This window comes from Saccostrea cucullata, unplaced genomic scaffold (genome assembly GCF_032062105.1).
Source record: "Saccostrea cucullata isolate Sc308-1 unplaced genomic scaffold, CSIRO_AGI_Scuc_v1 ctg406, whole genome shotgun sequence".
Lineage (NCBI taxonomy): Eukaryota > Metazoa > Mollusca > Bivalvia > Ostreida > Ostreidae > Saccostrea > Saccostrea cuccullata.
The window spans coordinates 712,869-842,500 of NW_026930103.1; the positions used below are offsets into that span (position 1 = coordinate 712,869).

General features: G+C 33.7%; 9 protein-coding genes and 1 pseudogene across 11 annotated transcripts; 4 read left to right on the forward strand and 6 right to left on the reverse strand.

The window, feature by feature from the left end:
* Positions 1-17,892: 17,892 nt before the first annotated feature.
* On the reverse strand, positions 17,893-31,865 carry LOC134282895 (actin-like protein 6B). Its single transcript, XM_062765309.1, has 14 exons — positions 31,739-31,865; positions 31,565-31,641; positions 31,104-31,260; positions 30,850-30,950; positions 30,597-30,694; positions 24,969-25,063; positions 24,480-24,586; positions 23,952-24,038; positions 23,127-23,188; positions 22,608-22,722; positions 22,427-22,510; positions 22,095-22,190; positions 18,420-18,506; positions 17,893-18,115 (listed from the first exon to the last, which is right to left on the reverse strand). Exons 1-14 carry the CDS (start codon positions 31,761-31,763, stop codon positions 18,035-18,037), a joined length of 1,272 nt encoding a protein of 423 aa, XP_062621293.1. The 5' UTR covers positions 31,764-31,865; the 3' UTR covers positions 17,893-18,034.
* Positions 31,866-32,718: 853 nt separating this feature from the next.
* On the forward strand, positions 32,719-34,646 carry LOC134282847 (U5 small nuclear ribonucleoprotein TSSC4-like). The gene is made up of 2 exons (XM_062765233.1): positions 32,719-32,753; positions 33,639-34,646. The coding sequence occupies exon 2, from the start codon at positions 33,651-33,653 to the stop codon at positions 34,542-34,544; it is 894 nt and encodes a 297-aa protein (XP_062621217.1). The 5' UTR covers positions 32,719-32,753; positions 33,639-33,650; the 3' UTR covers positions 34,545-34,646.
* A 1,898-nt stretch (positions 34,647-36,544) lies between these two features.
* LOC134282896 (low-density lipoprotein receptor-related protein 6-like) lies at positions 36,545-65,877 on the reverse strand. The gene is made up of 16 exons (XM_062765310.1): positions 65,677-65,877; positions 59,356-59,746; positions 54,214-54,620; positions 53,746-53,880; positions 53,153-53,353; positions 52,064-52,259; positions 51,550-51,812; positions 51,062-51,202; positions 45,764-46,056; positions 45,055-45,284; positions 44,528-44,709; positions 42,960-43,163; positions 42,460-42,600; positions 41,875-42,089; positions 41,474-41,673; positions 36,545-41,203 (listed from the first exon to the last, which is right to left on the reverse strand). Exons 1-16 carry the CDS (start codon positions 65,720-65,722, stop codon positions 39,682-39,684), a joined length of 4,767 nt encoding a protein of 1,588 aa, XP_062621294.1. The 5' UTR covers positions 65,723-65,877; the 3' UTR covers positions 36,545-39,681.
* A 2,313-nt stretch (positions 65,878-68,190) lies between these two features.
* Positions 68,191-72,374, forward strand: LOC134282924 (uncharacterized). Its single transcript, XM_062765351.1, has 13 exons — positions 68,191-68,256; positions 68,803-68,868; positions 69,037-69,261; positions 69,376-69,443; positions 69,806-69,926; positions 70,027-70,091; positions 70,238-70,406; positions 70,878-70,945; positions 71,056-71,167; positions 71,255-71,371; positions 71,890-71,954; positions 72,082-72,121; positions 72,240-72,374. The coding sequence occupies exons 1-13, from the start codon at positions 68,236-68,238 to the stop codon at positions 72,372-72,374; spliced, it is 1,272 nt and encodes a 423-aa protein (XP_062621335.1). The 5' UTR covers positions 68,191-68,235.
* An 8,125-nt stretch (positions 72,375-80,499) lies between these two features.
* Positions 80,500-85,102, reverse strand: LOC134282849 (uncharacterized). Its single transcript, XM_062765237.1, has 14 exons — positions 85,031-85,102; positions 84,380-84,445; positions 84,009-84,233; positions 83,835-83,902; positions 83,360-83,480; positions 83,173-83,237; positions 82,893-83,067; positions 82,670-82,737; positions 82,463-82,565; positions 82,258-82,374; positions 81,694-81,758; positions 81,170-81,209; positions 80,976-81,047; positions 80,500-80,678 (listed from the first exon to the last, which is right to left on the reverse strand). Exons 1-14 carry the CDS (start codon positions 85,049-85,051, stop codon positions 80,619-80,621), a joined length of 1,266 nt encoding a protein of 421 aa, XP_062621221.1. The 5' UTR covers positions 85,052-85,102; the 3' UTR covers positions 80,500-80,618.
* An 8,331-nt stretch (positions 85,103-93,433) lies between these two features.
* Positions 93,434-98,203, reverse strand: LOC134282848 (uncharacterized). Of its 2 annotated transcripts, none has more exons than XM_062765236.1 (16): positions 98,128-98,203; positions 97,503-97,568; positions 97,142-97,360; positions 96,942-97,009; positions 96,704-96,815; positions 96,543-96,613; positions 96,084-96,204; positions 95,919-95,983; positions 95,602-95,785; positions 95,408-95,475; positions 95,174-95,285; positions 94,968-95,084; positions 94,576-94,640; positions 94,373-94,412; positions 94,211-94,282; positions 93,434-93,597 (listed from the first exon to the last, which is right to left on the reverse strand). In XM_062765236.1, the coding sequence occupies exons 1-16, from the start codon at positions 98,146-98,148 to the stop codon at positions 93,538-93,540; spliced, it is 1,461 nt and encodes a 486-aa protein (XP_062621220.1). In that variant the 5' UTR covers positions 98,149-98,203; the 3' UTR covers positions 93,434-93,537. The 2 variants fall into 2 exon arrangements, with proteins under 2 accessions (XP_062621220.1, XP_062621219.1); XM_062765235.1 differs by having other exon boundaries at positions 97,142-97,363.
* A 4,082-nt stretch (positions 98,204-102,285) lies between these two features.
* Positions 102,286-108,447, reverse strand: LOC134282898 (CD82 antigen-like). Its single transcript, XM_062765313.1, has 8 exons — positions 108,337-108,447; positions 107,839-108,048; positions 107,395-107,469; positions 107,110-107,205; positions 105,884-105,949; positions 105,594-105,692; positions 105,374-105,457; positions 102,286-102,724 (listed from the first exon to the last, which is right to left on the reverse strand). Exons 1-8 carry the CDS (start codon positions 108,400-108,402, stop codon positions 102,662-102,664), a joined length of 759 nt encoding a protein of 252 aa, XP_062621297.1. The 5' UTR covers positions 108,403-108,447; the 3' UTR covers positions 102,286-102,661.
* Positions 108,448-110,640: 2,193 nt separating this feature from the next.
* LOC134282897 (uncharacterized) lies at positions 110,641-114,836 on the forward strand. Of its 2 annotated transcripts, none has more exons than XM_062765311.1 (16): positions 110,641-110,725; positions 111,201-111,266; positions 111,422-111,646; positions 111,786-111,853; positions 111,956-112,067; positions 112,187-112,257; positions 112,587-112,707; positions 112,803-112,867; positions 113,015-113,201; positions 113,330-113,397; positions 113,521-113,632; positions 113,720-113,836; positions 113,936-114,000; positions 114,187-114,226; positions 114,341-114,412; positions 114,563-114,836. In XM_062765311.1, the coding sequence occupies exons 1-16, from the start codon at positions 110,705-110,707 to the stop codon at positions 114,620-114,622; spliced, it is 1,470 nt and encodes a 489-aa protein (XP_062621295.1). In that variant the 5' UTR covers positions 110,641-110,704; the 3' UTR covers positions 114,623-114,836. The 2 variants fall into 2 exon arrangements, with proteins under 2 accessions (XP_062621295.1, XP_062621296.1); XM_062765312.1 differs by having other exon boundaries at positions 111,425-111,646.
* A 905-nt stretch (positions 114,837-115,741) lies between these two features.
* Positions 115,742-118,332, reverse strand: LOC134282899 (E3 ubiquitin-protein ligase TRIM8-like). Its single transcript, XM_062765314.1, has one exon. The coding sequence runs from the start codon at positions 118,328-118,330 to the stop codon at positions 116,423-116,425; it is 1,908 nt and encodes a 635-aa protein (XP_062621298.1). The 5' UTR covers positions 118,331-118,332; the 3' UTR covers positions 115,742-116,422.
* A 3,212-nt stretch (positions 118,333-121,544) lies between these two features.
* LOC134282903 (vacuolar protein sorting-associated protein 18 homolog) overlaps positions 121,545-129,632 on the forward strand; it is a 30,455-nt pseudogene continuing 22,367 nt past the window's right edge.

Consider the following 129,632-nt stretch of genomic DNA (forward strand, 5'->3'; position numbering starts at 1 on the left):
GAAAAGATATCTATAAGTATTGTGGATCTTTATTGAAGAGCTAGCCATTTATACGTTATCTTGCTAAGAGTTTGTATCCACGTTCTGTTCATGGATGACTTTAAATGGACTTGGACTCTATATATCTGACACACATTTTATTTATTCACGATAAGGAAAGAAAAACCTTGATTTCCTAATGAAATACTAGACCTGTATTTCTAAAGTACTCGAAGTAAGTTGAAGGAAATAGAAAATGACAGCAATGAAAAAAAAACTGCTCTGTACGTAGTTTATTTTCAGCAGAGATAGCTTTTTTCCCCTGTAGATTTAAAGCAGAATCTCTTAATTTGAAAGGATTTCGTCATCACTTTTTAAAAAGATATTCTTTTCTTTATTTTTTAAAATTATTTAATCTCATATTGTTAGATACTCTATGACGAAAATTGGAACTTCCTTATATTCTTGTATCACAGAAAATAACACAACCTATGCACATTAAATTTTAAAAATAAATCTGCAATTAGTTTCCAAAAACTTTAAAGTCTTTACTTGAGATTTCCTTATTTATTATTTAACTATTCACATTCCAAAATGTTTGTGCATATGAAATAGATGAGGCAAAGCATTCAAATTACGTAGTGGTCAATCCAGTTGCTAAGTGCTTTATACCAAGCCAAGCTTACAAGTTAAAATTACTTCTGCATACACAGGAACCTTTTTAAAGTTTGGACACTGTATTTCTGTTAAAAATCAAAGAATGTTTAAATAAAACCCCTTTTCGTCCAGAGATCGCATTTTAAATTTTTTCTTTTCTTTTTATAATTTTTTTTAGAATTAACTTTGTGTGGTCCTTTGGTAAATGAGATCTTGATAACTTCAATTCTGACTAATTACTCCCCCAAGGACGTTTTGCAGCATATGTGCAACAAAAAGTATGAGGGTTTTTTTTTTTTTTGCAGGCATGCTGTTTGTAAAACTAAATTAATAAAAACTGAATCCGTGACTTCTTTGAGAAGATATTTTCCAGTTTCTTGAAACATCACAATTTATGGATACTGTTAATGTAAATTAATGTCTTTAAGAATGCTATGGTGCAATTGCAATCTTGTTAACCATTTTAAAATGTTAGCCTTTTTGAACGTTCATCACAGCACTTATAAACAAGAATAAAATAAAGAAACTGTTGATATATACCAAGATAGTTGACAAAGACACATTTTAGACGAAGACGATAAAAGACTTAAAAGGTTTTGTAAAAAAGATCTTGCAATGTGAATAAAAAGTGTCGAATTTTACCACAAAGAGGACAAAACGGAAATAAAGAGAGAGAGAAATAAAATATCAGTTTACAATTCTAATTTCCTCTGCCTTTTTTTTTTATTTCATTCTTCACTTCATTTGCAAAAACGATCTATAATTGGTTTTTAGGTTTATTGGCAAAAATGGACATTAGTCCTATGAAATGAGGAGAAAATGTTATTAAATCATTTTTTAGTATTGAGAGTTGAGCAGATACTTCTGGGGTATCTTATAGCATCCAACATGCACTAATCAAAAGAGTGTTTTTCTCATTGAATTGAAATGTTATTAATACAAGAAAAAGGTAACCTGTTTGATAACTAGCTTGTTGTTTAAAGTTCCTCTCGAGAATTTTTCACTCTTATGGAAAACCACCACTTACCGGTGGAGGGCTGCAAATTTATACAGATCAATAATCGGAACTCAAGGCCACTGAGCAGCGATAGATCTTTTTTTGTACCAACAACTATACGGTGACATGGGACCTTGGTTCATACAATGCTGCAGTGGATTCGAACCCGTAACGTATGGATCAGCTTCCTTATGCCGCGACTCTAGAACAAACACTATACTGCGTCACGCGGACAATACCTGTTTATAGTATAACTGAATGCTGCAGTTTGGATTCAAAGAGCAATTGCCCGTAACGCCATTTTAAAGTTACGTGTAAAAATATAGCTTCTCTCAACCGCTTTTGAGATAATACAAACGCTAAATAAAGCAACAAAAATAAAACGAAGTTTTATCTATAAAATAAACATTAGTACTAATGACTTTGAAAACTTCATAAGTCAAAGAACATAGTTCATTAGCGTAAGGATTTTTGATAATCAGTGTTACCGAAGTACTCTACAATACCTGTTTGTTTACATCAGCTGCGGTATAACTGACAAAAGACCGTGGTATTAGGATTGTAAAACGCACTGTCATGTCTTATCAATTATTTTAGTTTTAAAATAATTTTTTCACAGAATATAAACGTGATTCAACTTCAGTTGTATATGACATCACTTTCCAATTATGTTGAAATAAAATAATTCCTTGAAGCTTGAAGCTACGGATAAAATAAGGAATTATCACACAGGGAAAAAATCGTTATTTTATATTCAGTTATGAAATTATTTTGCTACGTAAAACAACGATGTATTCTTACTATTTCCTAATCATCCATAAAAATTTGCTACTGTCATTTCACGTTATAGTTATATTCATTAATTGTTGTAACACAATAATGAACAAGAGGTAATGTGTGCAATGAGAAAAGAAAATGATTTTTCAACCAGTTATTAGTACATGTAAGTGTACTGGAATGGCATGTCAAGTACCTTAATGTCTGCATGATCGAAATGCACATAGCACTGTGTAATAAAAGACCCAGAGAAAATCTCAGTTTTATTCGGAATAGCTCCCCCTAAAATTAATCTAATGGGCAGACATCTGGACGGACATGTATGACTATTTACCAGCTTTTTCCACAATGGGATAATTATATAAAATTATGAAGCAAAATGAAATATCCACATCCCAATGCATCAACTTTCTTGCATACATGTAGTTTCAGCAATGTGACAGTTTTTGTACATTGTATTTCTATGGCCCGAGTTTAGGTTAACCAAGAAATTATGACGAAATTATTAGCACAGAGATTCCCCGCCAGACACGAGCCATACATCAGGTGGCTGGAAGCCTGTCGTTACAAACTAGTGTTTTATTGCCTCAGAAATAAACACCCCAGGAGGGATTTCAGCTTCAAGCAGACGATTCTTCAGCAGACGATAGATCATATGACTCAATTTCGAGATCTCGTGGTAATTATGTTTGTAATTTATGTACAGTTCTTAAGGGGGAGGGTTATATAAAGATATTGTGAAAGTGAACGCAACACTCGAGTGGAAAGCGCATTCTTTTGTAAATACAAAGAAATCAATTATCTGAAGAGATTAACATGTCAAGACAACATGGTTTGTCAGAAGTAAAATGAAATGTATGCTGAAAATATCCTCAAAGAAGCAATTCCATCGTAACAGAATTGTTATATTTCTGTTTAAATATCATTTGCAATAAAAATAAAGGAAAATATAACTTTTTTTTACTCCTTAACGAAAAGATCAGCATTAAAAAAGAAACTCTGGCCAAAAAAGAAAAAATCGGGGGTGAAAAATACCTTTCATGACGTCCTGTATCTAGGTTTAGGAAACTTTTGCAACATGTGCAATAATCAACTTTGATTTATAAAAACTGAAACTAGAGTGTTCATGATTCTTCAATTTTCTCATCAACAAAAATTGATATGATCACAACTCAACAAATATCGTAAATAGTAAGCATACATGTTGAACTTCAAAACTTGCACATAAACCCACTGTTTGAAATCCAAAATACATAACGTTAAGGATAATTACATTCAACTGTATATGCTGATGTGTTTTCTTGTCTATTTGCAAGTAAACCATGCCTTTGTTATGGCCCTTGTAATTATATAAGACCATGATTGACAAATAAAGCTATTCTGTAAGAATGCTCTTAAGAAACAATTTATATCAATAACTCTTGAGTTAATTACAATACCCTTACTGCTAAAAATGTCAGAGATATAATGCAAGAAAATATATATTTCTATACAGAGAAATAAAAAAAAACTGGTCTTCCATGAAAGTTTGCACATGCATGTTGCTTTTTGATTCAAGTATACTGTAAATTGGCGTTTTCCGCGAGAACTTTATTTTCGTGAACTCTGATCTTAAGTGAGACTGAATTCTTCCAAAATTCGCGTGTAATTTTTGTAAGATGAAATACGACACAACCAATCTTGAAAAAAAAATATGTATCTTGCGAAAATAAGGCAAGTACTTATGTCTTTGGTCATCTTGTATTAATTAATTTCTTTGTCGGGTTTTGTTCTTCCTTATTCCTTTTGCAACATAAGTACTACTTAGAAGCTGATGATTTACAAAGTTACCATGACATGAAAATTACATTTGAATCCATATTTCTATGAAACAGAAAATGAACTTTCATAAACTTCACTTTCTCATGAGAGACCTATTTATAGATAGGTGTCTTTCCCTTAAAAAAAGTCATCTATGCATTGTGCATTTGTAATACCCTTTTGCACTTGCTTTCTTCCTCTAATAACATAGGACGGAGATTATACTATACTGGGTAACACGGTCACCTTAATACGCCTTGATCTTTTAATTGTAAGGATGGCCCTGCATTCGTTTTATGTAGAGTATGCACATAAATCAATGCAACCATCCTAATGCAGCCTCAATACTTCCACGTGTAAGCGGGGCTTCGAAAAGATAAAATTAAATTCTTTACATCCTTTCTTGTCCACAAAAACCTCTCATAAGATCATTGCACAGGATATGAGGTTTTCGAAGGCTTGGTACACTTTATGGAAATTTCCTTGGCGATGATAATAGGAATTTTGGCAATGCTGTCCTTACTGCAAGTCATACAAAATTGTCGTTGTAATTTTCTAAATTAATTTTCTGACAGGTGGTAAATTAATTAAAAACGTAAAATTTTCGACAAATTTATCCCGTTTTTGTTTCTAATTAAGATTGAGCTCTTTTATCTTTTTTTAGTCAACTTATCTCTGTACTTTGTTGTAATAATAATCATTTTAGCTTTGTAGGACAAACATCAGAAAAGCTAATGCAAGGAAAGATGTCCGTCTAGTTGTCCTTCTGTTCGTTAACATTTTTATTAAAACTGTTACTCCTCTCAAACTCATATGTAATACGTATATTTACTTGAAATTAATTCTACATGTATTACCCCAATTACGAATTCTGTCACCAGAGACATCTTTTTCTCTGACTAAACTACTGATTACCTAAGGTTATTTTACAATATGCCAAAATACAACGCAGCCAAATAGAGACAACAGATTGACATATGCGTCTTCTTAGGTTTTCAAAAATACAGTCTTATTTTTTCAAAATAAGTCAGATTTGAAGTTACAAATGCAGGTGGGTATTACTATTTCGATCTATTAGAATTCTTCTACGCGTCATTCAATGATTTACATGTACTCAGTGTTTCACAAACACATTTTGTTTTAATCTGGGATTTTTTTATGTTCTGTTTTGCCATCGTCCACTGTAAGTCCATCTTTATGTCACAATTTAGAAGCTTCGACTGAATAAATAATTTTGACTTTCAACTTAAACAAGCTTTAACTAAACCTTGACCTTGACTTCTATCGATCATTAGTTTGAAGGAGTTCATATACTACGCTATCTGGTATGTTTTATTCAGAATATGAAAAGATACCTCTTTTTATGTCCCCGTAATCGAAGATTCGTCCGCCTGTCTATCTGTTTGTTTGTCCTCAGAAACTGTAACCTTGCCTATAACTTTTGTTTGGTTGAGACTATGCCTTTTATATTTCACATATGTATTCCTTGTGACAAGACCTTTCTATTGGTACCATCAAATTTGACCTTGACTTTGGAGCTTGTCGAAGTTTTGCAAAAATTTAACCAACATTAACCTTGGTCATAACATTTGAACAGCTTGGGCTAGGGCTTTTATACTTGACGTGTGTTATCCTTGTGACAAGATCTTCCTTTAGAAAAATAAAATAACAACGACCCTTTGACCTTGACCTTGGAGTTTGACTTACTTTTTAAAAAAATATCAACGTTGGCCATTACTTTTGAATTAATGCTATGGCTTTTTTATGCTAGGGCTTCGGTATTTCACAAGTGTATTTCTTATGAGAAAACCTTATTTTGGGAACCAACATATTTGATTTGCATTTGAGAAAGTTTAAACCCTTCGCCATAAGCTGCCATACGGGGGCATCAGGGTTCCACAAACACATCTTATTTATAGTGGACCTCCAGATATCCGGATGCTTCAGTATCCGGACGATTTTTCATCGGAACGGAATTTTTTAACGTTATTTTGTCTTGTTTAACTGAGAAATCAGATATCCGGACGCTTCACATATCCGGACAAATTGACTAGGAACGAACGCGTCCGGATAAATGAGCCTCCACTGTACTGTTAGAAAATATAAAACAAAAGAACTTTATTTAGTTCTTTGCGTTTTTACAACTTATACAGTAGAGTTATTTATAATCTTTAATTGCATATATATACGAAACCATATGATACATTCGATAATCCCTTGTTGGTCATGGGAGTATTTGGAATCTACCTGTTTACGCCAAGAAAGTGGCGATTTCACAAGAAAATACCCATTTATGACATGTAGGTCCAAGGAAAAAACAGGACCATAAAAGCATTGTTTTCGTGGGAAATATGTGTTTTTATTCCATGTCTCAGCTTGCAATCTGGCACCTGACGAGAGTAGCCTTACCTGTTTCTTACGGATAGGTCAACCCTGACATTACCGTGGGGTTTTTAACCTATTTGATTTCAATAAGACATTGAGTAACAGGCGGTTATGGCATTTTTCAATTGGTTTATAATGCATATTTGCATGCATCTTTATTTGAATATCTTTTTTACCTGCACTCTAATCGAAATCTGGATTACATATCAAAGACTTCGTTGACTTTGATGTTTTAATATTATTAGTTTATTGAAAGGGAAATTTAAAGCTTGGTTGGTAAATATGTGTTCTTTTTTTCTCCTCCGCGATAGAAGATTTCTGTGATATATTCCACTGAAGGGGGATAGTATTACTTATAAACATAAATTAAATCACTCTCGCACAAACAATGTCTTATCATGCGTATATTTTAAACCATATCATCACCTGTTCTCTTTTAATTTAGGATTCAACTACACGTCTAGGTAACTACGTACTTAGTTGTAGTTTTTGCGTATAGTATGTAGTAATCGGAATCGCTGCTGATCTTTATCGGAATGATTTGGAAATGGGCGTACGAAAATATTTTATTTTGATATAAAACAAAATAACAATTGTATAAATCAAGGAATGCCAAGCAAAAGCACCGTTATTTGCGTCTCATAGTACATATTTACTTAATAACCTAAACATCATCGTCTTAAGCCACGGTTCAGAATCCGCTTATAGCTCTCTCCTACCAGAATGGAAGAGGACCGTACATTTTGGCCGTGGTTTGCGATGATGCCTACACATGTACACGTACATTCACTGCATGGAACTATGAGAAGTCATTTGGTATTCACTGCCATTAAATGATAACACCTATTCGATCAATGAAATTACCGGTGATATATATTTTGGGTGAAAAATTCTCGAAAGGGACGACGTTAAACAATCAAACAAAGTCTACTAGTATTTTGTTTGATATGGTGATACTCGAGTAAGTGTTATCACTTTTTCAAAGCAACTAGGTGATTTCATCATTTCAAATAAGTAATATCGCCAATTCTAAACGAATACTAGTAAGTGACTTTTCACAATTTTAAAAAAGGTTTTATCACTTATTCAATTCAAATAGGTTATGTAGGATAGTAGCGTATAAGAAACCCTTGGCTTTATTCAAATAAGTGTTTTCAACTATACTAGTATTCAGTTAGAATGAGGGATATTACTTGTTTATGATATATATATATTTTAAGATATATTTTTACTTTCCTTAGTTTGAGAATTAATCAGCATAAACGAAAACAAAAGAAATTATATTTAATAAACATACCATGGTTTGGCGCGAAATTATTCCATCACCCCTTCTGTTTTTCAGATACAAAGGTATAGACATGTTCGTATAGGAAAGTGCATGAAATTTTTAAAAATGCATGAAAAAAAAAAACTAAAGACAGCATTAACACATGGATAATCCATATTTTGCATTTATGATATGGTTTTTCTTCGGCTAACAATTGTTGTTAAATTGCTGGTAATGAATGCTTTTAAAATTTCACAAAATTTACTTCACTAGCTAACAGCCCTTATAGTTTCGAACCGTGAAAAAAATGACCATATGCTTTCCTGATACTTGTGGTTTAGGGCAATAAATCAACTTATTATTTCTTGGAAATATTTGACATTCGAATTCTGAAGAACCAAAATTAAAAGATTTTTTCCATTAAATTCACTGATACTTGTAGTTTTCTTAAATCAATTATTTCTCCATTTTTTAAATTTTTTTAAGAGGAGTGTGTGTTTTTATTAATTTAGTGAACATTAGAATTGCTATAAACGTGGCGATTCATCTTAGTGGTGTAATAGTGAGTCAGCGATTAAGGCTAGATAAAAGTACACTCCAAAGATGATTTTAAAAAAATATATACAAGTAATTAGAAAAAAAATCTCTTCAATTTTACAACAGTCTTGAAAGTAAGTTTTATAAATTATACATGTTATAATGGTGTGAAGATTTCACCTCATCGCCTATGAAATTGGATACATATTTATTAGTATGATAGTTGTCAGAATGGATAAAATGTATCAGTTGTATGTTAAATTCGACTGAGGGGCAAAATGGAAACCAACAATCCTTCTGTGTTCAGTAACTCGGAAGTGGAAAAAGAGAAAGATAGATTACATGGCCATTATGTATTGGTCCTGCTGACAAAGCAGGTAACAAAATTGTCCTTGTCTTCATTTGAAAGGCTTATTATAGGAAATTCTTCAAAATAATAGTTTTGAGTATTATGAATAATCCTAACAAACAGAATGAATTTGAATTACCATATCTATACTGGATTCTGAAACATCATAAAAATCCTTATAAAGATACATAGTGGGTTCCAGTAAATATTTTACTAAGCCTCTTTCTTTACTCCTCACTAAAACAGTAGCGAAGGAGAAACTTAAGGAGTAGTGTGCAAGAATATATTCGAGAAGTGGTGTAAATAAAATATGGATACTTTTTTAAATATTCCAAGGAAATTTTGGAAAATTTGAAATCACAAGATTTTACCAAAATCAACACCATTAAAGCTTAAAGACTTTTCGACTTTAAATACAACCAATCCCTACGATAAATTAAAATCCAGGCTTTTTTATATCATTCAATTTGACAGCAGCTTTTTCCATTGGTCATTTGCAAAATTATTTTGTTAAAAAATATTCTTTCTGATTTTACACACAAGTACTCTGTAGTTCATATTAATAAAGATGCTTGAATTTCTGATTGAGAATATCTACTGGTATGTGGTTTTTGGAGACCAGGCCTGGGGGCCATAAAACTTAGACAAGCTCACTTTTGATCTCAGTCTCACTTTTTCAGAGTGAAAATGTGAGACTGAGATCAAAAGTGAGCTTGTCTAAGTTTCATGGCCCCTAGGCCTGGTCTTCCAACAATCTGTTGGAATTCCCATGAGTACCAATTGCGTCCCGTTATTCGCTGAACAATTTTTGTATTCATATGAAGCAGAATTTGTCCAAAACCCTGTTCCTTAGTTGGAGGGGGTTGGGGGGGTTATTCATATCAGACTTCCAAGTTACAACTAATTATTCTATGTCTAGCTTTCTTTGAAACCATTTTAACAATATAATGTTTCTCCATCGAGCTTTTACATAATAGATAAACGTAGTTGGTATTTTTTTACCATTTCTTTATTATTCAAGTTGGAATGGAACAGTATTCGGAATATTTATTATTAAATGGGGGTTTTGGTGCTTTTAGGACGAAAAAGTAATAAATCATCATAAATCTTTCCTATTCTATACTTTTATAATCTATCTAGAAATAATTCTACGCGTATTTTTTTGTGAGCATTTAATCTTTTCCATGATTTTTTAATGAGGAAAATTTAATCACTTGACACCTGATCGCGGGACATTCTTGTACATCTGAATTAGATTTTAAGGAAAGCTTTCGAATAAAGAATGATTCGACAAATTCATTTTCCAGAAAATATGTAAATTTTTTCACCGTCATTTATCATTTATTTTCGTATAGAGGAATTAGATCTCTAAAAATTTCACTGCACGAATCGTAAAAGTACAGTAAATTTTAGACTGAAGTCAGTTGTATCGCGTAAGGCATTTTGTGTGCTTTAAATAATGAGAGAACCTTGAGTTTGTAGAAAAACCTTCATATGTTTAAAATAACAAATTTATTTTATGCTCTGCATTTCATGATATCTGATATATTTATAAATGTGACAGACCACCTTTCCAAAAAAGAGTTTCATTTTTCAGACAATTCTGATTGGTTCAAGATTGCAAGTATCTGATGTGTGGGTTTTTTTTTAATTCGGTCAGTACAAAGTAATGGGAAAATGTTTTGCTGAAACATTTACTGAACATATTTTACAACCCGAATAAAAATTCGTTTTTTTTTCTACGAGAGATTTCACATATTCGAGGAGAATATAGATAATTAGAAAAATATTTCCTTCGATTTCATTACTTTATAAAATTAATTCAAAAAACGAATTTTTATTTGAATAGTCCTGTCACTAAAACCTTATTGTGATCAGAGAAAAGTGTATACATAAGACACAATTTTCATTATTCTGATTTTGTCTCATGAGATATCATAATATAAATTTATCTTACATCGACGAATAAGATCATTATTAATATATATTTTGAAAGCAAGATATACTTGAAATATGAAACACTTACCTTCGCATCTACCTGAATCACACCTGAGATGATAAATATTATAATGATGTATATATTTTTCACGTAATATGGGACGTGGTGTTAAAACAAGCTCCTTCAAGTCAATGTAAATTTGAATAATAAGTTTAAAGTGTCGTGTTTTGATGAATAACTGTGAAGTGTATTCAACAATCTTGTAAACAATATTTTTCTCGTGGCATGAATTCGATAAGAGCGCCATGTGCCTGTCAATCAGTGTCATATAGAGGTATTTATCCAACTGTATGTGAATTAAAAGATGCAAGAGCATGCTTGATTTAGACTCTGTGTAACTAGTATTAACAGAGAGGCCATTATCTTAAGCATGTTTAGATTTCCAATGCATTGAAAGTGGCAAGATGTGCGTTTCTTTTAATTTACAATGCGACTCGGATCATGAGAATTCCCGTAGCCCATAAAAAAACTGGAACTTCTACGACACTAAAACAATCAATTATCCTCTGTGATAAAAATTATGTTCTCTCTGAACATGCTGTAATTCGTTGTGAAAATGTTTCCTAAACATCAGACATTAAATGTATATCTAAATTAATTTATTTCTAATGTTTGATGTAATTTCTTCATTCTACCTAATGGGTCTAAGCAATTAGTAATAAATTGGCTTGTTTTTTCATCCCACGCAACATTAACCGAAAAAGACACAATGTTTCTTCTGAATAATTTGTTCTTGCAATTTTTCTAACAAGTGTAATTCAATTTCCAATTTCTGAACGCCCATGGAGTGATTCCCAACTAATTTTTTTCATAAAGTACAATAATATAATCAGATATAAATTTACGTGCAAATTCCTTTTCAAAATTGAAAAACAAACATAGATTTGATACTATTTTGCAAATTTTTAGGAAACTTGAGAGAGATCGTGAAATAACAAAAAAATTAGATTAAAGGATAACAACAGATTGTTTGAAAATAAATCTCTTTTAAAGTATGTGTATTTTTGAAAACTCATTTTGCTGAAATTAATCTGATCTTAAGGTAGGACACAATAGATAGGCCAAATTTTTCTTCAAATTCAATTTTTCTGAAACTCTGATATTTTGTTTTAGGATACAAAATCTCTCTTTATATATGATATGAAAGAAATTCAACCACACATTTTTTGCCCACATAGTCTGAAATACCTGGTATGGCCTATCAGACCCCTGTAAGAAGATTGTGAAATCAGACATTCGACTTGAGAATGAATCTTATTTTAGAATTATCAATCGATCTGTTGCAAATTTGTGTAATACTTTTAATTAAGATAACCTTTTTGTTACTTTAAATCAGTAAGTCATATTGATGCTGGAAAATTTGAATTGAAAATTCACATGTGAATATTCGACAGTTTAAGTTTTCTCAAGAGCAAAAGGTATAATTCAATTTTTACAAAAAAAAAATCAACAGAATGATTCAAATGGGCCGTAGAATAAAATATGTAAAAATAAAGAAAATTGAACCAGTGGTTTCAGATATTTTGGCGATTAAAGAAATTTCAATGGCAAAAATCTAAAAGATTCAGTAGATGACATCACAATATTTGACCTTTGACCTCTTGATATGACCTTGACCTTTGTAGTACATAAATAATAGAGACTCCTTATATTTGTGTCCAAATATCATCCCTCTACTATTTATGGAACAAAAGTTACACTGCATTTTCTGACAGTCTGTTACATGCTTGTTTATTGCACTTAGCGTAAACACATTCCAAAATGTAAGCCCCCAAGTGACCAATGTATAGGATTCTCTGATTTTTTTCACAAAATAGGACGCAAACATGCCAAAACTATTTATTTTTCTTACAGAGATCAGTTATTGTTGTAAATATAGCGATATTTTTCTTTTTTTCTCCAGTACTTTTTCAAAAATGGGTTAAAATAGAATCCCCAGGTGTTTTGTCCTACCTTAAGACCTCTATCACCCCTCTTTTCTTTCAGATACAAAAGTTTATTTCTCCAAAAAAAAAAAAACAATCTTAATCACAATTAAACTGCATTTAATACCATCATCGCAAAACAAATTTGACAGAAATTGCTTTTATAGTTGACATTTTTAGAAAGAATGGAATTTATCGATCCCAGTTCGAGTTACCTCTCTTATAAAAGGGTACATGGACCTTAAACTTTTTCGTCATCGTTAGCGTACAATGTTATGCTTCATAATTTCAGACGAGGCAGCCTTGCTAGCACTCAATATAACTATGGTTAGTTTGATTAGTAATATTATCCAGAGGAAAGTGTGGTAGATTTTTAAAGAATCTTTGCATTTTTAACACAAGTCTTCAGAACATGAGTTTTACAATTGAGGAAGATCGAGGTACCTATGCTCATTAACTAAGTGTGATCGTTTAACATAATATTCAGGAGCAGAACAAGGAAGATTTTTACTGGATGTATGCATTTTCACAAATATGATTTAGAATAGTCTCCGACATTCAGCGGAACCATTTCCTAAGGCACAATGTAGCCTTGCTCGTCTAATTCACAACTATACTCTTAGCTTATCTGCTTACTAATCAGGGGCAGAATTCTTTTCAAATTATTTAACATTTTCTGTTATTAATTTTATAAGAAAAGCCCTATCATAACACACCTGACTTTGGAGCCATGCATGAATTTCACAATAAGGGAAGAAGCATTCAAGCATTCGACATAATCATGCACTAAGTTTGCTGAAAACCCATACTTCACAATGTGTATTGATTTTGACAAGCCCTTTCAATGGGTGTATATATATTTGACTTTGACCTTAGAATTTGACCCACGTCTTAAAAAAAACATTAACCTTTACCTTTTGAACGGTTTGCACTAGGGCTTTTATATTTCACAAGTATATTCTATATGACATGACCTTTAATTCCTTTGATAGCAACCATTCTGACCTTTTGACCTTGACCTTTGGAGATTAAACTTTAACCCTAGCAACAGAACTGTAGCTTTCCGAAAAAAAATATTGACAGATCGGAGAGATACAGTGCCACCAATTGAAAAAAGTATATATTTATTGCGCACAAAAATGTGCGCTGTTTCTCGATTTATTTCTCCATACTTTTAAACTGTTATCTCAAAATATTACTAACCGTGTGTTCCTAGTAACAGTAAGATCATATGAAGATTTCTCTTCATATGATCTTACTGACTTAGAACAGAACCGCAGTCAATCAAATGAATGGATTAACAAGATGTGTTTGTGAAAGACTATGCGCCCGGCGGCAACAAATTTATAAAACATATTTTTAGCATAAAGGTCACAGTGAAGGTCACAAGGTTAATGATCTTGGTGTCCTTTTAAAGATCTTGATTAGTGAAGTATGCATACCAAATATGAAGTCTCTATCTTTCATGGTTCAAAAGTTATGGTGAAGGTTCAAAAAGGCTATTTTTAGCATATAAGACACAGTCAAGGTCACAAGGTAATTGACCTTGGTGTCCTGTGAAAGGGCTTCATTAGTGGAGTATGCATGCCAAATATTAAGTCTCTATCTTTCTTCGTTCAAAAGTTATGTCGAAGGTTAATGTTTGCTGTCAAAAAAGCTATATTTAGCGTATAGACCACAGTCAAGGTCACAAGGTCATTGACCATGGTGTCTTTTAAAAAAGCTTAATAAGTGTTGTATGTATACCAAATATGAAGTCTCTATCTTTTATGGTTCAAAAGTTATGGCAAAGGTTAAAGTTTGCAAAAAAACCTCTATTTTTAGCATATAGGTCACAGTCAAGGTCACAAGGTCATTCACCTTGGTATCATTTGAAAAAGCTTCATTAGTGGAGTAGGCATACCAAATATAAAGTCTCTAACATTCTTTCGATCCGGGCGCATGAAAATAAACTCCTCCCACGGCTGTGTCATATATAATTCTCAACTTGCCTGCTCGTTGTACATATCGAGCACACAATCAATTTCGAACACACGCGATTTCAGAATGGACTCCAACCCATTCAGGTTAGCACGGGATTATACGAAATAGCTTGATTTACTGGGGGGAAATCGTATGGTGAAGATATTAAAGCTTCTGAACCAATGAATATCCTTGTAACAAGAATCGTAATATCTATATTTTTATGCGCCCGGATTGATAGATCCGGGGCGTATATTGTTTTGTCCTGTCTGTCTGTTTGTTTGTTTGCTTGTTTGCTTGTTTGTTTGTTTGTCTGCAAACTTTAACCTTCGCCATAACTTTTGAACCATGGAAGATAGAGACTTCATATTAGGTAGGCATACTCCACTAATTAGGCTCTTTCAAATGACACCAAGGTCGATTGCCATGTGACCTTGACTGTGACCTATATGCTAAAACTAGCTTTTTATCTGCAAACTTTAACCTTCACCATAACTTTTGAACCATGAAAGATAAGGACTTCATATTTGATATGCATACTCCACTAATTAAGCCCTTTCAAATGACACCAAGGTCAATGACCTTGTGACCTTGACTGTGACCTATATGCTAAAAATAGCTTTTTATCTGCAAACTTTAACCTTCACCATAACTTTTGAACATTGAAAGATAAGGACTTCATATTTGATATGCGTACTCCACTAATTAAGCCCTTTCAAATGACACCAAGGTCAATGACCTTGTGACCTTGACTGTGACCTGTATGCTAAAAATAGACTTTTCATACCTTTGCCATAACTTTCGAACTATAGAAGATAGAGACTGCAATTTTAGTATGCCTACTCCATTAATTAATCTCTTTTAAATGACTCCAAGGTCAATGACCTTGTGACCTTGACTGTGACCTGTATGCTAAAAATAGTTTTTTCGTACCTTTGCCATAACTTTTGAACCACACGAGATAGAGACTTCATATTTGGTATCCATACTTTACTAATCAAGTTCTTTCAAATGACACCAAGGTCAATGGCCTTGTGACCTTGACTGTGACATATATGTTAAAAAATAGCTTTTTTTATAGAAATTTTGTTGCTGCCGGGCGCATAGTGTTTCACAAACACATCTTGTTGAAATCTGTTTGTGATAAGATGACAAGACACTCGTCAGCAGGAGTTGGTATTGCTGTCTTGGGTCAAATAAAAATTTGATGAAAATTGTGACTGAAATCTGTCTTCAAAGACAAGGTTCGTCTCTGATATACATGACGATGGTTGTATATTATGTACATGTGTATTTACCGAAATGTGAAAAAAATAATATTCCAAAAGGCGACAAAAGATTATGTACAGTGGAAAAAAAGTGTAACAAGGCCTAGAAAGTTTAAATATCATTGTAAACAGCACGTGGGTATTGAAGTTTCTTTTTTGTTTGCTGAACAAAAACCAGTGAAGACACCCCCTTATAACTCTCAAGGGAACCAATCAGACACCGTTGAATATTTTAGAAATAGAATTCTTCACCATGAATTCGAAGAATCAATTCTTCGCGAGAAATGGAAGCATTTGATTGGCTGAATGAGTACGTTATGTTCTAAACATATTCTTTCACTGTTTCCACAATAAAACATTCCTTATAATTGTTGTTAATAGCCCTCCTTGCCCTGAAACTGACATTATCGAAAATTTCGTCTATTTATACTGCCATTTTGATTTGCAAAATAATTCATTCCAACGCGCTTCTTGCAGATGTCAACTACGAGAGTACTTGATACTAATACCGGTAGTAAGGATTTTTTGTAATCTATTTTTTTTTTTTTTTTGCAATTGAAGTGTAAAATTGGAAGAATTAATCCAGAACTAAGCGCAACTTTTTGTGTACAATAAATATACAGTTTTTACAAGGGGTGGCACTGTAGCTCTCCAGTCTGTAATTTTTTTTTTTTTGGAGAGCTAGTTTTGCAGTTACTTCAGCCTTTGCCATTGGGGCATCAGTTTTTCACAAACACATCTTGTTTTTTTTAATTAAACTTCCTGATTACTTGAATCGATATTTTCAAACACAATATATATTTTTTCTTCTGACACTACCTATTCATTGTAGTGACATTGACATAAAACAGATATTTCATTAGAAATTGGCACAATTGACATGTTTTGCTGGATTCGTAATTTTCCAAGTCGTGTGAAATTTACAAATTAAAGATGCACATATGTATTCTTGTATAGAAACTAAAATGTACGGCTCTTGCTCTATTTATTTAACACTGTCTGGTACATGTTCATCTGAACGTCTCGATAGACAGGCTTATAGAAAAGTGCACGCGATTTTCATGCCCTAGTTATCGAAGATTTGATGGCGCATCGTTTTAACTGTCTGTCTGTCTGTCTGTTAGTCAAAAAAAAAAAAAACAACTTAAAACTTGATCATAATTATTGACTGTTTGGAGATTCGCCTTTCATGTTTCGTTTCAGCTTTTGCAATGAAATTTTACATAACATCTCCCTACGGCCTTAAGAAGACCCCTATTGATATTGAGGTCAAAAAATCAAAGGTAATTAATTCCGTCTGTTTTATTATTTTTGTTACCGCGCGATATCTCGAGAAGCCTTTGAGCGTTTGCAATGAAACTCCCTATGGCCTAAGGAAGACCCCTATTAATTTGACGTCAAAGGTCAAGATCATAGATTCATATTTTTTGTCTGTAAGCCTTCCTATTTCCGGGCGATATTAGTATGTCAAGAAGCTTTTGCAATAAATATACCATAACTCCCTATGGTACCGTCCAGGCCTCTTAAAGTGCCCCGACACCCAACAGCTCCACGGACGCTCTTCTTTTGCCGGTCAGGCGCAGTGGTAGAGCGCCTGCTCTAGAAGAGTTGATCCTTACGTGGAGGGTTCGAATCCCATTGCTGGACGGGGACAAGTCCTTTGGATGAGACCGTATAAACCGAGGTCCCGTGTTGCAGTAGATGCTGGCACGAAAAAGATACCTTACTGCTTAATGGCCCTAGGTGCCGAGTATAGGTCTCCACCGGCAAGTGATGGCGTCTTCATACGAGTTTAAAATTCTGAGAGGGAAGTGAAACAACAAGCAAACTTTAGCGGGGGACAAAGATTCTCTGAATAAGCTTGTAGTGAGTTCTTTTCTCGTAATAAAACTATGTATAATACGATCTGAAAAAATAGAATACACAACATCGTACATTATATACATTTTAAAATAAGTTCATAAATATGCGGCGTAGGCAAAAACATGACAGATTTCCCTTTTATTACAAATGAGATACATTTAAAGCAAGTAATGTACAAAATGCGCGATGAAGACGAAAATGAATATATACATATGAGTTGAACACTTTTCTTTGTGCAGTCATTTAATGAAGTCATTGATGACGTCATTTTAAGGACATTTTCTCTCCACACAACCTCTTCCACCTTCGTCATATTCTTGTTTTGAGATCCACATTTGCTGGAAAGAACCCTGAAATAAAAAAATCTTAATGGTCAACTTTTCTTAATAATGATATGGGCGATAAACTTGATATATCAAGAGATTTTTCAACGTAATATTTGATTCCATCGTCTCAAGCTACCAGAATGGGAGAGGATCGTACATTTTGGCCGTGGTATGCGACGATGATTTGATTCAAGACGCTACGTTAACTCGTAGATCATACCCTTGTTTGGCTTCAAAATTAACAATTAACTGTGCTATTCCAGCAACAATACTGTTTCCAATTAACGAGAACCTCGACCTCATGGGTGAAGGAATCTATGACACTTACCAGAGAGGCGAGTATAGATCCGCCAATCCAACTGCTGAACCTTCGCTCTGCACTTCCGGTGGCGGATATAATCTTTAACCTCATACTCTGAAAAGAAATAAAGCAGACTCAAACACATGGGGTTTGGGGTCTTAGGTTTCAATGAAACTGAACAGGCGCTGTTCACACTATGCAGATGCACTTCATTTTGAGATAAAATGCAGTGATAGCAAATAATGGTAGAATAGGGTAAAAAAAAAATCAAGGTGATGTCATTAATACATGGAAAGGGGGGGTTCCTTTTCAAAAGGAAAATAGTCAATGCTACAATTTTTTCAGTTAAAGCTTTGGTCGGCGGGTTTTACCAATCTACCTAAACGACCCGATCCAATCTGAACTCAAGAGTTGGAACAAAATAACAGCAAAAAATACAGTTTAATCTCAAATCAGCGTTTTTGTTTCAGTGAGCATAATATTTTGACGTCAAGCAATCAACCAAATTTCAAGTAATTTACAATCCCTGACCCACATCAGATTTCAAAAGAGCAGACGAACGACTCAAACGGTCCAATAAAACAAAGACTATTCTCCCATAAATGTCGTCTGATGAAATTCAGCTTTGAACGCTAGATTGTGCTGCAGCGTCATTTTTTGTCAAATTAAACCGAATTCCCTTAGCACCCCGCCCCCGATTAACCCCACCAAAAGCCACGGAACACATAATACGTCAATGAATTACGCACCAAATCTGACTTTTCCTCCTGAAACTAGTTCTTGCACTCGAAAAGACAATGTTCAAAGAGAAATGTCATGTTTTCTTAGGCGGATTCGACATGACACGGGAAGGGAAATAATCATCAAAGATTGTTCGAAATTCACCAAAAAACTAAAATCTACACGAATCCTGTCGATAAGGTAAACAAAGTATGACGATTCGGCTCTGATAACCGTCTATTACGTAAAAGTGTCAAACTCTACAAAAATTAAGGTTTATCTGCTAATGAGGCTTTAATTAGGCGTTGCATAATGATTGTTTAATCACTTCTTTAACTCGTAGTGCAACAACTTTTGCCACGATCTACATCTTTTCTCCGAAACTTTAATGCATGCGAACATCAGAGTGCAAGATTTTATCACCTGCCTAAATGCTTAGTACACGTTACGATAACATTTTGACGTCGCGTTTTCCGACATTTTTCTCCAGCAGTGATATGGTATCAATTAAATAAAGATAACGATGAAATACTAGTACCTTGGATATTGCTACATCATCATGTAACTTTCACTTATACCGTGGCTTATATCCCCCCCCCCCTTCTCCTTCAATTTGGAACACTTAATTAATTAAGATTTCTACTTATAACTCATTACCTTTCTACTGAGGACTGCAGCAGCTTAGCAAGAAGAGAGCAGTGTTTCTGATGGTTTATACAATACTTGAAATTAGTACACACACGGGTCGTTCTTACATTTTCAGTTAGTGTTTGGTAACAACTTTTTCATAGAAAATTTATAATTATTAGAAAATTAATACATAATCAATTTATATAAATGAATATAAGGTACGCTCAATTCAAAAAATATGGGATTCTAGGTTATGTGTTACTGTGGTATCGCCTTATGATTCACGAATAATAAATAACGTCAAAATGTCGAAAGAAATGTCTTTATCTTTGGAAAAAAACCCGATACCCCCCCCCCCCCACCCCCTTATCTGAAGCACACATTCGACTTGCCCTGTATATCTCCAACTATACCAAACGACGCACACATAAGGGAGTTTCCGAAGATTTGTTTTACTAAATTTTTGGACAGTACTCTCACTACATCCAACTACTAATTAACTAGACAGCCAAATCTTTTCAATGTCATCAATCTTTCCCTATTGCTTGTTGTTTTACACGCGGGCTCCATGCAAAAGCACCAATTCCACTTGTATACTAAAGACTTGGTTTAAAAAAAAAAAAAATTATCTTCTGTTATCTGACATTTAGGCTGTAAGGAATTTCAAATGTCATTACTAAACATATTAAAATTGAACTGCTCTTTGGTGCGCCATAATGTCATCAAATGTTGCCATGTTATGAAACCTAGATGTTTCGTGCTGTGCCAAGCGACCCATCCTGTGCACATTTAAATACAGTGTATAGCAAAATCTTTATTTTTGACATTGTCTACATTTATTCAAATTCATATGTACTCATATATGATGAACATTTCCTAAAAATTTCAGCATTAATCCTAGTGCGAGTATAAATTTTAATTAAAAGGTGTTCCACAATTTTTATGCACAACCTTCATACAACCTGGTTTTTCAGACTGCTCAATAGGCATCGTCCCTTGGTATCTTATGCTACCAGGCCAACAAAATATATATACTTTTTTTATTTAATAATAATATGATTACATGTACTTGTTTGCTATTATCCGCCTGGTCATTGCAGTATAAAGGAGCTTGGTATTTTATTATTATTTTTTCTTTCTTCATATTGTATTATTATTATTATATTATATGTAATGCTTATATTTCATTGTGAACTATCCTGTATATCAGTACTTCAAATCTGAGAACTTTTACAAGTGAGGATCATGTCAATTTTGCATTGTTATAATCATGATTATATTGTTTGTTTCTTAATTGTATATGCCCCCATAGGGCCCTTGATTGGTGAATAAATAAATAATACAACATGTAGTTTCATATACATGTAAATACATTAAAATGATGTTATCGTATATAGAGAAATACACTGTTTTATCTAAAGAAGAAAGAGCATTTTCAGAGATTAAATGCATTTTCAATATATCGATAATCAAGATTGAAATTAATAAATCAATATCAACCAATGATCAATAAATCTCCAACCCAAATCCTGATCTATAGGAAAAGTGTTAAATTTAACTACAAGTACATGATCAATAGAGCCAGTTCTAACACACCCCCCCCAAGAATGCCTTACTCATGGGTCATGAGGTTTATAGTTCTGAAAGAGGTACCTTTTTTCATTATTATAATCATGCACTTAGTTAATATCTGCTGAACATCCATAAGGAAAGAAGAAGATTTTTGAGGAATTTATGCAATTTCACTACATAATCAATGGAACCCATCTATGCCCCCATTTATGGAGAGGGCTTATATAGGCTATGCCTGCTGCCCAATCCATTTATGTATTTGCATAATAAAATATGTTCAGATCAACCCATCTATGCCATGAATCTCATAATATTGAATGGAACCTCTTTGCTCATCATATCCATGCACTTCGTTTGTATGTTAAACATCCAGGGACAGGACTAGAGAAGATTTTGATGCATTTTCACTGCAGGATAAACAGAACCCCTTTCCTAAAACTAGAACCCTTGACCCAGGATTATGAAGTTCACAATTTTAGTCGGTTTCACCATTTGATACGAATTAACAAAATGATAACAGTTTGACAACTTGATGTCTACAAGAAAATAAAATTCTTGACGACTGCAATAATTTTGATTGTTTTGGACCTATCCCTCATGCCCCCAGACCAAAAAAAATCACTTTTATATATGTATTTCAAAATTGTACCCCTCCTTAAAATCCGCCAGCGGCAGTGCATATGCATGAATTTAAACATTTGCATACGTAACTCCTAATAACTTGACATCATTACATGTAGTGCAAACTAAGAATTTCTGAAACGAAGGTAGATAACTTACGGGTGGTGTTTTTGCACTCAGATCTCTGTTTAGTCTGTCTGTAAATCCCTGCATCAAAGAGTTACCTCCCACCACAATAACACTGTTGTACAAACTCTGTAAAAATCAAAGGACTGAAATAATTTACAAGAAACAACTTGCAAAGTAATATATCTAGGACTGTGTTTCCTACAACTGGAATTTAATTTCTTATCTTTAACATTTACATTATTAGATTTCATCTCTTTTTTTATTATAAATTTCAGTGGATAATTTAGTTTTTCATACATCATAGTACACAAACTGAAAAGGCTAACAAAAATTTTGTGGATTTGCAAACTGAAATCTCTTACAGGTCGAATGTCTATATCACACATCCCCACACTGGTTGTGACTGTGTGGCCGACACTCAACATGGAGTTTCCACTAGGAAGATCCTACAAAACAAATCACAACATTGGTTAAGAGGAAACAAAGATTTCAGCAACTCAGTTATAAAGAATATTTTTAATTGGTTCTAGGTCCCACTTTTACCTTTATAATAGATGGATCAAACAACCCTTCACATGTTTTGAATCTCTCAGCACCAAAATCTTTGTTGTAGCCATTCGGGAACTCATAATGCACTGTGGGCATACTCTCAGCCTGGCTGTTCAAAGGAAATTAGAAAAATAAAATGTACATCTACAGAAATATCAAGTGAATCTACAGTGGAGCCTCATTTATCCGGACGCTTTGGTTCCCAGTCAATTTGTCCGGATATGTGAAATGTCCGGATACCTGAATTACCAGTTAAACAAGACAAAATAACATTTAAAAATTCCGTTCTGATGAAAATCGTCCGGATACTGAAGCATCCGGATATCTGGCGTCTGGATATCTGAAGGCTGTATATTAAAAACATTGAGAAAATCATTTAATGATAACCTTTAATATTAAATACCATAAATTTATCAAAAAGGTTAAATATATCTCCTAGCTTAATACAAAATTGTTCCTAGTACAGATGAGCATTCCATAGCTCCAGGTAAGATAAGAAAGTGAAACACTCACGCCTGATCATATGGTTGATCTATAACTTGTAGAACTGAGGCAGCAAAGTCTTGTAAAACATCCTACAATTATACACGGAAATTAATGGAAAAAAAAATATTGACAGGAATAGCTTGAATTTTAAGGGTATGTTTTACAAAACATTCTATACTAAAATAAAATAATTTTTTCATATACTAGTGGAAACAATAGGTAGTAAAAATAAATTATTTTTGTAAAATCAAACAAAGGTACATTTAAATAATTATTATACCTCCCCCGCTTGAAAAGCAGGAGGGTATATAGTAATCGGTATGTACGTCCGTCTAGCTGTCTGTATGTCCATTCGTCCGTCTGTCTGTCTGTTACGCTTTGTGGTACCCATCTCTTATCTGCAACTCCTCTCAAACCACTGAATGAAATTTGATGAAACTTTCACAGAATCTTTATTACACATTGCCATTGTGCACCTCCTATTTTACTTTTTGATCCGACACATATTTTGGGTTTCCCACAGCAAAACAAGGACACTGCCATTTTATACATATGGGAGGCGGGGGGTATAATTTTGTGAGCTCATTGCTCACAGTACCTCTAGTTTTCTTTACGCCTGAAGTAACAAAACTTCAAAATGATACCATACTTCGCATAGTTTAAATACTATGTCTTTAATTGTATGACTGAGAAATTAACAAAAATGAGTAACTTCCAAAGTTGAAAGGATTAGGAGTTTTTTTGGCTGACTGAAAAAAAATCTGTAAGAAAAACAATTAACTTTTAAGGCTTTATATAGAGTAAAATTGAGTAATAGAACTACAACTAGCATTTGGCTCATATAAATATTACCTTGACCATGTAATTGTGAAAAGATTTTGTAACTTCTGGGATGTCTTTCTTTGTCCATTTAGGAGGATCCATGAAATTTACAGCTTCCTGTGGTGAATAAATTGTGCAAACAATAAATTTAGACTGGAAAAAAATCATTTCTTATCTTTTTAAATTTTGATAAGGCCTATATGAATAGTTTGTTTCCGGTTCCCCGACCAACCCTAAACTATAGGAGCTGACCCTGAAATTTTCTTCTCTCAATATCTTTCCAGGAGTAAACCATTCCAATTTTACAATTAGAAATCCCAATCATGATCACTTCTGTGTTTGAGAAAATGCAATTGATATGCACATTAATCAGAAATATTTTGACAGCAATTTCCCTTCGGGAAAATAGCAGCGTGCCTGCCAGTAAAATGTTAAAATATAATAAATTTTCCTTACCCACCTACCCTATTTTTTCTCAAGTTGGAATAGGAAACACACTATTTATCTATCTTGACCTAAATCATTTGATAATTGCAGATTAACAGCCCTTTATCATACCTTGCTTTTTATCATATATGGTGGTATAACTTCTATCTTCTGTTCTTCCATTAATTTTCTACACTCCATTGTGATAAAATCCCCTGCTAATGGTGACTTCACTATGGCTAAATAGGGAATACAGTATTTATCATTATACTTTTTTTATTCAGGATATATTGCCTTAATGGTGAAAGAGTTATGTGAATTTGATTTTCTCAAAAAATGCTTTGAGGAATTTTTTATGAAGTCTTTTGCAATTGCTTAAGACTTATGACATAAATATATTGAATAACCAAAATATTTTCCTTTCACCTTAAAAAAAGGACATAAACCTTTTAAGACTAGAGTAATATTTTTTAATACAACAAGAAGCTTTGAAATGGTACTGTAAAAGTAATAGATGATGCAATTAAACCATGCTCTACACCATTCAAAACACACTAATACCAGCATATACAGGTAATTTGTTAAAGTTGATATAGTTAGATAGCAAAGAAGATGAAATACCTTGCTGTATAACATATCCATCATACACAGGTACAGCTGTTGTGTGGGTGGCGCCAGAGTCTAACACTAAACCTGTAGACCGGCCATTGGCAAAGCTTTTACAAGTATTAAGGAATATTTCAAAATTTTACTTTAATGTGTTTTTTTTTTTTTTTTTTTTTTTTCATTTTTTTTTTTTTAATGCTTTATTTCCATGCTTTCAATTTAAACATCAAGTACATTTATCAAAATTGCACAGAAAATTTTTCACATCCACCCACTTTCGCACTTCACTCACACCAGTAGTACATCAATTTTTGAAAATTTTTACACACTTTATATGGATAAAAAAGGGGGGGAAAAAAAGTATGCTACATTTGATCTAAATATGTTTTTGTTTTTTTCAGAGGATTACATTTCCAACATAATTTTCCAATGTGACCATGCAGACTCAAAATTTTCTACAGTTAGATTTTTAACAGATATGTACTTTGGTCAACCTTATAATACATTTTTAAATGGGCAATCAGCCCATTTAAATTAGGCTTCTTTGCATTTTTTAAGCAGTGAAAAATGTACTGTTTAGCATATAAAATTACAAAATTTATGACATAGTTTGAATTTGACAAAGGTAACTCTCCAAAGATTACATTTTGAATATTAAAACCTACACGTTTTGATGTATAATTGTAAATATGTAGACTAAGATCATTCCAAATATGCATTACATCTTTACATATAAACAGACTGTGCAATATGGTTTCACATTCATTGTTACAGAATGTACAAATATCATTTTCTTTTATTTTAATTTTTTTAAGGTAATAATTTACAGGTAGTATTCTATGCAAGATTCTAAATTGTAACCACTGGATAGCTGAATTTGAGGACACCTTAAAGCACACATTAAAAACATCTCTCAACTCCATTTCTTGAAATCCTTTTAGAAGCATTTCTGAATTCCATTTTGAAAAACCAGTTGGCTTTACATTCTTTGTGTTAATACTTTTATAAATATCTTTTGAACATTTATCAATCAATATTAATCTTTTGTATAACAATGGCAAAAATGGACGCTGTAGCTTTGAGAAGCCTACCCTAGAGAATTTTGTATCTTTTAAAAACTTTGAAATAGCACTTATAATGCTGTTATACTGCATAAAACATACATGATGAATGCTATATTTCTCCACAAAATTTTCTCTAGATAAAAATGACCCATTGACATCTAAAAAATCATCAATAATTTTTACATCATTTTTGTACCATTCTTTATAAAAAATACTCTTTTTATTCACTTTGATACAAGAGTTTAGCCAAACTGGGGTTGATAAAATTTCAGACTGTGTAAGATTTGGCTTGTCAAAACAATTATCAGTGATGATGGATAACCAAGACTCTAAGACATCATTCCAAAATTTGTTTTTTGTACATTTCAACATTTTCAACACAAAATCATCACCCATATTCAAAATCTTTTCCACAACATCTTGTCCATAAACTATTTCAAAAATACTCAACCATGAATGACTTCCTTTAATAATTCTTTGAATCCATGAACATTTTAGAGAAAGTATAAAATTTTTAAGATGTACCATGTTAAGGCCACCCAATGTCTGGTGCTGTGTAGCAACAACACGTTTTATTTTATCACTTTTTGACCCCCATACAAATCTAAACAACTGCTGTGTTAAATTGTCTAAGATTTCTTCATTTGGATTTGGTAATGAAATAAATAGATGGTTTAATTTTGGTACAATTAAAGTTTTTACAACCGTTACCCGTCCAATGGGAGTTAGAATACGTCTTTTCCATTGCTGAATCATTGAAGTGATTTTTGGCAATTGAACTTTGAAATTTATATCAACAATTTTTTCTAGGTCGACAGAGAAATTTATTCCTAACAAGGAGAAATTTGTTGCCCCCCAATCTAGCTTCCATCTTGAATGGTGGAAAACCTCAGCAGAAAATTTTTTTGAGCCTATCCAAATAATTTTAGTTTTTGTACTGTTTATTTTCAAACCTGAAATTTTTGCATATAATTCCAATGTATCAAGTGCAGCATACAGAGAACCCGCAGAACCATCAAGGGCAAGAGAAGTGTCATCAGCAAATTGAGATAATTTATGTTCCTTATCATTTACAACAATACCCTTTATATCATGGTTTTGTTTAATAAGAATGGCTAAAATTTCTGCACAGAGAAGAAAAATGTATGGAGAAACAGGGTCTCCCTGGCGACATCCACGCTGGACTGGAAATTGCTTAGAAAGAAAACCGCTTTGGAGTATAGAAGCTTCAAAATTTGTGTTTAAAATTTTTACCCATTTAATTATATTTTTACCAAAACCAAAAAAGTGTAAAACCTTGTAAACAAAAGACCAGGAAATGGAATCAAAGGCCTTCTCAAAGTCAATGAGAACCAACAATCCAGGTATATTATTAATTTCAGTATAAGACATAAGATCATAAATAAATCGCGTGTTTTCCCCAATATATCTCCCTTTCATAAATCCTGTTTGTGTTTCTGAAATTAGAAGATCGAGTGTAGATTTGATTCTATAACTAATACAACCAGATATTAACTTATAGAATACGTTTAAAAGAGTTATTGGTCTCCAGTTTTTTAAGAGATGTCTTGGCTTGTCTCCTTTTGGCAAACAAGATATTATACCAAGTCTCTGGGATATTGGAAGCTGTTTCTGAAGAAATATTTGATTGATTGCTTTTAAGATAAACATTTTAAGATCATTCCAGAAAAACTTAAAGAATTCAGTTGTAAATCCATCACTTCCAGGTGATTTATTATTATTCATATTTTTCAGTACCAGAAAAACCTCCTCTTCTTCTATATCTTTATCTAAGATTGATGTTGTTTCTATGTCTAACTTTGGAACATCATGGTATTGAATGGTATTAGAGAGATCTACATCTAACAATTCAGAATCTGCGTTTTTATATAAAGTTTCATAATAATCTTTGACTTCGTTTAGAATATCAGATTGTTTGTATATAATACCTTTGTCTAGAGTTTCTACCTTTTTTATTGTTTTGTTCAGGAAATTTCTCGACTCAAGATGACAGAAATATTTTGTTGGCTTTTCCCCTTCTTCCACCCACTTGGCTCTAGATCTGATCATATTACCTTTTAGTTTTTCTTTTCTTAAATTTTCAAGAGCAGATTTTTTTTCTTCCAGTAAAGAGAAGTCAGGAATTGCATTTTTGTTTTCCAAATACTCTATTTCCTTAATTAATGATTTTTCTAATTTATCTTTTTCTCTTTTTTTGAAAGTTGAATATGATATAGTTAACCCCCTGATTTCCATTAGTAGTAAGTCAAAAAATACAGAGTCATCAACTGAAATCTCTACTTCTACTCCATTTAGGTCTTGAGAATACTGGTTTTTAACTAATTGTATTTTTTGTTTCACCTTTTCAACATACTCTTTATCATGTAATAGATTATTGTTAAATTTCCATAGTCCACGTCCTCGTTCAAATAAATTAAACTTTAACTCAATTGTAACTGAAGAATGATCAGATCTATACCCAGGTTTTATATCAAAATGTTCAACAATATTAGATAGGTTTTCTGATATAAGGATGTAGTCAAGACGACCCTGTTTAACTGGATTTTTTCTTCTCCATGTATAGACTTTTTTATCTGGGTTAAGTATTCTATAATAGTCAACTAAATTTAAATCATTCATTATTTCAATAAGTTTATCTCTGGCTTTGGGGTTAATTAAATGTGTCTATGTTGGGATTCAATGCCAGATTAAAATCTCCGCACAGGATAAAATAATCATTATCAAATTCTAAGAAATAGTCCCTAACTTTTTCATAAAATTCAGGGCTATCGTAATTTGGCCCATAAATATTAATAATAGTAATTCTGTTTTCATCAACACTGACGTCAAGTGCTAAAATATTACCCTCATTATCTTTTTTCTCCCTGTGGAGCTTTAGTTCAAAATTATTATTGAAAAAAATGGCTACCCCTCTAGAGTTTGACAAATATGAATTAAACACACATTTATAACCCCACTGAGTCTCTACACATGATTCTAAATCAGTTGTAAAATGGGTATCCTGAAAACAAACTATAGAATAATCTTTTGTTTTATAAAAGTTTAGTACATCTTTTCTTTTTGATTGTGTATTTAACCCTTGACAATTGACTGTTGCTATTTTTATCGAACCCATATCGGTGTAAAAATAATGCTAAGTACATCACATTCATACTGGCCTTTCATACGAACAATCTCACTGAAAAACATAGTACAGAAATGAAAAGGTAAACAAATGAAAAAAAAGAAAAGACAAAAAATAAATGAATAGGAAAAGAAAAAACAAAAAAGACAAAAAAAAACGTAAAATCTGAAAAATAGACTTTAAATTGACACTAAAGTCAGCCGTGGATCCAAACTAGCAGACTCAAACCGGAAGTTTATGGTGTGACAGTTATTAACGAAGTAAACGATGGCGGAACATTTTTTCCCGAAAAGAAAGTCACTTACTAATTTTGTTGATCTTGTCGTCTAGATCATCTGCTATGTCAAATTTCGTTCTTTTTTCGCTTCCCTCGATTTTTGCATAAATGGAACCGTTAAAGTACCATGCAGATTCGATGTCTTCTCGACTTAGAAGTTTACTGATAAGTTCCCCGTTTGCTTTAGTCACATCGTCCACCAATTTCAAACCGTTTCCTAGCTTCTTTATATCTGAACGCTTCCTCATGACTCTGGCCTTGGCATCTGAGTTGATCACTTTAACAATAATGGGCCTTGGCTTTCCTTTCTCTCCTGGAATACGATGCGCTGCTATTATTTCGCGATCTTGGAGTTGTACACCTGCGTTCTCCTGAATTAACTCTTTTACAACCCTCTGTGTGTTTTCTTTCTCCATCTCCATAACTCCCATGATCTTAAAATTATATTTTCGTGAGTATTGTTCATTTTTATTACTCAGAGATAAAGCTTCACCCGCAATTTTTTCATTTATCTGCACCCTCTGTTTTAATTCTCTGATTTCTTTATTGCTCTCCGCTAATTTCTCGGCTAGTACTTCTGCCCTTGATTCAAGTTTTTCAATATCTCCCGCTGCCTTATCTTTTTTCTTTTGAAACTCGACTTTTAATGCCTGGCACTGTTCTTCTACTTCTGCTTTTACACTCTCATCTCTTTACTTTAATGTTTTAATCATTTAATACATGTAGAAACTATAATCTGCCAAAAATGTACCATTTAAGACCCTTTCTTTCAACACCTGTCTTTTGTCCGCTTCTCTGCCTATCCATTTGTGTGAAACTGACATCTTTTGTTATATACTAGATGATTCAAGATGGCTATACTACTGTACATTTTAATACATCTTCCTGGATAAAAAATTATTTGGTCCTACGTGTTTTTAATCATTTAATGTTGGCCTTTGATTTTAAAAAAAATTACAGTTTTCATTATTACTGGTAGTACTCAATTTACTAAAATGGGACATTGAACATGAACACTGAATTTTGTCATTCATCTGTTTCATCTGTAAACTTTGACTCAGCCTTTTGAAAATGTTTCTTGGAACAGTTGTTTTTAATGTATAATAAATGTACTTGTAGTTACTTGTAATGTGCCTTATAGCTGTTTAAAAGGATACGCAGAAAGAACAGCATTTTTACATAAGAAGAAAGCTGGAACATTGTATTTCTCGAACATGATTTCTGTTATCTTTTCTCTCTTTGCTTTGGTGTTCCACTAAAAAACAAAGAAAAAAATTGTTTTACACATGTTTTGCCAGATCCATCAAGTTCTTTATCTTTTCTACAGATCTGCTGCTATACTCTGGTTTTAAAAAAGTAACAAACTGCTAACTTCTGTTAAAATCTGTGGAGATGAAAATATGTACTTACTGCAGGCTCTGACATCATGACTGGATGGAATTGTGACTCGGACTTGATATGCCTGCTGTATGTGTGATCAAGAACTTTCTCAAAAACCTCCCAGTTATCAACTACAAAGAATTGAACACTTTAAGTTATAAATCCAATATAAATTTCGTAACCTTTTGTGAGATCCATTATGATATTGTTCTGAATGGTACTCTTACATTTTTAGATCAAATATTTGCACTGTAGCATAGTATTATCATATCTTCATTTCTTACTCATTCCTTCCTTCAAGATTGGGGTTATCTCCATTCCTTTCCGTGGCACTTTAATGGAATTGGTGTCCAAAAAGTACTTCTTATCTATGCTTTTATCATCAGTTTCCATTGCTGTATCAACTTCATCAATGACCCCAATATGAGTTGGTAACTCTGCCTATCAATATCAATAAAAGGGACAAAGTGTATATAACACCAGATATATTCAAACAATGCATATCAACGCAACATAAAATTATTCTTTGAACAGTAAAGAATTTGATAAATAAATCGAACTTTACAAGTTCACAACTTATGCAAAGTAGAAGAAAGTTGAAGTAAAGAAAAACTATGCTATAGTTAAAAGTTCTAAGCACTTTGTAGCATGTAATAAAAGCAAAAAGTAAATTTGACATTTACAGTATTGACTTTACTTGAGGCTTCATAAGAGTAAAATTTCTCAACAATACATCAGTCCTCACCTTTGGAGAATCCTCTCCCGCATAGCCTGCTCTGAAGGAGTATGACCCAACATCAAAAACAAGCGCACCGACTTCGTCTGAGGAAATACAACAAGAGAGAAAATAGTTAACATTTCGAGAACACAAAGCATGGATCAGCAGGCGTTTATATCTTTACAACACAAAGATTCTTACCTCCACCGTAAACTCCTCCACTCATATTCACTATATTTTTTTTCGAAACACTGCAATTTAGGTAGGTTTTTCAATATTAGTTAAATTATTATCGAAAACAAAGCATACAAGCCGGCGGAAGTACGGATTTTAGGTCGATTGTACAATGATTAGTTCGCATTCATTTTATAATAGGTTTTTCTTTTCCCTTTCCTTAATTTTCTCTCTCTCTCTTTATATTATTATAATTTTTCATAACAATAAAACTTTTTAAATGCTTAACTTTTATTACATTTGTTTTATTAAAAAGGTTATTTTTGTATTTAAGCCTCCATCTTAGTCTCGTTCAACCAGACGCTCGGCTGTCTCCGTGAACTCCGACCAGCAGAGAGTCTGGTAAAGAATCACGTAAGCGTTTGTAACCGTCAGAGGGCGCTATCTTGTTTTCATTTTAAAAATCCTTTTTGTAATCAAACGTTAAAGACGTTTCTTCTGCTGGATTGTGACTTTATATTAATAAACTGGTCTTTAATTAGGGATACCATACGAGAAATTACAATATCAATCGAAATAACGTGTATTACGCAGGTAGGGCTACTCTACTTTCACTTTTGTTTTCGTACGGAATATTTGCAAGACATAATAAAACACACTTACCTATAACTGATGGACATTACCGTAAACAATTCCTCTCTAACGGTTTTAACTTTTAAACATATAACTTTCACATCTTTAAGTTATTTTTCTGCTGATTTATCATGTATTTGTTTAAATCTTGTAGGTGTGTTCTTTTCAGCCAATCAAAAACTTTACCAGAATTTCGGTAAGCCTCGTTTTGGCGTTACAAACGATATCACGTATCTTTACCAGACCCTCTGGGTGGTCGGAGATTTACGGAGACAGCCGAGGGTCTGGTTGAACGAGACTAGCCTCCATCTACGAATAAAACAATGTACAAGTTAACAAAGAGCTCTTGAAAAATAAATTCTGAATAGATTTTGGCAAGATATCCGGACAACAATACAAACGTAGAACTGTATGTATTTATATGAATTATTGCTGACAACAATGAATACAATTTAAAATAACAAGTTCTTAGGATAAATATTTTGATGATGACACCCAGATTGAAAAGAAAAAAAAAACAACAACAGTAAATCAAGTACTAAAATAGGATAAACAATGATCATAACAGGCCTGCTGCCTTGGCTTTAATCTATATTTCAATATGTATGCTATACATATAAAAATATGTTTTATGCATGTGATACATATTGATATACCGGTATAATAAAAACTTAGGCACCTGTGAGGATAGTGAAACTATACACAGTGAAACTCGGATATAACGAAGTCAAGCTGGGACCTATGAAATAATAACTTCGCTATATCCGTAATTCATTATATTCATATTAGGAATATGTTAAATTATATAGCTTGGGATCCAAAATAAGTTCGCTATATCCTGAATTCGCTATATCTGTGTTCGTACTAAACAAGTTTTGCTGTACAGGTGAACTTGTGTATCTCAAACATCAGTTATAATCTTGGATTTGTGAATGTATTCAAGTCCCAATCACTTTTGATTTGGGTACTTTATCCTCAATATCTCAAATTCTCAGATTGGATTGTATCTTAAAGTTTTCCTTGGTCCCAATACTGTCACACCGAGTCCAGGATAACAGGGTTTGACTGTATCTTTACATCACAACATTAATTTTTTTTTTAGCATAGAATAATTGTTTTTTAAATTATGTGTGTGAATGCACTGTCAAACAGTGGATTTCTTGGAACTCAATTAAAAACCGAGACCTCTGAGGGTTCTATTGAGAAAAAATGTTTGAGACTTCCAACTTCAATTAAGTTATTTACAGACATTTGTGTGTATAAAGATATATACCTTGATTTTTTTTTCTTTCAGGTTGTAAGCAAAATGTCTATCACAGACAAAAAAGAGACATTATTTGAGCTTAAATCAGAAAACAGCTCTCAGTTTTCTAACAAATGCAAAGACATTTTTGGAAACCTAGAGAAACTTGAAAGAAAGCATGAGGAATATGAAAAATCTAGACCTTCAGATGATGACAGGGGTGGAATCAAAACAGATCCAAGTGATGCTGACACAGAGACAATTACCCCAGCTTTCAAAGTACCTCAGTCAGGAAGTCTTGGGACAAGGGGTGGGAGACCATGGAGAAGGAACCCTGATAGGAGAGAAGACAGGGATGGGAACCCTCCACCTTGGAGGGGTGACAGTGAAAGAAGATCGGAGAGGCGGAGAGATGAGAGAGGAACTGACAGCATCCGACGTGAACTACAGCCAAGGCAATTTGTGAGCCACAGAAGAGGGCATCCTTACCATAACTACAGGGGAAATAGGAGGCAAAAGACCCCAGATTATAAAGCTCATCCAGAGAAATGGACCAAATATTCACTGGAGGATGTTGGAAATGAGGATATGTCTGAATCCTCAAATACAAGGGCAGCTTTCGCTTTCTTGGAAGAGCGAAGAAAATTAAGAGAAGGTGAAATGAAAGCAGAGGCAGTGAATACTGAAGACACTTCCTGTTCGAAGGGAATCTTTATGTTTAAGAAACCAGTGAAGAATGAAAGCAAAAAGGACACATCAAAAGTTTCTTCTAAAGTTTCCCTTCAGCAAACAAATTCAAATGATGATGAAGAAGATATAACTTTATCGTATGAAAAAGAAAGTGTAGAAGTGTCTGGTGCAGCTGATGTTGAGAAAGTGGAAGTTGAAAAGGTGACATTTAAGTCTCATAAAAAGTCAAAGAGGAGCATCAGAAGTCGTGATACAGATGATGATTGATTTAAACTCATCAATTCATATCAAACGTTTCTTTATCATTTTATCATGTTTTAGATTTGCATTCATTTAGACTGTCCATCATTATAAAAACATATGTATCATGTTTATGGTATACCCCGGTATGTTGGTTAGAAATTGATAAATAAAAATTTTGAGTAATATACAAAGTTGCAGTAAGTTGTCTGAATTGTCTCTCTATTTCTCATCTAGATCACGAAAGCACTTTTATTTAACAAGGGGCACATTGGCCATACTGCTTACCTAAGTCACTGTTGCCTCCTTTTTTTCATCATGGAAAACTGATCACTTAATTTGGCCCCACCCTGTACCTGGGGGACATCTTTTTAAAAGAGACACTATCTGAGGATGCTTACATATCTATATGACTAACCATACCTTTGCTGTTTTTGAGAAGATTTTTAAAGATTTTTCTAATATATACTATGTAAAAACTTTGTTCCCCATTTGTGACTCCTCCCTACACCTTCAGCAATGAATGGGGTAGGGGTGATGTTTTTAGAAAAAATGAATGTACCCAATGTAGTGAAGCTTTCATTTTCAACTGCATGTATTCTGTTCACCAGGATTTTCAGAAGAATGATTTTCAAAAGGCATTGAAATTTTCCTTAATTTTAAATGTCTCCCCTTAATTGAGGGTGTAGCGAATAACCTCCAAAGGATGCATTGTGGCCAATTTGATTAAAATCAGACCTTCAATCTGCTCTGCTCACATAGATTGCTCTATACTGTGCACAAGGTTGTGTGGCAAGCAGATCAAAGGATCTGATTTTAATCAGATTGGCACTGTGGCTAGTTTGGTTGAAACTTACACAGTGATTCTGCAAATGTGAAGCGTGAACTGACAGATGCATGGATGATGGGAAAAATTTGTCACAGGAAAGGAGAAAATGCATGGATGGACATGGGAATCAAACCTGGGACTCCTACATCACTTGTCAGGTGCTCTACAAACTGAGCTACCCAGGCCAATGTCCATTGCCCAGACCTTTAACACTTTAATCAGAAAAGTTTACTTGACCTTGAGCCTTCAGCTCAGGCGTACTAAAAATGTATGATATACAAGACAAAATGGGCTCAAAATCAACTGAGACTGCCTGTCCCTGCTAATTTTTGTTTTTGAAAACATCTGCCCTTGTTTGCTTTTTTCTTGAATATCTTTTATTTTGCACTCCACTTTAACAAATGCAGGGGTTTACATTAAATCACATTTAAAAAGTTAACGGGTATGTTTGCCCTCTCCTACCTCACTGACTAAAAATGGACCTACACAAAACTTTTTTAAATCTTCAGGACACAAGTATTTTTAATTAATTCCAAGTTTACCTAGCCAAAAATCATCTTTTGCAAGTATTTTTATTTTTTGAAAAAAATTCCCCTTACCTATCTACCCAAATTTTTTATCCTGAGTTGGGAGAAGGCAAGCAAATATTTTTTTAATCTATGTAAAATAAGATGTTAGATCCGCTCGCATTCTCGCTACACTAACATCTAACATCCCATAGATGGTCACATCAGAGGTCAAACTCAGAACAAATCTTGACTTATTTGCTTCAACAAATATATGCTGATTTTGCAGGCAATGATTTGATTGGTTGATAGAATTTGACCTCTGACATGAACCTCTATGGGATGTTGTTAGATGTTAGTGAAGCAAGTATGTGAGCGGATCCAACATCTAATTTTAATTAGACTGAAGATAATATAATCCAGGAGAGGATTTCACACAGATATTTTTGACCTTGACCTTTGATGAACAAAAGTAGATCAAGCTCACTGCAGACCCTTTATCCATTGACACTCCTTAAAATTTGAGCCTAACCGAACCATGTGGAGAAAAGATATGCTCTAGAATTAATCAACTTATAGATGCTTTTATACAAATATGATACTAGTATTATGTAAAAAAAAAGAAAAAATGTCAACATATACACGTCACCCTACAGTTACCTTTGAAATTCCTTGATTAAAAACAAACAACATTTCATATTTTGTTATGTTTTATTGGTTTTTTACTTTTATTTTTTATGTGGCTAAATTTCTACCTAGCCTTCAGTTAGTTGAGAATAGTTATCTGTGAAAGCTTTATACATAGCAACATCTAAGGCACAGACATATACATGTAGAATGAGTTTTTACAATGACATACAATGTAAATGGACATACATTTTTGTATACAGATACAGGTATTAACTAATGATTCTTAGTTTATAATTAAACATTACAATCAGAAGATTAAATCTTAATATATAACAAACTAAATAATACATGATAGTAAAGACTATGCAATTTAACCAATTTGGCAGTCAGCTATGTACCATACACTATCAAAAACATTCAAAGATATCTCTGTGGTTGTTTTGGGGGGGATAGAAATTTTCACTGAATCCAAGAAATGTGCAAAATCTCCCAAAAGTTTCATTGACCCCTTTTAAAATTAAATCTTTTTCATTAAATCTGGGACAAAAGTATAATATCTTAACAATAATTCCAGGCCAAAATACATGAAGTTCTATCTATGACTTCAAAACTAGAAAATACTTTAAAATATTGTCACATTAACAATGTGTATAAAATACAGAACTAACCTATGAAATATGTTACAGAGAAATACCCGTTGTAAAAAAAGCACTCTTTTTAAAACATTTTGGGGAAAAGAAACAGGGGAAACAAACAAACAAACGTAGATTTCATTTAAAATAAAAGATATCAAACATAAAAAAAGAAAGATAAATAAAAATATGCTTTACTGGTTTCATAAAAAGGTTTGCTTCCTTGGAAGACAAGAGTTGAAATTTTCAATGTGATATTTACATGCCATTCCCAAAATAGCATTCATCAATAATTAGGTATATAGTTATTATTATATTACTTGTCAATAAAATATAAACATGTGAATAACATCGTCTTTAAAAGGAAAAAAATAAGGTAATTTTAACATAATTTGGCTAAATGTTCTCATAAAATTAACAGACACAAATAAAATTTCAGCATGCATCAATGTGAAAAAGAAATATCACAATTTCCATCTCTGTCACACAGAACTAAAAAAACAAAAAAATTTGAAAAAAAAAAAATTTCCTTGGCTAAAAATTTAATATATATACAAGCAGCACTATGGAAACCAAACACAACAAAATAAAATCTAGAAAGCTTATCACAAGACAAAAACATCACAAAGTGTGCAATAAAGCAGTGCTTTTCCATTAAGTCTCTATTATAATATTGAACTGCCCATAGTGTGAAAGATTTACACAAAATTTTTTGCAACGGATCTTAAAAATTTACTAGCATTGCTGCCTCTTACAAAGTATACAGACTAAAACAAAAATTTTAGTGACAGAAATTCTACCAAATTCATTCTCTGAAATCAATCACACAAAGTGCTTCAATTTACCCTTTTTTCATCAAAATAATTTTTTATTTTCAGTGTAGTTCGATAACTCATCAAATATGGCACAGAAAAATTGTATATACATAAAACATTTCACATGATACAATTTCAACAGATACAACCAAATATTTACTGAATACAAAATCACTTTATACATCGATCTGTTGGTCACTTGTTAACCCACGTTGGCAGTATTTAAAGATTTGTTGAAACAAGACTAAAACAGAACAGAGTATAGTTTAATTCCCATTTACATGTATCTCATTGTGCTTAACGTTTCAAATGATAAGAAAAGGGATCAAGAGGTATACATGTATGTGCAAAATAACTTATTTCGCATAAAAATGAAAAGTAATGCACCATGGCTTACATAAGATATCACAGCAAAATCTTAATTTTAAGTACAGTATACATTACCATTTTGCAAAATTATTTATCTTGTATTTGACCTTTTAGCACATCCTTAATCTGAAATGAATCCTTGATCTTTGACCCCCCTTCCCATCATGTCCTTGAACTAAGACAATACCTTTACCACTTTAACCATTAAAGGACTAATGATATCAAAAGGTAAGCTAACATCAAAACTGCAGAAAGACAAATCCACAAAAAAAATACCAAGCCCATTTCTATTGAATGTCTAATGAACAAAAAGAAAATTATCATTCCATGATTGAGCACCAACCAGATGAATCAATAATGCCAAATTCAGAGAGAAGTGGGACAAAGTGACCAACAGATGGTTACTGACCAAGATGACTGCTCCGCAAGAGGTAGAACGAAATTATTTAATGACCGTGAACACATCATCAGCTGGAGCGAAACTGAACTCAGCAGAGCACCTCTTCACACAGAGAAATCAAATAAAGTCCACACAACAGTATAGTGTCAGAAATATACAACAGTAGTGGGGGAAATATACAACCTTGTTCACACAAAGTGGGTTGTCCCAATAGAAAATCTCTTATGAACAAGAGGTACATGCTTTTATACTATAAGGTATGTTTTTTCTCTATTTTTTCGTTTTTGTACTTCAACATGCATGTGCTCATACTTTAAACATTGGGCCTAAAGTCAAATATGAATTTCTGTACATATTGAAAAGTTTTTCTTTTTTTAATCTTTTTGCTCTAACAGATTAAATTACCATAAAACTTAAAAATTCATAAAATTTTAAAACTAACTTTCAACATAGCACTAAAAACTAAATCCAATAAATTTTCTTGAGTACAGATTGATTCGTATTTTGAACTGAAATTTTCCATTGGGACAACTCACAGTATACAAAAATTTTAAAAGTGCATATAACACGTTTACATAGAGTGAAAATCTGCATAAAAATCAGCAAAAATTATAAAGTATACAAAACATTTCTTCACAACAAATTCTACAAAATGCCAAATACTCATTCGAAAGATGCCCATTTTGAACCTGCTAAATAATGAGGATATGAACTGATACACCAATAATAACAAGTGCCCAAGTTTTCTATGTTGGCAGGAAGAGATTCTACAAGAGGTTATACAAAGAACTTATCATACAATGCTGATTTCTTTTTTTCATATGCATATAAATACTGTCAAACAATAACAAGAGAAATTACGTATAAAAATTTGTCATATCACACACATCATTTACTAGCACTCATAAAAAAATCACATTTGACACAAGAAATATTTGTATTCAGGTGAATATATATATATATAATCATGATAATTATATACACTAACAATCGGAACTCTCAGCCACTGGTGAAGGGGGTGGGGGGTATGGATTAAAGAAGCTCCTCTCAGTTGATGGTGGTGAAGGGGGGCAACTCATATCGTCTGAAAAATAGGGGGTGGGTAAAGGAGGGTAGGGGTCATAGGTGTAAATTTCTGATATAGATTGTTCGTAGTATAATTTGGGAGGATAAGGTTCACTTTCCTCACAAACGTCCGTACTACACGGTGTGGTGGGAGGAGGGGGGATGTTGTGTATTCTGAGTTTGTACGGTCGATACGACCGGACCGTCGATGGACTATTAGAGGAGTACCCCGAGTAGCCCCCTTTATACACCGACCGGTCAGTGACGGGACTAGGTGGGGGATTGAGGGTCTCTTTGGGGTATTGAGTCACAGTGCTACTACTGGAAGAGGCCCCCGTCACATGATTTCTATCATACAGAGGCATCGTCACTGAGGATAACCCCGTCTCGTGGGACTTCCCCCCATGAGAAGACAGGGTATTAAGAGTCGTCTCTCCTGTGTGCACAGAATGGTTTTGGTTCAATGGTTTTAATTGACTCATGTCGCTGCGCTGCTCTTCGTATATTAATCTTGGAGTCCTGCGGCGACATGCGAACACAAACACAAACACTAACACGATTGCGATAAGCCCCACCACTATGACGATGGTCCATGTGGCCACCTCCTTGCTGGGTGATGACTTGGCCACTGATGGGGGACAGTCATCCTCTTTACAGTTATGAGGGGCTCGACTCGTTGGATCACAGTTCGATTCGTCTGTCAGATCCTTACACTGGGCCTCTCCATCACACACTTTTTTGATGCTGATGCAGATATCATTGTCACATTTGAACTCATCTTGTGGATGACACACTGGACAGCTCTGTTCGTCCGACCCGTCCGAACATTCCGTCGTGCCATCACACCTCCATACCTTTGGGATACAGTGGATTTCTCCACTGACACACGTGAACTGCTCTGGTGAACAAGTGGGAGGATCTGAACAAGTCTTCAGATCGGCTTTTAACACCAAGTCTAAGGGACAAGAACAACTAGCCTTGCCCGCACTATCTGCCACGCAGATGTGTGAACAGTTGCCTTTACTTTTGGCACACGGATGGTTGAGGTCTTCAGGCACTAAACCCCTTGCCACCAGAAGGTCACTAAGTTGATCTAGCCTACCCTGGATGAACGATCGATTTTTCCCAGTAGCTTTTTGCACTCTGCTGATAACATGATGTTGTTTGTCGATCCAGTAAAGAAAATTACCAAAGATGGCCATTCCACGTGGATTGGCCACATCTTGATCCACCAAATTCTTCCTATTGCCTCCTGACAAGTCTGAGCATTCAATGCGATTAAGACGTGAATCCGCCCAGTATAACTTATTGCCTTCTACATCGATAGCTAGTGGTCCAGGGCGATCCAATTCTGAATTGAATAATATTATACTGTTTGTGCCATCCATTGAAGCTCGCATGATAGCGGGATTGCTGCCCATATCTGTCCAGTACATATGACTAAAATACAGGAAAAGTCATTTAACATTATCTGGTAAACAAATTAATTACTGACGTACAAGTACATGCACATCATTCTTAAGTTTTCTATGCCATCAAAATAACAAATTAAATGACAATTGATGTATTTCTCTGCAATATATTTAATATCATTATTTCCTGAGACTAAAAACTTTTTCTTGGATCATAAAAATGCCAAATTCATGCAAAAAGCATGTGTACTATAAACATCAAAATGAAGTTTGTTTTTTTTTTTTTCAAAAGACATACCCTCCCAGTGGATTGAGGACAATGTATCTGGGTACATGCTTCTCCCCCTCTACTATGACTCCAACAGGGGTGCCGTCCAGTCCAGTGATATTTATGGTATTCTTTTTAGAGCACGTCCAGTACAAGACGCGGGAGTACGGGTCCACAGCGATATCGAAAGGGCGGTGTTCTCCCTCCGGGTTAGACACCACTGTAGCAACCTGGAATTTGTAATCAATGAAAAAGGAATTCTATTAATAAAACAGAAATATCTTGCATGTACAACCAATTGATTTACATAAATTATGCACTCATGAAGCAAATATGCAAATTTGTAACAAATATTTCTTAATTTTTAATTTTGTTACTAGAAGCAGTTTTACTTTCTTGAGCTTGCAGAAAAATGATGTGCAACTACATACGTGGGTTCCATTATCAGCAGCCTTTTTGATGATCATATTTTTGCCTTCAATCCAGTAAATGAAATGTTTGACTGGGTCGTAGCTGAGGGCTTTGATGTTCTTGAGATTCGGGATCGGTAGAACCACCTCTGGTGTATCGGGATCGAAATCGTCGTTATTTATCACTAGACGGCTGATCGTGTTCTTCTGACTGAACAGCAAAAATGTCTTTGGAGCTAAAAGATAAATCAGGCACTCAGTTAATCTAAACTAGAACTAAAGATAGAGCTGCAAGAAATCTGTACCAAAATACTGCTTGGTGAATTAACCTCAACTTCTCCTAGTATGAAAGTTATGAATGTTTAATTATACAGATCAGTAATACAATACTTAATTCTTTAGAAAATTAGGCACAATTTTATATCCATGTCAATTTTGACATATATTTGTAGATAATAAAATTTCTTATTGCTGAAACATACTGTTCCTTTCTTTCTATGCAGTCTTAAATCTTTTTCATAAATTTGACATATCAGTAAATGAATGCTTCTCCCTTGCTTTCAGTTTGGCTGCTCATTTATACATTTTTCCCTAAATCAACCATACCTGAGCATGTCTTATTGTCACGGTTGAGTCGAAAGTGTGTGGGACACGCACAGTGATGAGGCGTTCCAGAGGTGTGGTTAACAGGGTGGGCCAGACACAGGTGTGAACACCCCCCGTTATTGTCCTTACAGCTGTTACTACCTGTAAGAAAAGGATAGGTCTCTTTTACTTAGCTCCCACATAAAATGATGAAATATACAAAAATATCCAAAACAAAAGATGATTATTTTTTTTTTAGAAACTGGGACAATCATATAATTAATACAAGGTACTTAATAGATTCTAGACTAATAATTTTGCAGCAAATAGAAATTCATAAACTCAAGACATGATAAATCTTGAAATTTAACATTCTTTTAAGTTAAATTTTGCATTTTTCCATAGTTAACATGAGAGCTTGTACAAATTTAATATTTTTCTTAAAAATATTTAAGAATTGAACAACATTCACAAAGGAAAAAAAACTCCCATGTATCAATATCATAATCCCCAGTACTAACCGGATTGTCTGGAGGAATGGAAGACCAGTATATCCCTGACACTCTCTACACTTGTCTGGATGGTGGTGCGGTTGGAGCCCGAGGACTTGTTAGCCCGCTCTATGGTCTGCCTCTGCCAGTCGGCCCAGAATATGAAGTCGTGGTACAGAGTCAGACTCATGGGCTGGGGCACCTGATCCGTGATCACCTTTACCATATCTTGTCCTGTGATAATAATAAATGTACTGAATCACACAAAGGCATATTCTCAGTTTTGCTTAATCATATCAAAATACTTCTGATCATCATACTGTAAATCACTTTTAATTTGCGAGAACTTTATTTTCGCTTAATTACGCGAGACAGTGTGCTCGCAAAAATATGATTCTCGAGTATATTAGTATTCCTATGGATTATATAAAGCAATCACCACAATTCGTGAAAATTTTGTCTCCCTCATAAAGAGGCAATGACTATCTCATGAAAATAAGGTGTCGCTAAAATTTAGTGATTTACAGTACCTTGCTTATGCATGTACTATATTAATATAACCCTTTTATAAATATAGCCCTTTCATGAGGTTGGTCAATATGCTTTTCTGTGAAGTTGATATATCTGTGGATCGACCTGACGAAAGGCCAACATTTGTTTTATCATTTTTTTACAGAAATTAACAAAACAAAATTTGAAAATAATATGAATAAGCCACAAGGTTTCTTTGTCATCTTTTTAAACACAGACCAAAGATAAAAAAAATACTGGTAAGCTTATTATCATGATTGCGTTTCCTTTTTACTGATAGAGTAATTTAGGGAATGTAATATTTTCAAAGACAACATTTGCTTTATTATTTTTATGAAAAACATTTAGAATATATTTTGATATAAATTAAACTCATAGATTTTTATTCAAGGCATTGTTACATCCAACCTTTTATTACAGAACATCATAGAATCTGTTATAAAAAGGAGTTCAATCATTTTTTTTTCAGAAGCATCGTTACGTTTGCTATTAGTACTATGAAGTCAGTAATTTTGTTATTTTCCATTTTTTATAAACATCAAGTCAATATGCATTTTTCAGAATCTATAAATAGTGACTCAAGTCAATAGCTGTTATATACTTGATCATGTGATCGTTTGAGCCAATCAGAGAGCTTAGGATAATAGAGAAAAATAATATTGCTCATTATATTTTACATCACTTGATTTTTTTTTTTGGTAGAGGAAAATACTAACAGAAGAGATTTGCTATTTTAGTTCACTGTAGCCCTGCTCCCCTGCATAAGTGAATTTTTCACATGGCAGACATATTGCAGCAATGTAGATACATAGATCAATGTCTTATGCAAGTCCATGGACCATAGACATGATAAACAATTCTTTGAATTTGTCTTGCATGCTGTAAACATAATGTTTTCAGTTTTTCAATGTTTCTGTTTTGATTTGTTACCTCAACTGTATGCCAATATGGTCATTGTCAAGAAACTGAATTGTGAAAGGAAAACGATTATGCCTTTGCCTTTTGCTTCAAGCATACTGGCAATAAAAGGAGATTGCATTTTGATTTGAAACAGACTTTCACATTACCATTCAGATCAGAGGAGGCAATAACATTTTGGTCAATGCTTGTCCAGTACAGTCTCTTCTCTCCGTAGTCGATGGTCAGTCCGTGGACTTTCCCTATCCCAGTCCTGATGACCTCTCTCATCGTCCCGTCCAGGGCAGCCCTCTCCAGCTTCTGAGACACCCAGTCCGTCCAGTAGATGTAACTGGAAAACCAATAAATAGGAATATACAACTATTTCACAAGAATTAGTGGGAATCTATACTGTTACACCAACATTTACTGATTAAGTATAATACATGCACTAGCACTGGGTCAGTCAATTGACCAGGATGGAAAATACTAGTACTTATCACTAGGATTTACTAGTATCAGTATTTCCCAACTGACCATGTCAGTATTTCCTCCAAAAATTCTTTTAAATACATTGAATTTAAATCCCACTAAACATTATTTCAGCATTAACCATGATTACATAAGCACTCTCTCTTCCTTAACACGTAAAACATCTTTGAGACCTTGACTACAAATAGGAATTTTTTAGGCATACCCGTCTGGTGGATTAACGGCCAGTGCCCTAGGGGCTTCTAGGTCCTTCCAGATGATGACGCGCCGCGATGAGCCATCTAACCGTGCCACCTCAATCCGCCGTTTCTTTCCTGTGTCGACCCAGTTAAGATTTTTAGCCACCCAGTCCACGGCTATTCCTTCTGGGTAGGTGAGCCCATACTGAACAATGGGCTCAAGGGAACTGCCATTTAGAAAGGCTCGGCTTATTCTCTAAAATAAAAGAAAAATGCTCAGTTTAATAATTATCTGAAATGAATTTTCAAAGCAAATTGTAATTGCTTTGGAAATAGTGACTAAACAAATGGTCCTCTAGGAAATTCAAAGTACAAAAATCCTGAAACACAGAACCCAGTACATGCATTTCCTCAGTGAACCATGAATGAAAATTACTCTAGATCTTTCAATATTTATCATAATTTTTTTTAAATCTCAAGACTCAATCTTAGATAAAAGATCAAAGAGCTTATTATCTAATAGCAAACTCGTGGGCTTGTAATCAAAGGGTTTATCCCCAGCCTCTGAAAATCTGACATAGTTATTCTCATGCATGCTACTGGCCATTAAAACAACCCAGGGAGAGAGAAAAAAAAACTCTTTCTAAGACATAAACATCAAAGAGAACCAGGTCCTAGAATTCCATTAATATTAGATACCAGGTGAATCATGCGATCAATTCCAGGTTGACTTGCCTTCAGATCTCCGTCCGTCCAATAAATCCTATCGTCTGCGATATGGAAGTCTATCGCTAAGGCATCTTTGACCCCTTTGATAGGTATGGGTCGTATGCGATGATTGGTTTCCAAGGACATGCGTTTGATGTCATGGTGACTGGTAAACAGAATGAAGGCCTCCGGCACGATGCAGGTTTTCCCGTTGCTGACGAGCTCCAATCCCATTGGACAGGCACACACGACACCCTGATCAGCGGTAAACAGACAGAGGTGACTACATCCGCCATTGTAGTGTGCACAAGGATTGGTACCTGGAAATAGGAACCAGATATATTGTAAAAAGTATTCTAGGGAAGGGTGGGTTAATAATCAAAATAAAAAGTATCTGAAGATAAGCTACCACCCCCCCCTTCCTCCCCAAACAAATTGCACATTTTTTCATATGATTATATACAAAGTTTTTGATTGTGCACAAACTGAGAAAAATGGTGCTAAACAAATAAACATGGTCACATCTTGAGTAATGGGAATTCCCACACCCAGTATCAATAATGTAAGCCTTATTGCTTTCAAACCAAGTGCATTAATTTATTGCAAAATTATATAATATATCTGCACTCTCATGAGCTTGCACTGAACAATACTTCAAACGAACTTTTTCAAATTGTTTAAAAGTAAATTTATTGCACTGTAATCAATGATTTTTTAAAACTCTCCATGAAACAGAATTATTCATTCTATAATAGAATGTTGCATTTTGTAATTCTAATTTTAAATAATATGCATGAGCTGATAACATCAATTCTCAAATATGTTATTGGAGTCAGTCAACCATGCTGTTGCATATTCAGATCTCCCTGTCTTTGAAGCCCACCATTAATTGATTCAAACTATGCTGGAGTTTGGTTTGTCTAACTCCTCCATAACTCAAGTTAATTCTTGTCAATTCTTTTTCATACAATTATTGCTTCTAATGTCAGACTTTCTCTTAAAAGGCTTCCTCTGCTTCCAAATTGGAATTTAATTTTAATGTTTGTTGATCAATTTTAAGTTTTTTCATTGCTGCCTTTAAAACATTTAACTGTATTCTTAATTTCGATAATTTTTTTTTAAGAAACGTGAAATTTACACTGGCTGAACTATTCTGTCTCATTTATAAATGCATGTATGTGTTACAAAAATAATCATATTGAAACAATAAAGCTTTTAAATTTCAAACAAGTCCCTGATGACATCATTTTCAATGTTGTTTCTCCATCATGATGTCACGATAAGTATTCAGCAAACTTTTATGATTTTTTTCCAATATCAACATATTCAGTTCAACATTTTAAATAAAGCACAATTCTTCCTTTTTCAATGATAAATTCATGGTCAAATCTACATGAAAACAATTCCTAAAAATCTTTAAGAGTTCATTACACTTCCTTTATTTCTCCCAAAAGACATCCTCCAAAAGGTTATGGTAGTACAAAGTGCAAAACCTCTTCATTACAATAAGGTCCATAAGTTGAAAAATGATATAAAAATTTGATGGCTACTTAAATTTACATGCCTCTTTAAACTTCATATGAAGTGAACCAAGTTAAAATAAATTTTAAGAAAAGTCACTATGGCAGAATATCTTGTGGAATTACCGGTACTGCTTGGATTCAAATCATTTTTGAGGAGTATTCCAAATTCAAATTCCAATCAGGCCTAAAATTCAAGTTCCTCAACAGTTTTCTCACTAACTTCCAAAAATTACAGTATTTATCATTTACAGGTGTATGTAATCCTGAAAATTGTCCATTGAACTTTCACTGAACAAAAAGTACTATTATATACACGTTTTAAGCCTCGGTCGTCTTTATCATTTCTAAAATGGATACTTACTATGTACACTGCTTGTCAACATAAAAATCCCTACCACATGAACTACTAATATCTTCGCCATGCATAGTATACACAGTCCTACCCCGCTCTCCTACAGCTAGTAAAGGACTGAACACATTACAATAATATTCATCGCTTCATCAATTATGTTTACACAGAGAGAGAAAAAAAAACCTGCCTCCATTTTTCACTGAAGCCTTCGCAATAGGAAAAGATAAAAGGGATACGGTCTATGGATCAAACTCCCAGACTACGAGGAGAGGGAGAAAGATCAAATGTTTTATGCAACAAAAATGGCAAATTAGCTCCTAATTTGTCAGGGATTACTGCCTTCCATTCAGTCATATTTAGTCCTACATCAAAGAGATCATAACCTTCTATTTTGGAGTTTAATCCTGCATGCACCCTGAACACCAGTCACCTGACCCTGTCAATATCAGATAACCACTTCTCTTCAGAATCCCATAATGGGTTTATCTTACCATCTCGATACTGAAATATATTACTCTATTTTTCCTTTTTTCTACTTTTAAGGAACTTTTCACTGCCAAATTTAAATTAAATTTTTCATCAATCAATGCTTTTATGTTTTTAATTGCATTTCTGTACCGGTATTTTTTTGGGGGGGGGGGGGGGGAGGAGGTGGACAAATTAATAATTCCAAGTTTAAACTCAACATTTCATATACAGTTTAAACACCCATTTCATCCTTTTTTAATGAATGATCTGTTGTCAAATTTTGCATCCCTTTCCAATTAAAATATTGATAAATTATTAATTATAATAAAAAAATAAACAAAGCTTCTGATGATAACTTTTTTTTACAATTTTATTATTAGTTTCCGTCAATAACAAGACAATTACAGTAACTCATGCATTTAAATTGCACTTCATTAAGTTCTACGAAATTTTTTCGGAGTGAAGGAGTGGCAAAATCTTCAGGTATGTTATGACTAATAAGGAAAGGAACCACTGGTGTGGGTTTCAAAGGTTGGAGACTTCCAGAAACAAGGCCATAAAAACACCTCTTATTATGATCGTATCTTTGTCAAATCACGAGATTCATCCCAAGTGATAAAAATCCTACACTTTCCTTTCTCTGATTCACTGATACACCTTTTTCCAAATTTAAGCCTTAAAACTTATCAATTCAATTTTCCACAAGTCATCCAACAATTTTCAAACACTTAAACCCAATTACTAGATCATAAAACTGCATTTCAACAGCTGACGTTTCATTTCAGGAACTCAGTTAAGAGCAGGTAAATAAAAGCAATTAATTTTGAAAACTGGAATCATTTTCCACACATGAATTCCTTTTTCAAATGAAAATTAATTTCTTTTCAAACATATTTTACAATCCTTTAGTGTCAGTCAGCTCTTTTGATCTACATGTGTTTCACAAATTTTACAGTTTTTGTTTTCAAATTGGGGATAAAAATTACATCACAGATTATTATTTACAAAGCTACTATCCATTTCAAAACTTCTTTTTCTAAAAGGTTTTTTTAAAAAGAGACATTTCATCCATCTCTATAAAATGTGTGAAATTTTAACTTCTGTAATTTGTTTTTCATGTATGGCAAACAAAAAATGTTTATGACAGTCTGTGTAACATGTAAACAAAATAATGGTACATGCATTGAAAGTCATAAAAAATTTGATGAAAACAAGAACCTTGAATACAAAAACTGCAGAGAGACAGACAGAGGATTGGGTTTAATTACATGTAGGATGACACCATCTTGTGTATTTATACTGACTTAACATAAAACATACATTTATATGTAATATGACAGGGTTCAGTCTTGAATGCCAATTAATGTCTTCCATTCATACGTGTATATTGAGTTAATTTCTAGTATTTTAATACTTTTTAAATGAATTAAATTATCTGAAATCCTTGAAACAAGGTTCATTAAGTTTTTTTAGTACATGTACTAGATTCATATACTGTTGACATACTTTTATCTGCGTGGTATTAATTTACACTATGAACGTGGACAAAATTTTTCCGCGGAAATTTATCACAGCGTACTTTAAGTGTATTTAGGAATGAAATTGCACTAAATATATGAGAATAGGGTAATACGTTATTAAATACGTGGGTATAGGCCTACATGTTAAATATACATGTATTTTCTATGCATTTCTATCCTTGATATATGTACACACCGTAAATCATGCAAAGATGTTTTAAGAATTCACAAAATAATAAATTCATTTTTGGAAAAATAATTCTTCTCGCATAAATATCCTTGCCTCAAACTTGGTCTTCTCCCCCCCTAGTTAGAGATTAACGGCATGTGCCACACGGTTTTTGTCCTCAAGCAGATATGTTTCAATCATCCAATTATAGAAAGGCCAATTTTTAAGACCCGTGTTTTTACTTCAGTTTTCCAGATCCCTCTGTGTTTATACTGGTATAATTAATTGAATTGTAAATGACATTTTTACACGGAAATTAGCTCCACATCAGGTTAAAATATCTATCTGCTTTAAATATTTAATTTTTAGAAATTCATGACGTGCATATTAGAAAGAATCTGAAGGTCATCAAAATCATTTACATTTAATCTCTGAAAAATTATACTTACATGCGACAGCACAAGTTCAGGCCATGTAAAAATAATAATAATAAAAAAGAAAATTACTTTTTACTCATGAAAGATTTACTGATTTTCTTCTGTTTGAACGGACAGGTGTGCATTGATCAGCCACCTCACATGACTTGACCTCAGTGTTGATAATCGTAGATGTACGTATACAGTATGTGTTTATGGACTTCATTCCACCTTTTAAAAAATTTTATTTGAAGTTGATGTATGTAAACCTCAAGAATTATTTCATGATAATTCGTAATTTTGTGAGCTGGTGGGAACGTACATGTATGTTGTTCTGAGTCATTGAATGCTTTTGTTCTTTTAAAAAATTGTATATTCATAAGGCAGACAAATTCTAGCGAAAAATTACTTTTTTCTCATATATTTAGTGTAGGGTACAATATATATTTTTGGCATTTAAAGAATCCGTGTAATTTTTTTTACCCGCGAATCAAACTGATGTTGTGATTCCGCTGAATTAAGACCCTGTGGAAATAACTATGTCTACAATGTTATGAATCTTTAATTTTCATTTACTGTATTTACCTAGACAGGAAAATGTTGTTTTTTTTATTTTATAGTACATGAATTAATGTTGCAGTTGTTGCAGAAAAATATTCATTACCGCATAAGTGGGAAAGATATAGATATCACTATATAAATTATAGGCCATTGTGAACAACTGCATATTCAAGTTACTGATGCAAGTGCAAAGTAAAAGCAAAGTTAAAAATCTTTTTTTTCCCTTTACACCACCTTTATGGATTGTTTCCTCAAGCATTTCACTTTCCTGCATTTCAGAAAAAATACAGACAAGAAACAACTGTGCAGCTTTTACCTGAATAGTTAAACACACTGACGGCCTTGAGCCCCATCAGGTCAGGTAGCTGGTCGACAATGACCTTTCGGTCTGTCCCGTTGTGCTTGTTGACCCGCTCTATAGACCTTCTCTGCCAGTCTGTCCAGTAGATGTAATCTCCTGGAAGATAAACCAAAATCATTGAAGATTTCATATCCAACATAGAATTTGACCCTTTTTCAATTCACAGAGATGATATTTGTTTTCATTTTACCTAAACTCCAAAAATTTTAACTTTTTAAAGTTTTTTTATGGAACAAATCTTCAAAAAGTTATAGAATATAGGATTAAAAGTGCTAGATTTAAATCCCCACAATTAATATAAATCAATATCAGAGTAAAACAGATCTATTTACATCAGTCAACAGTAAATCAATAATGAAATCTGAACAAAGAGGGACAACTCTGTCACTGAGATTGAACATCTGACTGTTTACTGCTAAACTTGTACAAATCAATTTTTTTACCTAGCAAACTGAATCCGAACAGATGAGGGATATTCTGCTGTTCGTCCACCAGGACTTTTCTGTGGGATCCATTAACATCTGAGACCTCTATCTTATCATGTTTAGCGTCCCCCCAGTACAGTTTCTTTGGCTGTGCATTGATGTCAATAGCTAGTCCATTAGGCCAGCCCAAAGAGGAGTTGATTAAAAGCTTTCGGCTGCTTCCATCTAAGTTGGCTACTTCTATTTTAGCTTCCTTTCCCCAATCACTCCAATACATCAATCTATAATATCAAACAATGCTACATTTCTCTTGAGAGTCTAGAGATCACAAAAAAACCCTGATTTTTTTTTTAACAGTTTGCTTCTCAAAGTCATTATCATCGAGTTTCTGACATTTCTCTTATTTCACTAAAGACGAAATTAATATTACGTCAATATACATGATCATGCTTTAACATGCTTTACGCTAAAAACATATTTCAAATTAATGAAAAAATACAATGTTTTTTTTATTCGATTGCTTCATACAAACCCTGCTACAGGATCTAATGCTATAGCTCTTGGTTCCTCCAAGTCATCAGATATTAGAACTCTCCGAGATGTTCCGTTCAGTCTGGCTACTTCTATCCGGTCAGTTCCAGTGTCTGTCCAATACAAGTTCCGGGCAATCCAGTCCACAGCTATCCCATCTGGATGATCCACTCCAGTCCGGACCACTACTTCCTCTCCTGTAAATAGATTATGCATCCCAGTTACTTTTTATAAATTCTCAATTACATTGTACCATCAGGCATATTTCTTTATGCTACTTGTAGTACATGTACAATTGAATTAATCTATATATGCACTTTTTAGCATACATGAATAATGAGACTTCAAGGGAAGAAACTTTTGGGAACAAAAGTCAAAGGTACATATCAGGAGTATTATGACTAGTATACATTATGCCATTAATGGACAAAATAGAAAGATAAAAAAATTTAAAATTGTGAAAAGCATCTTATAAATGAGGGGTATATCATAGACCTTGAATGGAGTCTTTTTTTTTGGTTAACATACAAGTTGTCATTTCTAAGAAAGATTCAATTTATGCTTGCTTCAGGACCAATGATAAAACCAGGAAGAAAACAAGTTTTTAAACCTATGCAGCAATCCTCTGATGTGTTAAAACAAGATAGTCAATCACTGATATACATTTGCTTTGAAATTCAGTTAGTAACCTATTAACTGAAAAGTACATTTGTACAATTTCTAGGACATAACCCCAGGGCAACTTTCCTACTTTTATCAAAAAAAAAATCCAACTCATTTCCATTTCTGGAATTCCCAAAAATTTCCGTAAGAACTTCAATTCAATAGTATTCTATATTGTAAAAATTTACTTCATATATGAAAAGACAGCAGGCAAAGCACTGAATACAGATTTAAAAACTATAAAATTTTGGACCCTTGAAACACCACTGAAATTACAAGTAAATAAGCACAACATTGCCTAATCACCCACCTCTTCAAAATTGCTCATGTCTTTTGAAATTCAGAAGAAAACTTTTTTTTTTAATTTTATTCATTGGTGGGAGGGGGGATTCTAAACTGATTTAGGGTCTCTTAGAGTCCAATTCACCTGTCCCATCCAAGTAAGCCCTCTTGATGGCTCTCACTTCATCGTCCGTCCAGTAAACCATGCTTTCGACAGGGTCATAGTCAATAGCAATAGCATGTTTGATCTCGTTCAGGGGTAACACAACATCTGTGTGGTCAGGCATGTCCAAGGAAATTTTGCGGATATCTCTGCGTCTTGCCAGCAGCAACAGTTGTTCCACGCCTACAGATTAAAGTGTTCGTGCCTTTTTTAGATACAGTACGTAATTTTTCATAAACAAAGTTATCTTTATTAACTTTACAATTAGTTTAGAGCATTGTGTCTCCCAGAGGCTTGGTGACAATTGAAGATGTCACCTACCAAATGGTTCATGTCAAATACCATCCCTCCTAAAAATCATGTATTTACCATCAGGTTCAAAAAGAAAGACAACAGGAAGTTTTTTTTTTAAATTAAAAACGTGACTTCCTGCATAATAAAGGTGTCAATTAACCTTTTTTCTGTTTATGAATGAAATTTGTAAATTAAGGGTACCGGTACTTCTGTACCTAAGAAGTCATTTCCCTCCTAAATTTAATTTATCAAATTGTAAAAGGGAAAGAGAAAATTCATACCTTTAGCACAGGTTTTACTGTTCAGCAGCCTTACACCTGTGGGACAGGCACAGGTGTAGTAGGGTTCCTTGGTGGAGATCAGACACAGGTGAGAACAGCCTCCATTGTTAACGGTACAGGGATGAGTCCCCGGTCCTACAATTAAACAAATCAAGTCTGGTCAAAGGCATCTCTTTGATAAATTTTACAAAAACAAGAAAAACAAGAAAAGTTTGCATTATTTTTGTCTTTCTTGATCCATCAGATAAATTACACCTCTGCAACTTAATTACAAGGGAAGGGAAATTTATAGAGAATAGAATTCATAATGAAATTTATAAAGAATAGAATTCATAATAAAATATTTCTCCCAGACTCATACTTTTTTCTTTATTATCCAATTTATAAAAGAAAAGTATTACAATACATGTATAAATAAGAGACAAAACAAGACTCTTTATTTATGTATTATGAACACTCTCCACTCACTCTTGGGCTGTGTGTTGGCACTAAACACATGGATGTCCATCGGGGAGTATATGTCCTCCATCACTGGTCGAATGTTGCTCCCCGTAATTTTATCGCAGGTAAAAATGGCCCGTTTCTGCCAGTCCGTCCAATACAGGGTCCTACCGCTCAGCGTCAACGCAAAGGGGTGAGACAAGATCTTCCCTCCTGCTACTATCTCTCGCCGATTTTTTCCATCGTAATCACAGCTAGCAATGTATCGAAGCTTTGCATCTGCCCAGTAGATTTTTTGGTCAGCGTAGTCGATAGTGAGACCGTTGGGCCAGTGGATGTTTTCTTTGATGATTATGGAGCGTGTGGTCCGATCCCCGTTCATTCCTGCCCGCTCTATCTTTGGAACCTCTCCCCAGTCTGTCCAGAACATCCATCTATAAAAATTTAATATGGACAATTAATAAATATTTGAACTGACTTTATTTAGATAAACTGGGCCCTAACATCAAATTCAAATAAATAATAACTAGGTTAGAAATATGTCCAATAAATGAATTTTTTAACTAAATAATACTTACAGATACATGAGATAAACTATAGACACTACAATGTGACAAATAAATTTAAACAAGTAACTTTCAATTTAGTTTTCATTACAGAGTATGCTTCTTTATATAAGGAGAGTTATGTCTGTCAGGCATACAGAGCGCAAAAGCCAAGCACTATGGCAATTACATTCATTTTGAAAAATGGCCTTATTAAAGAATAAAATTTTCAGAACAAAATAAATAGTCATGTGGGGATTTGAAATTCGTACTTTCTAGGCACACTTTTGTATATTATAAATTATTTTACTGTTTTATCATGTTGATTATTAATATTTTGACATGAAGATACATGTTTTTCATTACTCTATAACTGATATAGGAATAGTAAAAAGAACACTTCTAATATATGTCAGAATGTACACTGTTAACACATTTGTTTAGTTTGCCATAATCATCAAAATATTGATGTAAAACATATTTACAATCAGGACCTAACAGTAAATTGACACAATATCTTCTGAAATACACAGGTCATCAGATAATTTATAATTGGCAAGGTGTTTATGGGTATCTTGAGGCAGTGATAGCGTGTCCTTGAAACACTTTAGGGTCACACAGTCAAATATGACATCATCAGAATGATTATTTGCCTGTCATGAAATGACCATAAAATCCATGATAGCCCCTGAAGTAGGGGGCCCTGCCCACCTACTTAGTGCAGGTAGATATAACTATACCTGTCAGTCCGGCCGCTATGGACATTTATAAATTGTGTGTCAAAGTTTTATTATTTAAACCCTCTGATCTCCGCTTTCTCATGATTGCAAATGATTTTTTTGTTTCATTCTGATCTCAAAGAAAACCTGTATTGCTAACATCCGTAAACACTTTGCAAACAAGAGGCCCATGGGCCACATCGCTCACCTGAGAAGCTTTGGCCATTCTGTACTTTACTAGATTTACCCCTTGTAATACATATTGTGACCCCACCCTACCCCACTGATCATAATTTAGACAATTTGAAATCTACACTACCCCGGGATGCTTCCATATATAAGTTTCAGCTTTTCTGGCCCTGTGGTTCTTGAGAAGAAGATTTTCAAAGATTTTTCCTATATATTTCTATGTAAAACTTTAATTCCCCATTGTGTCCCCGCCCAATCCCCAGGGGTCATGATTTGAACAATTTAGAATCTACACTACCCCAGGATGCTTTCATATAAGTTTCAGCTTTTCAGGCACAGTGGTTGTTGAAAAGAAGATTTTGAAAGATGTTTCCTATATATTTCTATGTAAAACTTTGATTCCCCATTGTGGCCCCACCCAACCCCCGGGGGTCGTGATTTGTATAAGTTAAAATCTACACTACCCCAGGATGCTTCATTATAAGTTTCAGCTTATCTGGCCCTGTGGTTCTTGAGAAGAAGATTTTCAAAGAATTTTTTCCTATATATTTCTATGAAAAACTTTGATTCCCCATTGTGGCCCCGCCCAATCCCCGGGGGTTATGATTGGAACAATTTAGAATCTACACTACCCCAGGATGCTTTCACATAAGTTTCAGCTTTTCAGGCACAGTGGTTCTTGAGAAGAAGATTTTCAAGGATGTTTCCTATATATTTCTATGTAAAACTTTGATTCCCCATTGTGGCCCCGCCCAAGCCCCGGGGGTTATGATTTGAACAATTTAGAATCTACACTATCCCAGGATGCTTCCACATAAGTTTCAGCTTTTCTGGCCCAGTGGTTCTTGAAAAGAAGATTTTCAAAGATTTTTCCTATATATTTCTATGTAAAACTTTGATTCCCCATTGTGGCCCCGCCCAATCCCCGGGGGTTATGATTTGAACAATTTAGAATCTACACTATCCCAGGATGCTCCCACATAAGTTTCAGCTTTTCTGGCCCAGTGGTTCTTGAGAAGAAGATTTTTTAATGACCCCACCCTATTTTTGTCTTTTCTTGATTATCTCCCCTTGCGAGGGGATATGTCCCTTCATTTTAACAATTTAAATTCCCCTTCACCCAAAGATGCTTTGTACCAAGTTTGGTCAAAATTGGTCCAGTGGTTCTTGAGAAGAAGTCGAAAATGTGAAAAGTTTACGGACGGACAGACAGACGGACAGACGGACGGACAGACGGACAGACGGACGGACGACGGACACAATGTGATCAGAAAAGCTCACTTGAGCCTTCGGCTCAGGTGAGCTAAAAAATGTCAACAACATGCATCGAAAAATTATTTCATAATTTGACAAACAGGAAATCTGAGTTTTTTTTTCTAGCTAATAAACTTTGGAATCTTATTTAAAAGTCAAAAACAAACATTACAACCCCTGAATGTCAGGCCACATAACTTATGAATGGCCAAACAAACAACAGGTATTATGACACCTTCATTCAAATGCAAAAGTAAACGTCCTAAGTGACTGACTGGCAGTTTGTGCAGGAGACCAAGATATATATATTAAATCTACCAAGTACGATTAGAAATGACATTTAATCCTTCAATTGGAAGGTCTCCCCAAACGTCCGCTAAATTGTATATATGGCAGTGAAAAATGATGCGTACGAGCCCCTGCTCCTCGTAGAAGGGTGCACTGCACTTATGTTTTGACACTTGTCATTAAAAAAAATCCCCTACTCTGGCAGCCCTTCTTGTGTCATTGCCACCAGCAATCATCAATTTCGGAGGAAAACCCTACAACTTGGCTGGCTAACCAACAACTTCCCTCGACTGCAATCTGGAATCCCTCTTTGTGTACAGGCAGTCAGGTGTACGCAGAATCAACCTATTTACTCATTTTCAATTGACAGTTTGGTACACAATCTGACACAAATGAGATCAGTCTACAATACACAAACATAGGAAATTAGCCTAATTTTGTTCGGGGGTTGAAAACCACGTACTTGCACTATCATGGAAATCTTCTTCGTCATTATCACACTTTTATATGTGTGTCATTCATTCATCCCTAAAATGCTGCATAATTTTTTTGCCCTATAAATTCTCTTATAGCTTTTGTGGTAGAAGATTATTTTGAATTTTCAAAGGCAATTATTTCAAATGACCTATTCCATTTCTAAATATTGGTAATGATTTCCCCTTCCTTTCAAAAAGGAAACCCTAAGAACTAAAGTGATTTAAACTCAAGTTTTACTCCCTAATTTGATTTAGAAGAGAATCCTTTAGACACTCCATCTACAGCTGTATATCAAAAGTAAAGATAATTTACAATTCTACAATAACTTTCAATGAAATATGTATCTTTAAATTGAAAAAAACTATCTGAATATTTTTTAATCATTTTAAGAGAAAATGAAAAAGCTACCTAAGTTAGAACTAACAAAAACATATGTAAAAGTAATTTAACCGTTCAATATAGTTTTGTAATCATATGTATCTTTAATTTTATCTAACAGACTGCAACACATAAGTACCTAGGTAACTCTTTCTTGAGTTATGAATTACTTATTCATCATATACAAAATCAAATACGTAGCAAAATTAAACACATCAAAACGGCAAAAGTTAAACAAAATCTACAAACAAAAATACAAATGGTCCCTACTTTTGGCACTCTACTCTACCTCCTTTAGAATTAAATGAATCAAATAACCTAGGTACCTAGCACTTCAGAGTACAATTAGTGTCAAAGGAATGGCCTGTTCTAAAGTCAATTGCAGTCACCTCTTTTTTAGACTCATTCAGGATGTCTTGTGTCCCACTTTTAATTAACTGCCCCTAATCATCTGGGGGCCTTTGATGTTGACAGGATGACCTCCTTTAAACCAAGAAAATCCCACATTTCAGCTATGTGAACTATTTTGCCAATCAATGACCCTTCTCTAAACTGACAAAAATCATTATTCATGCACACATTGTTGGAGACTGAAATATATGGCATGCTGTAAATTTCAAAGATAACATTCCTGTCAGAAAAAATGTTCGTTTTTTTCTCTCTCTGTAATACAAAATGCAGGTGTTCCTGACATTTTTGAATAGGTGTTTTTAATGGGAAATAATGTTTAGGGTTTTTATTCTTTAAAATTATCATTCAGATTACATTATGTTTACATATTCTAATATATACCAATGCATTGCCAATAATTTGCAGTAATCTGCATATCCACTATGTCTACAGCAAAAAAACTGATGTAGACAAACCTTCCATTCAGTAGTAAACCCTAAGTCAACAACGTAAAATTTACTCAGAAAACTTCTACCACTGATGAACATGATAAAAACTCTCCTCCCAGGCCAAAAACAAAGAGCCTTTTTCTCTCTAGTCAGTTTGACCTTTGACCTGATTGCTCTGAACAGCTTGCAGTGGGTAATCTTTCGGATTTGGGGGAAAAAGCTACTTTCTCTTATCATTTTTAAGTGAGGTCTGCATTTCTTAAATTCATAATCCTGTTCAATCATTCATTTTTCTTCACAATGATTGTCTATAAAGAGAAAATGTGTGAACAATCTTCTATTTCCTTAACAAAAAAAAGACATTTTTACAGGAATTTACTGTCACTAAACTTGCTTACTGACATGCCATTTTCTTCTCTTAGAACCCTTGCCTTTGGAATAGTATAAAGCAACAGTGACATAATTCATAATTATCTTTACCCAGAGAGAGGGTCCAAAGCAATGGCACGAGGCTGATCCAGTTCTTCCCAGAAAAGAACACTTCGGTAGCTTCCATTCAAGCTGCTGACTTCGATACGATTGGTTTCCGAGTCTGCCCAATACAATTTATCTGCGATCCAGTCACAGGCCAGACCATCCGGTGACACCAGTCCTGAGACTATGACATCCTCGCTGTATTTTGGCCGGTCGATCTGCGTCCTTTTGATTCTGGCCAGACTGACGTCCGTCCAGAACACTGATTTGTCTTTGAAGCAGAAGTCTAGGGCGGCCGCATCTTCCAAACCACTCTGGACAATGGTGGTATTGGCGCTATAGGCGGCGTCAATAAGTTGTACATCGGCACGGTTTGCAAGTAATAATAATGGTTTAGCTGAAAAACAAAAAGAGATGGAGTCAGTTTTTAATCAAAAATATGCTATGTTGAACTTAAAATCATGACAAGAACATTACTTCCACCCTTCCCTTAACGTTAGAAGTCAAAAACACCAAAGACCCCAATCATTCATGAAATTTAGTGCATTTGTACCAGCAATCACAAATCATCTTTAAAATAAACAAGGCAGTACCATTCATTAATATTTCATACTTATGTACACTATTCAACAGTTACTGATCAAGTTAAAATATAGTATTAAATAAACTTTCTTTTCTCTCACAATAAAATATTACGTAAATCAAATTTCTTCCAAAGCCGCATAAATCAGAAGAAATGAGATGCTATGTATCTTGTACAATAGCAAACTACTAACAATTACACAAGAATAAAACTTTTTTTCTCCTATAGAATTGAATCATGTTTCTAAGATAAAAACTATTTCAGGCATTCATCATGTTCATCTTGTCAAATATCCTACCCTGGAAGTAGATGAATGGGATTTAATTTTTTGGACCAAGTACAAAATGATTATTGGTTACATAACTTTGTGTGCGTGGTGTCTCACATTTTAATTCTAACAAGATGTTGAACCCTTCCCTTCCACACATACATTATACAATTTTTTAAACTTTTTTTTCTCAAACGTTAAACAAAAAAGTTCTGTACTTTACAATATATCATAGCAGAAACATTTGTTATTTCATTTTTATCTCTTTAAAGATTTCCCATAGATTCCATTTCATTTTCCTTAGCAATATATCACAGCTCAAACCAAGCTATTTTTAGGACAGTCTGTAATAAATTGGATTACGATAATCAATGAGTGATCACTTTCCCTTCAGTTTTTGCCTCTTCCTCAGCTCGTGCTTTTTGTAACACTGACAAGTCTTACGTAACAGCTATCAGAATCAATTTAGTTAGACGGGACCCCCTCCCCTTGGAAAACATGCTGCACTTTTTTTTTTATCTAGAACCTGCAGCATCTCAAGACAGGGATTAGGCCTGCCATAGGGAATTTTTGCTTTGGCTTCCTTAGATGACTGTTTTGACCCATAGGTTTGCACAAAGAGGTTTCTTAGTCCAATATACATGTACTAAAATTAACAGCCAAGCAGTTTATCATTTCACATGCCTTTCCTGTAAAGTTAAAATATTACATTCTTATAAAATGATTCCTATGTACATGGTGTACATTACACTTGTCATAGTGGTCTTGCGTGTACAATTAAGCATCTAGTAATATATACTCTAACCCCTGTATCATAAATGAATAAAGAATTTCTAAATACATACGATACACTGCAGCAAATACAGTGAGCACAATTTATGCTCCATAATCATGATAATGCAAATCAATCTATGACTTCATTGTAACTAGTAAAATAACCCTAACTGCCCCAAATAAAGAATAACTTATTCTATAAATCAAGAACATGAAGAAATAAGGAATTAAAACCAGAAGTCTCTGTCGAGACTGAAGCTCTACTGGTTTGTACTTATAGCAAAAGAAGAGAAAAGTACTTAGGCAGTTGGGAATTGAAACTTTTCAACAGCAATTAATAGAAAAATGATCCTTGATTAAGTCTCTTTATGTTTTAGTGTAGTCTACTTGCATGCCACATTACATTATAATCAGACTAAAACTGTATTTGGAGTAGCATTTTGAGAGTATTAAACAGAAATTTCTATTTTTAGTAACCGTGGCAACACCGTTCATTGAAGTGAAAAACTATACAAAGAATTATGTACCTTAGTGTAGTCTACTTGTGTGCCAAGTTATATTGAAATCAGACCAAAACTGTAGGAGGTGTAGCTTTTTGAAATAATTTCACAGAAATTTCTATTTTCAGTAACCACAGCAACACCGTTCATCGAAATCAAAAACCAATATATAGAATTATGTATCTTAGTGTAGTCTACTTGTGTGCCAAGTGACATTGAAATCAGACCAAAACTGTAGGAGGAGTAGCATTTTGAAAGAATTTCACAGAAATTTCTATTTTTAGAAGCACGTCAACACAGTTCATCGAAATCAGAAACTGATAAATAGATTTATGTATAGTGTGTTCTACTTGTGTGTCAAGTTATATTGAAATCAGACCAAAACTGTAGAAGGAGTAGCATTTTGAAAAATCACAGAAATTTCTACAGTAACCAGCAACAATTTACATAGAATTATGTAACTACTTGTGTGCCATTGAAATCAATAAAACAGCATTTTGAAAGCAAATATTTTCAGTAACCACCGCAACAACGTTCATCGAAATCAAAAACCGATATATAGAATTATGTATCTTAGTGTGGTTTACTTGTGTGCCAAGTTATATTGAAATCAGACCAAAACTGTAGGAGAAGTAGCATTTTGAAACCATTTCACAGAAATTTCTATTTTTAGTAACCACGGCAACACTGTTCACGAAATCAAAAACCGATACACAGAATTATGTATCTTAGTGTAGTCTACTTGTGTGCCAAGTTATATTGAAATCAGACCAAAACTGTAGGAGAAGTAGCAATTTGAAAGAATTTCACAGAAATTTCTATTTTTAGTAACCACGGCAACACTGTTCATCGAAATCAAAAACCGATACACAGAATTAATCTTAGTGTAGTCTACTTGTGTGCCAAGTTATATAAAATCAACAAAACTGTAGGAGGAGTAGCATTTTGAAAATTGTTTCAGAAAAAAAAACGGACGGAACAGAAAATAGTGAATATAAACAAATCAATCATTTTCCGTTCTGATTTAATAACCAGGCATTATAGGTGCAATTTGAGCACAAAATTGGATCTAACTCCTTTCTGTCAGTCTAAAACTCTTAAACTTAAATTGCTCAATACGGATAAATCCACAGATTTTAAAAATTTTTATTATGTCATGACAGTCTTTGACACTAAGTTGTGGCAGGGCTCAAATACTATAGGCTTTTTGTACGGGGCTGCTAATCTGATTTGTGTCAAAACAGCTTTCAAAATCAATAAAGAGGAGTTTTTCTTCCATTGTTTGTCCTTATTTGTGTACATTTCATAATAAAAACAACCTACAGTTTATCTGATTTTTTACTATACAGTTCCATCTCTTCTTCATTTTACTATGCTTAAAAATATTGTAACTGATATGCTACACTTTAATGAATGTATTACCGTATTCTTCCTTTTTAGCACCCTACTCCCATAAGCACCCCTGGATATTGCTTGTCTGAGAATAATGGACCCTTTATGCTTTATTAACATGTTAACTTGTACCAGTTATGGTTTCCATCAGAGTTTACAAAACCATCATATCTATATACAAAACTGATTGAAAATTTGTACATGTTCCATGAAATTGACCATTCTATTGACCTGTGTCTAAGCATATAAAGAGTGATTGACACAATCTAAGACAATTCATTTTACTGAACTAAACTTTTGATGGACGGTTAAGGCATAAAATTGAATTTAACAATCAGTTTCTTTAATTTCATCATTGTTATTTCGTTATCAACATGGCTACCAAAAACTCTCTTATTTAAAGCAATATTATATGTGCCCAGGACACTAAATAAGGGGGATACTTATAACAAATATCTATAATGCAAAATAAACACAACAAGCATTTTGAGATAACATCTACATATATGCATGGATTACTAAACATGCTACTGTTCACGATGTAGGCAGAGAACAAGTACAATAGTACAATATAGTTGTTTCTAATTTTTCTTATGTAAGTTGTCTCAGAAAAACACTGAATCAATTCTTCCTGTCCTTATTTTTTTTTTTTTGAAGTGCTTTATATTAATAATTTATACACTGTAAACCAACTTTTATTCACGATGACTTTATTTCACAATTTACCAGGGGAAAACTAGTTCACAACAATTAATTTTCACAATCAAGCCTTTTTTGGATCTGTTGTTAATAGTCACAGAGACTTTAAGGACTGGTTCACGGTGACAAATATTTTGCGATGACAAGACTCTTGCGAACTACGCAAAAATTTCTCGCATGCAAATAAAAGTTGGTTTACAGTACTCCCTGCATAAAGAACTTAAATCTGACCAAATCCCTAAATGTTAGTGTGTTTAGAAGCAGCAGCCATCCTCTAATTAAAACCAGTGTCAATTCAGACATTTTAATCAAAGCGTTTAATAGCTGGTGTGTTGATGAAATCTTCATTGTGGCCAAATGGTTATTAAAAAATCTAAAGTTGTATTCATTTGGACAAAACATACTAAAACAAATTATGTCAAACAGATGGACTTCTCTTACTTTGTAAATATCAGGCCATCACTAATCAGTGATTGTCTTTGCAATAATGATATTTTTAAAGGAGTCCTTGAATCAGTTGACTTTAGAAATAAATTTAAAATCTTTTTAGCATTAAAGGAAATACTCTAAAATACTATTATTAAAGCATGTTTCTCTATTTCTCTTGCAAATGGCAAAATATCTTTCCAACTGAGCATGTATCAAGTTGGTCTCGCAGATGTGTATTGAAATTATGGTTTCATTTAAATTTATGAGAATATCTAACTGTTTTACTTAATAATGTTCATAAAATGTAACCATTCAAACCAAGTAAGACTCATGGATCATGTATTTTTTTTTTAACTTGAGTTTACATTTTTACATAAAATCTGATATTGCGTTGCCATCAGTGACGGAATATAGTCTGAGTTATGAATGGAACGTAACCACATGAAAATGTTTTAGTATCTGTATAGAGGTATATTTTTTCTTATTTTTTTAATTTATAAATAAATTTACTATAAAACAGTACCAGTATTTCAATGAATAAATATGTGACATAAAACACATAACAATTAATAACCTTTATCAACACAATCAATGTTAATACTTGATATCGCGATTACTTAACTTAGCGGAACTCTTTCGCAATGGAGGTAGGAAACGTCTGTTGACTAAGGGCAAATGTGCTATTGAATACAATGCAAGATCGATCATTGTAGAATCTATAAGGACAGATAAGTAAAAAATCCTGGTGGAATGCCTTGCTAAACAATCGCTGAACCATCCTAATAATTTTTTGAGAGGAGCCAATCCTAAATTTTTACATTTCAAACGACATTTTTAACGAAGCGGACTCTTCTCATTAAATATTCATTGTAAATCGTCACATTTTTAAGCAGATAAAATAAACTTCCCTCATTTGACAATCTACTATTTGGACAATATCTGGCAAAACATTGTGCTTTCGGCATTAAATTGTTCGAATCAGTTCGATTGTCACTACTGTAAAAAGTGCCATGTGCCCCAGAAATTTAGACCTTTCTCGACTCCCCCGCAAAAGAGCGGTAGTAAGTTAGATAACTGCGAGGTTCTCGTTGGTACTCGCGATATTACGTATTAGTCTAGCCAAATACTATAAGTAATGCTTTTACATCTTTTCTTTTAAAATACTATGTGCTTAACATGCTTTATGTATTTGCTGCATAATCAGCTTCATTTCTCTAAATACCATGTTTCACCTCAGTGAAAAATAACATACTTTTTTTTAAACAACCCCTTCAAATGCTTATTGGTCACATTTGACAGAGTAAATTCGAGTTTTCTCTATACCTCCGGCGCCTTGTCCACCTGAATAAGGTGTGTAATCTTAATGGGGCATATTTTCACTCTTTTAATGCCCACAAAACAAGTTAATTTACAGTGTCTGGCATTTTAAACAAAAATATGGGTCATATTCTCTCACAATAACTTCTTTCAACATGGCGGACCATTATCATCAAATAAAAAACATGCTTTATATTTTTTCGCATTTTAAGAATTACAGGTGATTCGATCAAAATATCCACCCAATAAGTTTGAATAAAGTTTATAGTCATATTTTTTGTTGTCAGAAAATTCAAAAAGTAGTTTGTCACATGTTTACACTGTAATAAAACCATGAAGAAATCTAGGTCATGCAATAAACTCACCTGAACTTGTGAAAATTACTCCAAGAAAGACCAATATAAATAACATTTTCTGAATCCCTAACGCCAGACCAAAGTCTGACAGTCCAGAGATGATTTGAAGCAGACATCAATAAGCTTTAAATGAGGTGCAAGACTTTCTAGTTTTTGGTAGCCCTTACATATTTCTCGTTCAATCATCCCGGCCATTACAAAAAAGTTGTGGAACTATTTTCATCGCATTATTAATGCGCTTGACAGGTGCCCGTGATTCGGTCAAGATTAATTTGTTTACATTTTCTAAAGAAAATAAGTATTGGAGATATATATAGGTATCGAAATAAGAAAGAGAAAGCGTTGAAATAATGATTTTCTCCTTCTTACACATGTTCGCTATTGAGAAAGAACAAAAAAGTTTTGATTACAATTCGAGTGTTTAATTTTTCAGGCGCAATACCTCTTGACCTTTATGGCATGAAATTTAGGCATCTGTCAAAAAAAAAGTATTACAAATTTATCTGGGATAAAAGTGTCTAGCTGCTACTCCTTTGTCTTTCTCTAAATTACAATACTATTTAGAAAAAAAAAGAAATATCCCTCGTTCTTTTATTTCTTTTCTTTTTTTTTAACTTTTTAAATAAAAAAGCAGTATTTTCCCTTTCAAGAATAAAATTGAGTAACACATAGTGGACATCATACCACAATATCATACATGCACTTCTCACCTTAATTAGTTAACTAAGAATACGTCCTATCAGTATTATACAATACATATAGATGCCTGCATTTAATTATCACGGGGCATTTTTTTTTAAACATTGATTTCTTAAAATTAAATATTACATATTTTATCATTTGCTATTATCAATATTACATAACATGCATAAGATGCATGGTTCTTCGCCTTTTTAGGAAATCTAAGATTTCCCTTGTAAATGTTTTGGAAGAAAAATATAAGAAAATACTCAGAAAATAATCTTATAATTTAGAACATGTGGAAAATTAATAAAGTTAAGTCATTAAATTAATTAATTATTCATTATCAATAAGTATATTAACAGACATGTGAGGAACAACCTTAACCCGGGGGGGGGGGGGGGGGGCTGTATTTTGTTATAGATGGAGACCATGCAGGAGGACCTGAAACCATAAACTGAGTTCAACAGATTTAATTAATTAAGTCACAATTTTGGACATCAATTATTTTATAATTTCGCGTATTTGCTTAAAAATTTGCAATTTCCTTTAAAATTTAAATTCTTACAAATTATGAAAATTTAGTTTTACTATAAAATTGTTTTCAAAGTTCTATTGGTTTGGAATTTTGACTTTTAAAAGCTTGTTCACAGTTGGATATAAACAAAAATTCGCTTCTATTCTACATGTTCTATATTCTGTAAATGAATTAAACGTCAATTAATTGAGGCTGCATTTCATCATAGAAGGAGACCACTAGATCATGGCATAAACTTGTGTCGAAGAAATATGCATGATGACGGTTTTCAAAAATCATCTCATTATCAAATCTAGTATACACACATAGTGAACGCTTTTTATCAGGTTTACAAGAGTTACAGTCCTTTATAAGAATGACTCGAAGATGTTTGCCCTGTGTTTATCTCTTTTTTGTATTTTAAGCATCTGAATATAAATCTATAGATCCAAACTATCAAAAGTTATGTGCACGGTTAATAATTTTTTCGGACAAACAGATTTACAGACACAAAAAACTATGGAATGCATCCTCTATAAATATTAACGACAGTCAATTGATGTATTGATTTTTTTCCCTCCTAAGTTGCTGTTATAACTGGATCTTTTTTATGCCCCCATAATTGAAGAGTTAGGGGTATATAGTTCTTGCCCTGCCCGTCCGTAAGTCTGTTTGTCCGTAAAAACTTTAACCTTGCCCATAACCTTTGAGTGGGCGAGGCTATGGCTTTCACATTTCACAGGTGTATCCCTTCTGAAAAGAAGTTGGGCACCACCAAATTTGACCTCTTGACCCTGGAGTTTGACCCACGCTAAAAAAAGATTCAAAAACAAACAAACAAACCAACAAAATATCAGCACTTTAACCCCTTGAAGAGTAGTTGCTTGGACTTTCATGCTTCACATCTGTTTTCTATCAATGGGTGTAATTTTTTTTTTGGACCTTTTGACCTTAGAGTTTGACCAACTTAAAAAAAAATATTAACCTTGGCCATAACTGAGTGCTAAAGCTTTCATATTTCGTAGGTGTATTCCTTGCGAGAAAAAAAAAATTGGGGGGGATACCAACAATTTTGACCTTTTGACCTTCACCTTTGGAGTTTGACTGGCATTTGAGAAACTTTTACCCTCGCCATAAGTTAGCCGGTATCAGAGAAATCAGAAGAAATGTTTAACCTCCTGTTTCAAAAATCTTATTAGTAAAATGATTTTTTTTTATCTCAAATTCTTTGAAGAAACAAAAACGTGACATCACAATCAATAAGGCGTCACAATGTCATTGACGTCATAATCAGCACGCTTTATTAGCAACATTTGTTTACGAGAGACAACACGAAAAAGGAATTGATCATTACAATCCTAGTTGAAAAGATGTCGACAAACCCGCTTGAGGTAAGATTTTTTTTTTAATTTTGTCAAATTCGTACATGTGAATGTTTAAATGAAATGGAAACTCAATATAATTGTCAGGGTGAAAATTAATAGATGTATCTCATTGTATCTGAAATTACTATACACCTATTAGTTATTATCGGACTAGGTGGCGGGTTGGGGTGGGGCACATTGTACATGTACATAAGGGTCAGAAGTTTGGTTTTAAATTGTCTTCTATCTATACTGTGATGATGCAATATAATCTTACCTAAAGCTTTGATTTATTGATATTTTATTTCCAATAATTTATCAATTGATATCATTCATATTGTCGGTCTATGACGTCACGTTATTATTACGTCATAATTACATGCATGAAGTAAAAAAATCTACTAAAAGTTTACTGGAAAACTGTTAGACCAGGAGTAAATATTGTTTAGCATGGTCATACAGTTAATTTTACTTCGGAGTAAAGTATGCATTAATTCAATCGAAGAAAGTTTTTCATTCTACAAATTGTAATTAGTTGAGGTAAAGAGCTTAGAAAACAATATTATATTGTAGAATTCTGTTGAGTTGAGAGAATGTCTGAAGAATGGCACGCTGTCTCTTAGAGACCTTGATAACAAGGTATGTGTGGCGTTAGAGATTGGGCAAAGTTTAGTTCATATGGATCATGACAAATATACCTAAACATTCTCCAGTATCTGATGAAAAAAAAACTGAATAATGCAGAACTCTTTCCTCATCATTAGATAGTCAAAGACCAATTAGTTGCAACGTGTTTAACTTTAATAGCAGAAGAGACGATCCTCCAAGGGCAGAAGAAGGCGAAGCAAGACAAAGACTGGAAGAACTGAAGAGGCAGCTGATGGCGGTGAAACTAGAGCAAAGGCTATGGAAGATCCAGAACACAGCAAGAAGGAGCCAAAGGTTATCAAACCTTCTAGGACCAAGAAAGTTCCGAAGGGAAGTGATGTTCATGTTGGAATGATAAACCAACACAAAGATTCTGATGAAGAGGTAGGGGTTAATGTATTGCTTCAGTCTTTAATTTTACAAAAAAATTACAATTTTCTTTACCAGGAAATAAAAAATAATAAAATAGTTAAGAGACATCTTTCTCCTATTATTCAGACTGTACGCAGCCTCCTTAATGAAGCTTTGGACACAGTAGTCAGACAATGTATTGCTATCGAGCACAGGTAGGGGACGCATACAGATATCAAAATATTACAACTTTTTATTGCTTAAAAGTATAAAGCAAAATGTTTATATTTCCACCTTCCAGTGATGTCATAGTTTTTTTTTTGAATCTGTTATAAATTTGATACCTTTTTAAAGTACAATTTTTAAAATCTGAAACATACTTTTGTTTGCTTATGTCTTATATCATAAAAAAAGTATGACAAAATATGCATTTTTAATTTAAACTATTATAAATAATGACAAAAAAAATTCGCATCGGCAATTTTCCGTCTTAAATTTTAAGGGAAAAATAAATTATCTTAATTTTTTATATTTCGAAGTATATAATTATACTTTATATTTCTAAAATTCCTTTTAGTCAAGCAAAAGAGCAACGTAATGTTGTGAGTACCGTGGACTTTCAGCGATCTGCAGAATTGGATGGAAGAATGAGGGCGCATATGGAACAAATGAAGGCCGAGAAACTGGCAATGCAACAGGTATCATGCATAAGAATGATACATTGTATGACTTGAAAATATATTTTTATTTGTACAAAGTTTAGTATATATCATACTTATATTGTTTTTGAATTTTTAGATTATGTACAAAACAGCCTCAGAAGTCGTCCAGGATTTATTCTCTTCCGCGGCCAACAATGCAAGGTTTATCCATTCCCTTATATACACTGACCTTTAATACAAAAATATAACATATTGTTAAATGGATATACCGGGTAGTATTGCGGAAAAATGTACGTGAAAAATCGGGAAAAAAAATTCTTACGTATATTTATATTATATGTTTATAGCAAGACTGAAGGGACAGGTGATGGCGATACAACAAAAACAGAGACTATGGAAGATCCGACAAACATCGCGAACGCTTCAGAGGTTACCAAATCTTCAAGGTCCAAAACAGGACTGACAGGAAGTGATGTTCATCTTAAAATGAGAACCCAACACAAGGAATCTGGAGAGGTAAGGTTTTATATTAAATTGAACTTGTTTGTTTGTTGTTGTTTAACATCCCTCTCGAGATTTTTTTCACTCATATGGAAAAGCCACCTAGCTCTTGCCGATTGAGAGTTGCAAATTTTGACCTATTACTCGGCGCTTAGGGCCATTGAGCAGTGTGGAATATTTTTCGTACCACCAAGATTGCGATATGGCACCTCAGTTCAGTTAATAGATTTAGTGACTAATCAATGTCTAAGTCATAACTAGTTCCGAAATTGGTCGGATAAGACAATACGCTGGATAAGACAATATTTTAAACAAATACATGTAAATTTATTGGAAAACTTAAAAGTTTACATCATTCTAGGCAAATTTCGGAGTGCAGAACAATCGGATTAGACAAGTTGCACTGTAAAATCATATTTTTAACAGGGAAAGAAAAGTATTATCAAATCATGTTGCTAATACGATATTGTTGATTTATTGTTTTAGATTGCACGCAGCATTCTTGATGACGTCTTGGACACAGTTACCAGGCAATGTATTGCTAACGAGCAAAGGTTTGTAACCCAGTTAGATCTTAAATCTTATAAATCTTTATTTCAGTGTGTATGAAAGTTGAACTTGATTTTCAAAAATATTTTTAAAATTTGAATGCTCTTTTTTCCAGTATTGAAAATGAACGGGCACTTATGTTGGTTCTTGGCTGTGTGGCAGCTTTTGATGATATGAATCAATTCACGAGGAAGTTGTATGTGGACGAGAGAAGAGAAACTCAGGAGGTTTGAATTTTGATATTCACTTCAACATTGTTTTTTTTAAGAATATTTAAAGTACGATTTCAAATAAACTATATTTTTCTATGGCAGTTGTTATACAGAGAAGCAAAGGAAAAAGTAAAGAACTTGCTGCGATCTACAGATTATAATGCCAGAATGAGGGTCCAAGTGAAACAAATAAACACCGAGAAACGGGCAAGGAAAGAGGTATTCACAAGATCACTGTAGATCACAAAATTTTCGCGACACACTACTTTTGCGAGTTATATATTTGATAATAATGAGCGAGACAATATTTTCAAACCTGTTTGATTTTGCTTTATTGTTTTTATGCTAATAAAAATAAACATGATGATAAATTTTTCGCAAGTAAACTGTATCGATCAATTATACGAAAATAAATTTCTCGCAAATAAAAGGTACAGTAATTTATTAGATTATCTGTAAAACATAGTTTGTTTCTGCTTTACCAACCGGTCTGACTCAAAACTTTTATCTCCACGGAAGAATTTTCTTTATGCATTCCAAAACTTTGTCATCTTATCATTTACAATATTTTAATTTCATATTCGCAAGCGTTTTTTTTTTAATTTAAAAATCTACATTATTTTTATATCATTTTTGGTGGGCAAGCCGATAGTCTTATATGTAATTCTCAATTGCTTAATTTTATTTATTTAATTTGTAATACCCGGTATATTACACAGATATTCTCTTAAATTTAGATTGTGTACAAGGCGGCCTCGGAAACCATTGAGGATCTGTTCTCTTGCGCAGCCAATAATGCAGGGTTTGTGCATTCGATTAATAGAAATCATCTTTTATATATTTTTTTAAAGTTATTTTGGATAATTGCGTTTAAGACATAAAAAATACTTTTTTGCATATAAATTAAAGGTTTTATTTTTAATTTGCAGCGTACAAAATGTTATTGAAACAGAGTTGACCAATGACGAGGTACGTACCTAGCTAAATCTTTCATACAGTATATAACTTTTATATTGCATTCAAAAAACATGCATATTATCAAGAATGAGTATCAATTAAATTCGTTTTTGTTTTATTTATATCTCAGGAGACAGATTGTGAGTTACCTGTGAGAGGCTGGAGAAGATTTGTGTGCTGCGGACAGACATACAAACTAAAGGTAAAGATTATACAGTCTGATAATGTACAGTGTGTCCTCTGTAACCCAGACACTTGGATATAAGAAGCTTTCAGATAAGACCCTCCCCCCTTATTTAAAAGCTTATTTTGAATGATGAAATACAGTAAAATGACTAGCACAAGCTGAAAGGTAAAAGATAAATGTTACTCAAATATATAAAATTATAAATAAATAAACAAACAGAAAAAGAAACTTTCTTTACTAGTTTATCTGTATTCAGTTATCTTAAAATTCCCTTTATACTACATCTCAACTTTTTTTCTTGTGTTTTTGCGCAAATTGCTCTGGTAAATAATATAAAATTTTCGTTTCATTTCAGCAAAAGAACAAGTTTGGATTGCTTTGTCGGCTGCGACGCTTGTTTACACGCCGTTAATTTTGTGTTTAATTTATTTTATTTGAAAACTGATTTTATTATCTTTATCAGTATTGTATATTCATTTAAGTCTGTCATTTAAAGAAAAGAGATCTGTTTTAATTATTTGGAGTAACTTTACATCATAACTCCAGTTTTCATTTTATACTAAAACCTGAACTTAAAATAAACGGGTTTTTCAGTAAACCTATGTAATAATAAAAATTGTAGTAGTTGTTTTATTGTAAAAACATTACTGAGTAATCCTTTTTAGGATACTAGCAATTTTGACCATGACCTTTTGTTTGATAAACTTTTAACATTCGCAATAAGTCACCATACGGGGACATCAGTGTTTTACAAACATATCTTGTTTATTAAATTTATCATTTTTTTTATGGGAATACTTAATACATACCCAGTAAGTCACTGAGAAATGATCTACAAATGATGGTTCATTTTGTATGGAGTGAGAGAAAGGATTGGAGGCTGAAATTTCCGGATGTTGCAGCTTTATAACTTTGACCAGAACCCTTACCTTGACTTAGGAACATTATATTTGCATGTACGAGGGTTGATCCAAAAGTTCGTGGAATTTCTTTCTAAAATTTTATCGTGATTTGATGAAAGTAATCAACAGGCATATTTATCATACAGAGTCATAATGAAACAATATTGGAAAATTTCACCACTTTCCAATAACCAATAAGGTCACACTAGCTTTCTGAAAATGGAATAGTTGTATAATCCAGGGGAGACTTCGACGTAACCTCAAGTTAGATAAGTCAGGTTTCACAACTATCCATTTTCAGAAAGCTCGTGTGACCTTATTGGTATTAGGAAAATTTTCAACCAATTTCACTTAAAATAAATAAAATAAATAAAAATTCTACGAACTTTTGGATAAGTCCTCGTATACTGGTAATTTTCAAATAAAAAAATGCATAAGAACAATACCCTGAAAATGTAACATAGTTTTTTGTCATACAATTTTGGTTTAGAAGATAATGATTCTTTCAGAAGGAGTTGTCAACTGTACAGCTATTCAACGAATCTCCCAGACAAAAAGACCTGCTTTTGCAAAGTGCTAAAAAAGTTTTTTAGCAATTTTCATTTGTTGGTTTCTGATACAATTCCTTCCAGTGTATATGGCTTATCAAAAGCTATGCTTCTCGATATTTTGATTCTGGTTTTATTTTTAAACAATGACGATATTTAAAAGCGTCACACAAACGAAAATGGGCAACTGAAAGCAGGTGTACTACAGTATACAATTGCAAGAGCTTTCAATTGTAAACAAAGCACCAAATCTAACCTATAACACAGTTATATATAAATACCATCAAGCATGGAAGGATGTGGCTGACCGCACGTGACATAAGCAACACATGGTCGCTTCGATGATTTGGGTAATTTTCATGAATGTTTTACAATAACGTCTGATAAAACATTAGCTTCTCTAAACTGCACAGTATACCTAGCAAACCGTTTTCAGTTGACTACAAAATGCTGGAATTCTTGCCAAAGCCTTAGGATTATTCATGCCATTGTTCTGACCCCACAGCACCCCAAATGTCCACTTCAAAGATCTCAGATCAATGGCCCCAGCACACTGCTGAACAATCTGGTTATTAGGCAATAATGTTCATCGCAAAGCCTGTTGTAAGTTTAAGAGTGCATAAGCTTCGTAATGAACGATTTACAGAAAACTGCCTCGGTACGTTTATGGAGTTGGTTGTGGGAGTGTAATGATATGGAAAACTGTATTACTTAAAAGTAAGACTGATTTGGCTCATATAAAAAGGACTGATGGTGGAAAAAGGCACTCTAAAGATGTTCTACCTGCAGATCCTTACCTTAACCTTCATTCTCTCCGTACCAGGAGGCACACAAGGCTTGGACATCTCTTTTCCACTGGGACCGGTTGGAGGCAGCACGGAGCGCCGTGTTCCAGGTGTTCCAGCCAGCATTGTTTCGCTCCACCTCCACCATCCGTCGCCACGTTGTCTTGGGGCGATTCTACAGTTATTTGAACTACTCCAGGGGTCTTCCCATTCAAAAGCGTCTTCAGTGCAGTCCTTATTTCCTGTGTGGTGGTTGGCTCAACCGGTTAGAGCGTTTGCTCTAGAGTCGCTAAGTAAGAAGTTGAATCTTACGTCGCGGGTTCGAATCCCACTGTGGAACGTGGAGACAAGTCATTCGGGTGAGACCGTTTAAACCGAGGTCCCGTGTCGCAGTAGGTACTGGCACGAAAAAGATCCCTCCCTGCTCAATGACCCTCAGTGCCGAGTACAGGACAAAAAATATGCAGCTCTCCATCGGCAAGTGGTGTATGGTCCCCATATGAATGAAATATTCTCCAGAGGGACGTTAAACAACATACAATCAATCAATCCTCCTCATCTTCATATTGTGGTGTCTCTGTTGAGTACTTCCTCAAGTTGTTCTCTCCATCTGGCAAGCCTCGTTTCTTTATTTTTCAGAAGCTCTCCATCTTTGCCCTTCACTGCTGCTGTTTGTTTATTACTCTTTCTTGTCAGCTGCTCTTCTATGCTGTACGATTCCTTCTGCCTCCCGTTCTCGGCTGCTTTTTATGATCACTCAGCTTTCTCTGCCATCAATCTCCTCTTGTCCTCTCTCGCACTATTCTTGACTGCTTTGTCTTTCTCCCTGTAATTTTCCTTCAACCTTGTCTTGACTCTTTCGGATCTTGTGCATCTCTATCTTTTTCTTGGTGTTTTTTCTTTCATCTATCAACTTCAAGGTGTTTTCGCTAATCCAGGGTTTACTTCTGCCTTTCCTGTAGCCAAGTGCGTCCTTTGCTGAGTTTACATATACCATCTTCTGTTGTTCTCAAATTTTCTCGATGTCTTAGTACTCTTCGAATTTCTTTCTCACACAGTCATTGAATTTTGCTTTAACTTCTTTTTAGGCTTTAACTTCTTTTTAGGCTTCTACATCCAATCTTGGTTTCAACTTTTTCTTATTCTTATATAAATGTGTGCTGAGCCGTAGCCTGATTCGGGTCTTTACCAGGTAGTGGTCGCTGTTGGCACCCGCTCCCCTCTGAACCTTAGTGTCAAGAACAGAAGATCCCCACTGTCCATTGATGAGATGGTCAATCTGGTTTTTCGCTGTTCCAGTAGAAGACACCCATATTGCTTCGTGTATGTCTTTGTTGGGAACAATGTTCCTGTGATTACAAATCTGTCGGTCTGACTAAATTCACACAGTCTTTTTCCATTTTTGTTCTGTGTTCCCAGTCCATGGATACCCATAGTTCTTTCATATCCATTATTGTCACTCCCTACCTTGGTGTTGAGGTCCCTTATGGTAATAATGATGTCGTTCTAATTACATCCATCCAAGGTCTTTTGTTACTCCTGATAGAATTGGTCTTTGTCCTCCTCTTCCTTTTCATTATGTGGCGCATATGCTTGGATCACCGACACTCTTCTGTACCTTGAATAGAATCGTTGCTGCCATGATTCTCCTACTCACGGTGTCCATTGCATGAGTGATTTCATTGCCTGCTGGCTGATCATAATGACAACTCCTCCCTCATGCAGTTCTTCATCCCCGCTGAATACGACGGTCTGGCCCGGCGTCAGTCTCATCTTCCCACCTCCTGTCCATCTGCACTCACTGATTCCCAAAATGCCCAGTTGGTATCCTTCCATTTCTCTCACAATCTGTGCTGAAGCTCCTCCTCTATACATTGTTCTCACATTCCAGTGTCCGATGGTGAATGTTTGTTTGGGTGTCACAAGGGATCTAGTCGGACACTGGGCTTCCCTAAGGCTTTCACCCCTCGTCGTCTTACTGCCATAATTGGCAGTCCCCGCTTCACCCGGTCCTCTTTGCTCTTTGATGCCCGTTGTTTCTGTAACTGTTGTTTTCCGGGAGAAGGTAGTCGGCCTACTGCCCAACCCCCAAGCTTGGAGGACCAGTGGTTTTCTGTCAGTGTGTCTTTCCCATGTGCTGCTTTGGTCCACTGCACCTTCTTCAGTCTATCCGGTGCACCCCTTACTTAGTGAGGGATTCCCTATCTGCAACCCGGGGAAGGCGCCTCCTAACCATCGCAGTCCCAGCTGAAAGTCTACCTAGAGCTGTATTTTAATCTGACAATACACAGCTTGTTTGACAATCAGATTCTTTCAAAGCAATTAACAGCAACCTTTTTCTGCCATGGTCATTTAAATTATCAGATTTAAATCTAATTCAGCATGTATTTGATAAAATGGATAGGCATGATTTGCTAAAGACAATCGCATCGCCAGACTCTGCAGCAGCTGGCTGACCAAAAACTCCACATTTAGAGTAAGAGAGTATTCCTGTGCAGTTTTTAAAACAGAATGCTTTCATTAGATACTGCTGTAGCGTAACATTTGTGTTTGTGGGGTGCATATTATAACTGATCCTTAATAACCTTGAACTGTCTATGATTTTAAGTTGAGTAATTATGACATATAAGTTTTACCTATATTGTAAACGTCGCCTGCGTGGCGCAGTGGTTAGAGCTTCTGCTATAGTGTCGCAGAGTAAGGAGATAATCCTTACGTCGCGGGTTTTAATCCCAATGTGGGACTTGGCGATCCTTAATTCGGACGAGACCGTATAAACAGAGGCCCCTTGTATAGTGCTGACACAAAAAGATCTTTCACTGCTCAGCAGCCATAAGTACCGATAGTAGGTGACAATTTGTAGCCCTCCACCGGCAAGTTGTGGCGTCTCCTTAAGAGTGGATTTTAATACGATAGACGCTAAACAACAAATAATCAGTCAATCCATCTGTTGTTTACCATATTTCTTTAAGTGCATTATTTTTCTAAATAGTAGAAATTAATATTCAAGCATTTCTGCTTTGTTAAGAACAAAAAAGACAATTTGAAATAAAATTTCTCATGTCAACATTAAAACTTAGGAAATTACATTAACATGATCATCTGTACATGTAGCATGTATTTTATTTTAAGTTGAATCCAAGGGACATACACAGCAAAGTTAGACATCAAGTCTCTGCAGTACCAGGAGAGTCTGTCTGGTCTTCATTGCCGACATTTTCAATGCGCTCTTCTTTATCAGTATGTTCTTTATCTGATCCATCTGTGTCCTTTGCAATGCTTTGAACTGAAGCTGTACTTGCAAGCAAATGAAGTTTATTTTCTAAGAGGTTGAAATTGTCTTCTTCTGAAGATATAGTGCTTGTTGGTACTGATTTGTGGCGAGAAAGACTCTGTTTAGCTGTCTGCACATTACTTGTAGGGGAAAGCGGTATCGGTGCTTGTGCTGGCATTTGAAATGGATTTTGAAAGTTGGAGAATGGGTAAGGATAGGGATAGAATGGTGAGGGAAATGGTAAGGGAAAAAATTGGTGGCACTGATAAGGATTGTCGATCTTTATACGCTTTGGATCTGCATCATTTTCGGGAGATTTTGCCTATTTGACTTATCTATTATGTAGGCAAATTCATCCGCATCATTTTTTTGAAGGGGATGGTATTTCATTTCTGTATAGTTTTTTTTTTTGAGAATGATAACATCCTTAAAAAGGATGGACTTTTGGAATATTTTGAGAGATTTGACTTTTATAAGTCGTTCTTGCATCACAGAAGCAAAGATATTGGTAATCTGTTGATAGGACGATACCATGGATTTTTCAGCTTCAAGATCTTTAATTTCTCTTTTGAGATTTTTCAGGTTCTCTTCCACTAGTCTCTTCTCTTGTCTAAAGTCATTATGAAATCTTTCCTGTCTGCATTTGAAATAGTGCATTTCTCATTATATTTTTTAGAGGGCAAAATTTTTTCAAGGATTTTCCTTTCAGCTTTGTGTACAATCCGATAGCTATTTGAGCATCTCAAAACTCTGATTCCAAATGGCGCTGGTACACTCACTGGAGCCAGTAAGTTCTCATAAACCTTTTCAGTTTTCGCCAGTACACTCCTCTTTTCTTGAAGTTTGGTTTCTATACCGACTTTTCAATCTCACACAAAGTAGAACCCATCCTCCATTTTTGAATAATAATACATGTATTTTGTTAATAAAGTTTGTAGTAAAATTTCCTTTAGATACCCCCTTTTAATGCTGTAAGGTTGAGCACAGGCAAATTTCAGGATTTAAACAGGTAAAAAAAAATTCTTTGGAAAGTTCCCCTCCCCACTTTATAGGTGCCACGACAGTATAAAATATACGCTTTTTATATTTATTGGTATTACATTTATTAGATTCATAAAAGGAAGTACGACGTCGCGGGTAAGAATCCCAATGTGAGACGTGGAGATCGGTCTTTCGAAAGTGACCTTATAAACCGAGATCCCGTAACGCAGTAGGTGCTGGCACGAAAAAGATCCCACACTGCTCAATGGCCCTGAGTTCCGCGTATAGAAGAAAACATATAGCTCTCCACCGGCAAGTGTTGGCGTATCAAATTCTCGAGAGGGACGTAAAACAACACTCAAACAAACAAACAAACAAACAAAGGAGTTATTACTTAGTACGTGCTGTTTTTATACTTTGCATTTAAAGGTGGGGGTGTGATTTAGGACATGACTTGCTTTTCAAACACTTGTTCGACTTGCGTGCCTTGATGTGAATTTTTTATATTCTACTCTTTATAAAGATCTGTAAAGGAAACCTCCCAAAAGTTTGTTTTAAATTAAGAACCACTTACCTAAAGTTGTGCATTTTCAATTTAAAATATGTTGAAATTTTTTTATACTTTAGTGCTACCTGCATAAAAATGAAAACATATCGCTTTTCTTTACATGACAACTTTAATTGAATTTATACTGAAACCGATGTGTGAAAGGGCAAAAACAACACAAAGCCAAAACAAAAACAAAACACACAAACAAAAACAACTCTGTAACTGCTTTTCAAAAGCATTCACACTCAAATTTTTGAAGAATATCATAAAATAAATTTGTTTCCCAAAACCAACTAGAACTAGATATTGAGATGGTGGTCATTTCAAAGGGCTTCGCCTAAGCAATCAACATGAAAATGTAAGGTACCTGAAAAGGGTTTCGACCTTTGATTTCGAAACTTTGTTTAAGGCCACTGCACATCCACTGACCAGTGACACTCTGTGAGTGAAGTATGAGCCACATTGGAACAAAGGGAGAGAAGATATAGCCTAGACAAGGATTTTTCATATAATTCTGCTATGACCTTAACCTTTCACCTAGAAACATGGTTTAAGGTCATTATAAATCCTTCACACAAAAACACTCTGTGGGTGAAGTTTGAGCCAAATTAGGTCAAGGAGGGAGAAGATATGATCGCGGACAGAGTGACGGATGGAAGAACGGACAGACTGATCATTATAGGGCGTCCGCAGAACAGGACCCTAATATAGAATTAGCCCACTAACAGTGAAACCGGATGGGACTATAGTTTTCCTCTGAGTCTGTCCGTCCGTCCGTCTGTCTGACCCACTTGGTTTTCCGCACTTTTTTCTAAATGTTTGCAGGTATTGAGCTGATTTTTGGTATGTAAATGTACCATACCATATGAGTAACAGACCAAGTTTGAAATTCGTTCTGCGTCATTGACTTTTGACGGAATTATGGCATTTTTAATTTTTATAATTCATTTTGGAATACAATCGTGTTCGTGATGCACTAAATTAATGTTCCAAACGAGCTTGTATCCTAAAGAGAAAAGGGTAACCCGGTAGGGGACATGACATTTTATTGCTTATGCAACATTTTCAGAATGCTTGTTTTAATATACAGAAATATAATAGAAATTGTATCATTCACAGGTTTATTGAAAACCCAGTTTATTTTAAATTCAGATTTTGGCTTTAATTGACAATTGCAGTTATGATGTAAAGAATTCCAAATAATAAAAAAAGATCTCTTTTCTTTATAAAAGGTTTAAACTAATATACAAAACATTAAAACAGTTTCCAAATAAGACAAAAATTAACGGCGTGTAAACAAGCGGCGCAGCCGAGCAAGCAACCCAGACTTATTCTTCTTTTGCTGAAATAAAAGAAAATGTTTAAGTTATTTACGACAGCAATACAGTATGTGCTAGAGAAAAATATAACAAACAAGAAAAAATAGCCTAAAGGGTATTTTAAGAGAATTTATTACAGATATAAATTTAGTGTCTTTTTCTGCTTATTTATTTAACCTTTAACACCCATTTTCATTATTCAAAATAAGCTTCAAAGAGGTTTGAAAAAAAGGGGTAGTCTTTTGGAAGCTTCATAAAGCCGGGCAACAATGTCTGGGTTATAGAGGACCCACTACAGTGTTAGACTGTATTATCTTTACCTTTTGTTTGTTTGTCTGTCCGCAGCACAGAAATCTTCTCCAGCCTCTCACAGGTAACTCACAATCTGTCTCCTGGGGTATGATTAAAACGAAAATGAATTTACTTGATACTCATTCTAGATAATAATGCACGTTTCTGAATTTAATACAAAAGTAATACATTGTTCTATCAAAAGATTTGGATGGGTACGTACGTCTTCATTGGTCATCTCTGTTTCAATCACATTTTGCACGCTGCAGATAAAAACAAAACATTTACTTTCTATGCAAAAGAAGAATTCTTTATGTCTTATAAAAAAATTATTAAAAATAAACTGTTAATAAAATATGCATTAATAATTATTAAAGCAATATGAGCTGCATGTTTGACATCGGAAAAAAAATGTTGCAAATTTCTAATTAACTATTTCAATGAAAGAAAAATAGAACATTTATAAACTTCTGTTGTTCATATTTGCTATGAAAGATCTTTTTATATGCTTCTCTTGAAGCAAAATTGAATTATTGTCGTCCTGTACAATAATGATTTCTTATAAATTACTGTATATTCGGTTGTACAGAACTATTTCTTCTGAAACATTTTTAAACTTTATTTTGGTTTTATTGATCATAAGGATTTAGAATACATACAGATTAATCATAATAACATATTTTACCAGCAAAATAAAATTCTCAAAAATGCAGCTCACATGTGATTTGTAAAAGTGAATAGACAAACCTTGCATTATTGATTGCGCAAGAGAACAGATCCTCGACAGTTTCCGAGACCGCCTTGTACACATTCTTAAAAAAAAATTAGATTATATCCGTGCAATGTATTCCAAAAACTACATACAAGACTATCTTCTTGCCCATATAGGATTTAAAAAAGGGAAATTTTTTTAAATTCAATAACGATTGCGAATATGAAGTTAAAATATAATTAATGATGGGATGACAACATTTTGGAATGAATTAAAAAATTCTTCCATGGAGACTGAAGTTTTGAGTCTGGCTGTTTTAAGGCAGTTGGTCGGGAAAACATAAACAAGTTACAGTGTATAATTTACATATTTTAAAGATGATCTAATTAACTGTAAATACTTTTTATTTGCGAGAACTTTTTTTGCGTAATTGCCAATTGGGCGACACGGTCTGTTTTCGAAAATCTTATCCTCACGTTTATTTTTATTAGCATAGGATATATACAGCAGAATCAAGCAGGCGTGAAAATTTTGTCTCGCTCCTTACTCACAAAAAAATGTGTGTTTCAAAAATTTGGTGAAGTAATCTAAAGCAATACCTGTTTTCTTGTCTCTTTCTCGGCATTTATTTGTTTCACTTGGGCCCTCATTCTGGCATTATAATCTGTAGATCGCAGCAAGTTCTTTACATTTTCCTTTGCTTCCAGATATAACAACTGTCAGAGAAATATATAAAATTTATTTGAAACCCGTCCCTTAAATATTCTTTAAAAACAAAATTTAAGTAAATGTTAAAATTTATACCTCTTGGGTTTCTCTTCTCTTGTCCGGATAGCACGTCTTTGTGAATTGGTCCATTGCTGCCACAAAGTCAAAGACCAACATAATTGCCTGTTCATTGGTAGCACTGGAATAAAGAGCATTCAAGTTTGAATATTATTTTGAAAATCAACTTTCCTATACACTGAAATAAAGATTTATAGGATTTTTAGATCTAACTGTGTTACCCACCTTTGCTCGTTAGCAATACATTGCCTGGTAACTGTGTCCAAGACTTCTTCAAGGATGCTATGTACAATCTAAAACAATAAATCAACAAACATTATAGCATAAGCAACATGATTTGATGATACTATTTTCTGGCAAGTAGTGCCTTCTCCATACGAGTGAAAATTTTTCGCGAGAGACGTTAAAAGCTACAATAAAAAAATCAAATTAATATTTAAAACCTTACCTCTCCAGATTCTTTGTGTCGTGTTCTCATTTCAAGATGAACATCACTTCCTGTCAGTCCTGTTTTGGACTTTGAAGATTTGGTAACCTCTGAAGCGTTCGAGGTGTTTATCGGTTCTTCCATAGTCTCTGTTTTGGTTGTATCGCCATGACCTGTCCATTCAGTCTCCATCTTGCTACACATATAAAATATAAAAATGATCATTAATCCGAAATAACATGTCCATTCCATATTTATATTTTTGTATTAAAGATGATAGTATATAAGGGAATGAACAAACCTTGCATTATTGGCAGCGGAAGAGAACAAATCCACGACAACTTCCGATGCTGTTTTGTACATAATCTAAAATGTAAAAAATTATATCAGTTTGATATACTAGTATACAAATGTTAATTTATGTTATTTTAATGTACAGATAAGAAATATATTTTCAGTCAAATTAGTCTCATGTACGATACTAGTACCTGTTGCATAATCAGTTTCTCAGCATTCATTTTCTCTATATGCGCCCTCATTCTTTCATCCAATTCCTCAGAGCGCTGAAAGTCTACGGTACTCACAACATTATGTTGCTCTGTTTCTTGACTGAAAGAATTGGAAAAATATAAAGTATACTAGTTTAAGATAATTTATTTTTCCCTTTCATTTAAGAGAGAAAATTGCGAATGGTTTGTCATAAGTTACTGTAATTTAAATCAAAAATATATAGGTTGTCATGTTTTTTTAATATATAATACATAAACATACACTGTCAGAGGTATAATTCAGCATTAAAAAATTGTACATTTTTACTAAACAGTATTTAATTAATGATTGGTTTTGAAGGAAAAAAAACTATGACATCACTAGAGGGTGGATATACCTCAAGTCGCTTTTTTGCTTTATACTGATAAGCAATAAAGACTTTACAAGATAACAGTTTGATGTAAGGTTACCTACCTCTGCTCGATAGCAATACATTGTCTGACTACTGTATCAAAGGCTTCATTAAGGAGGCTGCGTACAGTCTGAATAATAGAAGAAAGGTCGTTGAACTGTATTATTATTTTGTATTCCCTGATTAAAAATTGTAATATTTTAGCATATTTAAAGAAATGATACATTAGCCTTTACCTCTTCATCAGAATCCTTGTGATGGTTGATCATTCCAACATGAACATCACTTCCCTTCGGAGCTTTCTTGGTCCCGGAAGATTTGGTACCATTTGAAGCCTTCTTGCTGTGTCCTGGGTCCTCCGTAGCCCTTACTTCAGATTCACCGCCATCAGCTGCCTCTTCAGTTCTTCCAGTCTTTGTCTTGCTTCGCCTCCTTCTGCCCTTGGAGGATCGTCTCTTCTGCTATCAAAGTTAAATTCATGTGGTTTGACTATTATTGTTAAGCGAATTTGCATTTATAATTTTAAAAAGTTTTTCGTAAGACATGTATCTTATCTTTCGTGTGACCTATACTAGTATTTTGCCTTAACCTCTATTGGTACCTTTACCTTGTTATCAAGGTCTCTAAGAGACAGCGTGCCATTTTTCAGACATTCTCTCAGCTTAACAGAATTCTACAATAAAATAATAGTTTTATACTACATTTAAAAGAATTCACTTTTTTCAATAGAAATAGTGCATACCTGGCTGCGAAGTAAACTTAACTGTATCAATAAATAATTTGATGTACTAGTAATTTACTCTACATGTACCAATATCCCAGAATTTGAAAGCAATAGGTGGTGAGAACGTTTTCTGTATACCTTTTTGTTTCATGCAATGTAACTATTACGCAATTGTTTATGACGTAATAGTAACGTGACGCAAGAGCCCGACAATATGAATGTTACTGATAAATTATTGGAAAAAATATTTAAAATAAATCAAATCTTTAGCAAAGTTACGATGCATCAGTACAGCAGATAAAAGGCAATTTAAAACCAATCTTCTGACTTCTTAGGCAGCGTCCCCCCTTACCCCGGACCCGCCACGTATTTATCAACAGCTTGATAGTCCATCTGAAGTAATTTTACAAACTCACATAGTGATACGTCTATTAATTTTCACCCTGACTATTATTTTTGGGTTTTCATTTAATTTTTTTCATTTAAAAAAACCATTAACTATCTACAAATTAGACAAAGTTTACGATATCTTACCTCAATTGGACTCGCCGACATATTTAACTAAATTGTAATGATCAAATTCCCTTTCGTGTTGTCTCCTGTAAACAAATGTTGCTAATAAAGCGCGCTGGTTATGACGTCAATGACATTGTGACGCCCTATTGATTGTGATGTCACATGTCTTCGTTTTCTTTTCAATGAATTTGAGACAGCAAAAAATAAATAAATAATAATATGACTTGGTTTTTTTACTTGATTGAAAGAGATAATACATTTCTTCTGAGATCTCTGATCTCGGCCTGTGATTTTGACCAAACCATGACCCATATCGCAGAATTTTATTCAAAAGCAATGCATGTAGGTTGACGAAAAAGACAATCTTAACACTGATATTGTCCAACTGACATATAAACATATGTTATTTAAAGAAAGTTATCATTGATCCATAAGTTTTTGCCTGTGAATTATACGAGGAACGAGCAGAAAATTCTGAAAGTTTATATGTATATTTATAGAATTAAAAGAAACAACATGAAGCAAAATGTAAACTACAATGTACATGTAGTTCAATCCTCCACAGAACATAGAACTCAGAATTTCGGATGCTGGACAGGACTGTCATGCTGTGAGCCTTGTTTATACGGCGACCTTTACTCAAGCATATGTGTAAATAAACTCATGTAATTATCTTGTTGTATAAACGTAAAAGTCTATAGCTTTACTGTATACAGGGAAAATTTCGCCCCCGTTTTATTTTCACCCCTTTCGCCCTCCGTGGTCACAATAGGGCGAATTTAAAAAAGGGCGAAGTCAAAGAATACAGTATAAATTCTTAAATGGAACTGTGACTGACTGAGTTTAAAACGGGGCGAAATTGTTCGCAAGTGAAAAGTGGCGAAAATAACCCTGTATACATTATGTAGATGTAGAAATGGATTTAACGCATGATATCTGTAATGGAGAAAATAAAGATGATATCTGAAATAGAGAAAATAAAGACGAATTAATGTATCTAAATAATTTTTTCAACGAAGCACTGTAGATTATGTTATTTTTTCACAAATTTAATTTTTCCCTTTCAATACTTTATTCATAAAAAAAAAGGCGTATATAACGACAATTTTTAAACGCAATTTTAAAGGCGTTATTACGAAAGCCTATTTCAAAAAGAGAATTAAAAGGCGTTATAACGCCTTTTGAAAAGACAGGCCTTTTTCCAAAAGGCCTTTTTAAAAGGCGTTATAACGCTTTCTAAAAGGCGTTATTACGCCTTTCCATTCTAAAAGGCGTTATTATGCCTTTCCAAAAGGCGCCTTTTTTAAAAGGTGTTATTAAAAGGCGTTATTACGCCTTATGCCTTTAAAAAGCGTTATTACGCCTTTCTAAAAGGCGTTATTATGCCTTTCTAAAAGGGTTATTACGCTTTTTGAATACCCATTATTTTGCATTTAACAGGCCCGTGCTTTTAATACCCCCCCCCCCTACTGGCCAAATTCGTGGAGGGACTTCTCGGTAAAACTTCATTTAAATGCAATAATTTGCCACAGTTTTACATACTGCAACAAAATATTCAGGAACCAAGCAACCAATAGTTAATTATGAAATTTAAACTCTACAAGACTTTTCCCCAAAAAATGTGTATGTGTGGAGGGGGTATCCCATTCGCACTCGTACTACTGGCCTACTTGAAAAGGAAAATGGAAAGGCGTTATTTTATGTTAATAAATATATGAAAGATTTAATTAAAACCATCTTTATTTACGCAATTCTCTATATTCCTGCACATCTCACTGGCAAATGTTTGCATTCGTATTAAGAGAAGGCAACACTCTAATTGTGATGATCTACGATATGGGCAGATGTATCTTGGAGCTTAGCTTGCCATGAATTAAAATTCATGTCATTTGAAGATGTTTTTCTCTCTTCTTGGAAAAAAGCAGGCAAACTATCTGCATGGGTATAATGAGCAATGACCCTTGGTAGGGGTGTGCCTTGTATTAAAAAAGACTGACTTAGTTGGTTCAACATTGAAAATATATAATATATCTTTTTTCCTGGAAATCGAATTGCTATCTGCTTAAATTATTTTTTGAGAATTAAATTAGTCATATGTCTTGTTGTGAAATTCATGTCCCAAAGGTAAGATTTCTGCACCCCCCTCCCCCCCACCCCCTCGGTTGGGCTAAATATGTTTAGTCATGTATTGAAAATAAAAGGCGTAATAACGCCTTTTAGAATGGAAAGGCGTAAGAACGCCTTTTAAAAAGGCGTAATAATGCCTTTTGGAAAGGCGTAATAACGCCTTTTAGAAAGGCGTAATAACCCTTTTGGAAAGGCGTAATAACGCCTTTTAGAATGGAAAGGCGTAATAACGCCTTTTAAAAAGGCGTAATAACACCTTTTTTCGCGTTATTGCGCCTTTTTGAAAGGCGTTATAACGCTCTTTAATTTTTTTTTCTATAGATTGATCCTAATAGGCTTTCGTACTTTCTTATAACATTTGAAGAAAAAAGTTTTATATTTTGGGGAATTTTCTGCACATAAACTACAGAGAGTAAAATCAAAGAGGATTACAATCATGGAAACTATACATTTTTTTTTATTATTTTTACATTTACACACCACCTAAGAATATTACATGTATCTCGATTTTTTTGGAAGAGAATTTGTGCCCCCCGCTTAGGGAAAAAGTAAACTATGCGCAGTTCGGGAAGGGGGGGGGAGTCGGATCCCCCATGACTGAATTTGTAGAATTATTAAATGTATACATGTATACTGAAGCAAATAAAATATGCCAATATGGATAAAAAGATTTGATTGCTTATTCTTATTATGTGTATAGAAGATTATTTTTAAATGGTATATCTATCACACTGTATTGATGATTTTATGAGTTTGTACAAGCCAGACGTCATATTTTTTTCTCATATCATATGATGCTGAATACTATCATTAAAATGGGAAAAAAGTATTTTAAAAAAAAAACAGAGAAAGAAAACGCACAAGAACAAAAGTGTCAAAAACAGACAGAATTTATTGATTACTGACCTTGACCTTTTAACCTCAAAATCAATAGGGTTCAGACAGAAAGACGGACAGACGGACGGACAGACGAACTGACCCAAATCAATATCCCCCACTTTTCGAGCGGGGGACAAATATAAGAAAGTGGGGTTCCTTGAAGTAATATCCACAGAACATCGTAATGTCCTTGTTGTCCCCCGCTTTCACTGAGAATGGGGGATATTAATTTTGATCTGTCTGTCCGTATTTCTGTCTGTCTGTAACGCTTTCGTTTCCACGCGATATCTCGAGAAGTCAGAAAGTCAAGGTCATTAATCAATAAATTCTGTCTGTTTTTAACACTTTTGTTCTCGCGCGATATCTCGAAAATCCTTTGAGCTTCTGCAATGAAATTTTACATAACAACTCCCTGTTGCCTAAAGAAGACTCCTATTGATTTTGAGGTCAAACAGTCAAAGTTCAAGGTCCTCTGTGTATAAAACTTTCGTTTCCGAGCGATGTATCTGCAATGAAATTTTATACCAAAACTCCCTTGGGCCTCTCTCATCCCTCTCAGTGTCCCGCCCGTTTGTTTTATAGGTATTTTTTAAACATTTTTTTTTTTTTTTTTTTTTTTTTGCAAAATCCTTTGAATTAATCCAGAACCTATATAGCAAGATATGCAATGAAATTTTACAATATATAACAACTCCCTGTTTATTGCCTATTCTATTTTAAAAATGTTTTTAAAAAACAGACGGGATAAAATATTTTATTTATTTTTTGATTTATATCAAACATGCAAATCAAAGTTCAAGGCATATTAATTCTTCTTAATTCTGTGTATAAGAAAAACTTTATGTTGCACTGCCTACAATGGAATGTATCTGCAATGAAATTTTATAACAAAATCTTGTTATTTTTTTTCTTTTTAAAAAGTTAGGGACAGCCTCTCTCAGTGCTGCAATGCATCTCATTGTAATTGTCCCGCCCGTTTGTTTTATAGGTATTTTTTAAACTTTTTTTTTTTTGCAATTGAAGCAAGAATTTGGAAGAATTAATCCAGAACCTATATACGCAATAAATATACAGCTTTTTAATGGGTGGCACTGTAGCTCTCCGGTCTGTCAATATATTTTTCGGAGAGCTGCTGTAGCAGTTCTGCAACTGCCAAATTACTAGTTTATACACTGACTTTATTTTTCTCTTCTGAATCAACCGTAAAACATTTTTTTTTAAATTTTGATCCTAACCTTCTGCATAACTTCAGTACTTAACAGGATGACTCAAGTTAGAAGTTAAAAAAAAAACTCTATAATTGATTGGTCCAATAACCAATCAATTCACACCCCATTCAGAAAGATCCCGCAAAGGCGGCGGTGTTACACCAGAGGCGATTTAGTGAACACCAAATCGTCAGTAGAGTAAACCAAATACAAGTAATACATATATCAAATACTTTATGGCCAGAAACATGCACGCCAACGATGAAAGGAATAAGAATCATTTAGTGACGTGTTCACTATATACACTGTATATATAAGTCTTTTAATTTAGTTTTATATTCATTGTCATATTATATGGATAAATTAAAGTAAAATAAAATTTGCAACCTACCGAGTATACGTTAATAATCTTGTAGGTTTAAATAATGTACAGTTTTTTTAATTGCCAATAAAAGTTGCAAAGCAATTTTAAACTGAAAGTCTGACATACACATACAACGTTTAAGTAGGAATGAGAATCACACATGGCACTTTTAGTGGTTCAATAGCTCTATTCTTAGCGTAAACGTTTTGTATGCGTTGCAAACTTCTGTGGTTTATTTCTTGATTATAAATGAACAGATATCTATCTTTGGAAAATTAATTTTTCAAGAATGTTCAAAATCATATTTAGCAATTATTGGTTGTGATTTAGTTTGAATCTATGTAACCAATACAATAAATTTTGGTGATTATAGTAATGCCAGACTCAAAACACTATTACTTTTTAATAACGTTTCCCTATGTAAAGTTTTTAACGACAAATAAGTTGCGAAAAGTTATAAGGCAGAAAATTAAAAAAAAAAAAAGGAAAGAGAGGGTATGAAAGAGTCAGAGAGTTGTGAGAGTGAAAAATGTGTCGGGAGAGGGAGACATAGGATAGGGAAAAAAACGAAAGGGAATTATTCACTTTCTTTTTTACCTGCTCTATTCTTATGGCTCCTTGACTCCCTACTCCTGGTCGGAGTGGGGAGAAGATAACTCTCTCAGACTCAGAGTGAGGTGTGAGGAAAGTGTATGAGGAAAGAAAGGGTTTGTGAGGAGAGAGAGTTGAGGGGAAAGAGTGTGTGAGGAGAGAGAGAGAAGAGAGGTGGAGTGAGGAGGGAGAGTGTGTGTGTGAGGAGAGAGAAAGTGTGTGTGTGGACAGAGAGATGGAGGGGAGAGTGTGTGTGTGCGTGTGGACAGAGATAGAGTGAGGGAAGAGTGTGTGTGTGTGTGTGGAGAGAGAGGGTGAGGAGAGAGAGGGAGGGGGAGAGAGTGTGTGTGTGGACACAGAGAGAGAGTGAGTGTGTGTGTGTGGAGAGTGAGTAGAGAGTGTGTCTGTGTGGAGAGAGAGAGGGAGAGAATGTGTGTGTAGAGAGAGGGAGGGTGTGTGTGTGGAGAGAGACAGAGTGAGGAAAGAGAGTGTGTGGAGAGAGAGTTAGGAGAGAGATAGTGTGTGGAGAAAGAGTCTGTGTGTGTGAGAGAGAGGAGTGAGAGAGATTGTGTGGAGATAGAGAGTGTGAGGAGAGAGAGATAATCTCTTTGGAAATAACCAAAGCACTTATGTGAGCAGTTTTATTCCACATATTCCTGGAAATCTCTGTGATTTGTTTTTAGCTCAGGTTGACTTGCATATTCTGTAGCAATTATGGAGAGTTCTGGAGCAACAAGGATGCGAATATGTACAAATTGCAAATAATGAAGAAAGTCTGAAAAAATTTGAAAACAAGCACTGAAAATAAAGAAATTCTGTAAAAAATTACGTTAAAAAATATTGACAGATAACATTATAGACTGTGGATCCTCTGTCGAATAAAGAATTTCCCACCTTGTTAAAAAAGTTTCTTCCCACATCGAAGGGCTACAGAAAATGGGGGGGGGGGGTATTTTTTACCAACATTGAGTTTACTATAATAAATATAGATTTCTTTTGTCTGCTCAATAATAACATGTGAATAGCTTTTTTGTCTTTTTATTAGTCAAATGAGTGATTAATACATATCTCTCTGATTGGCTGAGATCCAACTATGTAGGCCTATCTCCAAATGTACAAAATACAGGTAAATCTAAGGCCGCATTTCATTTCCGGAATTTTTGGTAATTATCAACTTTTCATTTCCGACATATTTTAGTTTTCATTTCCGACATTTTTCAAATACATATGTAGCACCTAAAGTAACAGATTTGATAACTTTACTTATGAAAAATTTAAAGGAATAAATCATAAATAAATCATTGAAATCCAATTTTGGAAATCTATCAGTGACTTGGAGATAAGTATGGTGATGTCACCGAAATTTAATTTAGTGCACATTAAATGTTGTGATAAAGTTTTATGCTAATTGATTACATTGAAATATTTTACCTAGACTTAGTGCTACATGTATGCATATATGTATAGATGTTTTTTTTATATTAATATTTTGGTATATATTTTTAAAATTCCATTTTCTTTCACTTTCTTTCAGATAACATTGAATTGCCGCACAGGTAAATTCCGGAAATGAAAAAAAAATTATGTCGGAAATGAAAACAAAAAATGTCGGAAATGAAATAAAAAAATGTCGGAAATGCTATGCATATTTCCGGAAATGAAATGCAGCGAAATCTAAGATGAAACCTAATTACTGTTAAAACAAATTAACAATGAAAACATCTATTGTTATTTGCAAATGGGAATAATTGAATAGCTGGAATTGAATTTTTTTAATGGGAATAGGACACCATAGACCTTCTAGGTGAACAAAAGGATTTATTTTTTCTAAATTGATATAAAAATAATTTGGAAATTCTAAATACAAAGCCATGTAGTTTTCAGGAAATATATTTTCACTTAGGAAATGCATAATTTGGCGTGGGCTGGCCTCCCATTTTTTCCATACATTGTTTCAGACACAAATTCAGTATAGGAGTAATGTATGAAAACAATATAAAATAGAAAAAAGTTCACCTATCGCCCCCACCCCCAAAAAAGATTTTCAGTTCCCCTTTTTGCCTATCAGTTTTTTCTTAGGTAAGCTGAAATTTTTCTATGGCTGCATGTTCCTTTCAAAAGCGAAGCTACGTCATTGGTGGGGGTGGTTGGAGGGTGTGCAGGGGACCCCCTAGTTAGAATAATCTCTGTCTCGAAACAAGCTGTTAGAATATACCTCTCTCATACGATCGCAATGTAGCAAAAAATTGCAGAATCGCTCCGAAAATTTAAAGAAAGAGAAAGAGTGGAAAGAGAGAGAGAAAGAGTGGCGGAGAGAGAGGGAGAGTGAAGGGAGAGAGGGTGGTGATGGGGAGTGAGAGAGGGATTGAGGAGAGAGAGGGGGAAGTGGGTAGACGACAGTGACAGTGGCAAGAGAAGGAAGAGAGCGAGTCTTTTCCCACACCGAATTTTACCTGTTACCGCACCTTGATTTCTTACCTGGGATCAAAATTTCACAATCTTTATAAAGAGGCGTTGTATCTGTTTTAAAATATAAAGAAGAGCATTTTCAATATTGCATTCCAATGCTCTAGACAGCTATCCCAATTTCATTTTCTGAGTCGGCCACAACTCCTTAAGAACCCCCCCCCCCCCAATGGCGCAAGTGCGAGAATGATTCCCTTCTGCGCACAGATTTTAGCTCAAGTTATCGATAAGTGTACATGTATATTTTATTAAGATTTCTTCCTTGAATCCAACAAAAAGCCTATGGCACTTACAGGTGACCTGGGCATCTTGAAACAACTTTCCAAATTGAATTTGGTTCCTGTTTTAAACCACAGGCTATGACATTCACAATTTGGAAAGAGATTCCATTGCCCATCACAACTATACACTTAGCATACTTAGCTTGGTTACCTAATACCCATGGACAGAGTTGTGTCCTTACTTGCTGGACAGGGTGTTCAGGCTCAGGATAGACCAAAATAGCCTGGCCTGGCTTATGAACAAACATCCGCGGGATCAGAATGCTCACCGGTAAGAAGAGCTAAGCCATTATAATATACGGATTGTGCACCGTTGAGAAGCTTGTGAAGGCTGTCCCGCTGTTCCGGGACACACAGATGCATATACCGAACCAAATTAAATAATTTTGACGACTAAAAAATAAATAACAACAATAAAATGTATTATATAAAGGTTTATTAAAACCCATTTGATTTTAAGTTCAAGTCTACAGTGCAAATGTTATGATGTTAAATTTTCCTGAATTATAAAATCATATCTATTTTCTTTGAATGATATATTTAATTTTACAGATGTATTGAAACCGATGATGATAAAAATGTTAGTTTTCAAATAACTTTAAAAAAAAATTAACGGCGACCAAACAAGCGGCGCAAGCGAGCAAAGAATCCAGTCTTCTTCTTCTTTTGCTGAAATCAAACAATAATGCGAAAGTCATTTACGAGAGCAGTATATAATTATGCAATTTATGTGAGAAATAGGTTTTTAAAAATCATGCGATATTTAACAATGTATTATCCAAATTGAATTGTTTTTCTTCTGTTCATTTGGGTTGTTTATTTATTTGAGTGATTAAATTATATAAATAATATCTCCATTTTTTGATTTTCTGATAAAAACGATGTACTTCACTGAAATTAAATTTTATGTTCAGCTTTTTAAAAAAAATTATTCCTTTTAGAAAAACTTTTTTTTTTAAAAAAAGGGGGGGAGGGGGCAGTATACAATATACTTTCGTTAATCCGGCCAATAATCCAGACATTTCAACTTATACTAAATATGTTTCAGTTATCTGAACTCTTTGAATATTTGGACAATTTCTCGATAACATGTATAGATTAATGAGACCGCGCTGTACAGTGTCGGACTGTCCAAAGTAGAACCTTTATTAATAAATCAATATAATGTTTAGGCCTAAGGTAAGGATAACTTCTGTTTTTTACTTTATTTCATTTCAGAATCCGTCACACTCTTTTTAAAAGAGGGAGAGGAGACTTAAATTTTTGCAATTGATATATTTACCTTTGGTTTGGTTGTCTGTCCGCAGCAGAGAAATCTTCTCCAGCCTCTCACAGGTAACTCACAATCTGTCTCCTGAGATAAAAACAATAGGAAAATGAACTACCAAATTTATATTTCTGAATTTTTTAAATACAAAAGAGCTACTATCAAAAGAGAACTTACTTCTACATTCGTCATCTCTGTTTCCAACACATTTTGTACGCTGCAAATAAAAAAAAAAATTTTTAAAAACCACTATTTTTAAAAATACAAAGAAGGGTTTCTTTTAGATGTCTTACTCTTACACACAAGTATTCAAAATGATCTGGTAATAAAATATGTAATTATTACTAGTAAATGTGATTTGTAAAAGTAAATGGACAAACCTTGCATTGTTAGCTGCGCAAGAGAACAGATCCTCGACGGTTTCCGAAGCCGCTTTGTACACTATCTAAAGATTTAAAGAGAATTTCTGTGTAATATTATATATATTAAACTTAAGGATGTGCAACACGCCCACCCTAAACATTTTATTGAAATCATAAGAGTTATCTCCCCTTAGTGTGTTGGACGTCTTTAAATGTATACTAGTAGTTAATTTTAAAATAATATTTACACTTAAGTCTATATTTTAAAATATTTTGCTTACCAATAGAGGATTAAATAAAAAAAAATTAAAAAATTTATTCGAAATATGCTTGCGAATGTAAAGTTAAAATGATTATAACTGGCGGGAAAAACTTAGTAATTAATAAATCGGTGGTAATGGTGCGAATACCTCTTTCCTTGCCTGTTTCTCGGCGTTTATTTGTTTCACTTGGGCCCTCATTCTGGCTCTAAATTCTGTAGATCGAAGCAAGTTCTTGACATTTTCTTTTGCTTCTCTGTATAACAACTGTCAGAGAAAAATATAAGTTTATTTGAATTCGTCCTTTAAATATTCTTTAAACAAAACAATGTTAAAGTGAATATCAAAATTCAAACCTCCTGAGTTGCTCTTCTCTCGTCCACATAAAACTTCTTTGTGAATTGATTAATTTCATCAAAAGCTGCCACACAGCCAAGGACCAACATAAGTGCCTGGTCATTTGTAACACTGGAATAAAGAGCATTCAAATTTTTACAACATTTTTTAAAGTCATCTTTCATACACAATAATGATATGCAATTAAAGAAAGATCAATAATTAAGATTATTATATCTAACTGCATCACCCACCTTTGCTGGTAAGCAACACCATGCCCGGTAACTGTATCCAAGACTTCTTCAAGAATGCTGCGTACAATCTACAACATTCCAGCAACTATAAATATTACACACGCAACTTGATTTAACAATATTATATTTTTCATTCTATGATGAAAATATAACCAGCTATATTAATATTAGTAAAAAAAATCATACATCTCTACCTCTTCGGATTCTTTATGTTGTGGGCTCACTTCAAGATCAACAACTCTTTCTTTCGGAACTGTTTTGGTCTCTGGAGATTTGGTAATCTTTGACGCGTTTGTGGCATTTCTTGGATCTTTCACAACGTCTGCTTTCGTTGTATGGTCCTCGCCTGTGCCTTCAGTACTCCAAGTCTTTGTTTTGCTGCAAACATATAACATTAATTATAAAAAGGTGTATCTTTTCGATCTTTCATATACATCCAAAATAATCTGTCCATATAATATGTTTTTTTTTTCTATAAATGGTGACTCTATATATAAGTGATGGAACAAACCTTGCATTGTTGGCTGCGCAAGAGAACAAATCTCCGACAACCTCCGAGGCTGCTTTTTCCATAATCTAAAAATCGAGAAGGAATATGTGTACGATATACTAGTATCCAATACTTGAATGCTTTTAGCTCTGAAATGCAATCAAGCCGTATGTCATTCTTAAGTACCTGTTGCATTGCCAGTTTCTCGGCCTTAATTTGCTCTATATGCGCTCTCATTCTTTTATCTAATTCCGCGGAGCACTGCAAGTCCACGGTACTCACAACGTTATGTTGCTCTTTTTCTTGACTGAAAAGCATTTAAAAAATAGAACACATTTCATTTAAATTGCGATAGGCAAAAAAAAAATGGTTTCTCGTCTTAGAATTAGATCATTATTAGAATGAGATGGCCAATGCACATTATTCTAGGTCATAATTTCAAATTAATTTGACAAATTTACTAAAGTACTAATATCATATCATCGAGTGTTTAAGAAATCGTGTACAATAATCAGTAGAAGAGTCTTTTATTTATTTACAGTCAAATTGCCATGATTTAAAAAAAATGATGGGATGGATCTGCCCTTGAATGAAAAAAAAATGTAACTCTCAAAAACATGTCAACAACTTTATATATATATATACCTTGGACTCCATTGTGTTGTTGCTCTGATTATCAAGTCTTTCACGTTTTCCTCTGCTGCCTTGTATAGCAACTGTAAGCGGAAAATATAAAGTATCATATGAAATTGTCTCTACAAATTATCCTTTATTTACAACGTTTAAATGAATAACAAAATTCAAACCTCCTGTGTTTCTCTCTTCATGTCGATGTAGAACTTTCCTGTCAATTCCACCCTTTCGTCAAAAGCTGCCATGAAGGCATTGGCCAGAGTATGCGCTTGTTCGTATGCAACGCTGGAAAAAAAAACAAACAACGCTTTTTGGTGATTTCATTGATACTTTAACTCTTACTTATGACATGCAGAAAATGCTGCAGCACAATTTTGAGATCTACTATAATACTAATGGCGTAACACCTACCCATGTTCGATAGCAATGCAATGCCTAGTAACTGTATCAAAGGCTTCATCAAGTAAGCTGCGTACAATCTAAAACAGAACAACAACGATGTTGAATAATGAGTATCCAGACTGATTTATTATCTTTTCAATCTGCGAATTTGAAAAATTGTAGATCTTTTTTTAATAATTACAGAAATAATACTTTTATTTAGTCCTTACCTCTTCCGATTCTTTGTGTTGGTTGCTTATTTCAAGTTGAATTTCTTTGCCTTTCGGAACATTCTTGGTCCTGGAAAATTTGTCACCCTTTGGTTCCTTCTTGCTGTGTTTCGGATCTTCCACAGCCCTTACTTTAGTTTCACCGCGATCATCTGCCTCTTCAGTTCTTCCAGTCTTTGTCTTGCTTCGCCTCCTTCTGCCCTTGGAGGATCGTCTCTTCTGCTATTAAAGTTAAACACGTGGTACTAATGATATTCGACCTTTTTTTGATGAGTTAAAAATTTAAAAATTTTTTTTTTTAAATTTACGGACATGTCTTTCATACAAGCCAGATTTTGCCCAAATCCAACGCCACTCCTACCTTGTTATCGAGGTCTCTCAGAGACAGCGTGCCATTCTTTAGACCTTCTCTCAACTCAACAGAATTCTACAAAAGAATACCAATTCTCTTAGCACTTTATCTGAACTATCTACAATTACTAGAATGAGCTTTCATTAACTGAAATATAATGGCCACAGAGAAAAATTAACTGTAAGTCCGTGCTAAAACAATAGTTGCTCTACATGCACCAATATTCCAGTAAACAATAAGCGTCTTCTTTTTGTTAGTCTAAGATTTCTTTTGTTTTATTTTTGCACACATGCAATGTATGTATGAAGTTCCTGTTTATGACGTAACAGTAACGTGACGTCATAGTCCGAAAATGTTAATGCTTTTGAAAAACTGAATTGGAAATATAATATCAATTAATAAAAGTTTTAGATAAGATGACAATGCATCATCACAGATAATTTAAAACCAAGCTTTTTCGACCTTTTTGGTACATGTACCCCCATGACCCTCCACCAAGTCGTTAATACTGGGATAGTCCGTTTGAATTTATTTCACAAATATCTATTTATCTTCACCACGGCTATTATTTTGATTTTCATTCACTGTAAACATTTACCAGTCACGAATTCGACAAAGTCTAACAATTTCTTACCTCAATTGGATTCGCCGACATCTTTAACTAGGATATTGTAATAAACTAATTCCTGTTCGTGTTGTCTCCTGTAAACAAATGTAACTAATAAGCGCTCTGGTTATGACGTCAGTGTCATTGTGACGCCCTTTTGATTGTGGTGTCATATATATATATATCTCCTTTTTCCAACGAATTAGAAAAGGGGAAGAGGGGTAAGCAACTTTTTTTTTTACCCCTTTTGCAAAAATCACATCTAGTCAGATTAGGTGCAAATTAACATTTACACATATGTTCATTTACCCTTAGTGTTTTTTATAGTGTTCTGAACGCTTAGCAAAAGAATGAATCGTTTAAACGTCCACATTTGGCCCCCCAAATATTTACAAAAAAATAACTTGCAGATTTTCTACATAATTTTGCCCCAATCTTTCCATTAAACATTGTAGTTTATTAATTTCAATTTAAAAATTTGCTTCCATAAACTGTAATTCGGTATTTTTCTGATTAATATAGCAGGGGTACATTGTTTACATCAATTTCTCATAGACTTTAGGCCACACCCCCATTTTGTAAGCCCATTTTTTATATGAGCGCATCAATTTGCCGTTTTTATGGACAACGTAAAAAGTAATACTAATCATTTTCATCCATGAAAGAAATTGAAACAATCGTGCGCTCATGTGTTATTTTCCCAAAAACCTCAAAATCACGGGTACTTGTCTCTATAGTAAAGCTACCTTGTTTACAAATTTCAACCCGTCTTTGACCTCATGAATAACAAAGCATTGAACACGTGATTTAAATCTATTCACTTTCACGCTTTGAGCACACCATTTCTACATCGTGTCTAGAGTGTCTGCGAGCTATCCATTGTCAAATCTTATTCCATCGGCTAAAAATACTTGGACAACCCTTCTATTTAAAAATACATGTATTTTGGAGGAGTGCAAACTTGATCTATCTATATGCAAGGTTGAATTGTTTTATTTCCCTGTTATTGAACGTTATTTTTGCCATTTTCCGTTTGGTTTTTTTCTTTCGGTTAGTATCTATCGATCTACTTCGGGGGGGGGGGGGGGGGGGGGGGGGGGCTATAGCCTACATCTGTTAGTTAATCACTGCATATATTTATTAAACATAATTAAAAACTCTATTTAGGTATCGTTGATTCTGCTTTTTACTGTGTTTATATATTATACACGTGCGTCTGTTTCAAGTAAACTCTCAGTTAAACTGCTGGAAGATATTAAAAGTCATACTCCTTTTTTCTGTAAAAACCGTCATTACACACTGTTATAATCGGAAAACACTTACTAGTATTCACCATGCCTAAAAGTATAAACTGTGTTGTTTGTAAAAAGCGCACAAATAAATCTAATCGAAGAACCCTCAAGGGAAAAATAAACGAAGTACGGAGGACTGAATTAGCGCGTATTACGGGAGGAAATGTCACGGGGGATGACCACATCTGCACAAAATGTACCCTCAATATGAATAGGGGGAAGCTTCAGACTTATGGGGGCAATGTTGACGCGAAAACATTTTACATCGGCACAAAGTCAAACAAATATTGTGCTATTTGCAGATCCCGTAAAAAGTCAATGAAAACTGTTTCTAAGAAAGCCTGCGGACAGGTATGTGGCAACGCACTTTGAAAAAATTACGCACTTTGAAAAATTTTTTCAAAGTGCGTTAGAATTGGGACAATATCAACGCACTTTGAAAAAATTTTTCAAAGTGTGTTAAATTTGGGACCAACTCAACGCACTTTGAAAAAAAAAATCATATTTTAGTCATGGAAAGATTTTATTTGTTATTTTACTTATCTATCTTTCAAAAAACTAAGCCTAACCCTAACCTCAAAAATGAATTGATTTACTCCTGTCGAAAAGAGGGGAAGACGGGTATAAGATCCCTCAGTCCAAATCTTTATCATTCCAATACAAAGGTGTCGGTAACAAACTAGGGAGGGGAGCAATAAACCTAAAAAGGGTACGCTGCATTTTCAATGCTTATACGATGTATATATCTTTCCAAAATAAGTGGGGGGGGGGGGCTTAGCCCCCCATCCCCTCCCCTGGCCCTTCGCCCAGTCTCGATGTCTATGCTATACTCAAAGCATTCATATAATTATGTATTTACCTAACTGGTATGACGTTGAAAACTTTCAATAATAAATGAGTTAATTAAAACAGATGAAAACAAGAATTTTTTTAGTACAGTAAAACGTATGAGAGAGAAAAATTTTTCATAGTTTTGAACAATCAAATTGGCCCCTTTTTATTATGATAAATGCTAAGTTGCTTGAAGCTGTCCTCTGTTAGTGCCCCCTATACACCTTTACATCTACTTATCAAAGACTAGAATTTAAAAAAAGAAGAAACGAATTAATGAAGTTAAACAATCGTCACTCTTTTTTTCAAGACCCTTTAATTTTCCCTTTTATTTTATCAAAACCTTAAATATTTAAAACGTCAATATCTCAGGTCCTACTGTGACTTCATCATGAAAAAATTATCAAACCAGAATCTGTTTTTTATCATACCGATTATTTGAAGGAATATTGATCAATCTTTACATTTTTTTTCAAAGTGCGTTAATATGGTCGATATTAACGCACTTTTAATTTTTTTTTTCAAAGTGCGTTAGCTTGGTCCCAAATTTTAACGCACTTTGAAAAATTTTTTCAAAGTGCGTAATTTTTCAAAGTGCGTTGTAACACAGGTATTTCTTAAACATAATGTTATATTGCACGAAAAAGCACGTGTATGCCCCTCTCACTTGTCCAATGAACGCATTTAAAGATCAACATTATCCTGGCTTTCTATCAATATTCAACCGCATACATATATTTGGTGGAACACTCAGTTTTTTTTTTTGGGCAAAATTATATGCTATTGATAATCAATTCGACGTGTAAAAAAACTTTAATGAAATTATTTTCGCTTTAGAATTAAAATAATTATCCCTTGAGAAATAAGCTAGGTTACTGTAAAATCTTAAAAATACTTTCCTAGTCCTAAAAATACCATCTTTTGTAAGACATTATGTTTACAGACACCATATCATTGTGTTTACATTTTATTTCAACGAATTTTAAAAATAATTATTTCATTGATATACTCGTTTTAAAGCTAAGCAGTAAAAACAAAACCTAAACCTGCCAATATTATTACATAATATTATGGTCGGTCCCAAGCCCGAAGAAAAGGTGGGGGATTTTTAAGATTGTTCAGTTATTTAATAATATATCACTTAAAAACTATATTAAGTACACGTCGAACACTCGATAATATATTCACACTATTCGCACGCTTGATTGACGCTCCGCCTCCTTATTCAAATAATACAATGACCTCGTAGCCGCAATGGCGAAGTTGAGATTTGGCACTGATGTATGCAATTTTATTTCATTGATATTATGTATATATTGAGAGTCTCTCTATCAAAAAAGATTTTGAAGTGTTTGTATTCATACCATACTTGTACATTTTAGCTAAAATATGTCAATGTTCTGATTTGAAAAGGCAAAAATCCGTGTTTAAAAAGGGGCCAGATCGCAATGTTATGAAGAGTCATTCTTTACTTAAGAATAGAAATGTTGAAATAGTAAAGAAAAGATCTAGCCACATCTATGAAAATGTTCCTCTTAGCGCATAGACGAAATGCCGAGTTGAAGCGTATCTAGAAAGCCGAAAATATTTACACAATACTTAAAATTGCAAAATCTACATAACTTTTAGATTGCATTTGAATGCATTTCTTAATTTTTCACTTACACATCAAATGTAAAATTTGCACACAGTGAAAAGTGTATCCTGCATAGGCGTCGGATCCCCCCTTTCCACTTTTTTTTTCGCAAAAATAGATACAGTGTATTATATAGGCATTAAAAATTGGGGTTTACCTTTTTTTGTCGGTTTAACCCCCCTCCCCACTTTCATTTAGATTGCACCATCCTTTCAATTTCATTCCGACGCCTATGCCCTGTAAGTACGCAAGTAAAATGGGTTCGGTTCAAGAGTTTAATAAACTGCAGTTAAAATCAAAGAAATCACATGTAACATTTATCCCTTTGAGTAAATGAGCGCAACTGAATGGGGTTTGATTTTTAGAGTTTAATCAAATATCTTCGGTTAAAATCGCCGACATCACTAGCTCTGAACAAAGCTGAACAATTTTTTAAAATGATTTATTCAAATATATCATCTCGTAAAATACATTTAGTACATGACAATTAACATAAACTTCAAAGAAACAGATGAACAAAAAAAAAATCGGAATCTCCAAAACTGTCCTATATGTTGTACATGCATTTGATAAATATTGTCCCTGAAGGGATCATTTTGATTGCAATTAAAATTGACGACAAAATCATGGTTCTAAATTCCTTCAATAACAAAGGATTAGAAATATTTATTTAAAAAATGTATATGTACATGAATTATAGGCTCCATGGTATGATACATGCATTTTCATGATAACAATACGATGTTTTTAAAATTAATTTTCCCTAAATCATTTTGAGACGGATATTTTCTCCTGTTGTTCACTAGACTACGTCATCCACGTCATTTGATCGACACGACTTCCAGGCTAGAATGATTCCAAGAAGCTGTAAAAATACAACAAGATGAATGTATATTGTATTCAACTCCAAAACGTTTAACTGAAACTTAATAGCAATCCCCCCCCCAAATCCAATTTTCATACATCAAAATGACGTTTTGAAATAATACTTTTATCAAATTTACAGATGCTTAGTTTAAATCGTCACATTTCGATTGCAGACCTGTTTACCCATAACGTTGTCTCTGTATTTTTAATTTGTGTATATGGCATTTGCCAGTAAGATTCATTTTCCATCAATTTTACATATGTTAAAAGTGAAAAACTGCTTTTCTGATTACAAAAACATGCTTTAACAACAAGGTCTTTGTCATTTTATAATACAACAGCGTTTTGGCAACCTGACATCACTTATGTGTTTGAAATCTTTCTCTTCTTTAGCGATAAAAAGGGTGAACTAAGACAGATCATAATGAAAACTAACTGTTAAATTCCAAACTAACTTATTTCTGATTTTATTTTCAAATGGCAAAACAGAGGTTTTAGATTTAAAAATCCGTAAAAAATACGGCGAAATTAAGAGTAAACAGGTCTGCGATTGTTAAGCCCCCCCCCCCCCCCCCCCCCCCCCCACCCCTCCACTTTACCAGCGATAAAAATTAAATTCAAATTACTATACTTTTCGATTGTTATTTTATTCCCCCTGTGTGTTCAAGTGATCAACTGCCCTACCGTCACAAACTTACATAGTGTCTTCTGAATCCAGCACCGTGCAAATTAGAATTTGGAAACACCGACACTTTGTTTGCTACAGTACTAATTTTAAAACAGAACAGAATTTCAGAATTTCTATTTTTTTACTTTAATAATTTTAACTTTTTGCACAGCTAAAGTGAACGTATATAATGTATATAGTGCATGATCGACGTCAATTAACAAGGACATTGTGCAGTGTATAAAAAGTGAATATAGGTAGTGCGTTGTGTCGATATAAATGAGAAGTATCAGTCTTAATTAACATGATCATAGTGCCTGTTTTATTAAAGAAAATTATGGACATAAGAAACTGCACCTTTAACAATTCAAATTTTTAAAGGGGGGGGGGCAAGTTCGTATGTGTATGGCTTAAAGAAATACATTTTATTCGGATTCATTTGTTCTTGAATTTATACTAGCTATACAGAAAAAACATTTGAATCATTGCAGCAGTTACAAGAAGACAAAAAGATTACCAAGTAAAACATTTATTTGTTTAACGAACAAAATTAACAGTATATTGTAAAGCTTTATTGCCAATATAATGTTGAATTGAAATAATTTGCATAATTGATAAGACTCGTATTTAAAAGATGTTTATTTCACCAATTATTATTCCTTTCTTAAGATGTCTAATGATTTTTAAATAAAGATTTTTAAAAAATGAAACATTAATTAACAAATAATGCAAAATTATTAATAAACTAACAAGCAATATAAAATTATTAATGAACTAGAAAATATAAAATTAAAAAAGCATTTTAAAAAATCACTGTCATAACACTAAATGATTAAAAATAATACACACATTTTTCGTCACATATATGATAAAAAAAAACCTATTTATATATTTCATTGTTTTTAATTTTACAACATAGTCTGTTTAATATTCCTTATAATCTTCGTCAGCAGAACGAAATGACTTGCAGGCTAAGATGATTCCAAAAAGCTGAAAATGAAAATTCATATCAGATTAATTATTATTCTAATTTTTTATTCTGTCCTTGTGAAGTAAAGGGCGATAATAATGTAGAAGGAATGGGGCATGACCAGTTGATAATATATGTATTTTTCTACTCGATATTCAGGTACATGTACGTTGTTTTTATGCTGTCATTTTTCAAGCTGAAAATATTTATCAGTTTATTTATTTATTTAATAACAGTTGATAAATATATCATCCTGCTGTATTTTTTACTGTTAACAATGCATTCATATACAGGTAGTAACTGATCTGAATTTGTTTTTGCTTCTGTTAAATGAGAAGGATTTGAAAAGTGTTGATTAGGTTCCTATTATTTTATTCTATAAATCAATTTTGAATGATGAAAATTAAGTCACTTCCGTTTCGCACAGGACATAACCCACAAACCAAAACGTTTTTGACCTTTAAAAAACTGGGCTGTTAAAAAAGATTTTTTTTAACACCGCAATTTTTGCAGAATCTTTAAAGAATTGTGATATTTGTCAAAATGGTGCGATGGGATGATAATATCTTGAATAATTAAAATTGTATAAACTTTCTGTCGCTTGGATTTCAGAAACAGAATTTGAAATTTGTTTTCTAAAAGATTGTTTCCAAGATCTTACCTTTTCTTCATGTAAAAAATTAATGATGTTTTTATTTTTGCATTTATTATTATTTTTTTTTGTGCACAGTGCTTGAATGTGATAAAAAATATTTATTGTGAGTGAACTATATAGATAACCATCTGTTCGGGTGCATTGAATAGATGAAAGGGATTTTTGTCTGAATAAATTCTAGTACTCAAAAATCTATTAAAATCAACTTCATTGCAAAAGTTTTCAGATTGTGGTGTGATGGGGAGGGTGTTCTTGCATAATTAAAACTGTGTAAATATATGGATTTTTCTCTAACATCATTATCTGTGAAATGTGAAAGGTGTACAAGGTAAAAAATGACGATTATCGATGATACCTGAATCATTGCTATTCCGATGGCCACTCCAATAATGATGGACAGATTACTCTTCAGCTGGTCTTGTAGGGTATTTAGACAACCCTGATTGTATAAAATTAACACAATATTTTAAATCGATCATATCTACCACTGACTTGTTGAAGTATACGGCATGCATGATTGTTTTTGTTTTAAATGAAATTTATTAATTCAAAGATTTATTTCATTTTTTTTTTACCTCAGAGTACAGGTTTTTGAAGCTTTGAGTAGGATTACCGGGCATGGCCTCTTTTCTACAGTTTATAATGTTGTCATGACAACAGGAATCCGGAACAGGCTGTAAGAAATGTTTCCATCAGATATAATGACTAAACTGAAAAATCAACGCAAATCCTAACTTTCAAGGCAGAAAAATTCTAACTAAGGAGTCTTAAGACAAGTTTTTTTTTTATGAAAGAAACTCTATTTGTGCAAATGAAAGCCTCGAATGCGAAAAATGATGGAAAGTACTGTATTGGAGAAAATTACCACAGTGGCGTTAAAATGTGTAACATTGACGTAATCTTTGTAGCTATCTACTCCACAGCAATGGATCTATAAAAAAAACAAGAATAAAAAATATTGAATGAAAATATTACAAGCACTACAAGATATTACAAGCATAGCTGCAGAACTAGCGTTATGGTTTTATGTACGGGTCTTTAACAATTATGGTTTATGGTCAAAGACTAATATATAAAACCATAACGCTACAGTTCTGCGGCTATTACAAGCACTACAAGATATTACAAGGCATAACAGGTATTACAAGTATTACAAAAAACGACAAACAGAAATAATTCTTACTCTAGATCTTGTAAACATTTCATACAAATTTTAAGGAGGCTGGGGGTCAACAAATTAACCACAAATTAACCAACAGATTTAACCTACTTTTTTTTTTTAGATACGGTTTCTTAAGCTGTCAACTAACTATCATTTGGCAAAGAAAAAAATCATAATTTAGTTTTAAAATTTGATCATTTTTGTATATCTTTATATGGAGCTCTTCTTCTAAAGGAGATCGAAATAGTCTGAAAATGGCTGCACTCCCCCCCCCCCCCCCCCTTCCCAGCCCCTTTAAGACAACAACCGTAAGATTGCATGTGAATATTCGAAAAAAAGATCATACATATTAATTAACCCTTTTACTAGTATCATATATTTTTTATTATAATTCAAAATCCAAGTTCTTTATGGGATGTTGAAAATCATCAATTTACAAAAAGCTTGTAAAAATATCTTTGTTAACATTGTTTAGTTTGACTTTAAGCCATCATAGTTCTCTCTGACATGTTGTAATAAAGTTGTTATAAGCAAGGTAACTAACTATACATATAGTATTTTTACCAGATTTGTGAAATTCTCAACCGCTTGCATTTTAGTGTTGGGTGGCTGGAATTTGTATTCTGTGCTGAATAAATTATCCCCATAGCTACTAACTATAACAGTCAATCACTGTATGGATGAAAGGTCGATTGAACTAGAAAATCAAGCCCTTTTTTGTGGGGGGTGGGGGGGAGGGTGGTGGTTCCGAATTGTTTATAATTTATAAATTTATTATTCTGTTCATCTTGCTCTTACTACCTTGAATCCTTTAAAGTATTGTACGAATTATAATCAGGTGACCGTTAAGGCCCTTGGGCATATTGTTTTTAACAGGGAGGTCTAATTTGCTTAGAAAATATGTTTTATATGTTGAATGTCAAACTGACCGTTTTCTGTACATCGTCCCAGGCCTGTCTTATTAGGGAGCTGTTCTTGTATTCTGCAACCGATTTTTTTAGTGTTTTACTGAGTTCATCAGTCACCTAAAGGAAAAAATATATACATTCATTTTTTATGAATTGTAGAATATGATATCGTAGGTAAAATATCTTTTGAAATCTTTATTTTTTTTTTGTTAATGCATAACAGCCAAGTTTGTAGATTTTCATAAATGGATTTCTTTATAATGTGTTTAATTAAATGTATACATGGTTTCTGTTTTTAAAATATACCTTGGATTTGTATACTGCTGCCATTATACCTCCAGAAAACTCACCAATGAATATAATGACGAGAAAGAAAATATACTGAAAAAAACCCAAAGAGGAAATATTTGGTGTGTTGTTAGGCGTTGCTGAGATGTCAACTTTAGTTAATACTTTTGTTTGCAAACTGATTGTTAGATTTTTTTTTTTTAAATAACGATAAAAAGATATTTTTGAGCGGAAATGTATGTTTTATTTTAAAACCTAAAGCAGGAAATCAAATGACTCAGAAACATTTTAACATAACAGATAAAAGTAGATATGGAAAACGGCACTTGTAAAAGTGAAATGATCATATGTCTTGTTTTATTAGGAGACGTTCATACATGTTCTGTGAATCTAATAGTGTAAATTTATGTATAAAATTTAAATAGTCTTAAAACATGTAAAATATGATGTATCGATACAAACCAAAGCCAGGGCCCATTTCCACTGCTTACATCCCCCAAGACACCCTAGGAAGCCCACTAAGAAAACGACACTCCCGAACCCAATAAGAACATAGGCTGTGGAAGAAATTGCTTGATCATGACTGTCCACTGAAATTAACTTCTGTATATTCACAGAGTCGGGATCTACTTTCAGCCAAATTCCTGCGCCAAGGATGCCACCTCCAGAAAGCTGGAATTAAAAAATATATCTTAATGATGACAAGGTGTAAATGCATCGTCGGAAACCACGAATTTTTTGTTCAATGTGTCCACAGTTTTGAGTAGAATGGACATAAAATCCGTGGCTTGCGAGTTGTCATGAAAATTGACTCCATGTATATATAAACACATTTATTGTATATTTATATACATGATCACATAGATACTTGAACATTAAGAATTTTCTAAATTTTTAGCAAACAAATGCTGGAAAAATCAACAAACATAATAGGGAAAATTTTATAAAATATTTCCTCACCACAAATATTATGTTGAAAACCACAAGAATACACCTGGCGAACCCCGTACAACACCCGTCTCCCATGTTGCTTTTTCTCAAACTGGCAAGTATTTAAAGATGTACATATATTTCAGTGTCTGAGGGACAGAGAGAGAGGGAGAGAGAGAGAGACGTTAAGTACAATCAAAATTTTAAAACTTCCCAAACCTTTTCTCTATCTACTTCCTCCGATGCTTTCCTTCCAATAAAAAAAAATTCCTTCGTCGAAGACACTATACTTTTAAAACGGATTTTAACAAAATTCAATGATCATATCTACTTATATATACCTCCTGCTACCGTCCGCTCGTGCATTCACTCTCAAAAGGAAGTGCGCGACACTGATTTAATTTTTGTGAACTTTGAACAGTAGGGAAGATCATGTAACATTTTATATGTCTAGCGTCGTTTTTAGTCTTAATTCTTTTTTTTTTTTTTTTAGATATCTTACCAATTCAAATTTAAATCGTCGTGAAAAAGTGGAAGAATAACTGTCAAAATACAAGTAAATGAAAAGGACTTACCTCGTTTGTATAATAAAGTCTAGACTGGACTATTTAGCAGATTGTGATAACAAAAGGCCAAAGGATATCAAATAATAGCTTGAGTTCGAGGGTACTACTTTAAGAATGTAAAAATACTGCACAGTATCTCTCTAACACAAATATATATAAAACTCATCAAGATTGTGCAATTAAGGATTGTATATTAATATACTGCTGATAAATATCAGTACTTTATAATTTGAACGTAAAATCGCGTGATAATTACTCTTGAAATATGTATTAATGTTCATGTGACCTTTTGGTTAGTTATATGTAATAGCAACATGTGAATCTGTAATCAGTAGTGTGAGATAAAGGTCCCTAACACTGTCGCTGGGTTATGTTATTAACTTTATTGCCAGTATAACTGATAAAGAATGCAACAACTTGTTATCTACGTATATACATGTATATATTATATTTCATTTTAGCCTGAAAGGAATATGTAAAAGACCATACATGCAGCATTCATACTGAGGAATAGAGGATACATTACTTTAATTTGCAATATCTAATATCTCTTCCTCCTAACCCTATTCAATTAAAATATTGAATGTTCTTGTTTGAGCTATACATGCAGTCCGAATTTTCTAGAATCTCTGCCCCCTGAACCTGATAAAATTCAATAGCATCCCCATCCCTCTTTGAAATTCATTCAAGGCTTAGGTGCGATAAAACTCAAACGAGCTTATTTTATGATCTGGTCTCGATTTTACAAAAGTAATATATTCTAGGACTGAGTGTTGTAAATTTTAAATTACGGTAGCTATCAGGTTGTATAAAGTTTGTATTTGCATCCCAGTAAAATTTACAATATTTTATCAGTACTCTTTTAGGCCTGTAGCCTGAACCAACTGCATTGGAAGGTTTTTACTGGACCCTTTGACTTTGAATTCTGACTCATTTCTTTAAATTCTTATCTAAGATGTTGGATCCACACCTGACTAAAACTTAACGCGTAGTACAATTAAAAGGCGTTAATCAACATAAAAGAACTTTTTTGACGAATTTCATGTTGTTTTTTCAAGTAACATAATGAAACAAAGAACGCTGTTGTTAAAGCTTTCGAAAAAGAAGTAATAAAACTAGCTACGATAGTGCATACGTACATAATATTCGACAACATTGGAAAGTCTTATATTTTTGTTCGTTTTTCGTTTTGAAGCTATGATTACTGTCATGTTCTAAATGTATTTTGTGATATACATGTATTTTTAAAATAAATCTTCAAAATGGTTTGAGATGTTCAGCTTGCTTCAGTAGCAATGAACTCTATACGGTTTTAGTGGTAGTAATGCTGTTATACTCTAAGAGGGATAATACAATCGGAAAATGTTGATGATGGGTGAGAAATTTTGGAAAAACTTTTTTTTTAAACGTCAACATTCGTCTCTAGTTGAAATATAAATTAACGATATCAAAAAATATAATTCCGATAAATTTATCAAAGTGGAAATATTTGGACGTGTCAATTTTGATATTCAGAGGATTATCTTCTTGTCTGTATACACTGTCCGTAATGACAATCTTTCATCCCCCCACCCCCATACACACATATGTTCAAGATCAGGGCAAACCATTTTTTTTTTACTTTGTTCCTTGCATTACTTCATGTAATGCATTCGAACGTTTTGTTTAACCTAGCAGTCAGAGGGTATCTTCAAGTAGAATAAGACACATGACATCACAATCATACGGACGTCACAATGAAACTAACGTCATAACCAGCGCGCTTTATTAGCAACATTTGTTTACAGGAGACAATACGAACAGGAATTTGATCATTACAATCCACGTCAAAGATGTCGGCGATTCCACTTGAGGTAAGAAATTGTTAATCATTTAACATGAATGGAAAATCAAAATGATAGCAAGAGTGAAAATCACCGGTAATAGATGCATGTGAAATTATAATATTTCAAGTTAACTAACCCTTAGACATGTATTGATGAAAAGGTCAGAAGGGTATTAAGGAAATTAGAAAAGCTTGGTTTTAATTTGTCTGTTATTTACTCTGAAGGTGCAGCGTAATCTTCCCGAAGACTTTGAATTATCCCAAATTTAAACTTTATTTACATTACTTTATTAAATTCGTCTCTAAAAATTGTCATTGTGACGTCATAATACATTCAATTCATGATAAATAATACATTACGTGTGTGCAAAAATCTATCTAAAGCATAGTGTCTATAGTTTGCTAGGTCATACTTCGTAGCCAGGTTTGCTACTATTTTCAAGAAAGACTAGTCATTGTAATTAATTCAAATAAATGATAATAAATCTGATATTCTATTGAAGAAACCTGTGGAGCTGAGAGAATGTCTGAAGAATGGCACTCTGTCTCTGAGAGACCTTGATAACAAGGTAGGTGTGGCATTAGAGATTGGGCAAAGTTTAGCTCATATGGAAGACGAATTAATATACATAAAATGTATCTTATGCAAAAAAGCCAAATACTCAATATGATACCCCAAATAGTCAAAATTCATTTAGTTGCACCACATGTTCAACTTTCGTAGCAGAAGAGACGATCCTCCAAGGGCAGAAGGAGGCGAAGCAAGACAAAGACTGGAAGAACTGAAGAGGCAGCTGATGGCGGTGAAACTAGAGCAAAGGCTGCGGAAGACCCAGGACACGGCAAGAAGGCATCAAAGATTACCAAATCCTCTAAGACAAAGAAAATTCCGAAAGGCAATGATAGTCATGTTGAAATGAGCATCCAAAGCAAAGAATCTGATGAAGAGGTAAAGACTAAATAAAAGTATTGTTTCTGTAATTGTTCTTAAAAAATACATCTAACATTTTCAAATTTAGGGTATTAAAAGGTAATAGATTGATCGAAATGCTAATATCTGATTATGCAAAAGTTTTTTTCTGTTTTAGATTGTTCGCAGCTTACTAGATGAAGCCTTTGATACAGTTACCAGTCATTGCATTGATATCGAGTACGGGTAAGTAGCGCAATAAGTTCTTAAAAATGTGATGCGGATTTTTTGCATGTCATTAGTAAGAATTAAGATGTCAAATAATAACCCAGATACGTTTTATTCCAGAGTTGCATACGAACAGGCTCATGAACTGGCCGATGCCTTTCTGGCAGCTTTTGACGAAAGGGTGGTACTTAAACGGAAGTATTACATGGAACAGAGACGAGAAACCCAGGAGGTTTGAATTTAATTGTTATGTTCAAATAAACGTTGTATTTGAAGAATAATATTTAGTGACAACTTCATATAATAATTTAGTGACAACTTCATATAATACTTTGTATTTTATGCTTACAGTTGCTGTACAGGACAGCAGAGGAAAACGTGAACGACTTGATAATCCGAGCAACAACACAATGTAGTCCAAGGTGAATAAAGTTGTCTTATTTAAAAAGAAATTGAGATTTACATTTTTTCAATCAATCGCAATTTCATCCCATCATTTTAATTAACCAATCATGACAATTTTATTGTGAATGAATGAAAGACTTCTATTTATATACTGATCATTGTACAAAATTTCTTCAACGCCAAATGCATGATATTTATTTTTTTCAAATGAATTTGAAAATATGACCTAGAATAATGAGCATTTGATAGTTTCAAACGCATGCATCTCTCAGGACAAAAAAACTAGTTACATGTACTTTTGTCTATTGCAATTTGAAATGTGTTTTATTTTTAAAATTCTTTTTAGTCAAGAAAAAGAGCAACATGCTATTGTGAGTACCGTGAACTTTCAGCGATCTGCTAATTTGGCTGAAAGAATGAGAGTGCGTGTAGAACAAATAAACGCTGAGAAACTGGCAATGCAACAGGTACTAAAGAATGATAAACTTGAATGCATTTCTTACCTATAAGAATTAAAGTTTGGGATATATTTATCACCCATTTATTCCTTGTGGATTTTTAGATTATGGTGAACGCATCCTCGGAAGTCGTTAAAGATTTGTTCTCTTGCGCAGCCAACAATGCAAGGTTTGTTCCATCACTTACACAGAATCATCTTTTATAGAAAATAAGATATTTGATAGATTGACAGATTATTTTGGACAAATATACGTACATGTATATAAAACATCGAAAAGAAATACCTTTTTGGATTTTTATGTTATATGTTTATAGCAAGACTAAGACTTGGAGAACTGAAGAGAAAAGCGAGGACCGTACACCAAAAACAGAGGCTGTCAAGGATCCAAGAAATACCATGAACGTGCCAAAGATTGTCAAATCTTCAGAGACCAAACCAGTTCCAAAAGAAAGAGATGTTAAACTTGATGAATTGATCACCAAACACAAAAAATCTGAAGAGGTAGAGTTTTCTATACTAGTATATATTTAAAAATATTTACACGACTCTATATTTTCATCACAGAATGAAAAAATTTATTATTCAATCAAGTTGCATATGTAATATTGTTAGTTGTTTGATTGTTTTAGATTGTACGCAGCATTCTTGATGACGTCTTGGACACAGTTACCAGGCAATGTATTGCTAACGAGCAAAGGTGGGTAACACAGTTAGATCTAAAAAAAAAATATTTTAAATCTTCATTTCATTGTATGTCATTAGTTTGTATGAAAGATGATTTTCAAAAATATTTTGAAAATTTGAATGCTCTTTATTTCAGTGTTGAAAATGAACGGACACTTATGTTGGTCCTTGACTGTGTGGCAGCTTTTGAGGAAATGAATCAATTCACAAAGAAGTTGTATGTGGACGAGAGAAGAGAAACTCAGGAGGTTTGAATTTTAATATTCACTTAACCATTGTTTTTGAAGAATATTTAAGGGATATTTTCAAATAAACTTTATATTTTTCTCTGACAGTTGTTATACAGAGAGGCAAAAGAAAATGTAAAGAACTTGCTGCGATCTACAGATTTTAATGCCAGAATGAGGGCCCAAGTGAAACAAATAAACGCTCAGAAACTGGCAAGGAAACAGGTATTCATTAGATTTATTTATTATATGTGATTCTCACTTAGCGTTTTACATTTAAGATTGAAATATATTACATAGAAATTCTCTTTAATTTTTTTCTAGATTGTGTACCAGGCGGCCTCGGAAACCGTTCAGGATCTGTTCTCTTGTGCAGCCAACAATGCAAGGTTTGTCCATTCACTTTTACATATTTATTTAGTAGTTATCAATAAATATTTTTATTAACAGGTTTTTGTTGTTGTTTTTTTATTTTATATTTCCATTCGCGGATTATATTGGATAATTGTACAAGCAAATAATCAAAAATAAATACGTTTTAGCAGTACATGTATAAGTATTTATTTCCTTTGCAGCATACAGAATGTGCAAGAAACAGAGGTGACAATTGACGAAGTACGTAACCTGCTAATTAAATTAATAGAATCACCTTTCTATTACATTCAGAAACATTTTTTGAAAATAAAATGAATATCCCTTAAATTCATTTTCGTTTTATTTATATCTCAGGAGACAGATTGTGAGTTACCTGTGAGAGGCTGGAGAAGATTTCTGTGCTGCGGACAGACAAACAAACCAAAGGTAAAGATCTGGACTCAGATCCTGAGTAGTGGCAAAGTAAAATTAAAAAAACATACATTCTCTACATTACATGATTTTATTTTTGTAATCACATAAACTGCATAAATTGTTCTCGTAAATAACTGTCATGATATTTTTTTTTAATTTCAGCAAAAGAAAAAGAGGACTAGATTGCTTGCTGGGCTGCGCCGCTTCTTTGGTCGCTATTAATTTTCTGCTTTACAAATACTAGTATATATTTTATGTCGTTCGAAATCTGCGCTTACTATCATTATCGGTTTTGAAATAAATTTCAATTTCATTCAAGTTTGTCTGTTATAGTAAGATATATTTTTTATTCAGGGAAACATTACATTGTAACTTTTATTGTTATTTCTTTCTTTCTTGGGTTTCAATAAACCTTAATATTACATAATTTGTTGTCGTTATTGTTTACTCCCCCCCCTCCCCGCGCTCGAAAAGCGGGAGGATATATATAGTAATCGGGATGTCCCTCCGTCTGTCCGCTAATTGGGGTGCCCATCTCTTATCCGCAAGTCCTCTTAAACCACTGAATGAAATTTGATGCGACTTTCAGAGAACATAATGTCATTGTGCACCTCCTATTTTACTTTTTGATCCGACGCATATTTTGGATTTTCCATAGCAAAACATGGACACTGCCATTATATTCATGTGGGAGGCGGGGTATCACTTAGTGAACTCATTGCTCAGAGCTCCTCTAGCTTATCATTGAATTCAAAAATTATTTATTATAATAGTTGATGTAACATGTTGGGTTGGAAAATATTTTTAAATTCATTACGGCTCAAAAAAAATGGATATTGTAAGATAAAAATTATGTACTTATCTAATGGTGATTTTCTGAAAATAACTTTTCTTAAAATACAAGTATTTTAGTTCTGCAAAGAGTACGGGTTGAATTAGTGACCATATACACCGCTGACTCTTGAAATCTTTACGTCGCAGTTGTAAATGTCGATTTTCGAGTGGTAAATACAAGTATAGTACACCTAACTAGTAACTCATCAAGCATCTTTGGTAGCCGAGGGTTTCCAATCCGAAATCTACTCTACAACACAAGGGTTGTGAGTAGATTTCGGATAGGAAACCCTTGGCTACCAAAGATGCTCACCAAGCTACTTTCTTATTTTTTTTTCCTGTCTCAGAGCGCCGATCTAGAGGGGGGGGGGCGTCCCGACCCCTACCCCCGTAATCTGCAGTTACTAAATCTATGTACTAAACCAAGAGTGACCTTGCCCCCCCCCCCCTCCCGTCGAAAACGCAGATCTTTGGTAAGTTGGTTAGAAGTCAACGACAACCTTCCCTCCTAATTTCCCCTCCACGAAATAAGTTTTTCACGTTTGGCCGAGTTTAGTTTTTAGCTCACCTGAGCTGAAAGCTCCATTGAGCTTTTCTGATCACCCAATGTCTGTCGTCTGTCTACCTGTCCATCTGTAAACTTTTCTCGTCTTTAACTTCTTCACAAGAACCACTGGGTCAATTTACACCAAACTTGGTACAAAGCATCCTTAGGTGAAGGGGAGTATAAATTTTAAAATCCAAGGGCCAAGCCTCCTTCCAAGGGGAGAAAATCAAGAATATAGAAAAATAGGGTGGGTCATTAAGAAATCTTTTTCTCAAGAACCACTCGGCCAAAAAAGCTGAAACTTATGTGAAAGCATCATTGGGTAGTGTAGATTCTAAATTGTTTAAATTATGACCCCTAGGGGTAGGGCGGGGCCACAATAGAGAATCTTCTCAAGAACCACTGGGCCAGAAAAGCTGAAACTTATGTGAAAGCATCCTGGGGTAGTGTAGATTCTAAATTGTTCTTTATGTCTGTAACATTTTTGTTTCCATAGGCTTACTATTGCTCAGGTTAAAATGAAATTTTATATCACAGGTCTTTTCAGTTTGAGGTCAAAGTCATAAACTCATACATTCTGTCTGTGTGTAACAAATTTGTTTTTTGGCAATGTCTTTAATGTTCAATGACATAAATTTATATTAATCTGTATGTGTGCAATATATTTCATATACTCTGAAATTCTTAAAGTGGCTACAAACACAGCAAATGTTACTTCCTTCTTTCACTTTCATAAAAGCAGGCTTTGGTATATTCTCCACTATTCTGATGAGAGTACCATTACTAGACATTATATGGACATTATCACTGTTGTGACCAGCAATATAAATATTGTTCATCTTGTCCTTATCAACACCACGGGGTTCCTTAAGCTTTGGACTGCTATATTTCCACAGTTGATTTCCTTGATTGTCAATGGCTGTCACATCATTGGTATTTATGTTACTGAACACAATGTGTCCATTGTCTGTCACAGCTACATTTAAAACTATTTTTTCTACCGGATAGGAGTGAATAAAGTTCCCTTGCATATCGTACTTAAGAATTGCAGTTATGCAGGCAACATATAGAACCCCTTTCCAGACGGAAATGCCAAACAGTTTTAAATTACTTCCAACTGAAATTTTTCTAATGCTAGTAAATGTATCACTTGAAATCACATTTATACATTTTTGAGCGTAGTCGGTCACAAATAATTCATTTTCCACACACTGTACATCAAAAAGATAACTGTTGGATTGGAATGTTTTGAGAAGTGTTGAATTATCATTGGACAAAGAATACTTAGCAAGACCAGTTTTACTTGAACTGTAACTTGCTACGATGAAGGTTCCATCAGGAAGGAAAGTGCCTCCATATATTTTAGGATTCTGTATATCAAAATCATAAAGAAGAGAAAAATGTGCATTTAATAAGTCTATGTCAGAGAATGGGTTTCTTCGGTATATTTTTACTTGAGGCTTAGAACTTAATACTGCATTTCTTATCTTTTCAAGTTCTTTTGCTGAATTTGATTCGACCTTGATTTTGAGTTCATTTATGCTTCTCTTAATTTGCTTTTTCAGTGTCTCAATATTTTCTTTAATCTTATGATATTCCTTCATGAAAGAAGCACCTTCTTCTACATTTACTTCCTGGAGACTTTTTAAACAGTGCCTTGTAAATTGGATCCTATCTGAAAGAGAACCAATATTTTTGTTTAACATTTCCCTGCTCTCCTTCATAGCTTTGCTCAATTCATCCTGGTGCTCGCTTTCAAGTTTGTCCAATTGTTCAATTATTTCTTTTTTCAGCTTCTTTGTTTCTTCCGTTATAAGATCTGAGGTATTGTCTATCTCACTGATATTGTCTTCATTATTCTTTCTTGCCTCTTGCAGTTCCGTTTCATATTTTCTCAATTCTTCTTGCCATGCTTGTATATTATCACTTTTCTTTATTTTCTCCACAGCTTTCTGTATGTCGTCGATGCTGTCACATTTTCTGTGCTCCGTGCTGACACAAAGAGTGCAGCATGGCTTACTGTGATCATTGCAGTATAACTCTACCTTCCTATCAGAATGTTCTTGACAATTTTCGATTTTTATTGAAGCTGAAGTCAATTCCCTAATTGCATTGGGATCATCAATGGGAATTATTTTGTGTTTACTTGATGCTCGGCTTCTTCTGTGACATTTTGTACAGATTCTACATAAAAAATCTTGACACGTCAGACAAATATTCGTTGCCTCTTCCTCTTCACTTTCTCTTTGACACGCCGAACATATTCTAGATTCCATTAAGTCGTTCCATTCCTCGAGCATTTCACACATTGGGAATTTTTCAGCCCAGTTTTCTGGTTTGTCGCTAGGGTCTGGCGATGGAATAAATTCCCTGCAAAGCGGGCATGAAAACCCTATGGGCGCCTCTTTAGATTCACACGAAGTCACAATGTACGACGATAGACAACCTTGGCAATACAAATGTGAACAAGGCAGACATCTTGGAGACCTGAATTTTTCAAAACAAATGGAGCATGCTTTAAGGTCATATTGTGAAGGTGATGAAGCCATGTTCTATGTTCAATGAGTACCGGTATTCCACATGCTAATCTGAGAAAAAATAACAACCGAAAGTAGACTGCAGCACATGGTTTTGGTCTCTCTTTTTAGAACATCGATCCCGATCTAAAATTAGATGAACAAGATGTTATTTTACTGTTTTTACAGAATAGCATTTATGTGCATATTGTACAAATTTGTGATCAATACCTAAAAGTTTAAATAGTACTAGTAACTAGTAAATAATTACAATTATAAATATTAGATAAATCAGCCTATCTAATAAAATTTAATGGTCCGACAAGAAAAAATAAATATTACACAGCAAAAAAAAAAAAAAAAAAAAAAAAAAATCATATGTATTTTATGGAATGCCATGTACGACAGCCAACTGCTTACTGCCAACTGATGACTGCTTACTGCCAACTGTCAGCTGCTTACTGCTAACTGCCTCACATATTTAAATAAATTTTATTTTTATATTGATATTTATGTGAATTTTCAAAAAGAAGAAGAAGAAAAAAAAAGGCGCAGATCCAGGACATTTTTTCCAAGAGGTCACCCTAGTAAAATTTAAATTGACTAAACGACCATTATGTTTTAATTTATGAAATATTCAATATATGCCATTGATAAAGTACATTGTTTATTTTTATATTTATTTTCTTATTTGAAATAGGTAATAAAATGACTATTTTCTGCTTTGAATCTTTAAAGAAGTCCCCCCCCCGAGACAACAAAACCTTTGAAGAGAGAAAATGATAATAATAAAAAAAGATTTGTCTTTTCGCAGATAAAGATTTTTTGAAAATAAATTTACATTTTCCATTATATTCTGTAGTTAAAAATTTCCTGAAATTAAAGATGTATATCTCTGTGTGTTTCACATGCAAAGATCTTGGGGGTGGGGTGGGGGCATATAAATTTGTACAGTCATGGGTTAATGTATAAACTAAAAGAACTAAAACTGACCTTGGACCCTCCATTTAGAAAACACCGATCAAGCATTTATATCTCTTTGTTTTTACAAATAAGATATGTTTTACATGCATAGATCTAGAGACTGAGGTCCGGACCATCCCTCTGAAAATTGTAAAGTTATTTAATGCACAAACTAAACCCACTAAAAAGTATTCAATGTATAAAATAAATCAACTAAAAGGGACCTTTGAACTCCCCCCCCCCCCCCTCCCCCCGAAAACGCGGATTCATGTAAAGTTGGTATAAAAAATGTCATAGACATGAAGGTATGACGCATGAGAACCCCCCTCTCCCCGGCCGAAATAAATTTTCACATTAAGGAAAGGACTTTACGTTTTTGTTTTCCTTGTCAAGAAATTTCTGGGTTGGATTTTTTTTAACATCATTGACCCTCTTGGGAAAAAAAATGTTCTAGATCCGCGCCTGTTTTTTTTTTTTTTTTTTTTTTTTTTTGAAAATTCACATGAATATCAATATGAAAATAAAATTTATTCAAATATGTGTGGCAGTTAGCAGTAAGCAGCTGACAGTTGGCAGTAAGCAGACAGCAGTTGGCAGTAAGCAGTTGGCTGTCGTATATATGGCATTCCATAGTATTTTGATCTTTATATCGTTAATTACCTTTCCAATCTCTTTCTATGTCTAGGCATTTTCTATCCTCCTCTGATGTCACATATTGGTTTTAACAATTTAAAAACTGTCATTGATTTAAAAATCATATCCAAAAGAACAACGTTTCTTCTTAGAATGGTTTTCAATATGTGCAAAGTTAAATATGTTTAAGTAAAAGAATTTCATTTGTTTGCTTAAAAAATGGTGGCAAGGGCAATAACTCATTCTCATGTGTCTTCATCAAATGTTCATTCAGATATTTTCTATATTGTACTTCTAAGTTCAAGAACCGCGTATATATGTATTATTCAAATATATGTTCTAGGTAGCAAGTATTTTGGATTTTTTTTTTTCAAGCTCAGAATAACCAATTTTTACATAATATTCATGATACTGTTTACTAATCGTTTAATCATTAAATTTTTTTAAAAAATTACAAACAACTTACTTTTTTGTCTTAGTCGTACGTAGGGATCTAAGTTATTTTGTAAAACAGGCCCCTGAACTCTATAACTAGATAGAATGTTCTATCGTTAAAATGATAAATGTCCTACGGAACCGATGAGGGCTTGTCCCGAGACACAGTTAGATTATTCTAACTACTCTATAACATACAACATATCTAGTGTTTGTAACACTTTTGATTCGACGACATCTTTAAGCTTTTGCAATGAAATGACATAATATCATATATTAAACGCAACTCCTAATGACTTATATAGAGGATCTATTTTGATTTTGAGGTCAAAAGACCAAAGTCTTGGTAAGAAATTAATAGTATACTGTACTTTGCAAATTAACATTTTATAGATGGTGACTTACGGGTAAGTTATCTTTGAGCTAAATTTAATTTCACAGTTCTTTTTTCTGAATAAATTCAAAGAACTCTTTTGATTTTGAAGTATAAAGGTCAATGGTCAAGACAAATTTGGCATTGCATTATTCAGGTTTCTTCCTTTAATATCTCACATCTCCTGACCTTACATGTAAACTCTTAATTTTGGTGGCAAATTTATAAATGATAACATGTTATAGTACCATTAGTCTTTTACACATACATGCATATTTGATGTATTCCTTTTAGACAGGATTATTGTTGAAATGATTTATGTCAATTACTAATTGTATAATTGTTTTGCTATTCATTGGCTTATCTTTTCCTTATTATTGTAACAATTTCATACTTGTCTGTTATGGGCTCTAAATTAGAAATAAAATGTTCTGTTCTGTATGTCTCAATGAAGATCAATATTGATTTTTAGGTCATAAGGTCAAAGTAAAAATATTTTATACTGCACATATAGTTTTAAAATGATGATTCTAGTTTTTCTGTAAGCTTTTGCAAACTAAACTCAAGGCATAAATTTCTTTATCTTTTTTTAAAGACTGAGACTCTAAAGCCGAAAGGTAATTAAGTTGATATTTTGTAGACTCCCTATTTTGTTAATCTCAGGTGATTTTGCAATCTAATTTTTTTTATATAGATATTTGTTATCTTTGTTTTTTTGGGAATCATACGCACTGCGGCAGTATGTATTCAAAAAAATAACCTGACTTTTGAGACATATGGCAAGTGGATCCGCTCCTCTTTCTAACATGCGCGAATTGTTGCGCGATGTAATCGCAAATGGAAACAAATATGGCTGCGCCCATGATATTACTTGGAGGATGAACAAATCTATAAATGCGTGCCGATATATGAGTCTTTCTTCATTATTTTGACGACAATACACATTTCTACCTTAAAAGAAGATATATATTAAGTTTTTTGCAAGTAAGTTATGTTTGCAACAAAAGTCAATGAAATGGGCGTTTTGGTTAGAAAAAAAAATATAATTGAACTGAGCATTCTACTATTTCCTAAATATCCCATGATTTAAAAAGACAATAGCACTTTTTTCTTTGAAAAAATTAAATGAGAAGTTTTTGATGTGGTGCCTAAAAGCCAGAACCATTAATCTCAATCTTAAGGAATTGAAGCCTTAAGGGGGATGTACAAGCCATATTGGATCTATTCTGGTGTAAAATAATAAATACCAAGAATGCGCTTAATACTCCACTAAACTAGCCCAAAGTTACTCAAAGTGCTAATGCACTAATTACCTACTATTAGAGACCAAAATTAGTAAACAATTAAGTTTATTTTGTTTTAATTAGGAGGAAATTAATCATGTTAGAACTGCGCAGCTACAGCATTTACGAGATGATAAATGCATTAAAAATGGTGTTAGTTTGATTCATTGATGATATGGCTACAACCATTTGTTTCGCTCTTTTCTTGTCATTATCCATAATTCTTGAAAATTTGATTTTTCATATGGGTGTCTTCCTGAGGCCATGTGTTTATTTCGTCCGCCATTCCTCTGTCACACAGAGTTCGAATAACATTGGTTTTATAATAAATGCGACCATAATAACATCAAGACAAGAAATTACTAAGTAATAATCACTAGGTTATATTACTTCCTACTTTTATTTGTTGCATCGCGTCATCTGATTAATGAAAAAACGCAATTTTAACCCCACTCCAGCAAATCGGGAAAAACTGTTCTGTTTACAGTTCGAGTTTCCTCGTTAAAATTATTCCACTGAGCACGTGGTTGGCATGTGCATATATCTGCTGTGGATAGATCCGTTTATTACCATGATTATATTTAATTTTTCATGGAACAAGTCTTGATAATTTGTTGGTTTCTTTAAAACTCGAGAAAAAAGATATAAATGTCCTAAACATATGTGTTTACGGCGGGTCTTTTTTCTGTGGCGAAAGAAGTTATTTTCAAATGGGGCACTGCAAGGAGGATGCTTAGCATTTAATTTGAAAATGTTATACAATATGCGGTGCATGAAAAACAAATTGTAATTGCATGTCCTACATTCGAAAATTGGTACCTATGTATATTTATGTTCCCCAAACGAAGTTGGGGAACATATTGTTTTTACTCTGTTTCTTATTATTATTATTCTTCTTCTTCTTCCTGGGTACTTTTTTGTCCGGGAGTGATCTTGTAAACTGTTCATCTGATGTAGGTAAAACCTTTTTAGGGTCAGTAGACATGTTATGTAGATTTGCGGAATCAAGGTCATTTTGCGCGCACGTGCTTGCAAGACCGCGCACGTGCAACACGTGAAATGACCAATTATATTAATATAGGCGTAACTTTTTACATTTTTGATGGAATGCTTTGAAACTCATAATATAAGGTTATATTAGTGACATAGACAATATGACATGGTCAAAATAGCAAGATCTCACGCGCATGCATGTGCGCTTCGCTCTGATTGGCTGAAACTAAAGTCTCTATATCTTTCTTGTTTTTCGACGAAATCCTATGAAATTTTGAACATAGCCATGCATTAAGATATCCTACAACATGAGATATAGCAATTATTATGAAAACACGTGCATGAACGTGCGCTGCAATATGATTGGCTTAAACTTTAAATAACTATAACTCTCTTGGTTTTCAACCAAACAGGATGGGATTTGGAACATAGATAGGTATAATGAACTTCTACAAGAAGGTATGGTCACCATGCACATGCATACACGTGCGTGTACGTGCACTGTGATCTGATTGGCTGAATCTTTAAACAGCTATAACTCCCTTGGTTTTCAACCAAATGGGGTGGGATTTCGAACATAGATATATGTAATGAACTTCTACAAGAAGATATGGTCACCATGCTCATGTATGCACGTGCGTGCACGTGAAATGAGTTAAATTAAATATACACTTGAATGAGCGTATTTTTTAATACTTTTGGAATAAATACTTTAATATTTAGTATATTAAAATATATAGATTGTGTAGACAAGATAATATGGTCATTACGCACATGCATTCACATGCGCACGTGTGCAATGCTAAAAATTTTATGAATTTGGCGTTGTTAAAGTCTCAAATGCATAGATTTTGTCCTATTTAATGCAGCTTACAGGGAATATGGCACCAAAAGGGAGTTGGGGAGCGTTTGGGGAACATCTGTAACGGTCCCCGTTACAATTAGCACTAGTTTGTTTAGAAGTTAGATAGAAAAAATAGGCAGTTATAGGATTTCCTTCAGGAACCTCACATAAATAGCTAGATTGTTTGCAATGACCAACACATTGTATGGAGTAATGTTTGGACATAAAAACGCATCATGTTTCATTATGTTGACAACGTTGTAAGCTCTCGCTCATTGAACATACGAAGCTTGATAAAATATATTGAGTTGTTTCTTCGAAATTTAGAAGCGAGTACAATTTTTGCAAAGAAAGGTCCATTGCATATGCTATGTCTATCATCGCAAAAAAAAGAAGTGAGACCCCCCCCCCCCCCCAGAATTCGAAAATCCTATGTTTGTCAAAATAGTGCAAAAGATTAAAAAATTTTGCATTACTTAGTACTTAATGGAATATATACTAGCCTAATAAGACCACTTGTTATAAAAATATTTGGTTACCCTCTCTCCAGATCTACTGCCTGGAAATGGCCCGACTCATTTTTTTTTTTTTACATCCCATTACACGACATTTTTTTTCTTTTTCTTACGTCAACAATTATGTTTAAATTTAAGGAATTTCTTTCAAACCTATAAATACGGACCCAGTAATTCTTCCCTGAGTTGGGAGGACCACCAAACGTCATTTTAAAGCTTGTATAAAATATTTAATTATGTTGATTTTTTTTCTTTACTTTGAAAATTTTAATTTTGACAATATCGGCAAATAGAATTTTCGACACAAGTACCTGCATGACGTCATTTTCAGATTGTGATATCACAAACAAGGAGCAAAACTTCAGCATATGCTATTTATAGAACTTGTGTTTGGCTTTGTTTCTAATCTGAATTGTGGTTTTGTAGATATAGAGAAAGTTCGAACTTTTTATCACCCCTCGTACTAGTAGGTATTAAAACAAGGTCATTCATATCGATTATATGTGTCTTATTTCTTTGTGTTTCATAGGTGATGATTAAAATTTTGATAGATAATACAAGTTATCTATGGCAAACTTAGAAACTCTTAATTTTTAACTTTGATGGTGCTCATTTTTCTTACCTGGAATCAAAGACTTGAAGATTTTTTTTATATATCAATACGTACACTATTTAACAACTGTTCGATAATAATACTAAATAAATTACTTCAAGCAACACTAAAACACCTTTCATCTTTTAAAAGTGTTCATATTATTTGAAATATTTTGCAACTGTAATTCTCTTCTACATTTAAAGATTGTTATGTCCCTCCATATTAACAAGAGGTCTGGAAAACAAAATTCTGTGCTAAAAATAGACCACGTGCTGCTATCCATGAACTACTTTCATGGTTCTTTGCACTCTTTTTGAAGACAACGGTGCCTTGTTTTGAACTTGAAATTATCATTTAAAAGTGCAAAATTTAGATATTTTCTCAACAAATGGTTGTAGAGAGAACATTAATGCACAGTTTGCATATTTTTTTGGATTTTTTGAGGCTCTGCTGAATTCTGTAGCTGCGCAGTTCTAAAGAGCATATCAAAAGCATTTTTCTGCAAAAGTATAGATTATATATACACAACATGCATTCAGTTATGCATATTTATTGTATCTTTATCATAAACACTTCAAATTTGATCAAAATATAATGTATTTTAGCCATTTGAAGAAATGTTTACATTTTGTTCTCACTTCACTAAAGGTGGCCGTACATCCCCCTTAATTGGGGGTGTCTTGAGCAGGTTGGGACCAATCGCCCAAATGGGATATAATAGCACGTTTGGGATATAATATCCCAAATGGGCTATAAATATACAGTGCAAAAATAAAAAAAAATTATTTTGGCAATAAATATCATAAATCCGCATCAAAACACTTAAAAAGGAATAACTTTTGGTAAGCAAGTTTTTCTGCAACCCTATCGTTTGTTAGATTGATCCCCAAGAAGTTAAGGAACTTCCAAAGGATCAATCTCCTAAACAATGGACATACAGAAAAACTTGTGAACCAAAAGTTATTCCTTTTTAAGTGTCCTAATGCGGATTGTTGTAGCTTAACACATGTTACAAGATTATTTAACCCTGATGAGTAGTCACAAGATGCAGTGAATGACACTTGGGAGCAATGAGGAGTGAGGGTTCTTTAGTGTGCCAGTATCTGCTGTTCCAACCTTTACTCTCTCAACCAAAAGACCTCCACCTTTACAGCACCAGAATATATGATTAGCCACTGGGAAAATTTTTACAAACTTTTCATATGTAACAATATTGCAAGTTTATAGTGTTGTTCTACATGTAAACAGCTGCGTACATCATTTTTTAGATATACAGATGTGATGAAATAATTAGGAACTCTAGTTAGTGTACAGTTAGTTTTACCCCACATGTATATATGTTGCATCTCATTAAAAAAACTAGTTAAAAAAAATAAAAGTTTGTATATAAGGTAACAGCTAATACATGTAGCTATTTAAAATGACTGAGTGAAATCATTATAAACAAACATATACAAGTAAAATATTTTTGTATATTAAATTTCATCAATACATGTATTTGATATCGAATGGTACTGTTTGATACTCCATAGTTAAATCTGTTATACCTGTCATCATTTTGTCCTGAAATGTGAAATACTTTATTAATAAAGTATTTTACCTGTGTGTGAAATTCTTATACTTTTACAATTATAGTAGCCTAGACTCAGAGTAAAATAACACACGTGCATTATTGTCAAATTGTGCGAAAACATTCCCAGATTACAAAATGATAGATATTTCAGCTCGGGGGGGGGGGGGGGGGGGGGGTTAAGATGGGACACAATAGGGGATCAAAGTTTTACCTAGAAATACCAAGAAACAAGATGTGTTTGTGAAACACTGATGCCCCCGTATGGCAACATAGCAAAGATTAAGCTTTTCTTAAATGCAAATTTAATTAATTGGTACCAAGAGTAGGGTATTCTCACTGGAAAACAATTGTGAAATTTGAAAGTAAACAAATGTTAAAGTTTTTTTAATAAGTACAAAAATCTCCAAGGTCAAGGTCAAAAGGACAATGTAATTAGTATCAAATGAAAGGTCTTGCCACATAGAATACTTATGTAGAGCATGAAAGCCCTAGTCCTAACCGTTCAGAAGCTATGGCCAACGTTCAATTTTTCAAAAAGTAGGTCAAACTCCAAGGTCAAGGTCAAAGGGTCAAAGTTCTTGTTATCAAATGAAAGGTCATGTCATAAGGATCAAATATTTAAAGTATGAAAGCACTAGCCCTAACTCTTTAAAAGTTATGGTCAAGGTTTGCTTTTTTTAAAGTAGGTCAATCTCAAAGGTCAAGGTCAAAGTTCTTGGTATCCATTGAAGGGTCTTCTCACAAGGATTACATATATGAAGTATGAAAGCCTTATACCTTACTGTTCAAAAGTTGCGGCCAAGGTTAAAGTTTTTTCACAAGTACGGAAATCTACAAGGTCAAAGGGTCAAGGTTGTTGGTATCCAATGAAAGGTCTTTCAACAAAGATTACATATGTGTGAAGTATAAATGTCCTGGTGTCTACTGTTCAAAAGATATAGCCAAAGTAAAAGTTTAAAATTTTTATGTAAAAGTGGGTCAAACTCCAAGGTCAAAGTCAAAAGGTCAAATTTGGTGGTACCCAAAGAAAGGTCTTGTCACAAGGAATGCACATATGAAATATGAAAGTCATAGCTCCAATAAATCAGAAGTTATGGGCAAGGTTAAAGTTTTTGCGGACAGAGAGACAGACGGACGGACACGACAAAAACTATAAACCCCTGAAACTTCATTTACGGGGGCATAAAAATCTTAAGGTAGTAATAGTTGTACTGGTTCAAATGGGGGCCCCAGGGGTAGGGCTGGACCATAATGTGTGAGGGGGTGTCAAATGAATAAATTTAAAAAAATTATCCGCTCAATAACAACAAAGCCAGTTGTTATATTGATATGGAAGCATCATCAGGTTGTTTAAAATTCAAGCCCCCCCCCCTCCCCAATGTAAACTCTCAATACTGAAGTGATTTTTGCTTTTTTTTTCTCTAGCCAGTGTGCTAACTGCTAAGGTGAGCAATGTCGCCCATGAGCCTTTTGTTTTTCTGTGCTATTTTCGTGATGAATGCATCAGTATTTGACTATTTGATCATATACAGTAAAGCACGCATATAACGAAAAATCAAAAACACCTATCTTGAAACAGTCCTTTATACTTAAACTTTCACTATCTATGCTTATTTTTAATTTGACAAACACTGTATCAGGTACAAGTATTTTAATTAATTACAGGTATGCTAAAAAAATATTAACTTTTGAAATAATCAGGCTTTCAGATATTGATTCCCATGGGACGTGAGTCACAAAAATCGTACTTTGAGACAATCCCTAGAGTATTATACGCATTTATTTCAAATAATTCCTACTTTATCACCATCCCTAGCGTTTTAAACAACTTTAAATTATTATTTCTATTTAGTGTAAAAGTAAATTGAAGAATAAGGAAATAAAACGACACAATTTATTTTGCCAAGGTATTTTCAATGAAAATTTCCCCCCAAAATATGCCATTCACCAGAGTTTGACACACCCCCTTAAAAAATCTAGGCCGATGACCTATTTATAAGCTCTACTGGTCAGAGACCAGAAGAGCTTATGCGATAGTAATGCGTCCGGCGTCCGTCCGTCTGTCTAGCTGTCCGTCTGTCTGTAAACAATTTTTCAAACCGCTACTCCTCCTACAATTTTAGTCTGATTTCAATATAACTTGGCACACAAGTAGACTACACTAAGATACATAAAATAGTGCATCGGTTTTTGATTTCGATGAAGGATGTTGCCATGGTTACTAAAAATAGAATTTTCTGAGAAATTCCTTTAAAACACTACTCCTTCTACAATTTTGGTCTGATTTCAATATAACTTGGCACACAAGTAGACTACACTAAGATACATAAAATAGTGCATTGGTTTTTGATTTCGATAAACGGTGATGCCATGGTTACTAAAAATAGAATTTTCTGAGAAATTCCTCTAAAACTCTACTCCTTCTACAGTTTTGGTCTGATTTCAATATTACTTGGCACACAAGTAGACTACACTAAGATACATAAAATAGTGCATCGGTTTTTGATTTCGATGAGCGGTGTTGCCATGGTTACTAAAAATACAATTTTCTGAGAAATTCCTTTAAAACGCTACTCCTTCTAAAGTTTTGGTCTGATTTCAATATTACTTGGCACACAAGTAGACTACACTAAGATACATAAACTAATGCATCGGTTTTTGATTTCGATGAAGGATGTTGCCATGGTTACTAAAAATAGAATTTTCTGAGAAATTCCTTTAAAACGCTACTCCTTCTACAGTTTTAGTCTCATTTCAATATCACTTGGCACACAAGTAGACTACACTAAGATTCATAAAATAGTGCATCGGTTTTTGATTTCGATGAGCGGTGTTGCAATGGTTACTAAAAATAGAATTTTCTGAGAAATTCCTTTAAAACGCTACTCCTTCTACAGTTTTGGTCTGATTTCATTATCACTTGGCACACAAGTAAACTACACTAATTTACATATAATAGTGCATCGATTTTGATTTCAATGAACGGTGTTGCCATGGTTACTAAAAGTAGAATTTTCTGTGGAATTCCTTTAAAATGCTACTCCTTCTACAGTTTTGGTCTGATTTCAATATAACTTATCATACAAGTAGACTACACTAAGATACATAATTCTGTGCATCGGTTTTTG

Excerpts from the sequence above, each read along its gene's own strand:
- LOC134282898 (XM_062765313.1), bottom strand. The coding sequence starts at position 108,402 with ATGGGAGACGGGTGTTGTACGGGGTTCGCCAGGTGTATTCTTGTGGTT. Across the intron at positions 108,049-108,336 it reads TTTTCAACATAATATTTGTG|CTTTCTGGAGGTGGCATCCT; the intron begins GTGAGGAAATAT and ends TTTTAATTCCAG. Across the intron at positions 107,206-107,394 it reads CAGCAGTATACAAATCCAAG|GTGACTGATGAACTCAGTAA; the intron begins GTATATTTTAAA and ends TTTTTCCTTTAG.
- LOC134282848 (XM_062765235.1), bottom strand. The coding sequence starts at position 98,148 with ATGTCGGCGAATCCAATTGAG. Across the intron at positions 96,614-96,703 it reads TGAAGAGAGAAACACAGGAG|TTGCTATACAAGGCAGCAGA; the intron begins GTTTGAATTTTG and ends TTCCGCTTACAG. Across the intron at positions 93,598-94,210 it reads GACAGACAACCAAACCAAAG|CAAAAGAAGAAGAAGACTGG; the intron begins GTAAATATATCA and ends GTTTGATTTCAG.
- LOC134282924 (XM_062765351.1), top strand. The coding sequence starts at position 68,236 with ATGTCGACAAACCCGCTTGAG. Across the intron at positions 71,168-71,254 it reads AGAGAAGAGAAACTCAGGAG|TTGTTATACAGAGAAGCAAA; the intron begins GTTTGAATTTTG and ends TTTCTATGGCAG. Across the intron at positions 71,955-72,081 it reads TGCGCAGCCAATAATGCAGG|CGTACAAAATGTTATTGAAA; the intron begins GTTTGTGCATTC and ends TTTAATTTGCAG.
- LOC134282896 (XM_062765310.1), bottom strand. The coding sequence starts at position 65,722 with ATGTTATTTATATTGGTCTTTCTTGGAGTAATTTTCACAAGTTCAG. Across the intron at positions 51,203-51,549 it reads GTTCGGATTCAGTTTGCTAG|GAGATTACATCTACTGGACA; the intron begins GTAAAAAAATTG and ends TTTATCTTCCAG. Across the intron at positions 41,674-41,874 it reads CTGCTGATAATGGAACCCAC|GTTGCTACAGTGGTGTCTAA; the intron begins GTATGTAGTTGC and ends TACAAATTCCAG.
- LOC134282895 (XM_062765309.1), bottom strand. The coding sequence starts at position 31,763 with ATGAGTGGAGGAGTTTACGGTGGAG. Across the intron at positions 31,642-31,738 it reads TGGAGGAGTTTACGGTGGAG|ACGAAGTCGGTGCGCTTGTT; the intron begins GTAAGAATCTTT and ends GTATTTCCTCAG. Across the intron at positions 22,511-22,607 it reads TTGATCCATCTATTATAAAG|GATCTTCCTAGTGGAAACTC; the intron begins GTAAAAGTGGGA and ends TTTGTTTTGTAG.
- LOC134282899 (XM_062765314.1), bottom strand. The coding sequence starts at position 118,330 with ATGGCTTCATCACCTTCACAATATGACCTTAAAGCATGCTCCATTTGT.
- LOC134282849 (XM_062765237.1), bottom strand. The coding sequence starts at position 85,051 with ATGTCGGCGAGTCCAATTGAG. Across the intron at positions 81,759-82,257 it reads AGAAAGAGACAAGAAAACAG|AATGTGTACAAGGCGGTCTC; the intron begins GTATTGCTTTAG and ends TTTTTTTTTAAG. Across the intron at positions 81,048-81,169 it reads CAGAGATGACCAATGAAGAC|GAGACAGATTGTGAGTTACC; the intron begins GTACGTACCCAT and ends ATCATACCCCAG.
- LOC134282847 (XM_062765233.1), top strand. The coding sequence starts at position 33,651 with ATGTCTATCACAGACAAAAAAGAGACATTATTTGAGCTTAAATCAGAA.
- LOC134282897 (XM_062765311.1), top strand. The coding sequence starts at position 110,705 with ATGTCGGCGATTCCACTTGAG. Across the intron at positions 111,854-111,955 it reads TGCATTGATATCGAGTACGG|AGTTGCATACGAACAGGCTC; the intron begins GTAAGTAGCGCA and ends GTTTTATTCCAG. Across the intron at positions 113,633-113,719 it reads AGAGAAGAGAAACTCAGGAG|TTGTTATACAGAGAGGCAAA; the intron begins GTTTGAATTTTA and ends TTTCTCTGACAG.